Source organism: Mytilus galloprovincialis, chromosome 3 (genome assembly GCF_965363235.1).
Source record: "Mytilus galloprovincialis chromosome 3, xbMytGall1.hap1.1, whole genome shotgun sequence".
In the NCBI taxonomy this organism is placed as follows: Eukaryota; Metazoa; Mollusca; class Bivalvia; order Mytilida; family Mytilidae; genus Mytilus; species Mytilus galloprovincialis.
Genome location: NC_134840.1, coordinates 110,528,380 through 110,641,749, shown reverse-complemented (window position 1 = coordinate 110,641,749; position 113,370 = coordinate 110,528,380). Strand labels below are relative to the sequence as shown.

General features: G+C 32.6%; 2 protein-coding genes across 5 annotated transcripts; one reads left to right on the top strand and one right to left on the bottom strand.

Annotated features, from left to right (window-relative positions):
* Positions 1 to 7,864: 7,864 nt before the first annotated feature.
* Positions 7,865 to 76,325, bottom strand: LOC143069775 (uncharacterized). Of its 4 annotated transcripts, none has more exons than XM_076244550.1 (23): positions 76,088 to 76,325; positions 61,677 to 61,753; positions 60,838 to 60,948; positions 59,538 to 59,646; positions 40,622 to 40,740; positions 34,220 to 34,288; positions 33,647 to 33,797; positions 32,951 to 33,012; positions 32,537 to 32,659; positions 29,320 to 29,437; positions 27,144 to 27,263; positions 26,497 to 26,696; positions 26,009 to 26,045; positions 21,749 to 25,566; positions 20,925 to 20,996; positions 20,333 to 20,454; positions 19,618 to 19,781; positions 19,282 to 19,385; positions 13,245 to 13,344; positions 9,960 to 10,041; positions 9,225 to 9,339; positions 8,780 to 8,908; positions 7,865 to 8,382 (listed from the first exon to the last, which is right to left on the bottom strand). In XM_076244550.1, the coding sequence occupies exons 1-23, from the start codon at positions 76,179 to 76,181 to the stop codon at positions 8,077 to 8,079; spliced, it is 6,402 nt and encodes a 2,133-aa protein (XP_076100665.1). In that variant the 5' UTR covers positions 76,182 to 76,325; the 3' UTR covers positions 7,865 to 8,076. The 4 variants fall into 4 exon arrangements, with proteins under 4 accessions (XP_076100665.1, XP_076100666.1, XP_076100667.1 ...); XM_076244551.1 differs by having other exon boundaries at positions 27,144 to 27,260; XM_076244552.1 differs by lacking the exon at positions 76,088 to 76,325 and adding an exon at positions 61,986 to 62,111.
* On the top strand, positions 13,673 to 18,436 carry LOC143069776 (uncharacterized). Its single transcript, XM_076244554.1, has 2 exons — positions 13,673 to 15,492; positions 17,861 to 18,436. Exon 1 carries the CDS (start codon positions 13,818 to 13,820, stop codon positions 15,477 to 15,479), a length of 1,662 nt encoding a protein of 553 aa, XP_076100669.1. The 5' UTR covers positions 13,673 to 13,817; the 3' UTR covers positions 15,480 to 15,492; positions 17,861 to 18,436.
* Positions 76,326 to 113,370: the final 37,045 nt, after the last annotated feature.

The window sequence follows — 113,370 nt, the reverse complement described above, 5'->3', positions numbered from 1 at the left end:
TTCACTTTACTTCTGGCGATTCTTTTGAGGTCAAATTACAATGATACAATAAAATTGAGAATGTGCCAAAGAGACAACAGCCTGACCATAGAGCAGACAACAGCAGAAGGTCACCAACAGGTCTTCATTGCAATGAGAAATTCTCGCACCTGAAGGCGTCCTTCAGCTGGCCCCTTAAAAAATATATAAGTTGGCATTGGATACAATTTGAGAGTTAGACTGAAAAGTAAAGCTTATTAGTTTAGTTTATTACAATCAATTCAACAACCATGAAACGATAACAAGTGCAAAAAAATTATGCATAAAAGTGTACAGAATTTTGTTAAAAAGGTTATATTTTAAAGGTTATATGTAAATATTAAACTCATCAATGCTATTTCATTTTATTTATTAGCTTGCAATCAGACATTCTACTAAATAATAAAAACCCTAAGGTGTTAATAGCCTTTTAGTGTGTCCTTTTGCTCTATAAACTGTCAAAATTACCTGATTTTTATACCGTTTAACCCTTTTCCAAATCAATTATGTGGTTTATTGTATAAGGTATTTTGTCCTAATTATGCATGAAATATTTTCCCACTGGAAATAAAAATTAATCATCTATCAATAAAAAATTGAAATGTTTGACATAAATTTGACCTCATAACAAATTACTGCAAGGCTTAAAATCAGAAGCCATATTCTTTTTCTTAACATGGAGTGAGTTCAAGGTCTATTGGTTAAGACCGATGGCTACAGTGCGGAAGGTCCTGAGTTCAATTCTCACTCGGGGTGCTAAAAATATCAGTACATCAGAAGGGTAATTTTCACCCTCTCACACACATCTCTGGTACCCAGACTGGAGTTAAACTAGAATTGGTTCTTTGGGGGCCTCGGTTGGTCAAAGTTGCCCCCTACTTTGACCTGGAGATCAATCTTCTGATATCTCTCTGGTTTATCTGTTTCCATCGAGTGCCCCGATGGTTCTGTCTGAGTACTTCGGCTTCCTCCACAATAATAACAGACTTCCAGGTGTCCTAGCACTCCGATTGTTTTGGGTGGGGATTGATTGTCCTTGTAAAAATAACTGTCATATAAATATACGTTAGTGACACATCTCTATTAATCCCGATAGGGAGCGTACATAGATGCCACTGTACCCTCGCATCTTTCGAGGGGTTCTTCGGATATTTGAGGCATTTTTCAGTACCTACATACATGGTTTTGATAGGGCTGAGTTTCAAGTAATATGCATAGATCATGTAGATATTGGTTATATATGCCCAATTGATCCTCTGGTAGCTGTAATAACATTGATTAACTTAGTTATTGTCATTAATCTATGATAGATACTTGACAACGTTTCAAAATCTTCAAGGGGAATTTTAAGTGCAAGAAGACCTACTGCTCATCAAATATTGTAAGAAGAGTGTTTAATATACAACTACATCCTTTGTATGAGAATGTACGTGAATGCCCGAAGAGTGTTTAATCTACAACTACATCCTTTGTATGAGAATGTACGTGAATGCCCAAAGAGTGTTTAATATACAACTACATCCTTTGTATGAGAATGTACGTGAATGCCCAAAGAGTGTTTAATATACAACTACATCCTTTGTATGAGAATGTACGTGAATGCCCGAAGAGTGTTTAATATACAACTACATCCTTTGTATGAGAATGTACGTGAATGCCCAAAGAGTGTTTAATATACAACTACATCCTTTGTATGAGAATGTACGTGAATGCCCGAAGAGTGTTTAATATACAACTACATCCTTTGTATGAGAATGTACGTGTATGCACGAAGAGTGTTTAATATACAACTACATCCTTTGTATGAGAATGTACGTGAATGCCCGAAGAGTGTTTAATATACAACTACATCCTTTGTATGAGAATGTACGTGAATGCCCGAAGAGAGTTTAATATACAACTACATCCTTTGTATGAGAATGTACGTGAATGCCCGAAGAGTGTTTAATATACAACTACATCCTTTGTATGAGAATGTACGTGAATGCCCTTTTAACATCATTTGAATGCCTGTTTTGAGCTGTTCAGTTTATATAATAAAGAATTTTGAAAATTCAGGTCAACACCTCTTATAGGGGATAACCTCCATAAATCAGGATAGTCTGCAGGCCTGTGACTATATATAGGTGTAATACCACCATTGATTTCCCCTATTAGTCTTTGTTAAATTTGCACTTTTAAAAAAATGTGAAGAATTTATCTTTGTTTCAAATAAAGAAGTACTTTGCGTGTGTAAAGTTTTATCCTGTCCAGTACTATAGAAAAAAATGCACATAACATTTCATTGCATATAAGAAAATAACCATCATTGGAAGTTAACCAATCAAATTTCTTCCCTTGTTTTATCTATGTTAACAAGGTTCAGTCACCATGTAACCTCAAGATTACAAAATATTCTATAGAAATCCCAAATAAAAGAATAATGGTGTTTTGAAATACCCAAGACATATGTTTATGACACAGAAATGTTTTACTGTAATAAAAAGTAGGACTAATTACTTAAAACTGTCAAATTCAAGGGAATATTTTTTTTGGATTTATTTTTACAACCAGATGTGACATTCCATGATTTGGTGGTATTACCCCTAAAAAGATTTGAAGATAGTAGGATACAGTAGCAATAGATATATAATTATATTTTTATATGTTGTACACAATATGATCTGCATTTAGAAATACTGTTCTGTCACCATATATGTATTTTGGGAAAATAAACGTTTGGATGATTAGGGGCTTTATATAAATTTGTTACTTATGAAAAGTAATGAAAGATATAATTTTATGTTTTTAAATGCCTTTATGTGAAAATATTGTTCATAATTTTTATCTTGAGAACAAAACTTCCTATAATGTTTCTTCTTTGTTAATAATAGATTGTATGTAAATTATTATGTTTGGAAAATATATATGTTGTCTTCCTGTTCACGATAAGATTGTGTCACTCGAAGATAATATTATTGTGTCAAGGGACCATAATAATGATAGAAATGTGCCAAGTGAAGATAATCATGTCTAAGTTTTTCTTTAAAATGATCACAACCATATATATAACAATTAAAAATAGACTCTGCGTGCATGCATTTAAACCTTTGAAATTATGTTGTTAAAAACACCACTTTAGTTTCATCGCATATAAAAAAGAAATATACTTACACAGAACTAGATTGAAAAGTTTCTATTTTAATTTTAATCAATAACTCTTTTTAAGTGTCATATTTTTTTCTAAACAAAGAATTAAAAATAAATACCTTTCTACATTTGAAATGTCACTCTCTTAGATAAAACAAAATGTTTTTAAAATGTAATAGTAGGTTTATTGTATACTAATCTTTTACGTTCTCTCATCAAGCTAACAATAACATTGATGTTTTTGTTGTATTACCCCCTCAGCGATAGTTAAACCTGCTCATTAGAATTGACACAAGGGTGAGCCAATTCTCTCATGTAGAATAGATATAAGGGGAGACAATCCTCTCATGTAGAATTGAAATAAGGGGAGACAATTCATTTTTGTAGACTTGATTAAAGGGGATGTAATCCTCCTTGTTATGAAACCATTATCAACTGTGATATGTAATTAAACTAGAGTTTTGTTTATTTTATGGAGATAAAAGCCTCATTTTTTATGTGGAGAAAACTGAGATGCCTTGCTTAAACCAAATATGTTTTTCCCAAGTCAATAAACCAAGGCCCCGTGTTGAAGGCCGTACCTTGACCTATAATGGTTTACTTTTATAAATTGTTACTTGGATGGAGAGTTGTCTCATTGGCACTCTTACCACATCTTCCTATATCTACTTAGCACAGGGAATAAATGCAGTTAGACATTTGACCACTGGATAACTTTTATTGTTTTTTTTTTGTGTTGCCTGGAACGAAAGTCTCAGACATAGGTATTACAATGTGATGGATACTGCATAAACCTTTTGTATAAATCTTTATATATCAAAGAGTAGAAAACCTGGGGGCGTCATACCTTGTATGCAAATGCAGTTTGTTATGAAGTTTCCCTCTTAGTATTATATGTCAGGTTTTTTTTTGTCATCTGAATTTTTCACTTTTTATGAGTAATAGGATAACTATATTTGTTATATCATACAGTTTCCTTGCAACTTGTCAGCCAGACAGGGTTCATCTGACCTCAACCTTTTTTCATAGATCAGTGTTGAAAGTTTTTAAAAGTTATCTGATCAGACCTGTTTCTCTGATACTATATATATGGTGTATGGAATGATTGTAAAGTGTCTAGTGTGCCTTGCTGGTTCATGTTTCATTGGTTATTGTTGAGCTTCAGTTGTTGGGTTCTCTTTTAAGATACTATAAGCAATAGGTCAGCTTCATTTGGTGTATGGAATGATTGTTAAATGTATGTGTCTGGATGGCAGTGTTTATCTGAACTCTGCTTCATTTTCAGGGTTCATTGGTCAATGTTAAATATTCAGTCTCATAATGGTTGAATGTGTGTCATAAACATGTTAGATACTACAAGCAAAAAGGTTAACTATATTTGCTGCATGGAATGATTGTAAGGTGTGCATGTGTCTGTTAGGCCTCTGACCATGACTTTATTTACATAGTTCATAGGTCAATATTAAGCTTTGATGGTTAGTTCTATTTGTTGTATACTACATATACTTTAAGTTATAGGTCAACTATATTTGGTGTATGGAATGATTGTTAGGTGTACATGACCGTCTATCTGACTTGGTTTATTTGACCTTGACCTCATTGTCATGGATATAATGTTAAAGTTTATGAGATTATCTTTAAGACTATCAACATAAAACCAATTATGGTTAGTAAAGTAGGCCAAACATTTCAGTGGGTGCAGATATATTGTACATGTTGCTGAAATGATTAAAACTTTGTTCTTGTAAACATTATAATCGAATAACCTGGCTACTCTTGAGTACTCACATACAGTATGCAGGTCATCATTTATCATTAAAGGTCTCATTTGAGCTTGTCATTCAGTAATTGATATTGGTAGGTGTCTGTTATTTTTGTTTTATTAATAAATTGTTTAAGAATAACTTGTTGCTTGTTCTAAAAAGTTAAATAAAAAAAAATACTGAGCTCAGAGGAAAATCAATTCGGAAAGTCCATAATCACATTGCAAAATCAAATAACAAAACACATCAAAAACGAATGGACAAGAACTGTCATATTCCTGGCTTGGTACATACTTTGAAATACCAGTGGGAGTATGAAGAGTACAACAATGCATGCATTCTTGTTTGTAATTTTGTAGAACTCCATTTCATAACATTTTGTGTGATATGTTCATTCCAGAAACTAGTTAAAGATGTATATTTGGAAATGCTAAACCCCGGTGTATTTAATTCTTGTTTGCTTCACATGACAGAAGCACTCTTCTGTTGTTTAGGGTAAACTAATAGCCCAGAAATAAAGGCTTGTAACAGCTGATAATTCAGTCACAGTCAGTCACATTGGTATACTCAATTCTCTCATTAGAAGATAAAAAGACAATAATATAACCAAGCAGAGAACTGGGTCTTTTCCTTATCAAAAATATTAAGTCTTGGGTTACACTTTTTCTGCATTGTATACTCTGGGCCATATTCTGAATAAAAACTTACTTTAACAACTCAGCATTTAGAGGACATCAGTATGGACCCTTGCCCAAAGGTATTGAGTCTTTCTTCTAGATTATTATCTCATAAACATTTTAAACCCCGCCACATTTTTGCGCCTGTCCAAAGTCCAGAGCCTCTGGCCTTTGATAGTCTTGTATTATTTTTAATTTTAGTTTCTTGTGTACAATTTGGAGTTTAGTATGGCGTTCATTATCACTAAACTAGCATACATATTTGTTTTGGGGCCAGCTGAAGGACGCCTCCGGGTGCGAGAATTTCTCGCTGCATTGAAGACCTGTTGGTGACCTTCTGCTGTTGTCTGTTCTATGGTCAGGTGGTTGTCTCTTTGACACATTCCCCATTTCCATTCTCAATTTTAATTATGTGCTGTAAGTTCAACCAGACATCTCAATGGAGTTTATAACACAACTTCAATGCAATAATCTCTGAAGTCTTATCAAAATATAACTTTACCAACATTAACAAATTTACTAGAGACATGCAGACTATAATAATATAAAGTTATTGGTGGAATTCAAATTTTCCAACACAAATTTGTGAATGTATATGAATATGAAGTTTTTCAGAAAATCTGTTGTTGTGTTCAAACCCTTGCCAGTTAAAACCAAAGACATTCAAATAGATGTATTTACACTTGTATGCAAATTTGTCTGCCATTACATAACATCACACAGGTTCCCGTAAACTTTGACTACATAATTCAAAATATTTGACGTCACAACTAAAAAGTGATTGTTGCTTGACGTCAAAAGGTTATTAGAAGGTGATATAAGGTCATTCAGAGGTGATATAAGGTAATTCGGAGGCAAATACAGCTAAATACCAAAAGAGTTAATACGTTTATTGGTATTTGCTGTTTGTCCTTGATAAAGGAGTAAGAGCAATGACTGGTCAGCAGGAGTCATATAATGTGTCTGGTTAGGATAACATGTCGTCCTGCAGCCTGTTACAGTGTGGATTAGCAAATTTAAAATCTTGTTCAGTTTGACAGATTTATACAAACCAGGGTTAATGCTAGTATGACATTAACATGTTCTTGTCCTGAAGATGCATTAAGTTCATCACTTTACGTTAAACCTCTATCTATTGTCATTATTATCATCACAAAATCCAGTGGAAATGTCAATACCCCTAGCCTCTAGTTTATACATTAGAAAATAAAACAATCAGTATATGAAAATATTTTATTAATTTATGGTGATAATGTACAGTTACTCATATACATATATATTAACAACTTTATGAACAATTTGTGTCTCTAATATAGTCTAATATCAGTCAAAGACCAAAACCTTTCTACTTTTTAATATGACTGAAATGCAAGAGATTTCTTTCACAGAATTTAATAAAAGTAACATACAAGCTACCACATAGAAATATTTCTTTTATAACTTTCAACATATTGATTTTAAGATTGAAAAAAATATACAAGACATTTGTTTTAACAAAATAAATACAGACACAAAATAAATACCTGTGCACTCAAATGAAATTTGAAAATTCCATACAGCAAATTAAATACTTATAATTCACATTTAACAACCTTCTTATATTTTTAGATCCATGTTCTTACATTTTTTCACACCCCTAAAGAACAATACTATCACAGACTTTGGTACTACTTTCAATCTAAACAATTGTATGCCACATTATATCTAGGTAATAAAATACAGCACATTATGGATTAAACAAAATTTAATAAGGCAAATTGTAAAATATTTTTAAAATTTTCAATTATAAGAACCCTCCAATCATATACCAATTTCCCAGTAAAACAGAAGGTTATCAAACAAATGGATAGCAGCCATCACTGTACAGTTTTTCTGTAATGCCTTTATTTCATTAATGGTCTAGTGATATTGAAATTGTGGGGTTCATTTTTCAGTTAAATATAGAATCTATTTAATAAAAGACTCATTTTAAATTTCTATCTTGGAAAATATTCATACCCTTGCAAATATTGTGATTAACAAAATCAATGACAAATAATTTAAATTATGCATTTACTCAACCCCACGTCTATGATACACCATGATTAAAGGCAAAATTATGGCATGATGACATGACAAGATATGTGTTCACATGATAACATGGCATGACAAGATCACAAGATCACCTGATAACATGGCATGATCACTTGACAAGATCACAAGATCACCTGATAACATGGCATAATCACATGACAATAATATGACATGGTCACCTGATAACATGGCATGACCACATGACATTAATATGACATGGTCACCTGATAACATGGCATGATCACATGACAAGATGACATCCTCACCTGGCATGATCACATGGCAAAAAGCATTATTTTCTGATCAAGATGAAATACCGGTAGTAAATAATTATACTGAGTCATGCAGCCCACCAACTATTTTAAAACATGTGTTTCATAATAAATTAAAAATTGCAAATAAAATATAAACTACTATCAGCTTGATTTTAACACATCATTCAAATAAGCACTAGAAGTTTTTGGTTGTGTTGGACGTGACGTGTCCATAGCAGGAGAGAACACAGGTAATGTTGATGATAACGGAGATGACGGCATTAGTAAATGTCGTTCATCATGAGGTTGTCTCCCTTCATTGTTCACATGTCTTGGTGCTGTGAATGGATTAAACACAGGTTTGTGATGTCGCTGTACGTCTGCCGCCATCTCCTCGGCAGGAAGTCTCATTGTTTGTTTGGGTGACGATTCTGTCTCCAAGAATTTCACAAATAATTCAGAAAAGGACTGCAATAAAGAAATAAAATATATTAATATCTTCATCATTGAATCTGTCTTGTGCAGAAAATATTCCCAATCCAGTTTTCTTAGCTTTCAATTCTCTGGCAATTTCGGTGTCACAAATTATATTTTTCTTTCATCCCTTAACAGAAGTTTAAACACAAGATTTGTGTATAAGAAATTAGCTGTTATTTCATCAACTTTTAATATTGAACTTGCATTTCATTGAGAAAATTTCATTAAAATCAATTCACTTGAGCAAAGTTTTCTCTGTCTTTTCAGTGTGAGGTGTATCTTTCTTTTTTTCAGTGTGAAGTGTAACTTTCTGGATTTTTTAAGGATGAAGTGTTTATCAAAATATCTACATTTAATTTATAATTCACAAAACTAAAGAAATATTTACCCTATCTGGTGTATCTGCTGCTGTGACTGTATGCCGTCTTGTGGGTGTGGTTGGGGGTGTAGCTACTGGTGTCCCTCCAAATCTAAGGAGCCCAGACATCCATCCTCCTTTAGCTGTGTCGCCAGTTATCTAAAAACAGCAGAATAAAACATTTCATTTCAATATTTTCTTTAAAAACATGATTCAAATAATTCTTTTTTTTAAATTTCAAAAGGTTAATCAAATACATTCAGAGATCAGCTGCATACAAAATTGAAGCAACAGGTTCAGTAAATACGTTTTCAATGCAAACAATTTATTTTTATCAATGATGTCATACATAGTTTCTAACCATGCACTTGAATTTCATCTACCAGTATTTCATTAATAAATTATCTTGAATTTTCCCATCAAATATGAACCCTTTTGCAACTAAATTCATTATGTACAGCATAAATAATTTTACCTTTTCAAATTCCTGTGGTGTAAAATTGAGTACACTGCCAATAGTATGAAGGACATCATCCCGTTTATTTTTAGGTGCAGTAAAATATCCAAGGAACATGCTTTTAATTACCAACCTGAAATCATAAAACATCATTCAATAATTCATTAGCAAAGTTACATACCTCAATGTCAATTCATTTTTTTCTTACATTACAATCTGAAGGGCTAAAGTTCATCTAAAGGTCAATATGTGTAATAATTTGTCGAAGTTATGATTCAATATGATTTATATATAATTTCCTTGTTCAATTCTTTTTTCAAGTTGCTGTAAGAAAACACTGTTAAGCAGATAAAATAAAATATGAGTCAACCTTATACCAGGCAACTTGTTTTGTTTTTGTACTTGATATATAACTTTACAATCAGTACTGTTTTTCACAGTCAAGTTATTTTTCACTCACAATTTTTAAGTTTTTAACTACCTCTTTTATTAGTAATTTAAGATTTGTTTTTTTTGCGCTTTTTTTTTTATATAGAAAATTGACATCTTCAAAAGTGACAATTTTGCTGTTCAATAGTTTTGTTGGTATTTGTTTTCAATGATATTTTTGCATAGTTTAAAGTCACTGTCCAGACAAAAAATTTAACAAATGTTACCCAAAAGTAACCCTTTACCACCCACTGTTACCTAAAAGTAACCCTTTACCACCCACTGTTACCCAAAAGTAACCCTTTACCACCCACTGTTACTTACTTGTCGACCTTGGAATCTTTACTGTTCCTCAAATCACTTATTTCAACCTCTGCATTCTTTAAAGTAGCTTCACGGATTTGTACTGTATGTCAAAAACAGAAATAAACATGGCAATCAACTAATACATTAAGATAAATCATATTATTTCATATAATACACATAACTTTCAAAAGAAATTTGTTTTGAATAACCCCCTAAAAAACTGTATATATCTTAAAAATTAACAAATATTGAATTTATAACAAGACAATGAACTTAAGGAGTGTTAGTAATAAAGCATATATCAAACAAAGCCACACACAGCGAGCAAAAACATTCTGTTGATCAAAGTCTTCTCAGTGTTTTAGTGTACATCTTCTGAGTGTTTTAGTGTACATCCTCTGAGTGTTTTAGTGTACATCCTCAAGTGTTTTAGTGTACATCCTCAAGTGTTTTAGTGTACATCCTCCGAGTGTTTTAGTGTACATCCTCAAGTGTTTTAGTGTACATCCTCTGAGTGTTTTAGTGTACATCCTCTGAGTGTTTTATTGTACAAACTAAGAGAATTACAAAAGGTACTGAAAACAGTATACACTCAGTACCTGATGTAATACTCATGGGTTATACAGCACCATGCTCCATGCTCATACGGTTACTCATGCTGATCAAGATACTCATGGGTTATACAGCACCATGCTCCATGCTCATACGGTTACTCATGCTGATCAAGATACTCATGGGTTATACAGCACCATGCTCCATGCTCAAATGGTTACTCATGCTGATCAAGATACTCATGGGATATACAGCACCATGCTCCATGCTCATACAGTTACTCATGCTGATCAAGATACTCATGGGTTATACAGCACCATGCTCCATGCTCATACGGTTACTCATGCTGATCAAGATACTCATGGGATATACAGCACCATGCTTCATGCTCATACGGTTACTCATGGATACTCATGGGATATACAGCACCATGCTCCATGCTCAAATGGTTACTCATGCTGATCAAGATACTCATAAGATATACAGCACCATGCTCCATGCTCAAATGGTTACTCATGCTGATCAACCATGCTCAAATGGTTACTCATGCTGATCAAAATTCTCATGGGATATACAGCACCATGCTCCATGCTCATATGGTTACTCATGCTGATCAAAATACTCATGGGATATACAGCACCATGCTCCATGCTCATATGGTTACTCATGCTGATCAAGATACTCATGGGATATACAGCACCATGCTTCATGCCCATATGGTAACTCATGGATTATACAGCAACATGCTTCATCCTCATACAGTTACTCATGTCTACTCATAGATTATACAGCACCATGCTTCATGCTCATATGGTTACTCACAGTTACTCATGGATTATATAGCACCATGCTTCATGGTCATATATCACTCATGCTCAAATAGTTACACATACTGATATGCTTTCTCATGCTTATATGGTTACTCATGCTGATTTGGTTACTCATGCTCATATGTTTAATTATGGTTACTTTTTGTTACTCATGCTTATAAGTTTTCTGATGTCTTCTCATGCTGATATGATTACTCATGATGCTCAACTTCTCATGTATTTATCTATACAGTGCAATTTACAGACATTCATAAAACATACAGAACTCATGTTGAACTTTGTGTTATATAATTCTTATGCTTGTGTTTTAACTTCAGATAAAAATGTTTGCATGCTGATCATCTTATCCTGGCATTCTCAAGTCTCCTTGTTGCATTTTTAAAAAAGAAGTCTTTAATAAGAAGGCTTAAAATTCTACAGCTGAATCCAACTGGTTACCAATGCTTAATTTCCCAAAGCAGCTCAACTATTCTGAATTTCTTTAACTGGTTTCAAATACTGGATTTCTCAAGCTGGTTACCTGCACTGCATTTCTCAAACTGGTTTCCCATGCTGAATTCAACAAGATTCATTCTACTCAAAGCCCAATTCATGCATAAGCGAGTTTCTACTTTTTGACAAACCATTTTTTTTTAAATCCACCATATTGTCATTATGGCTACTGCTAAAAATGTTGTCAGCAAATAAAATCAAACGAACAGAGTTTCATGCTACCATGCTTTGAAGATATTAGTTTTAAAATATACATATTAATTTTTCATGCCGTTATGCCAAAAAATATATCCCAAGATCTAACATGCATTTCTTAGGAACAGAAATTTTGAATAGGTTCATTTCCAAAAATCTTTACCAATATAATACTCAATAAATGGGGCAAATTTTTCACTATTTTTTTTTTGACAAATTTAAAAGTACAAATCAATAATTTGTAAACAAAATATGTAGAGAAACAGCATGGCAAAAATCGTCAATAAACAACAATCAAATACAGGTGTGACTACAGGTGAACCAGGTGTGTTTTGCACAGGTAAATCTTGGTAAAGGTGAAAGGGTGTGAAGTTAACATAATCTCGGCTAGTAACTTGAGATCAAAGGTCAACTCAGATTTACCAGCTGAGATTATGCTACCAACAATCAATTAATAAAACTAAACTAGAAAAATAATTAAAAATTAAATAATCTGAAATTAAAATATAAAATATAAGGTGTTGAATATATGGGGATTGAAATGTTCTATGTCTTGTTATAAATTCTTTTGAAGCTTTTGGTTTTAAGCATCTATTAATCTAAGCACTGAAACTAGTGATCTAATTATAAGCTCTTGTGTTCTATAATTCTATGAATATATGTAAGTACTATATCAGCTTTTTTATATATCTGTATGTATGTATACAGCATCTACTGCATATGTCAATACTATATAAGCTTTTGTATATATCTGTATGTATGTATACAGCATCTACTGCCTGCACGAACTGCCCCAATTCTGATTAAACAGCTGTTTGGTAAACACCAGCGAGTATCCTGAGATCTACGAGTCCTCAGGATTACCAGCTGATATTAAACAACCAGTTGACTCATGACCACCGAAGCAAGAAAATTTCAAGCAAAAAATTCAAATTTTTTAAATAAGCAAAGTAGGCAAGTAGCAAAAACTCCAGAACCAAATTAAGCTTTTTAAAGGTCAAAAAGGTCAAAGCGAACTGTTGCACAGATCCTGGGCAGTTTGCAGGTAGAGAGAGCTAAAAGCCAAACTACTGTTAAAAATACTTACAGTTAAACATGTTAAACGATTAGCAAATAAGGCAAGAAGCTGAAAAGGTATGTGTTACTAGGCAACTGAAAATGCTCCTTTATATATATCAATAAAAAATGTCACTTGTATCCTTTAAAAAAAATTAAAGTGTAACAGTCGACTGACCTTCTTCTTTAAGTGCTGCTATAATCTGATCACATTTATCTAACTGTTGATGAAGTCTGGCAGCTGCTTCTAAGCCATCTTCTGCATCTGATAACTTTTCCTGTAAAACACAAAATATACAAGTTGTTAAAGAGTTAGATCAAAGACTATTTTTTTTAATTCACACATTTATTACATAAATTTGGATATTGCTAAGTTTTCATAAGAATTTTCTCTCTAGTACATATCTCAATTTTTATTTTCCTATTTATTTCTTATAAGATGATAATGGTAGCAAAAATTGACAGAAAAACAAACTACAACACAGATTGGAATTTTATATCATATATATTTTTACTTACCAGTCAAGGAATATACATAAGGATTATCTCCCTTACAACGTTCTCATAACTCGCAACACCTGGATGATTTCAAACATCTATCTAACATTGATCATCCGGGTGAATGCCTCCTCAGTTTATCTTTCGGCGGCAACAAAATAAGACGTTCTCACTTTGAGACTTTCTATTATAGTCTCGTCGTTGCAATTTTTATTTATGTACGTTTAATATTATCGTCCGCTCATATTGGACGATGGCTGAAGAATATAGACACTCACTGACTGACGCAAATGCTGATTCAGATAGTGCAGGTGAAACGCCAACGGGTGATTTTCTCGTGAAAAAGATGGCGAGGACAACAAAAGACGCTTCTTCAAAGAAAAAGAAACGTGTGTCAAAGACGGCTGAACTTGAGAATAAGTTAAACAGTATGGAAGACAGGTTTGATAAGAAAATGGATATGTTATTTGCTGTTATGAACAAGTCATGTGCTACTATAGGTAGTTCGACTGTTGCACAGGTTTCTCAATCTGGTGGTTTAGCCACGCAGAGAGAACAAAGTTCGGATAACGTCCCAAGTACAGGGGAGCGTAGACCGGTAATTTCTTTGAATGCAAATCTTGATGAGGACTTGGGAAGTCCTAGAATCATCAGAAATATTGATTTTGACAATAGGTCAGAAATTTCTCTTCATATAGACAGTCGTGAAAAGGCTGATTTACTTGGTTTATGTTCATCAGAGGATGAATATTCTCGTGGCCTCAGTAGTCCTGTTTATTCTCAGGCTGGCAATAAATCTAGAAATGTTGAAAGATTTAGTCAATATCTACAAACTCAACCTACTATTAGTAACAATGTTGAAAGTCAGTCAAATCAGAGACTAACAAGTAACATTGATAATAATAACAATAAAACTGTAGACAAGCAGTCAGATAATTTAAATTTATTGTCTAAACTTTTCAAGGAAGATATTCCTTCAGAATCTTCTGATAATTCTGGTGGCTTGATCATTGATGAGGCACAGGTTAGAATTCTAGAACGTTCCTGGAGAACTAAAAATCCAGAGAAACTTACAGCTTATAAAGATGAATACCGTAGTTGTTTTCCGGTTAATGATAAATCTAAAAGCTTTTTGCAAGTACCCAGTTTGGATGATTTATTAGAACCAATGATAAGAACTGTTCATGGTACAAATAGTGTTAAGTCATGGGACAAACATAAGCAGTTGGTTACTCAACCTTTAAAACAGATAGAGAATCTAGCCTATCAAGGGCAGGTGGCTTCACGTATGGGTATTATATCAGTGTTGTATATGCAACAAACATTAGGAACCTTATTAGAGAGGGTTGAAAATGAAAATGTTAGTGATGAAACTTGTCAAATGGTGAAGGACTTGTTTGCAATTTCGACAAAGTCTCTTGATCAGGTAGGACGCACAGGTGCGTTTAACCATATGATACGCAGGAAGGCTGCAGCTACTGAGTCTGGTTTAAATAACTTGAAAGATATACAGGCTAAAGTTTTGTATTTACCTCTTTCGAATGAAGGTGTATTTGGTAAAGGTTTGGAAGACAAACTTGAGAAACGTAAAGAACAACGTGAGCAACTAGACGATCTGTTACCAGAGTATAAAAACAATAATAAGAGAAAGTTTGAATCTACTCAGGTGCGTCAAGATTGGCAAAATAAAGCTCCTAGATATAGTTCTAACAATAGTTCTACTCATGTTAATTATAACAATGCTAATTCAGCTGATAAACGTTCAGGTTTTAGTTATAATAAATCTTCTGTGAGATCTGCTCCTAGGAAGTTCCAGAAAGACAATAAAGCTGATGACTTTGGGAAAAAAGATAAAGAAAAGAAAGCAGGTGGCAACTGGAATTCTTTTCGGATCCCAAAGAAAAACAGTAGCTGACTCAGAGTTAAAGGTAATAATTTATCAGAATCAGGCCGAGATACCAGTTGGGGGTCGTCTAAGATTTTTTCGAGACAATTGGGAAAAAATAACAGACGATCAATGGGTCTTGTCAGTAATAGCAGAGGGTTACAAACTAGAGTTTCTAGAAATGCCATTTGGGACAGGCATACGGAAAACCTCTGTGTCTTTAAAAGACTCGGATATTTTAATCCAAGAAATAAATACTCTTATAGAAAAAGATGCTATAGAACCTGTTCGCCAGCAAGATGCAGCAACAGGTTTCTACAGTACGTTTTTTCTAGTCCCCAAAAAGAACGGGACAATGAGACCAGTAATAAATCTCAGACCCCTCAACAGGTATCTCAAGAAAATACATTTCAAAATGGACACTCTCACAAAAGTATTAAACTTAGTAAAAATAGGAGACTGGGCCATTTCTCTGGATCTAAGCGATGCTTATTTACACATCCCAATTTTTCAGAAGCATCGCAAGTTTCTCAGATTTTCGGTTCAGAACCGGTGTTATCAGTGGAAAGTTCTTTGTTTCGGACCAACTTCGGCTCCGAGAGTCTTTACAAAAATGGTTTCCGTAGTAGCGGCTTTTTTGAGAACTCAAAATGTAAGACTAGTAGTATATCTAGACGATTGGCTAGTAGTCAATCAAAGCAAGAATCAATTATATCAAGATCGAAAGAAATGTCTCGATCTCCTAAATTCACTAGGTTTTCTCATCAACAGAGAAAAATCAAGTCTAGTGCCAACTCAAAACTTGATATACTTAGGGGGGCAGTTTCATTTGGACAAGGGACTTGTTTGCCCAACTCAGGAAAGAATAGACAAACTGAATATGGCAATACTAATTCTTTCATCAGGGAATGCAGTGTCAGCATTTCACTTCCTACAATTACTAGGCATAATGGCATCTTGCATAGAGTTAATTCCGAATGCACGCTTGTTCATGAGACCGGTTCAACTACATCTCCTCTCATTTTGGAGACCAAGTTGTCAGGATCTTTCCATAAAGATCCCAGTTACACCACATCTGAAATCACATCTCAGTTGGTGGAAAGATTCAGCAAACACGCTGAGAGGCCAATATTTTCAACTGGCTCAAACCTCTGTAACCATAACGACAGATGCTTCGAAAACCGGGTATGGGGGTTTTATGAACAATCAAATTTTTCAAGGGGAATGGTCAGAAATGCAGAGCAAGAAACATATAAATTCCCTAGAATTGGAAGCAGTGTTTTTAACGCTGAAACACTTCCTAAATCAGTTGAAAGGTCAATATGTTCTGATAAGATCGGACAATACCACAGTGGTCCAATATATAAACAAACAAGGGGGGACGAAATCGCCCACTCTTTGCTACCAAACATGGGATTTATGGAATCTTGCAATTCAAAACAATATTCGAATGAAGGCTGCTCATATAACAGGAAAATTGAACATTTTAGCAGACCAACTCAGTCGAACCAAAATTCAACATACAGAATGGTCTCTGAACAAACTTGTGGTTCAGAATCTATTTCAAATTTGGGGAACTCCTCTCATAGATTTATTTGCCTCAATAGACAATCGTCAGACAGAAATTTTTTGTTCATGGATCCCACATCAGAAAGCCTTAGCTCTGGATGCTTTGACAATTTCATGGGAGAGAATGTACGCCTATGCTTATCCCCCAATTTGTCTGATCCCAAAAGTCTTGCAATATATGAGGCAGTACCAGTGTCAGATTTTGTTGATAGCTCCCCAATGGCCACGGAGACATTGGTACCCAGAGCTGCTACAATTATTGATAGCAGTCCCCATCAGGATACCAGTAATTCCGGAATTGTTATGTCAACCGAAAACTCGGATTTATCATCCCAATCCACAAGTTTTCAAGCTGACTGCATGGCTTCTATCAACGAACGGTTTACAACAGAAGGCTTTTCTAAAGGGGTTAGAGAGTTACTCTCCGCCTCATGGCGAAAAGGTACTCAAAAAGATTACTGCTCAAAATTCAGAAGGTTCAATAGCTGGTGTAGTACAAGGAAAATTGATCCCTATAAAATATCTTTAAGTCAGATAGCTGATTTTTTATCATTTTTATTTGATAGTGGTTTGCAATACAGAACAATTGCAGGGTATCGCTCAATGTTGTCCACGGTATTACCTCCAATAGATAATTTCCAAATTGGACAACATCCTAAAATAATTCGATTGATTAAAGGTGTTTTCAATACAAGACCTCCAGTTGCAAAACTATTACCTGAATGGGATTTGCACATAGTATTAAGAATGTTAGAAAATAGTCCTTTTGACAATGTTGAACAAATGACTTTAAAAGATTTGACTTTAAAAACTGTATTCTTAACTGCCATTACTACTTTCAGGAGATGTAGCGATCTGCAGGCACTAAGAACGGATGAAGGCTCCATGAGAATACAGACTAAAGGAATTACGTTTATAAGACATGGCCTAGCCAAACAGGATAGGGAGAAACATTTTGGAGCAAAAATTTTCGTACCTACATACACTGAGAATACCTCTTTAGATCCACGGAAAAGTCTGTTACAATATTTAGATAAAACAAAACCGTTGCGTAAAAAATTACAACAGGACCAAAGAGGAAAATTATTTTTAGCTTTATGTGAACCTCACAAACCAGTTACCTCTCAGACAATTTCACATTGGATTGTTCAAATTATTAAACAGGCTTATTCTGATTTTGAATATCCAGGGAAAGGGAAAATACATGCGCATTCTACAAGAGCTATTGGCCCAACTTGGGCATTCTTTAAAGGAGCATCTATCAATTCGATCTTAGAATCTGCAGATTGGAGTTCAGAATCTACCTTTAGTAGATTTTATTTGCGTGAATTAGATGTAAATGTGTTACAGAAAATAGACTAAGTTGATATTTTCGGCGAGTTGCACAGTATGTTTTTGTTATTCATTAAAATGTTAGTGGTGGAAGCATTTTAAATGGTGGAAGTATTTTATATGTTTTTAAATATGAACATGAACTACATTTCAACTTATGATGAAGTTTGAAATGACAAAGAATCACAGAGAAGTTTTGCTGTTATTAGATGTGTACATGTGTTGTAGAAAGTCTCTTCAGGTGAGATAATTTATTTATAACACTCCTCCTAAGGTTCAGACTGCTTTGAAATCAGTAGTAATCCTTATGTATATTCCTTGACTGGTAAGTAAAAATATATATGATATAAAATTGAGAATTTGTTATCAAGTTCTAATTTTATGAATTATTTTTACTTACCAGTCAAGGCTCCCACCACCTCCCCAGTTATAAATAATTTTCGGTAAAAGGGAATATTTTGTTCCCGCCGATAAACTGAGGAGGCATTCACCCGGATGATCAATGTTAGATAGATGTTTGAAATCATCCAGGTGTTGCGAGTTATGAGAACGTTGTAAGGGAGATAATCCTTATGTATATTCCTTGACTGGTAAGTAAAAATAATTCATAAAATTAGAACTTGATAACAAATTCTCAATTTTTAGAGTAGTTGTTGTTGGGTTGTCATCTGAATGACCTTTACTTCATTTCTCCTTTAAGTCATATTCAAATCAAAGACCTGGCCTTGAAGGCATAAAACTTTGCTCAGTGCTCGGAGCACAAAAATCATGCTCGAAACATGAAATCCAGCAATTTGATTGATTGATTTTCGAGTCTTGAGTACAAAAATTATGCTCGAAAGTTTTATAACCGTGAGGCCAGAACTAAATAAATTAAAATTTGTTTTATTAGTAAATTCAAAATATTCCAAGAAGACAATGATATACTAACCTTGACTAGTTTTAACTCTGCACTAAGTTCTGTGACTGTCTTTTTCAGGTTTTCATTCTCTCTTTGGAATTTTTCAACTTCACCAGAAACCTGTGTATCTTTTTCTATTGAAAAAAGAAACATCTAAGAAAATATGCATCTCTGCTACAGTGATTATAACAAAAGTTGCAATAATTTGACAATATGTTCATAAAACTAAAATTTATTTTGCTAGACTTGTTTTTATTTTTGTGTTTTGTTTAAAAAAGTTCCCCAAAATTCCACTAATATATAAAATGAAAATTATTTCTCAAACAGACTATATATTTCAACCAGTAAACTTTCCCATAAACTTACCTCTTTGAAACTGTTCCAGGACCAGTTGTAAGTTAGACAGGGATACAGCATACTGTTGACACTGGTCCTGTAGAGAAGACAGTTGTAAATAGGCCTGATCACGCTGAGATGCTACTGTATGTAGTTGTTGTTGTAAACTCTCTACTTGATGGACAGCTTGCTGACTATAATGATAAAAATAAACAGGTAAATTTAATTCTTAAAGACTGTTATCCCCTTCAAAAAATATATAGACAAGACAAGTGTCTTAATTTTTATTATTTGCTGATGTTAAAACACAAATTCTATTCATCTATATGCCTATTAGATTTCTCATTGGCATTTTATTCCCTTGTCATTTTATTCATAGTGGTACAATACTTTCATTTAAAAAACAAATTCAGACATTTTACCTATACCCTACAATGTTTAAATGTTTATTCCATACTTTTAATGCATTGTTTATTTCCTCAACAATTTTATAAATTATTGAATAATGTCTATGTTTTTCTGTGTACCTTTGTATCTACAGTTGTTTATCCAAATTAAGTAAATATAATGACAAACTACATTTTGATTATTTGCATCCTTGGGTTAACGTCTCATTGACCTATACCCCATATCTCATTTTCTTAATTATTTTGTTCCCACAATATCGAGTAGCATTTTTAAATCCTGTTATATTTTTTTGGGGCTTTTGCATTTATGATATGCAATAATTGATGGTTCATCTTACCTGGCTGACTGCACAGCTGATGAAGAGGATAAAACTTTCTCTTCGGCTGAAGCCAGACGATTACGTAAATCTTTCTCTCTCTCCTCAGACTCTAAGGCATCTTTGGTGTAAGCTTCTTCCATCTAGAAAACAAGAAAAAAACACATTTATTACTATAATTGTAATGGTGATTAAAGTATTCTTTACAATGAGAAATAAAATGACAGATGACTCACAAGTCTAGAATATAACAATATATGTTTTGCTCATAACTGTCCTCTTTCCATCTCTAAAATTAATACAAAACTTATGATGCCTGAGGGTTTGGATGGGGTTAAATGATTAAAGAATAATGCCCTTAAAAAATTAAGATTAGAGAATAACGGGCAAAAAAAAATGAAGATTAGAGAAAAAAGGGGTTAATTTTTTAATGATTAGAGAAAAAAGGGGTGAAAATTAAATGTTTACAGAATAACAGACCCCCCCCCCCCCCCCCCATCCAGCCCCTCATGCATAATTTAGATATAAAACCATTGCATTTAATTGTTTTTCTTCACAATGACACAATGACCCATCTCCTTTCTAAAACATGTAAAGATATATCACTTCATACCTGAAGAAGATGTCCTCTAAGTCTCTCCAACTCTTTTGCATATTTTATTTCCTTTTCTTTCAACTTCTGACACTGAAATATTTTATGGATATAAATTAAAATACATTTTTAAGAAATGTAATGAAGTCAAGTTTCATTTATCAATTCGTTATTTTGTATGTCATAAACTGTGCCTTTTGTTTCTATAATGTAATTTGAATCTATCCATATCCTAGTGACCCTTCAGTATGGCGAATGATGAAAATATCTCATCACGAGTTATAAGCTTCACCAGGGTCATCACAAAGGTCATTCATGGTTTTATGTTCAAATGAGATTAGTCTTTCCATGCACCAACTTATTTAACTATCTTTACATGTAATAAAATCATGCTACTTTTATTGGAACAAAATACAATATTGACTTTTTGATATTGCATCTTAAAGTTTTTTGCTATTTTGAGAATTGGGCATAAGGCAGATCTCCAATTGTATTCATAAGTTTTATAGATTCGGTAATATTTAGACAATTGACATATTGTAAAGTCTTCTGTCTATTGTTGCTCTCTATATATCTTTGGCTACTGATTTTTATCTTTTGATTGATGTCTCATAGACCTATTAGTAATTACCCATATCTCCTTTACTCATTTCACCTGTTTTTTTCCAATCCTAATTCCACTTAATGTCAATTTATTTTGTCCTTATTCCACTTAATTTCAATTTATTTTGTCTTTATTCCACTAAATTTCAATTTATTTTGTCTTTTATTCCACTTAATTTCAATTTATTTTGTCTTTTATTCCACTTAATTTCAATTTATTTTGTCCTTAATCAAAACCTTACCTCTCTCTGTAGTTCCTGTGTCTCAATCTGCCTTTGTTTCAGTGCCATGATGGTCTGATGTCTTTCATGTTGTAGTTCTTTTACTTGTGCCATCACAGATTCATTTTCCTCTAACAACTTATTGAGTTGTCCCTCCTCATCTTTCTGCCCATGGACAACAGAGGTCAGTGTCTGCATTTTCTCCTGTAAACTTTTGATCTCAAACTCCCTGTCTTGAACCTCTAAAGTCAGTCTGTTGTTCGATTCCTTCAACATTTGCATGTGTGATATATTATCTGATGTTTCCTTCTCTGACTTGCTGTGTTCCTGTTTCAAATCTGACAGCTCTCCCTCAGCTCCTTGTAATTGGAATGTAAGAGTATCGACCTGTTTCCTCATGCTATGAAGTTCTGCGTCCCGTTTAACTATCACCTCCTCATATTCTACATTCTGTTGATGAAGTGCTGTTACTTTCTGTTCAGTTTCACGTAAACTTTCATTTAATTCTTTTAATTTTTCCTGAGTACGTTTGAGTTCGTCTGTCTGTGTGTTATAAGATGAAACATCAACGGTGCCAGAAGTATTGACTTTTTGTACCATTTCTCCATATTTGACTTCTAATTCGGTATACTTTTGCCTATAATTTATTAGTTCATTCTGAGCCTTCAACAATGCTTGCTGCTTATCCTCAAATTGTGGAGCCAAGTTAGCATACTCTTGTTGTATCTTATTATGTTTTTCCATTTCAGTGTTTATGTATTGGGTCAACCTTTGAACTTCTTGGTGATATTTTAAACTTTCTTCGTGTTTTTGATTGACGAACAGAACCATCTGATCTCGCTCATCTTGTAAAACTTTAAGCTGCTTAGCTAAGTTATCTTTATCTTGCATTAATGTACTGAGTTCTGACCCACTGGATGATGATTCCTGTAAGACAGTTAACAATGTTTCATTTTTCTGTTTCAAAGATTCGACTTCTAGATCCTTATCTCGTATCAAGCGTGACAGATTCTGAAGAGCTTGCTTATGCATGTCGTCTTTATCCCCATTCACATCTGGACCCTGTATCATGTCTTTCTGAAGCTTGTCTATTGCACTTTTTGAAGCTGCCACAACATTCATTAACCTATGAACCTCAGATTTTAATGAGCTTGCTTCTCTAGATTTCTCATTCATCACTGCCATTATTTGTTCCCTTTCCAACTTTAAACTCCTAACTTCATTTTCCAACCTATGAATATCCACTACAGTCTTATCGTTTGAAGAGACAGATTTAGATTCTAACATCTTTAGTAAAGAAGCATTGTTACTCTGCAGATTGTTAATAACATCATCTTTTTGTTTTATCAAACTTTGCAACTTTTCCATTTCTTCGATAACATTTCGTGATTCAGTTTCTTCAAAATCTCTTCCATTTTCTTCAATACTTCTTCCAGTTTCTTCTTGAGAAGCAGATTTCCTCACCATCTCCTCACACACTTCTTCTTTTTCTCTCTGTTCTAAAGTCCCTTTCTCCACATCTTCTATTGCTTTTTTTTCTGGATATTCCAGCGCCAGAAGAGAAAAATCACGAACATCATCTTCCTCTAGTAGTCTTCGTCTTTCCTCAGGGATCAATAACGTGGCCTTTTTCATTTGTTTATCAAGGAGTTCAATCTGCTGGTCTTTCTCTATTAATGACTGACGTAGGAGGACCAAGATACCTTCTTCTTTATTCAGCTGACTTTCTCTTTCCTTCAATAAATGTAACTGATCTTGACATTTGTCATTCAACTCCGTTATACCTGCCTTTTGGTCCTGAACAGTACCTCGTAGTAATTCAATCTCCTTTTGTAACCGAGAAATTGTTTCTGTTGCTGAGTTATGTTCTGATGATAAATTTCGGCTATCTAATTTTGACTTTTCTTCATTTTGTTTAAGTTCTTCAATTTGAACCATCTGTTCTTGTATTTTTGACTGACAGAGTTCATTTTCAGCTGATAAAGATAAAATATCTTGTCGTAAATCAGAGATTGTTTGTTCCTTAGCAACAAAATCAAATGAATCACATGTTGTCAAAGTATCAGATTCACTTAATACTGACGCTTTTAACCGGTCAATTTCATCAGTCAAATTTTGTATCACAGTATCTTTTTCCTTATTTAGTTTTGTCAGAGTTTTGATTTCCTCCGTTATCGGTACACTAACTTCGCCACCACTCTTTAAATCTTTTATCAAAGTTTCATAATACTGAACTTTTCCATCGATTGCTTCGTTTAAATGTTTCACCTTATTTTCCAAAGATAGATTTTCCGTCATTAGAAACTCAACTTTATCTTCTAGTTCTACTTTAAGTATGGCGATATCTTCTCTAAAGTTAATAATCTCTTTGTCCTTTCCAGATACACTTTCAGTTAGTTCTGATATCTGTTTTTCTGCCTCTTCTTTAAATTCTAAAAATTCAGTCTCAATTTTTTCTAGTTTATTATTTTTTTCTATTAAAGCTAGCAATTCCTTAGTTTTTTCCTCTAGATCAGATTTCAGTTTAACAACATCTTCAGATAATTTTAATTTTTCTTGATCATCCTTACTTGTTTCTAAAGTTTGTTTTAGCAAATTATTTTCATTTCTTAAATCTGACAATATTTGTGTACAAGATTCATATTCTTCCCTTAATTGTTTAATTTTCTGACTTTTGTCATTTAAATCACTATCAGCCTGAGAAAGCCTCTCTTTCATGTCCTTGACATCCATATGTAAATTATTAATAGTCATAGCACCATTATTAAATTTTTCTTTCATTTCTGTAAATTTTTTATCAGTTGCCTCCCTTTCCTCTTGCAATTTATTAACCATTTTTTCAAGTTTATCTTTTTCGGCAGTAAAATTATGACTTTTGGAGTTTAAATTGTTTATCAATTCTTCTTTTTGTGTCAAAGTGTCTTGTAAGTCACTAATTCTTTGTAAGAAATCACTTGTTTCAGCTTCCGAACCCTGCTGTAGTTTTTCGTTAACAAAATTATATTTTTCTTCCATACTACTTATATTTTCATCTTTTTCCTCTATCTTTCTCTCCAAAGATAAAACTAATTTCTCCTTGTCTTCTAAACTTTTAGTGAGTTCATCTCTTTCTCTCGTTAACCCTTCAACAGAAGACATCACCACTTGTAATTCATTAGTTTTATCTTCTAAAGATTTTATAAGCTCAGTATTTTCTTTCTGCAATGTATTTAAACTGGAACTTAAATCTTTAATTTTTTGGTCTTTCTCCTCTATAGATATTTTGAGTTTATTGACAACTTCCTCTTCATTAGTCTGTCTATCATTCTTTTCTTTTTCCTTATCATCTATTTGTACCTTCAACTTTTCCATTGTTTCCTTCAGTTCTGTCATTTGAGCTTGCTGACTGAGAATTTGTGCCTCGAGTTGCCCTTTGATACTTTTCAAATCTTCTAATTCTGCAGTCTGACCTTGAACTTGTCCAGACAGCTGATCTTTAACCCCTGTAAGGTCTTGTAATTCTTTTTCTTGACATTTCTTCTCTTCAATCAGTTGATCCCTGAGATCCGACAGTTCCTTTACCTTTGCCTGCAAATTTTCAACTTTTCCAGACAAGTCATTTCGTAGACTGATAACTTGATTCATGGCTTCCTCATGCTGGGCATCTAGTTCCTCCAAACTGGTTTCCAGATCAGTTTTTTCTGAAGCTAGTTCCTCTATTAGCTGAGATTTGTTTAACAGTTCATCCTTCAGTTTTTGGGAATCCTCACCCCCTTCAAGGTTAGATTCATTTAGTGTTTTCTCTAGACTTTCTTTCTCCATTTCCAGTGAAGATATGATAAACTCTGTATTTGATAATTCTATAAATAGATAATTTTATAAATAAATAAAGTTCAAACTACTATATATTCATCCATTTTGGAAAGTAAATTTTGATCGAAACTTTTGCTTTTATTTTCTCCTTCAATATATTAAGAGGTATATTTACTATTTCCAAATGATCATGCCATTTAAATTTTAACACAACAATTGCATTTGAGAAAAGCTGTCATATGCTCAGACACAACTGGGAACAGTTTATATTATAAATGTTTCTGGACACAAACAGTAATGAATTTAAAATCCTATTCTGATAGTCAAATTTGCATTTTCACCCATAATATCAGTATGATTTTTTTTAAGGGTAAATCTATTAATATTCAAAGGTCAATTATTCCTCATTTCACAATTGCAATCATAATACTTTTAACCTTCATTACAATATCTTAAAGGATATACTATGGTTATTTAAAAATCTCTTACCCATCTTTGTCTCATTAAATGATTCTTCCATCTTATCCTGCAACAACAAAAACAAAATATGAAAGATAAAGGACAAGATACAACCAAGATCTTTTCACTTTCTTTTTAATATTGTTTTCCTCCTATACTTTACAGACAAAAAAATCATAGAAAAGGTCTCTAAACTATTGATCACAATAAATAAATTATATAATTGGTAAAAATTACTTTATCTGAGTTGTCTCCCCTAATATGACAAAGATGATTATTCTGGGTTATTTTGTTGTAAAAATACAGCTTTAAATATGATAAAACACATAATTTTCTATACTAACATGAAAAGTCATACACAAGAATTACACACTAATGTCAAAATTTGCAAATTTCATTAAAAATTTCGACAGATCGTTATCTGCTATTTCAAAACCCAAGATGGAGGAAGACACCCATGCTACCTTAAGCAGAGTTTGATAAATGGGATACATAGTGCAAAACAGCTCAATACACACCTTCTGTTGTTTTAGAAACTGATAATCAGATTCCTGCTTCATTAATTTAGCTTTTACTTCTTCCAAATCTTCTTCTTTCTCTTTTAATTGGCTCCTCAAGTCCATCAATACCATTTCCAGGGCCTCTTTCTCTGACTCTAGGTCAGATTTGATAGCCTCAAACTGTTGAATTTGTTCCAGATCACTTCCATTACTGCTGTCTATAAACGATTTAAATATTTGGTTAACATATTTTTAAATAATGAGATGGGAAATGTCTAAAGTACTTATCTTTTCCCAAAAAGTTTTAAATTGTTCAGTCACAATTAACCAAAAATTAAAGCACTTAACATCTAATCAAATTTAAGATTAAATTTTCAACCATATCTTCAGTAATTTTTTCCCCCTGGAATTATTATACTTGTTTAATCCAATGAGGCTCCTAAAAATGTACCAAAAAATAATACCCATTACACAAGGCATAACTTTTTTGAATTTTGCTTTCAGGTTAAACCAAATGTAAAATCAACCTGTATTAAGCAAAGAATTTTACAACACAATCTGACAATGTTTGATCACATGTCCAAGATTAACCTGATCTCATTTGTGTTTAATATAAAATTATGACGTTAACTACAACAGCGGGACAGCAGTAGAAAAAAACTTACATATATTCTTCTCCTCAGTCAATGTATTAACTGACTTTTCTAATATAATGAGCTGTTCTTGGAGTTCCAAGTTCTTCTTCTTTAATAACAGATTTTCCTTCTCAATACTTTCCAAAACTGCTGAAAAAATTAAAATCTGTTAAACCACTGCAACTATACAGAAACTTCATATTCAAAGTTTAACATTTAAATGTTTACAATGTAATCTTTTATTTGAAACTTATATATAAAATATACTAGAACATACCCGTGATATTGCGGGTCCGTGACTGAATTAAATTATATAAATATGCGCAAGCCTTATTTTAGTATTAGTATTGTCATCTGATAAAGTCATGCCGATTATAAGATATACAGTTTTCTCTGCTTTCAAATCTTTCTGTTTGAACCCGTCGAACTGGAACTTATCAATTATTGGTAATATTAATTATTTGGAAAACAAAAGGTCCTGGAATGGAGTATTTTTTAATCAACAGCATTGTCCTATATTAGTTATAAATAAAGTTGCTGTTTTACGTCATGCCCGCTAACAAATTGAAAACTGTCCCTATACGCCTTATTTTTAGTCCAGATTCAGTTTAGTATTCGTATTGTTATCTTAGAAAGTCTTACTGATTAAAATACTACAATAGGTAACAATTTGACAATTAAGTAGTGTCAAACCTGTGATTGTGACCCGTGTATATAGCATATTAATCCTGAATACACCGTTTGTTGTTGCGCCTGTCAGATGCGGAACATACAGATAAGGTAATAGGTAACAGGTGAATATACTATTAGTATCGGTATCGGACTCGACCCGGACCTGGAGTGGTGTAATTTTTAATCTACACCTTTGTACTATATTAGTTATATATAAAGTTGAATTCTTTGATTCGTCGTTTTTACGTGATGACGGCTGACAAATTGGACCTCGTAATTTTAGTATTATAAAAAGTATATATATACATCAGTGAACGCCATGAATAATGGTAAAGAGCCCCCCCCCCCCCCCCAAGATAACCATTGGAATTTATTAGTAAATTATAACAAATACAGTTATTCATAGGAAATGTATGTATACAGAAATATATCCGCAGTGACCGCCGTTGATAGTAAACCATACATAGGCGGATCCCAAAGGGGGGGGGGGGGCATTGAAAAAATTTTGTTGATTATATGGGGAATCACAAAGCATGAGAGGAACGTCCACCCCCCTTTTAGGTCAGTCAGTGCCCCCCTCCCTTATGAAAAGTTCTGAATCGGCCACTGTAAACTAATTGATAGTAAATAGCAAATATTATTCATTTTCGTTTTCCTCCCAAAATAACCCAAACTGAAACACGTTAAGCAAGTATGATAAATGCTAGAACTCAAAATGATAGCAGAAAGCAAATTTATATACTTTATTCATAGTCTTTGTATGTTCAAGGCACAGAAAAGGAATTTATAGTAAATTATAACAAATACAGTTATTCATAGTAAATGTATGTAAGTATGTACAGAAATATATCCGCAGTGACCGCCGTTGATTATAAACCATAGGCGGATCCCATTGGGGGCCTGGAGGTCCTGCCCCCGTTTTCGTTGAAAAAAAATGTTGATTATATTTGGAATCACTGAAGCATGAGAGGACCCCCCCCCCCTTTTAGGTCAGTCAGTGCCCCCCTTCCTTATGAAAAGTTCTGGATCCGCCACTGTAAACTAATTGATAGTAAATAGCAAATATTATTCATTTTCGTTTTCCTCCCACAATAACCCAAACTGAAACACGTTAAGCAAGGATGATACATGCTAGAACTCAAAATGACAGCAGAAAGCAAATTTATATACTTTATTCATAGTCTTTGTATGTTCAAAGTACAGAAAAATACAAACCGGAAGTCTAATCTGACTTAAAGTTTTGTCCAATGACGGGAAAATATCCGGACGCATTCTTTTTCGTTTTTATCCCAAAATAACCCCAACTGAATGATCATAAGAATGGATGACAAATGCGACTATACATGTTACCTATAGGACACAGAGGCATGATGATTAATTTATTGTGGAAGGAGGAGAAGCGACACCCAAAATGAGGTCTTCTCGTTTAATAGTATAGATAACTAATTTCAATTGACAAAGTTAAATGTCTGATTCTAAACTTAAGATAATTTTAGGGGCCTACTAAACTAAACCTATGTCTTTTTCTAATTACCTGATGTAGAGTTCTGTTGCTGGGTTTTCCCCAAATCTGTAACCATGGAGTCAGCTTCAGAAATCACACGGTCTTGTTCACCCTCCAGGTCATTTATCTCAGATTTTATTTCCTGCTGCTGTTAAAGGAAAAAAATATTTATAAGATTATTTGACAATAATTTCACTTCTGATCCTTGATTATTTTTTGCTGTTTATGATGAAGAATATGTATATATAAACACAACATTTAATTCAAACAATTACTTTCCCTTAAAGCCTTTTGAATAGTTTTACATGAGTTATCTCCCTTTGAAAGGGTTACTGTCTAAGCAGTCTCTTGAGGGGAAAATTGTGTACCTTTTATTTCATAAAACAATATGTTTCTAAAACATACTGCTATGTTTACAAACACCTATGAGGACTGAAGATTTGTATTATTATAAGTATAATTGCCATGCTAATACAAGAGTTCAGAGAAGGATTCATAAATTATATTTTTATATAAAAAAAGTCTGTGTAAGATAGGATTTCAACTTTAAACTCATTTTTAAAGATGTTAAGCATTGTGAACATTTGTAATACAATGTATTTATAATAGTATCTATGAATATAGGAATTTTTTTTAAACTCTGAAGAAATCAGTCTATATGGGAGACAACTCTTGGAAATCAGTCTATAAGGGACATAATTGTTTTTTTTTTAATTAAAAAGAACCTACATAAAATGTCTAACCTGTTGAACAGAGTCAATGATTTGCTGAACAAAGTACTGTTTTTCCTCCAGCAGTTTTTGTCTACGATTTATCATCTCACATCCCATGTTTCTACGAAATGTTCGTAGATCACCGAGTATCTCCAAAGATTGGGCCTGAAATTTGGTCTAAGTTACTCAATTCTAAGGTTTCAGTTCATTAAATTTTCAAAATAATTATGCTTGTTTCATTACTTAAAGTCATCTTACATTTTTTGTGTGCTTAACTAATTACTGGCCCCTGACCCTCTAAATATGTTAGTACATTAGACCTATGTTTTAAAATGATCACTGTTCAATTAGCCTTTACGACTATAGATAAAAATATTAAAATTCAGTAAGAAGGATGGGTGTTAATTTTATATTATGACCTTAACCTATGGCTTCTGTTTTTGAGTCATTTACGATTAAAGTCATCTGCCATGGCAAAGTGTTAGGCAATTCTTAAGGAGGATTTGCATTATTTGGTGCTTACAAGTCTTATTATCAACTGTGACCATTGGGTCTATGACCTCAGACATTGAATCAAAGAGGATTTACTGTGGATTCATTTATTTTCGTGGGTACCAATTTTCGTGGATTGCGAAAAACTCACATATTCGAGGATATTTAAATTCGTTGTTTTGGAAAAGTTTGCATGCATTCCTTAGGAAAATTTGTATTTCGTTGAACATTTAAATTCGTGGTTCCCCTGTTCCCACGAAATCCACGAAAATTGGTATCCAACAAATATTAATGAATCCACAGTAAGCTATCCATGCATTGGGCAATATTTGAAGAATGTTAAATGCAAAAATTGCAGCTAAGCAAGGCTTACTGAATTTATCAATCTCAAAAGCCTGTGATCTACAGCAGCCATATAAATCAATAGGGATTCAACATCCCTCATATTCAAGCAATTTGCAAGAAACTAATTATGAGGTGCCTTAAAACGTTCATCTCTTAAGCTTTGGGGTGTGACTTAAACTTTGATCATGAAATTAATTGATTCTTCCACGCCCTACAACTTAATGCAAGAGGGAATGTGCACAACAGTTTAACAAACAGACAAATACAGACTGTTGAATGCACATAGCCTAAATTTCTACTCTTTTATTCTTTTATTTTCTTTATTGGGAGATTAACCAATATGGTTATGTCTAGAGGTTCCTCTTCAGACGTAAACATTTCATAACAATAGCGCTTGGGAAAATGTATTTTTCTTAATATTATATTGTAATTGAAATAATAAAATCTTCATTGTTTAAAACTGAACCTTGGATATTGAGTAACATGTTTATTTTTTTTACACCAAAATAAATAAAATCATTCTTTGAAGGTCATGCTTTTAGTTGGAGTTTGGAACACATTTGTTAATTGCTGTGAGGAAAACAATACTTCTATTCATTCTCTGAAATAAACACATTGAAGAAAACCATGCTTGTCGTAAAAATTCATCTCTTTAATTAAACATAATGAAGAAATCATGCATGTCTTAAGAAACCACAAATTATGATTTACATGCAGACAGCTACAGTGAAACAAGAATGTACATAATTATGCAGAGAAAACTAAAGAATGGGAAATAAACAGTAGGCCATTCAAATGTTCGTCAATTATTTTACAAGTGTTAAATTCTTAGTACTAAGATTGTCAATTTTACAGAAGTTGTTTAAAAATAACTTTGCATTAATTAAATATGAGTTCCATTTGAGTGATTTTTACTGCAACAGTTATTTAATTTTAAACATCTATTGTCACAATTTTAAAAGAATTAACCATTTTCAAAATCACGAAAAGATAGTTCTAGAAAAAAAATCAAAATAATTATGCTGACAGAAATAAACTCCTAAACTTTGAATGGAAAATGTGTTTGATAAAATAGCTGCAACACGATGACATGTGATAAAATCAATGAGTTACCACTCTTGATCAAGTTACTGTAAGGAACAATTCAAATTATCTCCCCTTAGTTCAGGCTAATATTCGTTCTTTTTGAAAGGAGGGTAGATAACTGATAGATCCTTAATAACAACATGCTTTTTTTCAAACAACAATTAACACTTGTAAAATGACAACGGAACTGGTCTCCATCACCACCAAAATTTTGTAGTTGGATGTTTGATAACAGTTATTCCCCTTTTTCCTTGGTTTTCTTTAAAAGATTCTTTTTTTTTTTCAATTTCTTTCAAGTATTTTTCAAACTGCAATTTTGTTGACACTTGGAATCTTCAGTTATATCTGAATTTTTCTCAATCATACTTCTGAACTTTTTCAAATTTTTCTTATAGCACATTTTTTACTAGCAATTTGCATTATTCAACCTCCAAAAAGAAAGACAACTCTAACAACTGTTAAGATACAGGTCAGCAATAAAAAAAAAAAAAAAAACTATATTTCTTTAATACATGGTCATGTCAATTCTCTTAATATAAACTCATGTTTCTTAACCTTTCAAATTTCCACCCCACCTCCCTACTAATGTAAAAAAATAAAACAATATGTACATGGTTGGAGTCTAGCTGATCCAAGAGTTGGTTTTTAGCATGTTTTAACTCCTGACACACAATGTCATGATCTCTCTTCAGTTTGTTGTGGTCAAGCTCCAATGATTTCAGCTTTTCTTCTAACTATAAGAAAATAAATTAAAACCATTTTATTAAAGAATTTTTGAGATAAGTGATTTATTTTTGTTTCAAGTTCTTTTTCACATGAAAAGTCAATATTATGTTGTTTTTATATAACATACTTGTTAAAATGAACTTTTTATCAACCATAAAGGAAAGTGAATATATATAAAACGTTTTTCTGTTGTGAAAGTTATTGAAAAATTCTTGCACAATATTGACCTCCTACCCACACAATTTTTGAATGCGCAAAATAAAAGTATTTTGATGAAACTCAATAGAAATAATTTTTACCTGTTTCCATTCTGTTGACTCTTTAACAACCACATGTTGTTGGTCCCCATTTCCAGAACCATCTAAAAAGAAATATTATATCTTAGTAATGTTTCAAAGACATTTACCCTAATCAGTTATTCCAAAATAAAACTGTAGTTTTAATGAGAATAATGACTCTAAAACTTAAAAAGTTATAGTGCGAAAACCAAATGTCTTCGGACGACGATGACGCAGACGACGACACCAACGTGATACCAATATACAACGAACAAATTTTCAATTTTTGCAGTCGTATACAAATACAATAAGTACACATTATATTTCCATTCTTAAACTTTTCCCTTTTTAAGTAAAAAGTGAATGTTTGTTGGGATAAACTTAAATTCCCTATTTTGGCACATTACCATTACATGATAAATTTTCTTCAACAAACTTTGATGTATTACTAAACAAATGCTTTCTAATATTTTATTGTTGTCAGTTTTTTCTCTTTAAAATCACCTTTGATATTTGGGAGATGTTACATGTATGATATAGATAAAAAGAATACACAGGTAAAAATGGCGCAATTTGATTACATTTATTGTTGCAATTAATACCATCAGAAAGATAGATAGTGGTGCAATTGATACCTTTTCAAAACTGTAATTGGTGCAAATTGATTCTGCCCTGAAATTTTCGTTTTAAAGCAATGCATTATGGGAAAGGACTTACCTTCCAATTCATTGATTTTCTGTTGATACTGTGTAATTTCATCTTTGAATTTTTTCCTAAGAATGGAAGCTTTTTGACGGTGGACATCTTGTAATGAGGCCACTTCATGCTGATGGTTCTCATTTTCTGTTTCCAACTGTTGAGTAACTTCCTACAAAGAAAAAATGAATTTTTAAATGGAACCCCTGTGTTAAAATGTGTTGTCTATCCCATATAATTTTTTCAGTGAAGTAATATGACCTCTAGATTTTTGACATTCTGATTTTTGTCCTGCAACTTTAGCCCTTCAGCACTCCTCTTGTGTTTATGTGTAATGATATGTATAAGACATCCCAATTTTTAAACCCAATTCAGATGTGGAAAAATTTTGACACTTCTTATTATTTTTAAAGTGTGAAATGATATTTCATTTTCAATAAAATCAGCTTTAATTGAGATAAAGCAAGTCAAATTCAGCATTTTCGTTTTTTAAATTTATCTTGTAAGAAATTATTTTCTGAAATTGTATTGTACTCATCTTAGCGACAAACTTTAGTATAATATAAATCATCATTATAAATCATTAAAAGTTACCTTTAATTTCTTTTGTAAATCTTCTATTTCCTTTTGATGTTTATTGTCTGTTGAAACATTACTACTTGACTGAAAGCAAAAACATGCACAAGATAAATATCAGAACAAGCCAGGTTTTACAACTCAAATATCACTAAACACTTAAAGTACAAATGTGGTCGACAAAAATCAGAACAAAGTATCTTCTACCACAAAAAAATCATTAGCACTTAAAACTTAGAACATGTGGTCGGGTCAAAATATAGAACATTCATCTGTAAGAAGTATTGATTTCCATGATAAGGTTAAATTTCAAGGCATTGATTTTTTGTCAATGTTTTATAGAATAGTCTGTTTACCATCCAACTTTTTCTAACCCATGACAGATCATTTACATAGATGAGAAAATCAGCATATAACATGTATAAATTTGCAGAGTTTATCAAACCAAATATTTGTTTTGTGATGGGTCCCGTTCTTAATGAGTCAATTTTAAGCCCTTTAAAAGTTATATTTAAATTTTGTTCTCATATGTTGTAACACAACTGTCCCAGGTTTAGGGGGGAGGGGGAGGGAAGGAATATGTTTCACTCTGCCAGATTCAGAAAATACCCTAATCTCTGTATGATACTAATTTTCCTGTCCACTGTAAACTAATATGTATATTCTTGTCAGAGCAATTTATGAAAAAGTAAAAATTATTTTATTTTAATATGAATACAGGAACAAAGTAAAAAATATTTTTTAAAACACCAACAAAGTATTAAACAATATAAATGGCATTGAGGCAAAAAGGCTAAAATGAAAACAGTTTCTGTGAAAATAAGTTACAGTGTAGAGTATAAATACTAATTTTCTGATTTCCAATTTTTTATTTCCACAAAATAATTCTTCACAGTAGATAAGAATGACATGAAAAAGAAAAGATAAATTTTAAACCTTAACATGAATTCTTTACACTTAAACCAAAAGTTGGAATTACAAATTATACATGTATGTAATTTTACCACTATTTCAAATTTGACATAAAACCTTATTTGCAATGTCTGAATAAATAACATACTGTGACATAACTGCACTAAAGAAAAGGAAAGATAAAATTAAGATAACGGTATTTCTAATTTGATCTGGTATATAAGATGATTAAAATTTTGATGTTTTTATCTTGATCAGAGAGTAAATTATCTGATATAGAAAAGTAGATATGAAAGTTTTTGTCTTGATCATAAAATCATCTAGGCATAAATAAATTTTCTGTACAAATAAAAGGAGATATGGGGTATACATCAATGAAAGGGCAGACCAATGAAAAAGAAGACATACAGAGGTTGTATAATTGCCATTTGTCAATGAGACAACTCTCCACCAGGGACAAAATGAGGTACATGTAGATGTTATAAACAATTATATGTCACTGTGTGGCCTTCCACAATGAACAAAACCCATCCTGCATATGTAGTAAACTTAAAAAGCCCTGAATGACAAATGTAATACATGTTTCCAATTATAAAATCTCCAAGATAGACCTGTCAACTTTCTCTGGTTATTAGGGATTTTCACCATGAGGGTTTGGCATGACTCAAGAAATACCCATATTATAAACTGAATACCCCAAAAAATATTTTGAAGAATTAAAATGGCGTTTTAGAAATTCTTATAAAAAAAACCAGAATATATTTGATTAAAACACCTGTGACATGAATAAATTATGCATTTGGGGACTCTTGTCCTTAAAATCCCTCGTGGAGATATTGAGTAGTTGGCAGGTATGGAAACAAAATCTTCAATATTGTTCAAAGAAAGAATATATGATTTCTTTGCATTCAGGCGACTAGAGAAGGTAAAGTGGCAAAGAATGAGAACCATGAAATTACGGAGATTTGGCCTCGGGGAAAATAAATGTCTTCTACTCTGCTGTTTGATGACTTAAATGACAACTATTAATAGACAAGAAACAAGTTATAAATGTATGATCCAGTCTGAACTAAATTTAAGATACCACTTATTGACATGCGTCATATCAATTTACATGTAGACATGCATTTTTATGACATATCTTACATGATAAAAGGTCTACTTTCATTTTAACAAGCAATGTCATTCAGTCCAGGAAACTTTTAAACTCAAATTCAAATTCAATTTCAAATTCAAATTCAAATTTAAATTTACCTGTAGTACTGATAAGCCTCAATGTCCACACCTACCTTTACCGATAGGTAAAAAAAAGGGGGGTTGTTTTGGTAGACAGTTTTACCTGAGACAGGGTGCAGTACTTCCTTCATTACGAAGCCTTTTATTGTGCATTGAAGCACGTCTTGTCGTAATTCACTCTGTATATTGACACAGTACATAGGGTTGTTAGGGACATTTCTACATGTTACATATTCATAGAACCTGCCTTTTCATTACCAATTCAATAAAATAAAATCAGACATAAAGAGAATTACATCAATACCTGCTAGCTTTTGTTACTGAAATTTATAACGGCATTTACCTTAAATCTTCAGTCCTTTATCAACTCATAGAAGTCTTCTTTTAGTCTTAACTTTAGTAATTTAAATGAGAACCTATTTTTTTCAGGAAGAGAACCTTTCAATTTAAATTTTGCTGACTAATGGATTATTTTGCATAGAGTCACTTAATACTTAAGCTCTTATCTGAAAACAAATACCTATATCTCTACCACAAAAGGTGAAAGAAATTTATAATCAGTTTGGGACTTGACATAAGAAATGACTAATTTTCATGAGCGGATTAAAAGGGGGAGAGTGGAACAAGTACCCTTCTTCAAATTGACCAATTATAATAATAAAATTAAAATAATTTTTTTTAAATAAAAAAAAAGCAGCTATTCTCAGGTATCCGAATCAAGTTCCTGAAATCATGTGACTTATGGTAACTCTATATTTAACAATTGTAACAAAATAGCCTAAAACTGTTAAAAAATCGGAGCTTTAAACTCATATAATTTTTACCCTATTTCTGAAGACAAACTTTAAGGTATCAAGTTTTCGGGAATGTGGATCTCAGTTCTTCCTCATTTATATAAAGCTTCCTCATCAATTGTTCAAACTATAAGGTTGAGATCTTTAAAGGTCAAAATATTACAAGATTATTTTTTTTTTCTAAAGATCATCTTGGCCTATGTATTCAACATCGTTTTCAGAAAGCTGATAATATTGCGTCCAAATGAACTTAATTTCTAATTTTTTTTTACTTAATAAAGGATAGTAAATTCAAAGATTAAAGATAACATTTTTTTGCTTTTTTTAAACCCATCTTTTTCTTTCTAATTCAAAACTACAGAAAAGATATCCAGGCAATTAAACAAAAATAATTTATGACAAAAAACTTCTCTGATATCACAAAGTACATGTAATCTGATACAAGTTTAAAATCCAACTTTTTAGTACTATTTCACGCATAAATTATTCAAATTAACTTTAAACGCGTTTCCTGTACTGTTATATTTTAAATGATAAAATTGACAAGACCATTGTAATTCATTCAAATTTGAGCTAAGTTTGCGATTTTCTTTACATAACTTACAATAAACATGACACGCCATGCACATTGCAAAAACCTTGGATGAAGCCATTTATCATTTATTTTACACTATTTAAACTTAAAAGTTAACAGTAAAATATGGCTAGTTCTCAATATGACATTTTATAATGCATGTTAAGAAATGGAAAATTTTGAAACATTTTTTTTTTTCAGACTTGGAAAATTTTGATTACAAAACTCGAGTTTTTCAAAAACCATTTCAAACTTTGTTAACTAAAAAAGACAGAAATAAGAAACTTCTGCAAGAAAACATTTGAACTTCAAAAACCTCATGCATTACAAGAACTATAAAGTAACACCTGATTTATTTGGCATGGATATTATGTAAATGTTAAAATATACCATATGCAGACACTTCCCTTCAAATCTGACAAGAAAATGAATCGACAAGACATATCATTTTAAAAAGCAAACTGTACGTACCTAGTACTGAATCCAATTTATGGCGTATAAAAATTACAGAGAGAGAAATAGATCCTGTGAGTCAGCAACTAACATCCTGGGAAAGCTGGCCTCTACTGACCTAGCTTATCTCGTACCAGCTAGAGCAATGGTACCGTCTTACCACCGAGCAGATTAAAGCCGAGCTGATAACATGCACAGTAGAATTCCTCCCGTCCTAAGTAACGCTAATGATAAACAACTGACAACAGTTACTTTAGCTGGTCTTATCAGCGATGGCCTTCTTAGAAACCAACCTATCTAACCACAGATAAGGGCCCAACTGTCATGACAATTTTAAATGTAGGGATTACAAATATCATCTAAACTTACTTAATTAACAGGTGAAATATAAAGGTAGATAATAGCAGGTGTTTACAGGTACATATTCACAAAATATTTTTCAGCCAGTTTTGCGAAAACTGAATAAAATTTTTGTGATGTAATATAGGAATCAATAACAAAATGACATTTTAATTGGATTATCATTTGGGTGGGGCTTTAAATTATATTCAAATGTTTCTAACATATTGCGCTTTCAACCTGATGGAAAAAGTAGGACTTCAGGGCCATGAGATAAAAATATACACATACATGTACGCAATACCTTTTATATTTTTTTATCACTGAAAAGACTTAAAACTCAAAAAAGTCTAGCTATATTTTTTTAAATTTTAATATGTGCTTGAAATTATTTTTTTAAGATAAAAGTATTAGAGTACTAAGGTACTTACACGTCTATTTCTATAAAACCTGAATAGTATTTCACAGTTACGACATCCTATCCGACGCTGACATACTGAACATAAAACAATTAAATAAACAAAAAACCCACTTGAAATGATGTGATCGGTTAAAAAGATTGAGTAATAAAAGTTTGAATAGATTTGTCCTTACACAGGTAAAATACAGGTAGCTCTATATTAATATCACACAAGTTTTTGGTCAAATTCAACAAAGAATAAAACGACAACCAATTTCCTGTCTTGTGTCAATATTACAACGCTTGTAAATGTTAAAATACAATATCTAAACATTTCTAATACCCTTTCAATGCTACAATATTTCACAACTTTTTAATAAGGACATTCTATTTTCAATTCTATGGGATTTCAAACAACTTTAATACAGTTAACAATGCAATGTAATTTTACTTCAAGCATGCTAAATTAAACTATATGTAAAAATCTCAGATTTTATTTTTAAAATTAAAGTTTTTTCCTTGTTAAATCATGGTAGGGTTCATTTGGGGAATTTATTACATGATATATTGGAATGTAAAATTTCTCAACTATTTTACTTTTTAAATAAATTAACTTTTATTTCTAAAAAGATATAATGGCCAGGTAGGATGAAAATGTTTTACATTTTATACATCCAATGATTGTCTGTTTTCTGTCATTTCAAAATCTTGCCAGATCTAAACAGTGGCATTTCTCAATCTTGCAAAGAATTGCCAGTAATACTACTCATTCTTAGAAGATTAAATGTGGCACCCCATGTGGCATATTTTCTTGTAATGGGTCCCATGTGGCATTTCAACTTCTTGTATGGGATCTCATTTGGCCTTTCTACATCTAGTCATGGATTCAATGTGGCATTTCTACATCTTGTGAGGAATCCTATGTGACAATTCTACATCTTTACAAGAATCTCATGTGACCTTTCTACATCTTTTAAGGGATGTGGTATTTCTACATCTTGTTAATTAGCTAGAATTGATGAAACTGACTCTTTATCTGTCTATATAAAACCATGCAATCTTTTAGTTGATATCAAAATAAGAAGATATGGTATGATTGCCAATGAGAAAACTGTCCGCCAGAAACAACATGATGAAGACGTCAACTATTATAGGTACAGTCAACAATGAGCAAAGACATTATTGCATAGTACATGTAGTAAGATATAAAAGGCCACGAAATGACACATAAAACAATTGGAATGGATAAACCAACAGCCTGATATATGTTCGAAACAACAAAGGTAAAACAAATATAATATACAACAACATTGACTCTGAACTCACTTTTGACAAAGCCTTGAAATAACCACATTACAACAATAACCAACGTCTCACCTTTTTAAGTTTTTTTATTTCAAGCTGTACGTTTATTCTGACATTCAACTCACCTTTGACCAAGCCTTTAGTAACCTAAGCTACACCTACCTTAAAGCAGCTGAATTCAGACTGTATATATCATGTATATCTACAGCCACTCAACTAACCTATAATATGACAAAGCAATCAGTTGATTGCAAAGAGCCTGTCACCTACGATTCTCCGTCCTAAGACACTTAATTTTATGCTGCCCCTTTATACTGTCACTAAACTCACCGTTGCCAAAGTCTACACTGTGAACTATGCTATACCTATTCCTAAAAGCAGTTGATTTTATGCTATAAATAACTCACATTTGACAAAGCCTTCAGTTGATTGCACTGTGTCTGTAACTGTCGATTTTCCTTCCGAAGGTTGTTAATTTCATGTTGCATATTAATGCTATCACTGAAGTCCAATTCATCCTGTGCTCCTGGAATTAGAAATATATCTGTTTGAAAAAACTCTCCCTTTCAGCAAATTCTCCACAATTAAAATAATTCAAAAAGTATTTTTTTCAAACTTGAGACTATTACTTATTTTGACAAAGAAGTAGGCTAATACTGAAGTGATAGTACGTCGCACAAGTACTCTTGACAGTTGCTTCCCTTTGGTTCTGAGAGACAAGACATGGGATGCAAATAATATGCAATGCCTGTTTGTGGTTAAATAGTTATCAAAGGTACCAGTATTATAATTTAGTACTCCAGACATGCGTTTCGTCTGCATAAGACTCATCAGTGACGCTCATGTCAAAATATTTATAAAGCCAAACAAGTACAAAGTTGAAGAGCATTGAGGATGCAAAATTCCAAAAGTTGTGCCAAATACGGCTGGGTAATCTATTCCTGAGATAAGAAAATCCTTAGTTTTTCGAAAAATTCAAACTTTTGTAAATAGGAAATTTATAAAAATGACCACATAATTGATATTCATGTCAACACCGAAGTGCTGACTTCTTGGCTGGTAATACCCTCGGGGTCGAAACGTCCACCGATTTGCAGTGGCTAACAATAACTACCGATAATTCAAAGACAACTTTAATTTTCTAAATAACCCAAAATAATTTTATCAATTGATTATGTTTTACTATCTTAACTTCTTCAACTTGCTTTGTAAAGATGTATTGAGCCATTTTGGTTTGGTATTGCCACTGGTATGTCTAGTAATGTTATAGGGAAAAAGATACAACTTTTACTATGTCTTAACCACAAACAGTATGACCACACGATAATCAACAGACACATATAGACCAAACAACAATAACAACATAAAGACATGGACATTGGTCTAACCACAATCAGTGTGACCACACGATAATCAACAGACACATATAGACCAAACAAAAAGAACAACATAAAGACATGGACATTGGTCTAACCACAATCAGTGTGACCACACAATACTAGACGGACATTTATAGACCAAACTACAATAACAACATAAAGACATGGACATTGGTCTAACCACAATCATTGTGCCCACACAATATTAAACAGACAGGTATAGACCAAACAAAAATAACAACATAAAGACATGGACATTGGTCTAACCACAATCATTGTGCCCACACAATATTAAACAGACAGGTATAGACCAAACAAAAATAACAACATAAAGACATGGACATTGGTCTAACCACAATCATTGTGCCCACACAATATTAAACAGACAGGTATAGACCAAACAAAAATAACAACATAAAGACATGGACATTGGTCTAACCACAATCATTGTGCCCACACAATATTAAACAGACAGGTATAGACCAAACAAAAATAACAACATAAAGACATGGACATTGGTCTAACCACAATCATTGTGCCCACACAATATTAAACAGACAGGTATAGACCAAACAAAAATAACAACATAAAGACATGGACATTGGTCTAACCACAATCATTGTGCCCACACAATATTAAACAGACAGGTATAGACCAAACAAAAATAACAACATAAAGACATGAACATTGGTCTAATCACAATCATTGTGCCCACACAATATTAAACAGACAGGTATAGACCAAACAAAAATAACAACATAAAGACATGGACATTGGTCTAACCACAATCATTGTGCCCACACAATATTAAACAGACAGGTATAGACCAAACAAAAATAACAACATAAAGACATGGACATTGGTCTAACCACAATCAGTGTGACCACACAATACTAGACGGACACTTATAGACCAAACTACAATAACAACATAAAGACATGGACATTGGTCTAACCACAATCAGTGTGACCACACAATACTAAACAGACAGGTATAGACCAAACAAAAAAAACAACATAAAGACATGGACATTGGTCTAACCACAATCATTGTGACTACACAATATTAAACAGACAGGTATAGACCAAACAAAAAAAACAACATAAAGACATGGACATTGGTCTAACCACAATCATTGTGACTACACAATATTAAACAGACAGGTATAGACCAAACAAAAAAAACAACATAAAGACATGGACATTGGTCTAACCACAATCATTGTGACTACACAATACTAAACAGACAGGTATAGACCAAACAAAAAAAACAACATAAAGACATGGACATTGGTCTAACCACAATCATTGTGCCCACACAATACTAAACAGACAGGTATACCCCAAACAAAAATAACAACATAAAGACATGGACATTGGTCTAACCACAATCAGTGTGACCACACAATACTAGACAGACACTTATAGACCAAACAACAATAACGACATAAAGACATGGACATTGGTCTAACCACAAGCATTGTGACTACACAATACTAGACAGACACTTATAGACCAAACTACAATAACAACATAAAGACATGGACATTGGTCTAACCACAATCAGTGTGACTACACAATACTAAACGGACACTTATAGACCAAACTACAATTCCACCATAAAGACTTTGATCTCCAAGTTAGCCAGAAGAAGTAGAAGATGAAGAACCTCAGGCATTAAATGGGATACATACAGAGATGGTCTAACCACAATCAAAATCATTGTGACCACACCATACTAAACAGACATCCATAGAGCAAACAACAATATTATAATATAAATTAAGGCTTTGACCTACAAGTTAGCCATTGGCTGGATATATTAAGACATGGTCTAACCACAAACAGTGTGACCACACAATACTAAACAGACACTTATAGACCAAACTACAATAACATTGTACAGGCTTTGATCTACAAGTTAGTCGGAGATTGGCTGCATTCATGCTGGCATGGTCTAACCACAACTAATAAACAGCATGATCAAATGATATCAGATAAATAGGTCAGACCATGATAACATTATCGCTTTAACACCAAATATAATTGGTTAATTTAAAGGTAACATTGTTTGTCTACCTGTGATTTGACGGAATCGGTGGTATGAAAATTGCTGACTTTTAATATTTCTTTACCTTTACAAAATTCCCACTGTGACCATTGATACTTTTTGGAAATCATGATTTGAATAAAATGTGTGGGGTATATTTTTAAACAAGTATTATTTTTTAGAAAATGAAAAAAAAGGTGAATATTGGTCTCATTTGAAATTTTCTGATTTACAAATATTTCTAACTTTTAAAGCTAAAGTTCCTTGAGGAAATTTTGTTTGCCCGGAAATCAATGAAATAGAAATAAGGTATGCATAGGTTCACTTTCAGATGAAAATGTGAGTATGTCTGTTATATAGTTTAATCGAAATCAACAAAGATTTGTTTAAACGAGTTAGTCATCTCCATACATTAATTAAAATAATTTTATGAGGTCAGGGGCGGATGCAGGATTTTAGATTAGGGAGGGCGCAAAGTTTTATATTTTGAGGTAACATTATTGAAATATTCTTCTAAAGGGGTGGAATATAGGTATTTTGGACTATTGTGAGATAAAATAAGCGAGAAATTAAAGTTTCAAGAAGAAACCACCTTAATCCACTCTGACAACAATCTACAATCACTAGTGACTGACTGACAGATTGACGGAGAGAGGTGAAACAATATGTTTCTGTTCCGCGAAGAACCTTCGAGTTATGACAAGGTCTCCTACAAATTAAAAAAATCTACAACAATCTCCTAACACCCCTAACTTATGCACTAAGAGATTCATATTGCATATATATTTGTTTATAAAGCTGCAGCCCAAAAAATAGAAGCTGAAGATCATTTTATTTTGATTCTTTGTTCCTATGCAAACCAATCTACAATCAAGACATGCACCAGCACTTGTTGTAAAATGATCTATAGAGCAATATCAGGTAATACATATCTCAACCAATCCTTGAAAGACATGGTGCTGGTAGTTGTGACAAAAAGAAATACAGAAACATAACAAAAATAAATAACCCTTGTTTGCAGATCGTCAATGTGTCTATTAAAGCCAATTAAATTATTTTACATGTTTTCAATAATGTGAAATGAAACCGGTTCACTTAAGAATGACTTTAACACTCCATAACACCAGCCCCAGCAAACTTGGTTAAGAGGATGTATGTGGAGAGTTGACAGATAGACGGGCGGACCAACGGAAGCATAGTGAGACGAGACAGATCAAAACAGCTCACCTGACCAATAGTAGTAGTAGATTTTGCAAACTAAATTTTCTACTTTCCCCCGTGATTTTTAATTGTCCTTTCCATAATATTTGTTTTTACTTGTTTTGATTTTCGGTGGTCGTGCCAGAATTTATATACATGTGTTCGCCACAAACCACTAAATAAAGGCAACAGTAGTATACCGCTGTTCAAACTCATAAATCCATGGACAAAAAAACAAAATCGGGGTAACAAACTAAAACTGAAGGAAACGCATTAAATATAAGAGGAGAACAACGAAACAACACTACAATGTAACACACACAGAAACGGACCAAGCAACAGACAAAATCCCACGAGAATAACAAATATAACATCAAAACTAAATACATGAATCTGGGATAGACAAGTACCGTGACACTAAAATCAGAATGAGATGCATTTGCGAAGTTGTGTTTATTTTCTGGGGTTCCCATGGATGCAATACGGTACATACTTCGGTAAAATTTTCAGGTTGCAAGTAAGAAATATATACATGTAAAGACACAGAGATTCAAATTATAAACTAACCTTTCACTTGAAACAGTATTTCTATCTTTCATTAAGGACATTAAGAAAGCATCTCGTCTAGACTGTTTTCTTGACCGTGCCATAATGGAATTGTGAAAGGGAGTAAGGGCTAGGGATGTTTCAGAACTTCGATTATCAAAGAAATTGATTACAAAAACCGCAAATACAATGTCACAATTGTTTGTACTTAAACTGCTAAATACCTATTTATTTTTTCATCAAACACAGCTCCGCGTTCGACACCTTCCTTTGGAAGTATATAATATTTATAGAACTTAAATAAATCGTAGGTCAGTTGATTAGTATAATTACGTTGATTCTTTTAAACTGACTGTTTTATATACTTTGAATGTTAATAAAGATTGAATGGTCTCTTCTGATACTCAAATAAGTTGAAGACAACCCATGCTTTGCAAATTTTAGGGGGGCGCACGCCCGCCACGCCCCCGCCTAAATCCACCCCTGGAGGTATACCCAAAAATATAATTTTAGAAATGCCAAAAACGTTTAATTCTAAGAGCATGTTAAATAACTGAACCTCCAAGAAGTGGTGAAGTGTACCAACTTTCTTGTCAGAACAATTGTCTAAAGCACTCTTATCCTTCACCTAAAATGAACTATACAAAGTCCTATGTGTAACAATTCAAAGCTGATAATGTCTAATATATTTTTATCTTGTTTAAAAAAGGCAGGTAATTTTTGTGTAAAACGCACGGAGATTTAAAAAACTTAAACAAATATTGAAAGGAGCTTACACTTGTCACTACAAACTTGATAAATTTGTCCTTCAATTGAGATTTTTATTTACTCTTGTCTGGGTATAGCTTCATGTTCTGAAGTGAAATTTACCCTCCATGATGACTAACTTCAGTGAGGGTCTAATCTAGTACCCTCCATGATGACTAACTTCAGCGAGGGTCTAATCCAGTACCCTACATTAGGTTCTGAAGTGAAATTTACCCTCCATGATGACTAACTTCAGTGAGGGTCTAATCTGGTACCCTCCATGATGACTAACTTCAGTGAGGGTCTAATCTGGTACCCTCCATGATGACTAACTTTGGGGAGGGTATAATCCAGTACCCTAGATTATGTTCTGAAGTGAAATTTACCCTCCATGATGACTAACTTCAGCAAGGGTCTAATCTGGTAACTTGAGATGTGTTTGTAGTAAGTTAAGTGAGGGTCTAGTCTGGTCTAATGGATTGTTTGCTTTATTACTAATGAGGCTCTTATCTGGTGTCAGAAAAGGTATACAATTTTTCTTAATATAATATTACATGTAGAAAGGGTCTAAGAGATATCATTTGAACATTTTTATCTGAGAGGGTCTGGATTTTTCCCATAGGTCGCTTTTATATAATACTCTTACTAATTTAAAAAACTTTAAAACAAATTAATGTTTAACTCTGTTTGTTTGTCAATTGCTATGTCTGTTCACAACATGCATCTGACATTTTAATTCTATTTTTTTTTTAATTAAAGATTTTTAGGAATTACCTAAAACACATGGACTTTGCAATATCTATACAATTTCATGGGGAATTGGAGGTATTCATTATTAGTGACCTTAGTACAGCTTTCTAAGTGTCAGATGGTCAATGCAATCCTTTGGATTTTAGTTTCTCAAATATAAGAAGCTAGGGTCTAGAATTTGTTCCTGTATGTTAATATTACTTAAGGAGTTTTGGTATTGTCTTTTTGGAATTAAATATATTATCAGGGCAGCAGTCCTTTTGCGCCCAGTACTGTTTTTCAGGGGTATCATTTGCGCCAAATTTTGTTTTTCAAATGTACCAATTGCGCCAATATTCGGAACTCATTTGTGCCAATATTCAGAACTCATTTGCGCCAATTTACCTGTTCACATATCTATCAAAAATATTAATAATAAACATGTGATAAATATCTATTCTTATTTTTGGCTTTAAAAGTATCATATGATCGGAGATATTTCACCATGAAGATCTGGAGAGAAATGCATTAGATAGTCCATGTACAGAGAGAGAAGAAAACATATTGCTTTGCTGAATATTTATTACAAGATATATGCCAAAAGAGAAGAAAATGTAAGCTTTTGATGATTATGTTATAGCCACATATGTTGATGACACGGTGCTTTGTTCCCACCATTCATACGGGCTAAAACTCTATCTAATACAGGAAGTACATGTACCAGTAATAGAGCAGAAGCATTCCACAGGAATTACAATGATCTGTTTTATGCATTTCATCCTTTTTTTGTTGTCTTTTTTGGCAATAAAGTGAAGTTAAAAGCTACTTCATACATTAAATCGGGAAATACCCATGCAACAGCAGCAAGAAGAAAATATGTTTTAGAAAAGGAAACATTTGCTGTTTCAAAACTGTCAGTTACAAGTCCGAATAAAGAAGGACGGAAGTAATTTTTCTTCTAATTCATTCATATGTTTTATTTTTGGCGCAAATGATACCATGTGATTCTAAAACAGGTGGCGCAAACGTAGGATTGTAGAAAAAATGTTGTGGCGCAAAAGGACGCATTTTTGGCACAAACAGACCTCTCCCATTATCAGTGAGAGTTTTAGTTGATTATGATTACATACAAGTAATATTTCAGTTTTCCTGGAATTCAAATTAGAATATTTTGTTTGTTAGGCCAAAAATAAAATTTTGATTGCTATTCCTTAAAAACCTAATCATAAAACATGATAACTAGAGGCTCTAAAGAGCCTGTGTCCCTCACCTTGGTCTATGTGCATATTAAACAAAGGACACAAATGGATTCATGACAAAATTGTATTTTGGTGATGGTGATGTGTTTGAAGTTCTTACTTTACTGAACGATTTTGCTTCTTACAATTATATCTATAATGAACTTTGCCCATTAGTAACAGAGAACTATATTTGGTAAAACTTTACATAAATTTACCAAATTAATGAAAATTGTTAAAAATTGACTATAAAGGGCAATAACTCCTTAAGGGGTCAATTGACCATTTAGGTCATTTGACTTATTTGTAGATCTTACTTTGCTGAACATTATTGCTGTTTACAGTTTATCGCTATCTATAATAGTATTCAAGATAACCAAAAACGGCAAAATTTCTTTAAAAATTACCAATTGGAGGGCAGCAACCCAACAACCAGTTGTCCAATTCATCTGAAAAATTCAGGGCAGATAGATATTGACTTGATTAACAATTTAACTTCTTGTCAGATTTGCTCTAGATGCTTTGGTTTCATAGTTATAAGCCAAAAACTGCATTTTACCCCTATGTTCTATTTTTAGCCGTGGCGGCCATCTTGGTTGAATGGCCAGGTCATCGGACACATTTTTCAAACTAGATACCCCAAAGATGATTGTGGCCTAGTAGTTTCAGTGGAGATTTTGTAAAAGATTACTTAGATTTATGAAAAATGGTTAAAGATTGACTATAAAGGGCAATAACTCCTAAAGGGGTCAACTGACCATTTTGGTCATGGGTGACTTATTTGTAGATCTTACTTTGCTGAACATTATTGCTGTTTACAGTTTATCTCTATCTATAATAATATTCAAGATAATAACCAAAAACAGCAAAATTTCCTCAAAATTACCAATTCAGGGGCAGCAACCCAACAACCGATTGACCGATTCATCTGAAAATTTCAGGGCAGATAGATCTTGACCTGATAAACATTTTTATCCCATGTCAGATTTCCTCAAAATGCTTTGGTTTTTGAGTTATAAGCCAAAAACTGCATTTTACCCCTATGTTCTATTTTTAGCGGTGGCGACCATCTTGGTTGGTTGACCAGGTCACGCCACACATTTTTTAAACTAGATACCCCAAAGATGATTGTGGCCAAGTTTGGATTAATTTGGCCCAGTAGTTTCAGAGGAGAAGATTTTTGTAAAAGATAACTTTAATTTACGAAAAATGGTTAAAAATTGACTATAAAGGGCAATAACTCCTAAACGGGTCAACTGACCATTTTGGTCATGTTGACTTATTTGTAGATCTTACTTTGTTGAACATTATTGCTGTTTACAGTTTATCTCTATCTATAATAATATTCAAGATAATAACCAAAAACAGCAAAATTTCCTCAAAATTACCAATTCAGGGGCAGCAACCCAACAACCGATTGACCGATTCATCTGAAAATTTCAGGGCAGATAGATCTTGACCTGATAAACATTTTTATCCCATGTCAGATTTCCTCAAAATGCTTTGGTTTTTGAGTTATAAGCCAAAAACTGCATTTTACCCCTTTGTTCTATTTTTAGCCGTGGCAGCCATCTTGGTTGGTTGACCAGGTCACGCCACACATTTTTTAAACTAGATACCCCAAAGATGATTGTGGCCAAGTTTGGATTAATTTGGCACAGTAGTTTCAGAGGAGAAGATTTTTGTAAAAGATTACTTTAATTAACGAAAAATGGTTAAAAATTGACTATAAAGGGCAATAACTCCTAAACGGGTCAACTGACCATTTTGGTCATGTTGACTTATTTGTAGATCTTACTTTGCTGAACATTATTGCTGTTTACAATTTATCTCTATCTACAATAATATTCAAGATAATAACCAAAAACAGCAAAATTTCCTCAAAATTACCAATTCAGGGGCAGCAACCCAACAACTGATTGACCGATTCATCTGAAAATTTCAGGGCAGATAGATCTTGACCTGATAAACATTTTTACCCCATGTCAGATTTGCTCTAAATGCTTTGGTTTTTGAGTTATAAGCCAAAAACTGCATTTTACCCCTATGTTCTATTTTTAGCCGTGGCGGCCATCTTGGTTGGTTGACCGGGTCACGCCACACATTTTTTAAACTAGATACCCTAATGATGATTGTGGCCAAGTTTGGTTTGATTTGGCCCAGTAGTTTCAGAGGAGAAGATTTTTGTAAAAGTTAACGACGACGGACGACGACGGACGACGACGACGGACGCCGGACGCCAAGTGATGAGAAAAGCTCACTTGGCCCTTCGGGCCAGGTGAGCTAAAAAGGAGCCTAAAAAAGTCCTAGTTTAACTTTAATGATTACATAAATGAACAAAAATATTTAAAACTAATAGAAATGATTGCAAAAAAGCACATCATTTCAAATTTTAATCACCATGCCAAAAAAACATAGCAGGGTACCATCCTCCAAGGCATAAAACAAGTTTTTCATAATATTCTGATATATCTAACAAACTTATTGATAAAATAAGATATCAGTGACAAATTAGGACAAACTTCCATTTATAGAAAATACAAAAATGTTCTATTTTTCTCAAGATAAAAGCACAACTTGACTCGATAACAGAACAGATTAAACGTTGTGTAGTAACGTTATCAGAAATCAGCTCTCCTACGAAGATTTCATTAAAATGTAACATGAAATATTATTGGACAATTTTTTCTGAGAGAAAATGTGGGAAAAAAAATGATTGAAACAAATAACTTGCTGTGACTTATCAATGCGAAATTATGTTTGACTTCTATAAGCTCTATAGCTTATCGGTAATCAAATATCTTAAAAGCATTATAGCTTGTGAGTTACAAGTAAGGCATCTTTTCAGAAAATTTTAAAATATTGAAACTCTGCAGCTAAAGTTGCAACTGTATTAGAAAGTTTCTCATTTTTAAAGGAATTGGTGTTAATGGCCAATAATTCATAGCATTTTTAACTTATTTCCAACATTTCTAGACCTAGGACAATTTAGACTTATCAAAGTATATAGATATATATATGAACTTGTAAATTTGTTAAATTCAAAATGATATTATGCTCATAATATTTGTCTTTTGGGTTAAAACAATACATAAATAAAATATTTTCTATGAACCAGTTATACAGTACTTGCAACCTTAGGCGTTACTGTTTCAGCGATCAATCAGCGGTCATCGATCAGTCACCGATCAGTCAAGTTCGCGTCAAACTCACGTCAGCAATCCGTCAGACTTATAGTAAAAGTAATTGACTGATCGGACTGATCGGACGGATAGTACCGATCGACCTTGATGACGGATTGAACTTTAATACGTCACATGATGAACTAATACAAATTACGGAATCTTAGTTTCGTTTAATTTTTATTAAAATGGCGACTCCTGAAAATCGAACGTTCAATGATACATTTTGTTTATTAATTATTTAGCAAAGTTTTATGAATTGAAATGAAAAGAAATGTACAGATAAAATCTAAATTAAAATATCATCATTAAATAATGGTCTTTTTCGATTTATTTAGGTTATATATTTTCAAACCCGGCGAGTGTCTACATCGCGAAATTGATTTTATTATTTTCCAAACATACTCGGAGAAAAACAAAATGAAAGGATCAGTTATTGACAAATGTAGTCTATTTTTTCAATATTTTAAATTTTTGTATCCTTATCATCATAAAATTCTTTAAAACAAAAATCATAATCATGGACTTTCTATATTCTCGTCATAATCGAAGCCTTTAAAATAACAAATTACAAAAATAACTACTCTTAAACAATAAAAAGTACAAAAATACATATTTTATGAAGAACAGCCAATTTTGATGTACAAAAAGTACTCAAATCATATGAGGGTTAATAATATGTATCAAAATAAATCAATAACTGCATTCTTATTCCACAAAAATAAAAGTTTAAGTATTTTAATTCTCATTATATTTCAATTCTGATTAGAAGACTTGTCTCAAGATGGTAAAAATAACTGACTTTAAATAAAATAGTATCATTTTTGATAAAAGGAATAATAATTTTGGTTATTTTAAACAATGCAAAGAAAATTATAGTATGATTTTTCTGATATTCTTTGAATTTTATGAAAAAAAAACTATTCTAAACTATAAAAAGTACAAAAATTTAATGACGGTCAATAATTTTCAGTTAAATGAAGAAATATTTGCATTTTAGGCAACGCGTACAAACATTTAGTATCTTTTTCCTTAAAGTAAGCATATTTTATAAAGAACAGCCAATCTTGATGTACAAAAAGTACTCAAATCATATGAGGGTTAATAATTTGTATCAAAATAAATCAATAACTGCATTCTTATTCCACAAAAATAAAAGTTTAAGTATTTTTATTCTCATTATATCTCAATTCTGATTAGCAGACTTGTCTCAAGATGGTAAAAATAACTGAGTTCAAATAAAATAGTATCATTTTTGATAAAAGGAATAATAATTTTGGTTATTTTAAACAATGCGAAGAAAATTATAGTATGATTATTCTGATATTCTTTGAATTTTATGAAAAAAAAACTATTCTAAGCTATAAAAAGTACAAAATTTAATGGCGGTCAATAATTTTCAGTTAAATGAAGAAATATTTGCATTTTAGGCAACGCGTACAAAAATTTAGTATCTTTTTCCTTAAAGTAAGCATATTTTATGAAGAACTGCCAATCTTGATGTACAAAAAGTACTGAAATCAAATGACGGTTAATAATTTGTATCAAAATAAATCAATAACTGCATTCTTATTCCACAAAAATAAAAGTTTAAGTATTTTAATTCTCATTATATCTCACTTTTGATTAGAAGACTTGTCTCAAGATGGTAAAAATAACTAAGTTCAAATAAAATAGTATCATTTTTGATAAAAAGAATAATAATTTTGGTTATTTTAAACAATGCGAACAAAATTATAGTATGATTTTCTGATATTCTTTGAATTTTATAAATAAAAAAACTATTCTAAACTATAAAAAGTACAAAAATTTAATGGCGGTCAATAATTTTCAGTTAAATGAAGAAATATTTGCATTTTAGGCAACACGTACAAAAATTTGGTATCTTTTTCCTTAAAGTAAGCATATTTTATGAAGAACTGCCAATCTTGATGTACAAAAAGTACTGAAATCAAATGATGGTTAATAATTTATATCAAAATAAATCAATAACTGCATTCTTATTCCACAAAAATAAAAGTTTAAGTATTTTAATTCTCATTATATCTCAATTCTGATTAGAAGACTTGTCTCAAGATGGTAAAAATAACTGATTTCAAATAAAATAGTATCATTTTTGATAAAAAGAGGAATAGTTTTGGTTATTTTAAACGATGCGAATAAAATTCTAGTATGATTTTTCTGATATTCTTTGAATTTAAGAAAAAAAACTATTCTAAACTATAAAAAGTACAAAAATTTAATGGCAGTCAATAATTTTCAGTAAAATGAAGAAATATTTGCATTTTAGGCAACGCTTACAAAAATTTAGTATCTTTTTCCTTAAAGTAGATATATTTTATGAAGAACAGCCAATCTTGATGTACAAAAAGTACTCAAATCATATGACGGTTAATAATTTGTATCAAAATAAATCAATAACTGCATTCTTATTCCACAAAAATAAAAGTTTAAGTATTTTAATTCTCATTATATCTCAATTCTGATTAGAAGACTTGTCTCAAGATGGTAAAAATAACTGACTTCAAATAAAATAGTATCATTTTTGATAAAAAGAAGAATAGTTTTGGTTATTTTAAACAATGCGAACAAAATTTTAGTATGATTTTTCTGATATTCTTTCAATTTTATGAAAAAAAACTATTCTAAACTATAAAAAGTACAAAAATTTAATGGCGGTCAATAATTTTCAGTAAAATGAAGAAATATTTGCATTTTAGGCAACGCGTACAAAAATTTAGTATCTTTTTCCTTAAAGTAAGCATATTTTATAAAGAACATCCAATTTTGATGTACAAAAAGTACTCAAATCATATGACGATTAATATTTTGTATCAAAACAAATCAATAACTGCATTCTTATTCCACAAAAATAAAAGTTTAAGTATTTTAATTCTCATTATATTTCAATTCTGATTAGAAGACTTGTCTCAAGATGGTAAAAAAAACTGATTTCAAATAAAATAGTATCATTTTTGATAAAAAGAAGAATAGTTTTGGTTATTTTAAACAATGCGAACAAAATTTTAGTATGATTTTTCTGATATTCTTTCAATTTTATGAAAAAAAACTATTCTAAACTATAAAAAGTACAAAAATTTAATGGCAGTCAATAATTTTCAGTAAAATGAAGAAATATTTGCATTTTAGGCAACGCGTACAAAAATTTAGTATCTTTTTCTTAAAGTAAGCATATTTTATGAAGAACAGCCAATCTTGATGTACAAAAAGTACTGAAATCATATGACGGTTAATAATTTGTATCAAAATAAATCAATAACTGCATTCTTATTCCACAAAAATAAAAGTTTAAGTATTTTAATTCTCATTATATCTCAATTCTGATTAGAAGACTTGTCTCAAGATGGTAAAAACAACTGATTTCAAATAAAATAGTATCATTTTTGATAAAAAGAAGAATAGTTTTGGTTATTTTAAACAATGCGAACAAAATTTTAGTATGATTTTTCTGATATTCTTTCAATTTTATGAAAAAAAACTATTCTAAACTATAAAAAGTACAAAAATTTAATGGCGGTCAATAATTTTCAGTAAAATGAAGAAATATTTGCATTTTAGGCAACGCGTACAAAAATTTAGTATCTTTTACCTTAAAGTAAACATATTTTATGAAGAACAGCCAATTTTGATGTACAAAAAGTACTCAAATCATATGACGGTTAATATTTTGTATCAAAACAAATCAATAACTGCATTCTTATTCCACAAAAATAAAAGTTTAAGTATTTTAATTCTCATTATATCTCAATTCTGATTAGAAGACTTGTCTCAAGATGGTAAAAATAACTGATTTCAAATAAAATAGTATCATTTTTGATAAAAAGAAGAATAGTTTTGGTTATTTTAAACAATGCGAACAAAATTTTAGTATGATTTTTCTGAGATTCTTTGAATTTTATGAAAAAAAAACTATTCTAAACTATAAAAAGTACAAAAATTTAATGGCGGTCAATAATTTTCAGTAAAATGAAGAAATATTTGCATTTTAGGCAACGCGTACAAAAATTTAGTATCTTTTACCTTAAAGTAAGCATATTTTATGAAGAACAGCCAATTTTGATGTACAAAAAGTACTCAAATTATATGACGGTTAATATTTTGTATCAAAACAAATCAATAACTGCATTCTTATTCCACAAAAATAAAAGTTTAAGTATTTTAATTCTCATTATATCTCAATTCTGATTAGAAGACTTGTCTTAAGATGGTAAAAATAACTGATTTCAAATAAAATAGTATCATTTTTGATAAAAAGAATAATAATTTTGGTTATTTTATACAATGCGAACAAAATTTTAGTATGATTTTTCTGATATTCTTTTAATTTTATTAAAAAAAAAACTATTCTTAACTATAAAAAGTACAAAAATTTAATGGCAGTCAATAATTTTCAGTAAAATGAAGAAATATTTGCATTTTAAGCAACGTGTACAAAAATTTAGTATCTTTTTCCTTTAAGTAAGCATATTTTATGAAGAACAGCCAATCTTGATGTACAAAAAGTACTCAAATCATATGACGGTTAATAATTTGTATCAAAATAAATCAATAACTGCATTCTTATTCCACAAAAATAAAAGTTTAAGTATTTTAATTCTCATTATATCTCAATTCTGATTAGAAGACTTGTCTCAAGATGGTAAAAATAACTGATTTCAAATAAAATAGTATCATTTTTGATAAAAAGAAGAACAATTTTGGTAATTCTAAACAATGCGAAAAAAAATTTAATATTATTTCTTTGACATTCTTTTAATTTCACGAAAAAAAACAACCTATTCAAAACTATAAAAAGTACAAAAATCCAATGGCGGTCAATAATAACCATTTTCGTAGGAATAAGCTGATGTTAACAGAGTCATATAATACAATTATGTTTTATATGTCTCTGATGTTAACAATATTTAATACAAAACTATTAATCAACACAAACAATTTGACGCTCTAAGCATATTATCTGTTATACTATTTTCACTTTTTTTATTGCAACCAATTTTATTACAAATTAACGTGTAAATTAAGGTGTCTTCGTAGAGGTCCGCGTTCATCGTTTATAAACACTGTCGAGTTCGGTTTACATAAGAATTTTAAATATATACGTATCCGTCCGATCCGTGCATAAATTTAATTTACTGATCGATCGGTGACAGTTGTCAGGGTAACTCTAACATAGGTTATTTGACTTATCTGACGGATCCTATGGGTCACCGATCACCGATCACTCATCGATCAGTCAAACATCCGTCACCGATCATTCACCGATCAGTCAAGTTCACGTCAAACAGTAACGCCTAAGGTTGCAAGTACTGTACTGCCCTAATTACAAAACCGTGAGAGCAATGCCCCCAAAAAAATCCCAAACATCTTTTAGTGGTATGGGTGTGCAAAAAATTCATAAGCGATCCTTACACTTTTACTAAAGTTATTGTCTGTGAAACTAGAATGTCTTCAAATTAAGAGACACAGAAGCAGGCATCCCATAACATTATATAGATGCAAAATATTTTGTGGCCGTATGAAAAGGCAGTGGTAGATAAAGGGGGGACATTTATCCTGGATTAGGAATCCCCCCTTTTATAAATGGCTAGGTAAGAATACTAGAAAATAAAACAGTGATGTTCAAGATTTAAGGTATATGGAGCTTATTATGCTGAATGTGTCATATTATTATTGTCTGTATTTAAGGTGGTACCCAACACTTTGACTAAAATTAATTTGGCTCGTTTAATTTTCTTAAAATTTTAAAAAAGTATTTACTTTGACCCTTTGACAAAAATATAAAAATTTCAAAAAATTTGAACCAACCGTTTTATCAGCAAAATTACACTGGTTATATAGCAGTTTGATGAACACTTATTTTGATCATTGAGAAGCTTTATACTCCCTTAACAACACAACGTAATCAAAACGTTTAGCTGATTTTACAGAGTTATCTCCCTGTAGTGTTAGGTACCACCTTAAGTTTTTCTCTACATGTTTTTATTCATCAGATCCTCAAACTTGTCAGGTTTTGGATATATCAAGTATTTCAACCTTAAGCATCACTATAATAAGAGACTAATTGTTGAAATTTAGTGCAGTGAAATTGATACTAATTTAATATTATTACATAGAAAAAAACAACGTTTCACTTATCTTTCATAATCACGACCTTTCTTGAAAATATAACAGACATAGCAATATCAGATGCACTGATTAAATAAAAGGAGAGGAAAATGAAATTAACAGGAATGCAAATTTTGTAACAATATAATTTTAGGAAGATTGATGTTTAATGCCACTTTAAACACCATTGTACTTTTTCCTGGCAGTTACTTTGTACGGTCGGGTGGAGGAAGCGCAAGCGCAAGGGAAACTAACAATCCTAGTCAATAAAGATCTGAGTCGAGTGCAACTGTCATGTGCAGGATTTAAACTCACAAGCTTAGTGTTGAAAGGCTCATATTACAGTAGTTTTAAATTTTACTTTGACCACCAAATAGTTTGACCTCATAATTTCAGGAAAAAAGAACACACTAAAACATGACCTTAATGAGAATTTTTTTTTTTTTATGCATATCTTATTTAATCTCTCAAACTGTTAATTTTGTTTTATTCACAAATGTTTAAAAAAAAAAAAAAAAAAAAGTAACAATAATAACTTTCTGCAGACTATATTATAACTATAAATGTCATATGTACCATAATAGGATTTTTTTGAAATCTTTTGTAAACAACAGAAAAAAAGATGTTTTTATTACACCAAAAGGTCAAATCTTTCAACACTTTACTGTATCCAAATATTCTATCAATTAGAATGACAACCTTAAAACATTCGCAGAATTTTCATTTTCTCTTTATTCCTACTTGATTCCCTATTTCCATCCACTTGTATTTTTACAAGTTTTATTATTTTTTATATTCCATTGAAAAATCAACCATAGAAATATTGTTAATTGACCTTGGAAATGGTTATATTATGTATAAATAGTTTCCCACTCTCGTGTGACCTTCAGATGACAATATATATAGCCTCCAAGGCCAACAGAAGAATGTTTGTCGGTGAATTTTGAATGACCTTAATATCACAGGAGCACAATCTCACTGATAAACATTAAGCGTCCCCTGTGTCATAAGCAGGTACAATACAGTATTCACAACCAAAACAACTATTTTTAGCACTACAAATGATTATCTGAAGGGGAATATGGAAGTACGCTGAACTTTGCATGGATTTTGCAGTTTACACATGTCTATTCATTTTGGGGTCCTATATAGTATGCTGTTCCGTGTAAGCCAAAGCTCTGTGTTAAAGACCTTACTTTGACCTATAATGGTTTTTCTTTTACAAATTGTGACTTCAATTGAGGGTTGTATCATTTGCACTCATACCACATCTTCTTACATATAGAGACAAGGGCATATCCAGCCAATTTTTAAAGACGTATTCCCAACACAGGATAAAAGGGGTGGTTTGGGGTGGGGTGGTTCCAACTATATATCCTCATTCAAATTCATTGATTGTCAAACAAAGGGGAGGGGTTCCAACACTCGGAACCCACTGGATCTGCCACTGCATGACTATGAGTTGAGGAGATTTGAATAAAAAGATTTATCAGTTTAAAAAAAGACAGCCAAACCTTTTCTCTATGATTCCTATTATATGAATACAGAACTTTAATATAAATGATCTATATAGAAAAAGTGGTTTCAGAAGTAACTTTTACTGCAAATTTCCATTAGTTTGTATATAAACAGTTTGTTATGAAAGCTGTCTATGCCAAAAAATTGGTTCGTTCTATTATCTACAGGGCAGTCCGTGACTTCATAGAGATCCGTCTCGTTTACAGCCTTTTCATGTTATAAACTATGAAATATACAGACATTTTCTTTCTGTATATTCCATTACCATTCAGAGTTAAACACCCCAACAATCACCAACATTTCAACCTGAATCACCTGCTTAAATTAGGACAGAATTTTTCAGGAGACTGTTCTTCACCCCCCCCCCCCCCCCCCCCCCCCCCCCCCCCCCCCCTCTCTCCAAATAAGACCCTTTATTATGTTAATGACGCCAAATGAGGCAAATAAGATAAGATAACAATAATTTAAAATTGGTTTTGAACAAAAAAACACAAGCTCTCAATAGTTTTTAGCCAATTTATAAAATATTATTATTAATGCTGCCATTCTGAAAACAGTTAATTTTGTGTGAATTTGCTTACATTTATAAGATGAGAAAAGAGTACTAACCATCTGACATGTTATATTCTCCATACTCTGTTTTCTGTTGACCGTAGTCTGTGGTACTCTGGTGTAACAGTAACTCATGATGATCATCCTTCAACTTCTTTATCTCTGCCTGAAAGTGTTCAAAAATAATTTGATTCTGTTACTTTTTATATTGTCTATACTCAAAGCTTTGAGAATTCTGTATTTTGTTGATACTGTAACTGAACAAACCTTGAAAATTTTGTGTTTTATATTGCTGATACTGACAAAAGCTAGGAAAATTAAGTCCTGCATATTTTCTATACTCAGGAGCTTTGAAAATTTGGTATGTTATATTGCTAATAAGTAAAATCTTTAATAATTTGGTATTTATATTGCTGATACTTAAAAGCTTGAAAAATTTGAATTTTATATTGTCAATGATTAAAAAAATTGGTAACTCCCTTTCACCTCCAATATAAAATGAGACTTGAGAACTATACACAAAAGATCAAAGGTCAATTGTGTGGTTATTACTTTTGCCTTCTTTTTTGTTATATCAGAATTATTAACTTGCTTATTAAAACTATGTGACCATATAAACAACAAGGAGATGAAGCATGATTGCCAATGAGACAACTCTCCACTATAGTTTAACAAAAGTAGATGTTAGCATTATAGGCAACTGTACAGCCTTCAACAATGAGAAAAAGCCAAAATATATGGTTGGCTATAATTTAAGGCCTTGTAAAATTGCTGTTACTTGAATTTTCAGTTAAGCCTAGCAAAAATAGTTCCAAGTAGATCCATGTATGTCAACAGATTGATAAAGAGAAGAAATCAGGTGGTTTTTTTTCAATAAGAAGCAAGGTAGAAAATTGATGCTTGAAAGATAAGGAATCCAATGTGAAAATCAGAAGCCCAACATTAATAAGTTTAAGTACAGATATGACTTAAAACAGTCATGATTTAAAATATTCTTTATTACGATAGAAGAAGCATGTTTTTTCAAGAACACTACAAGAAATAATCCCCAAATGCATCTTTGATACTCAAGGTTCTTAGGTTTGAGTTTTACTGAAAAAAGTGTTTGTGAATAAATAAAAACAGAGAAAACATGCTTAAATTTATGAGTGGTAACAGAGCTAAGCTTAAGTTATAATTGGATCATTCAATAGCTAGGCCTTCAATCTTATTGATAAAAATAAGACTTAATTTCTATAAGCTCTGCCAATTTTAAAACTCTATAAGATGAAATAATATTTCATTTAAAAAATGTTCAAGGTTATACTGTTATGTAATTAAAATAAAGTGTTGATTTACTGATCAGTACACAACATACCTGCCTTTCTTCCAGAAGTTGTCTATATTGTTGAGATATAGTGTTGATTTGCAGTTCAGAGGATTCAGCTTTCTCTTCCAAATCATGGTTGAGTTGTTTCAGTCGTTCGTTCTGAAATTAGTTTGTCATACTGTGTAAATATTAACAAATGTAAACACTAATGGACAAAGAGCTCAGCAAACAATTGTGAAAGGTTTAACAGATAATTATAATACTAAATACAAACTATCCTTTATTTAACTTTCTATTTAATGGTGAAAGATGTTCCATGTGCATGGGATTAAATTAACCTACAGGTAAAATTCGTATGGAGCACACAAAATATAGAACCATATAATTTTTTTTTACAAGTATCTTTTAAAGGTCATGCAACCATTTTTATAGGACTTCCACGCCAATAATAAAACAATTTGAATGGAAATAGATAAAGAATGTATGAAGTTATACATACAGTCTGACATAATATAAGGACTTATTTCAATTTTTATTTAGGTAATTTTTTGTGATATTGAGAAAAATTCTATTTTTTAAATTCATATGAAAAATTTCAAAATGCAAATTAAAATCATGTGATTATAGCTCTGTCTCAATAACATCACAATAATTTCTGAATTTACATGTACAGTATCCTAAAATAAGCTAAACTTATTTAAAACTCCATCATGTCCATGTGACCCAATTGAAAATGTACATCATGCGATCAGGCAAAAATTTCTATAGCAAGACCAAATCAATGCATTGTTTTTTCTTTCTTTTCAATCTCATAATTGCATGTTTTGAAAGTGATTTTTGCTAAAAACACTTGTAACAACCCGTAATTCTAACAATTCAATAATTACCTCAGAATTTAAAGTTGTTATAATATTTTGGCAATCTTGTATTTTTTCTTTAGCGATGATTAGTTCTGTTCCTTGATCTATAAAACAAAATGTCCATATAAGGTATGTCTGATAACAATTATGACTAACTTCAGATAAAAAAAAAAAAATGACAACCTATGTATTGATTAAACTATGCTTACTACCCTTTTTTTTTAAAAATTCCATACAAATGAAAATAGACAATATTATGTGTAAAACATACACTTCCTCAAAAGCAGCAAGAAAGGCGCAGAAAAATAAGTTTCTGAATAAAAAAAAAAACTCTACCTGAAACGTTCTACAGAAGAGCAAGGGACGCCATTATATCCTGCATAGCTCGCCACGTCTACCTCAAAAGCAAACAAAAAGCCCCGGCTTACTGTTGTAAATTAACCTAAGTGACACATACTTCAGTTTCTAACGATCGTCCAACCATCTGCAAGTTGGCCGGGGAAAACGAGATAAGCGCTTCCAATCTGTATGTTTTAGATATAGGTGTGCCTTCAAACTTTACTGATAAAACTTTAAATTAAAACTGTTCCATAAATCAATAGAAACTCTACTTCAAGTTTATACATTTAAGGAAGATCTAAATTTATTATAATGTTGACTTTGAATAAAAATACAAATACTTCAACCACAAAATATCTCCATGCTTAGCAGTAAATGCTATAGATAACTTATTGTATGAAATCTACTAAACATGTGAGAATAATCGTTAAAATAGTGTAAATGATTAAACATTATGATATAAAATTCCTCAATGAATGTCCTTCCATATTTCTTGGTTCAGGTGCTTCTACAAACAGTGGTTAATTAAAGAATTTAAATAAATTGACATTCAGATTTGAATCCAACTTTGATGTCCTTTGTACACACAATTAAATTCACAAAATTAAGTGTGCAAACATGAAGTCCACACAGTTTAAAAAGAAATGGACAATTCTGACAAAACTGCTTGGCAGTGATCTATAAGCATGATAAAGTCAACAAGGAGCTTTCTGTTTAAATGAATTATTTAACTGACAGTATTTTTTAACATTTGAATTTTTCAGTAGGTTATTTTGAATCAAGCTAACACAAATTTCTAGAAGGATATTTATAATTGACCTTCCTCATACCACATCTGAGTTCTCCTCCCATGTGTCTTGTACATGTATTTACAGTCTCTAATCTAATGTAAGTAGTATGGGCTTTGCTCATTGTCGAAGGCTGTACCGTGACCTATAGTTGTTAATTTTGTGTCATTCTGGTCTCTTGTGGAGAGTTGTCTCATTGGCAATCATACAAACATCTTCTTTTATATATATACTAAATGTATACAATGTATCTGATGAGGATACTGGACCCCAAAACTAGACAACAATGTATCTGAGGAGGATACTGGACCCCAAAACTAGACAAAATTTGGGGTGAGATGTAACTGTACAGGTAAAAAAAACCTGGATTAACTGTAAATGTACAACCAGATGCTCCGCAGGGCGCAGCTTTATACGACCGCAAAGGTTGAACCCTGAACGGTTGGGGCAAGTATGGACACAACATTTAAGCTGGATTCAGCTCTAAATTTGGATTGTGATTAAATAGTTGACACAGCATAGGATTCTTTTATTTATGAAATCTGAAATGAGAAAAATTTAACCACCCCCCCCCCCCCCCTTTTTTTTCACATCCCCCTTTCCCTATTTCCAAAACTGATCTCAATTCAAATTTCTAATGGAGTTTGCAACAATAACTACTCATTTAAATACATCATAAAATATTAAAATGTAACAAAAGGTGCTTGATATCACTGAATGGTAAAGATTGTTTTAATTTATCAGTTGGTAGTAATATACATTGTATATTGTATAAAACAATGATTTAAGTTGATTCAACTACTATTCTGGACAAAGAAAGATAACTCCAATCAATTGAAAATTTCTTGCTATTGCACAATATTGTGCAATTAGATATTTCTTGCTATTGCGCAATACTGTGCAATTTAAAATATTTGCTATTGCACAATACTGTGCAATTGAAGATTTCTTGCTATTGCACAATACTGTGCAATTGAAGATTTCTTGCTATTGCTGAATACTGTGCAGTTGAAAATTTTTTGCTATTGCACAATACTTAATATAATAATTTTGGATCCTGATTTGAACCAACTTGAAAACTGGGCCCATAATCAAAAATCTAAGTACATGTTTAGATTCAGCATATCAAAAAAGCTCAAGAATTCAATTTTTGTCAAAATCAAACTAAGTTTAATTTTGGACCCTTTGGAACTTAATGTAGACCAATTTGAAAACGGGACCAAAAATTAAGAATCTACATACACAGTGAGATTCTGCATATCAAAGAACCCCAATTCAATTTTTGATGAAATCAAACCAAGTTCAATTTTGGACCCTTTGGGCCCCTGTTTCCTAAACTGTTGGGACCAAAACTCCCAAAATCAAACCCAACCTTCCTTTAGTGGTCATAAACCTTGTGTTTAAATTTCATAGATTTCTATTTACTTAAACTAAAGTTATGGTGCGAAAACCAAGAATAATGCTTACTTGGGCCCCTTTTTGGCCCCTAATATCTAAACTGTTCAGACCTCAACTCCCAAAATCAATACCAACCTTCCTTTTGTGGTCATAAACCTTGTGTTTAAATTTCATTGATTTCTATTTACTTATACTAAAGTTATTGTGCGAAAACCAAGAATAATGCTTATTTGGGCCCTTTTTTGGCCCTTAATTCCTAAACTGTTTGAACCAAAACTCCCAAAATCAATCCCAACTGTCCTTTTGTGGTCATAAACCTTGTGTCAAAATTTCATAGATTTCTATTCACTTAAACTAAAGTTATAGTGCGAAAACCAAGAAAATGCTTATTTGGGCCCTTTTTGGCCCCCAATTTCTCAAATGTTGGGACCAAAACTCCCAAAATCACTCCCAACCTTCCTTTTGTGGTCATAAACCTTGTGTTAAAATTTCATTGATTTCTATTTACTTTTACTAAAGTTAGAGTGCGAAAACTAAAAGTATTCGGACGACGACGACGACGCAAGACGACGACGATGCCAACGTGATAGCAATATACGACCAAAAAATTAAAATTTTCGCGGTCGTATAAAAATGTATCTCCACAAGGAAGCCAGGGCACCCCCCTCTCATTTCCATCTCTGTATGTGATGCAAAAAGAAAGCATGACCTTATTCTGAATTATCTCATACACTAGTGCTGTAAAATCTTGGTTTTGGTACAAGTCTATTGTCAAGTACAAACAAATGTTACTTTTAAGATATTATCAATTTTGAAGTCCTTTCAGTTATAAAACTTTACCTGCTAATCAGAAAAAAAGAAGTTGTCCTCAAAATATCGAAACCTAGCATTTTCAACAGATGATTTCTGAGCAGGAGTGCAATAATTGTGAGCACTCAAAGTGTTAATCTGAGATGAATTAAATCAAAAGAATTGTAAGGTAAATCACAAGTAAACCAAAAATATAAAATAAGGTTTCAATTACCAACCTTATACTGGTTTTAAATTATGTTTTGTACTTAAGTAATTGTCCATTAACCTGGAAACCCTTTTCCCCTCTTTTTTTGCACCTTATTCCTTCACGGTTTGAGCCATAACTCCCAAAGACAATTCTTACCATCCCTTTGTGGTATTCCAATATCCAAAATCTAAATACATGGTTAGATTCATCAAATCAAAGAACCCAAGAATTAAGTTTTTGATGAAATCAAAAAAAGTTCAATTTGGACCCTTTAGACCTCAATGTGGACCAATTTGATAACCAGTCCTAAATATTAAAAATCTAAATACATGGTTAGAATCAGCATATTAAAGAACCCCATATACATGATATATTGAATTTTTGTTGAAATCAAACAAAGTTTAATTTTTGACCCCGATTTGAACCAATTTGAAAACTGGGCCCATAATAAAAAAAAGCTAAGTACATGTTTAGATTCAGCATATCAAAGAACCCCAAGAATTCAATTCTTGTTAAAATCAAACTACATGAACTAAGTTTAATTTTGGACCCTTTGGACCTTAATGTAGACCAATTTGAAAACGGGACCAAAAATTAAGAATCTAAATACACGGTTAGATTCGGTATATCAAAGAACCCCAATAGTTCAATTTTTGAAATCAAACAAAGTTTAATTTTGGACCCTTTTGGCCCCTAATTCATTGGGACCAAAACTCCCAAAATCAATCCAAACCTTCCTTTTGTGGTCATAAACCTTGTGTTAAAATTTCATAGATTTTTATTAACTCATACTAAAGTTATTGTGCAATGTTGTGCAAAAACCAAGAAAAATGCATATTTTGGACCTGTTTTTGTCCCTTATTCCTAAACTGTTGGGACTTAAACTCCCAAAATCAATCCCAACCTTCCTTTTGTGGTCATAGACCTTATATTAAAATTTCATAGATTTCTGTTTACTTATTCTAAAGTTATTGCGCTAAAACCAAGAAAAATGCTTATTTGGGCCCTTTTTGGCCCCTAATTCCTAAACTGTTAGGACCAAAACGACCAAAATCAATCCCAACCTTTCTTTTATGGTCATAAACCTTGTGTTTAAATTTCATAGATTTCTATTTACTTTTACTTAAGTTAGAGTGCGAAAACCAAATGTCTTAAGGACTACGGACGACTACGAATACGGACAACACCGACGCCAACGTGATACTAATATACGACCAAAAAATTTTCAATTTTTGCGGTCATATAAAAAGGCAAAGCTCTAGACCAGTAAATGTGACGCCACCAAATTCAAACTTGATCTGTGATTTGTAGTAATAAGCATTGTACATATAAGTTTAATGACATTTGTTTGAAGAAAGCTCAAGTTAGAGCAAGGAAACAAACTTTTGGACGTACATGTATGGATGTCTGAAAGTATAGATTGACAAGGGTCAAATGTAATCATGGTAATGACCCTTCCCTTTGAAGGGGGCATAAAATATCTAAATTGGAATGGAGTTTCTTAAATCAATCACTACAACAGTGACACTGTAGAGTTTAAGGGAGCTACCATTTGACTTTTATGGGGGGGGGCTAGGATGAAATTTGAAAAAAATAGGCAGGACAGGAGTTTTGAGTTAAAAAAAAAAGGCAGGATGAGACACTTGCAAAAAAAAAAAGTCAGGACGACAATTTAGGTAAAAAAAAGTCAGGATAAACTAAAAAAAAAAAGCAGGACCGAAAAGAGTGAAAAATAAAAAGGCAGGACAGAGATTACAGCTAAAAAAAAATGCAGGACAAAATTTTTCATCCTAGCCCCCCCCATAAAAAATCAAATGGTAGCTCCCTAAGGTAAACTGATCTGGGCTAACTCTGAAGTTAATGTGTTATATGTAACAAATTACCTTTATCAGATACATTCAAAATTTGTGTAAGTAAAGTCCTATAACTCTAGAACAACAACTATAACAAATTACTTATTGCGATTTAACTACCAGGACATAATTTAAAGTTTCCATATAAAAAGAAGGGGATGTGGTAAGACTGTCAATGATACAATTACAATTACATAATGTATTGACCAAAGTTCAAATAAAGTGGATGTAAACTATTATACAATGTAGGCAACCATCACACTGCCTCCAACAAAGAGAAATATTTAATCAAACAATGGGGATATAAACACCTAGAGCAATGACAAATATAGTCAAATGCGTTTTGTTAAAATATACTTTTTTGCTTTTATGGTCTTTTGGAAAATGTTGTTTGTGCTGTATTTAGAACCTTCTACAAACAAATTTGTTTACATGCACATATATGAAATTGCTGTATATATATAGCAAACAAAATGTTTTCTTAAGAAACTCACTTGATCAAAATTTACTCAGAATTTCTTATCTGATAGAGATAGGAATAATAGACCGACTCGGTATATTCTCGTTTTAAAGATAATACAAATTATAATAATCTTATCTTAATAATTCTTTGATTTGAAAAAAAAATTGCCAGATAGTAGTGTTTCTTAGTTAACATTGAAAATTATTTCACAACAACAATCCCTAACAACATGAACAACATTCGACAGATTTGGTATTTCATTCTGGAACTGTAGTCTAAGTAATTATGATGTCTTGAAAGGCTAGTACTACTTTTTTGCATTGACAGATACAGCGACACTGTAGGTGTCAGTTGTTGTAATGCGTAATAGCAAAAATGAATAAGCAACTTTATAAGGCATCAAAGCAAAAAAGTATAAAAGCCTTTCAAGACGTCATGACATAATCATTTGGACTAGGAGAACAGATAAATGCAGATATCTGTAGTCTGTTCATTGGGGATTGCTCTGCACTAAAAAAGGGTTGTTTCCACGAATGGCAACAGGTGTGCCATTCGTGGAAACAACCCTTTTTTAGTGCAGAGCAATCCCCAACAAAAAAACATCAACATTGCCTCATACAATTGTAAAAATTTCAAAACATCAGTGAAATTCTACAGGAAAATGACATCATCTAAATTCAGGAACATTGGCTTTTTCATTCACAAACACATATGATCTCGGACATCAACTCTAACATAAACTTTGCAGCCAAGGGGGTGGATATGAATGAACCAATTCTTCCAGTATTGCCATTGAGACTGGATACAACAAAACGTGCAGACGGTGCAAAGCCCAACTCAAAGAGGCTTCACCAAAGGATCCTCTCTGATGAATGCAGCCCTACCTGTGGAGGAAATGTACCAAATTCTCACCAACAATAAGCAAAACAGTTATTTTTTTGTCTTCCTGGATGCAAAAGCTGCCTTTGACACTGTGGTGCACTCACATCTTCTCCACAGGATGTATCATGCTGGGATTCAAGACAGGACATGGACAAACATTAAGTGTCTTCATCATGTTCATCAAAACGCAGAAAGTAGCATAAAATGGTTCGGAAAAACATCAGAGCGTTTCACAGTAAACATAGGTGTCAGACAAGAAGGCATACTGAATACAGACCTGTACAAGTTATACATCAACCCTCTGTTAGACCACTTCCAAAATACAACCTACGGCATGACTATAGGGAATGTCAACACAAACAACACTGATGATGTCGCAATACTGAGTTCGCAATCAACTGATGCTCAAATTATTGTCAACATGGCCAGCCCCTTGAAGTTGACTTTGCCAACTCAGAAGGATACCAGCTGCAGCCAAAGAAAAGTGTAGAAATTAAAATAAGGGGTAACAGCAATAACAACAAACTGTAAGAAGACAACCTGATGATGGGACACACCTATGTCTAATATTGAGCAGTCTACACACCTTGGGATCATCAGAACTACAACTTGGAAGAACAATATTCAAAGTTACACCAACGAAAATATAACAAAGGCAAGAAGGAGTGGATACAGTCTACTTGGATCTGGTTTTCATGGACATAATGGCTTGGACCCCCAGGCACTACTGCACTTACAAGACGTATATACTTCCTGTGCTACTTTACGGAATGGAACTACTAACCCCATCTGGTAAGCCACTTGAACAACTTGAGATCTTCCAAAAAAGAATACTTTAACAGATATTATCGCTGCCAACAAGATGCCCTGATCCAGAAGTCTACATACTCACAGGAATTCTCCCGATTGAAGCCCAAACTCACATCAAGACTCTAACTTTCTTCAACAATGTCTACCACCAATCAGATGAGAGTACCAGGAAAAAGCTTGCCAGGAGACAAATGACAGTCTGCAGTGAGGCTAGTAATAGCTGGTTCATAAACATCAACAAGTTGTTACGTCATTACAATCTCAACGAAGAGAATACCTACTTGGTCAATCCAATAAAGAAAACTTAGTTGATCACATTGCTAAAGAGTGCTGTGATGAAATACAGCTGGAGCACCAAAATTGTACAAATGTCCAAACTATACTTAGGGCTCAAGTACCTGAGCAATCAAAACCTTATCAAGGGAAAACTTCACAAAATCCTCAAACACAAAAGTCACTCTGTGCTAGACAACAGCAGAATCCCTATCAGATTAAGCCTTATTACTGGAACTAACAAACAAACAAAACGGATTCAATTCTACAGATAAGAAACGAACCGGACCTGCCTGATTTATGGATTGCAAAAGGAAACACTAGAACATTTTGTAATGCAATGTGAGAAGTTGCAATCCGTTAGAACAGTGATACTTAAAGAGGTAAATGACATATATGGCAAAATGAAATGAATAACACACAAGATTCCATAACTTGAACATTGCAACACAAATGCAAATGCTCCTTGACAGTGCAAAACTCATCAATCTTAATAAATATAACTCAGCCAGCGCAGCCTGTTTGGAAAACCATTCCAGAAACCTTTTCTTCAAGCTGAGGACATAAACTGCTTAGAACAAGTGCAAAGGAGGGCCACCAGGTTTGTAACAAACAATTATTAATTAACTACACTGTTATTGGACTTATTACATGTATGATGAAAACTGTCTATGCAATATAAGGTGTCAACTTGGCCAATACAGAATAACTCGGCCAATAAAGATTTTTTCCTGCATTGGCCAAGTTCTGATCCGGCCAATACAGGATTTTGGAACGTCTCTTGATTTTAGATCGAAAATCACGATAAACACAAACTAAAAGTAAACAGATTATCACAAAGTTTTCATTTCTTGACGACCTCATGTCATGATGGTACAAATCAATTTACTGTTTACTTTCGCTTCTAATCATTAATGTTTTGTAAAACCCGAACCAGGCATATATATATGCATTCTGTAATTGTCCAAATATTCGTTCTTTGGTCATTTGGATTATGGATAGTTGTATCATTCTCATCTCCTACATTATTTTATTTTTTTTAAATATGATATTCAATTTGTTTCTGCACAACACATGCAATGGCAGTACCTTTCCAATTACTATTTATGTATTGTGTCTAAATTTAAGTTGTAACACTTTCATGACTTTATAGTGACTGGAATGGGTAGAAAAATTCATCAGATGAGCAAACGCTGAAGACACCTGGAAACAACACCAGATCATGATTTGATATTGCATCTTATAAAAAGAAACTGAGATTTGGATGGTTCCACTTTAAGGTAAAAATGTTTATCTCTTGTGAAATAAAATTAAAAAAAAAAAAATATCTGACCGGACTGGATCGCATGTCAATAAGTGGGGGAACTAGCTGACATTCTGCGACCCAGTTCTGATCATATTAATTTGTAGGGGAACTAACTCTGAATAGTGATGGTAGAGCATAGGTATTGCATTGTCTGGTTTTCTTTAGTATTCCAAACAAGAAGTCAATAAAACACTAAGTTCGATGATTATATATTAATTATTCTCAAATAGATAAGCATTCATATTTACAACACAAGTCATACATGTATATGAATATGTGACTAAGTCACCATGATGTGACAAAGTCTGAAATTATCCAATCCTTTAAATCACATAAAGTCAATATATCCAAGTCCCTTTCTAAACTCATTCTTCTTGAATATCAATAATCATTTAATTAATGTATATCATAGTTAATTGACAAATCAAAATACATAACTCCCAAAAAGGGGAGGGTAATTATTTTAAACCTTACTATTAAACATATGGTCCCTTAGATACCTTTTTTCAATTACAATGTATAGTTAAAGTATAAATTATGTAACTAAAAATATAACACTTCTATTAAATCTTATCTTAAAAAGGAAATAGCTAATTACAGTCTTATTGCAATATTTTGAAGGTGATAATAGCTTTATCTCAAGTTTGCCTTAATCTGTAATCCAGAATTAAGAAACTATTCAAAAATATTGCCAAGGAAAAATACCTCATTTTTCCTTGGTGATAGTAACACTGTAGTTAATTGATAAAGATATTATTACGTGTATTCTGTACTTAATAATATCATATTACACTGATAAAACACTTGGATGTGTGACAACTATGGTCAAGACACTAGGATGGGAACCACTAGCTAACAAACTAAGTAACCATCGACTCTTCATGCTTTACAAGATCCAGCATGAGCTAGTGGACATTGATGCCAGTTCCATCTTACGTCCAAACAATTGGCGTACTAGAGACAAACAACACCTATGTCAACCACCAGCAATTTGTCCAGAGAGTATATAAGTACTCATACTTTCCACTTACTATACAAGAGTGGAACCACCTTCCAACAGCTACAACTGAAGCTCTGACAATAGGGCCACTTTTTTTTTATTAGTTGGTTTACGGGACTCTTCTTAAAAAAGGAAGGGTAGGAGGTCGAAAAAAAAAAAAATAAATTACCGACCGACCCTTTAAATTCGTTCCGCCTGAAAATCTTTTATTTGTATTTATCAGCAAGATTTTATTTTATTTTATTTTTTCGTTCCTACCAAAAATCTTTTATTTGTATTTCCCGCTCAAAACTTTTTTACCGGAATCCTCGGGTTTTATCTTTATCGTGAAAGGTCTAGTCCGTTTGGTATCACCTGAGCGTTTGACATGAACACTTGCATTTAGAGTTTCAAAGCATTTGTTTGAAATCGATGTTGAACGCTTTGAAATCATGATATGACGTACGTTAACTCTGTATTTTTATACTTGAAGAGCAGGGTTCATTTACAAAAAAGTTCATTTAATACAAAACAGTTCGTTTAATACAAAATTATCAACGTGTGTACAAACCGTAGTATTTTGTGTAAACGGACGTTGTATTCTATGTAGGGATGGCCTTTTGTGATCCGTAGATCAGGAAGATTATGTTAACGATGCCTTGGACCAGCATTGCTATATTATTTATATCTGACATGAACCAAAGGTGACAAAAGCCTGTGAAGTGGAGAATATTTGGCAGTAAAATCGCCTAAGTTTTCCATACAGATCCAGAGTTCGCGAAATCTTATTTTCCCTGGTGGTCCTTGAAGAAAATCTACTGGTCCTCACTATTAATTCTATTGAAAAATACTAAAATTGTGTCAGTCCTATGCAAAAATTTGGTGATAAAATCCTGAGGACTGACACTTTTCGCGAACTCTGCAGATCATTTATAAATGCGATGTAAAATATGTGACAATTGAGTTCAAGTCTTGTAGCATTTTTATTAGAAACATAGGCACACACGGAAATTTAAACACTCTAGGGACTTTTTCTACTAGTAATGTATGTCTGCCCGGACATATTTTACCAGGACAAAGTAATCTCTTACAGAAGACCTTTAGGTAGAGGTAAGCGTACAAGGTATGTAGTACAGAATATTAGTGCAAGCTAAAACTCTTCAAAGTTCCAGGCATATTTAAACGTTGAAAATATGCGGCACAGCTCTATATTTTGATATTTGAAAACAAAATAGTAGTGCATATGAATTAACTTCACATTCTACATGATACTTTTTTTCGAAGCGTAGTCCCAGAAACTTAGAATGAAATTCAAAACAGTGTGGCTGTGGCCATTGATTGACACATTAAATTCATCCATTAACTGGGACAATTTAGGTGAACGTGTGTCTGTAACGACCACTGTTCACGACGTACCTATAGACATTTAAACTGTGGGGTCACCAAAGGTTTCTTAACGCCTTTAATTATAAAATAGTTCGAAAAATTAATCAGGAATAACCTTTATGCTTAGATTTATACAATTGATATAAATCAAAACATAGTGTTATTCCTGATTAATTTTTCGAAATACTTTATTAAGGTGTTGAGGACCTTTGGTGACCCCATAGTTTAAGTGTCTTTAAAAAGTACACAGTGAGCAATGGTCGTTACATACAAACGTTCGCGTAAATTGTCCCAGTCAATGGATGAATTTAATGTGTCAATCAATGGCCACAGCCACACTGTTTTGAATTTCATTCTATTCATGCTATTAGCAAAAGCTACCCTGTTTCAAAACATAGGGTCGGAAAAGGGCAAACAAACAATATTTTAATTTAGGCCTAATAAAAAAAATATAGGGTAGGAGGTTGAAAAAAAATTAAAAATAAAAATTGGAATTAATACTGTTTTTTTTTTACCAAAAATGGAGAGAAACAAACAATGACATTACTCTATATAATAGTATTATACTAACCATGTATGCAGATCGTTTCATAATTTGGTATTTATTCTTGCTGTTTTAATTTAAATTAAATGTGTTACAAGGAGTCCAATGTCAATGTAGATTGATGAAAGCAGATATATTATATATATATGTCCCTGATGAAAGGGAAGTGTCTTTTCCAATTGCATTTCTCTTTGTTCTGTGTATTTATTTATCAAATTTAGACCAGGGAGTGACAAAATTCCTCATAACACAATACAATCTTATTGAGGAAATACATGTACCATATGCGCTCTGCATGTCATATATGCCTTCATATGTGGTAGGTACATGAAAACATGTCCTTTTTAGGCTTTTTATGCTATTTTACACTGCTAAGTATTAGCTTATATCTCGAAGTGTCCTGTGATTGTCCCTTTTTATAAATGTCGAAGTGATTTAATAGTCAGGCACTCTATGACAGTAATACATGTTCTGATTTTGTGTTTGGATCTTGTTCACCATATCCCATCTCTGTTCCATTAAATCTTAATGGGTACCGTGGGATGGTATTTAGGTATTTATATAATAAGGCCAATTTATCAGACACCCATCCCTGACAGCAAGTTAAAAGATCCTTCCCTTTAGTGACGTCTGGCAAGGCTATTTAAAAACAAATCTGGGATGCCAGGAAGCCTTGCCAGACGTCATAATTATTGGAACTAGTACCTTATATGTGTAATGGAACTAAAACAGCCCCTTTCGACGGGTTTCAGAATTTCTGATCAACACTTGAACAATAGTTGACCCGCCGTCAACCTCACTGACTGTCTGAAACAGGGGTTCAAATTAGCGGTGGTCCGATCTTTTAAACCAAAATTCCCAAACGATCTCAAAAATAATTTTCATTTTTATTATTCATGACTGTGATGTTCATTTTGTTCAACCGCTAGATTTACACCGAAAATCTCCAACAATTAATGGGTAAATCTAAGTAAGTATTGTAAAATCGTATCTGGTCCTCCATTTTCAACTGGTTCCTTTTCACCGCATTAGATCATGATGAAACAACGTTGACTGAACAGGGAACCGCCTTTCAACTGGTTCCTTTTCACCACATTAGATCATGAAGAAATGTTGACTGAACAGGGAACCGCACAGGATTTTTGAATCCACTCCGAGGGTATTCCAACTGGAAGAAGAAAGACCGATCTTTTTATCATTTTTTTATTTTTATTTGTACTTCTTCAAACAGAATAGGGTCAGCGGAATTAAAAAAAATCTTCAAAATCGTTTTTATTTTTATTTTAAAATTGTGAAAAACAGGGTCGGCGGATCCGTAAACCAACAAATAAAAAAAAAGTGGCCTAGAGGGGTTCCAGAGTACACTAGCCAACAATAGTGCACCCAAGAAACCAACACCATAGACAGCAGCCAAGTGTACATTGTTTTAAATTGTATATATTCGGCACGTTTTATTTGTAAATAGTTACAGGAGAATTGCTGTCTCATTCTCTGTCTAGTGGACTTATAACATTCTTTTAAAGAATCCAATCCTTAGCAAGGAAGAAGAAGAAGAAGCTGCACATAAAGCATTTTTGTAAAGAGAAATGTACAGTTGGACAAAAAGGCACAGCGCAGAAGATAAACTAGCATGGAGAGGGGGAAGGGTAGGGAGACCATTGATTCTGGGTCTTAAAGCACCGGCTTGCCTACAGATTCCTAGTCAACAAACCTTTAGATTTTACCGTACATATACTTTTATCAGGATATAGTACAAATCCTATGTGAACACTGAACTTTTAGATTTTAAAGAGCAAATATTTTTAGAACATTGAACTTTAAATACGTTTTAACCAGGCAAAGCCACTGTATATATATTTCGTATGTCATAGTGAGGGAATTTAAGATTAAAACGATTAATAAGGCAACACTTTTATATATTAACGCAAAATCCTGTATGGAAAGACTTGTTTTAACTTTGATAAAAATCGCAATGAACTTTTAATTATAACATATATAACTTTTAAAATGTAGGAAGGTGTTGTTGCGGATTGCTAATACAACATGTACTATCTTAAACGATATTCATATATGTAAATAATGGGTTAAATGAATGGTGGAAGGATGATCCAAAATTCATGGATAAATTGTGGCGATGGGATCCAGTCACAGCACCATTGTAAATAATGAGCAACTCCACCCAAAACACCTGTTCAACACACAGAACTTGTGAGGTTCTCCTTTGAAGGTGGTAAAGATATAGAGGTTATAAGGTAAGGTACATTAGAAAGTTTTGGTTGTCATTCATGATTGGACGACACACTATTCTGTTACACTCAAAATAAACAGTACTGTGTATAACCGTATATCATTGGGAAAATACGAAACTTTGGTGTGGTCTGAATTTAACCTGTACAGTACCAATGTAAAACGTTTACCACTTGTTTCCTCTGTTCCTTCTGTTAAAATGTCTTTGGTCAAGTTGCTTAGCTGACCAGTTATTGACGAAAGACTGCCCCCAATCCATGACATCTTAATATTCTGTTAGGACATTATCAAAGGTATAAATAATCAAAGGTGAACATGAGTAATGATAGTCTAAAATTGACAAAATCTTATAAAATAATGGTGTTTATGGATTTGCCAACACGGCGGTAGCCATATTTGTCCGGTAGTACAACAGGGATTTGTGGGTAAACATATTTCGTCCGGTCTCGCTAATTAGCGACAAGAAGCGTCAAGAAGCGACAAGAAGAATAATTTTAGCGACAAGAAAACATTTTTTTATTTTATTAAAGTTACTTATTCCAAATAAATATTAAAAGAATATGCAAAAGAAAACAATTTTAGCGACAAGAAAGTTAATTTTTGATAGAAAAAAAAATATTGTGTGTATTGCCTGATTTAACGATATTTATCATGTTTATGCATATTGATTAAAAGGAAATCCATTACAATCTTAGTTTTCAACAGGTGTTCACTTTTTACAATGATTGTATATTCTGGCGCGTGTAATTGTATAGTCGGACACGTGTACAAGTCAGTAAAGGTGTTAATTGGATGTTATTGTAGCAATAAAACAAGGGACAAAAAGCGCCTCGTTAATCTCATTGATATTCCACATTGTGTGTACTGTTATTACCTTAGGATGAAGCCACATCGAATGTTGTTCCTATCAAGAACAATGATAATAAAGATGGATAAGCGTGGCTGAAGGTTCTACAAATAAATTGACATAACAAGAGTACAGTTAGAGCATAGGATTAAGCAAATGAATCAAGAGATTATATATTCTATTCGTTTATTCATACTCTTACTTTTCTGAAAACAGATACACATATTATCTTCAACATATTCTTTATATTTAGTAAGAACTGCACAATCCTTTTCTTCCTCACAAATGATTAATTTCATCGCTTTTTGTCACTTCTTGACACTTCTTGTCGCTTCTTGACACTTCTTGTCGCTTCTTGACGCTTCTTGTCGCTTCTTGTCGCTAATTAGTGAGACCCTATTTCGTCTGCTTCAGGTGTCTTCAAGGAAGTCCGCGTTTGATATAGCCGTCGGTGGCCGGAATCAAATCATATCAAATCAAAAGCTTTATTTAAGGTAGCACAATACAAAGATTTTTTTACTTCCAATCACTAACCTTTAAAATGGTGTAACTTTCTAATGAATGCATACAAAATAATAAAAGTGGTATATATATAGATAGATAAAAGATAAATCTTTTGAATGGATGCAATATTTTTATTATGCAATTATTATGTAATTAGTGGCAAAATCTCGGTAAGTTCACTTGATTGAATTTAGCTCTATCATCTCTTTAACTTTACAGAAATTTTAACGAAATCTTAATCAACACATCATGGGCTTCAAAAGAGTGTCTCAGATTGTCCCTATGATATTCCATTCTCTCATAAATTTATGTCGTAATTGGTGTAACATCCTAACCACATAAAAGAAGATAATGTTCAATTAGGTGTAAAATTTGTTCTATACATTCTATCTGAAATCTGAGACACTCTTTTGTAGATAATGGCCATAGGAACAACATATAATAAAATCAACCCTCTAGGGATACCTATGCAGAAGCTAATTTCAATTGAAAGTGGAAATTTGGTGAAACTTTTGAATATTTAAGACACAGTTAACATTATAATTGGTTACATAATTGTTGCATAATACTATCATTGCATTAATTTGAAAGAGTAATCTGTTAGCTATCCATAACTACTGCTTTTATAAATGTTCAAGCATTATTAAGAAAGTTACAGCATTTTAAAACTTGGAAGTTGGAGTTATAAAATCTTTGTATTGTGCTACCTTAAGTCAGCATCTATACTATTAAACGAGAAGACCTCATTTTGGGTGTCGCTTCTCTTCCTTCCACAATAAATCAATCATCATGCCTCTGTGTCCTATAGGTAACATGCATAGTCCCATTTGTCATCCATTCTTATGATTATTGAGATTGAGTTATTTTGGGAGAAAAACGACAAAAAAGGAGTCCGGAAATGATTCCGTCATCAGACTGACTTTTAGTCATAGATAAGACTTCCGGTCAGAATCTTAGGCCACAGACCACAATTAATTCCTCTATCAGTTCTTTATAACCTTTTGCATCATTAAAAAAATTGCACCATGCACTTTTGTCCAATTTTTTGTGTGTGTAATGTATTGTCCTAGTCCAAATATATATCCAAAATTCAGAAAGATTGAAGCAATCACTTTTACAAATTTAGCCAATACACATCCATACCCCTATTGACAAGTCAAGAGATGTTCCGAAAACTGTAAATATCACCTTTTTGCACTTGACCTAATCACTCATTCCATATCAAAATCAGTTAAAATACAACCTCCAAAAATTTATTTGACCTCTCTTCTTTCATTTCCACCCAAAAAGATTTAAGGAATGAGTGAGGAAAGGAAAGAAAAAAAATTAAGGAAAAATACACTCTAATTAAAAGGAACTATATTCGTGGACAACGAAAAGCGGGGTCATTAATTGTGGTCTTGGGCCTATTAGGGGCCTAAAACTTGACCAATTCTAATAAAACTTGGCATGATTCAAGCTTAGTATATTATAAAACAGGTTACAAAGTTTCAAAGCCATATGATACCAAATAAAAAAAATGTGGCATTTTTTATATCTGAATTTTGGGTGCTGAATTGTGGCGTTGAATTAGAACAATTAAAACTATCAAATTTGAGCTTCTAAAAACCAAAAGATACCAAAACTAACACTTTTTAATGTCTCTATGTATAAGTTAACATCTATTTAAAGCAACAGAAAGCATATTTCATGTATCAGACTTATGCAAAATGGCCAGAAGTTAATTTTATATGAGCCTGTGCCAAAAAATAGAGGTTTTCAATTAGGGCGAGGCCTTATATCAAATGTAATATTTTTCACTTACCACAATTTTCTGAAGTTGTTAAGTTATCAAACAAACTTTAACAGGTTATAAATGTACTTTTGATGGAAATATAAGTTTCAAATAGCATAACGCATGTGGATAAAATGGTCTTTAGCAATGTTATGCTTAAAAAAACAGATTGCCAGTTTAGGCCGTTCCCCACATTTGCATATTTAAAAGCATATAAATGATATGGGAGATGGAGATATACTTCTTTTTGCTAAAATCTGTGCTCAGATATGATAAAACATGGAGCCTGGATGTAACAAGACTGTCACTTTCAACTATATATGCAGACAGTATGGTCTGATGCAAAGTTTATTAACTTTACTGTTTAAAAACTGAATGAAATGTCAGCCTCAAAAGGCCAATATTTAAACCACTAGCTATCCAACAGAAGAAAGTAAAGGTAGTCTGTGAAACAGAAATGGTTAAGCAACCAGTAATAAGTGTTTTTGATGTAGGTTCAGTGCAATCTGTTTTGGAATACAACTTTTAAGTGCATAGAACTTCACATTTCACCTGCTGCGTATACTGACCGTTAGACTTAGACTATTAAAACAGCACATTTTGAACTCTTTTTATGTTTTTATCTACTGTTTTTTGTGTTCAGAGTTCACAAATAAGTTAAACAACTGAAATAAATACCACAAACACAAATAGATATCAGAAAAAAACTGTCAGAGAGAAATTAAGCATGCTGTTTTTGAAAAAATAGTGAAAAAAGTGAAAAAGCTACATTTTAGGCATTTAACCTGAAAAGTGACTTTTTCACAAAATTTCTATCAAATGAAAGTGAAAATCATTTCTTCTCATATAGTTTGACAAATCAATACCAATAGATCATTCAGAAAAGATGCCAAAGTAAAAATTCTAAATTTGCTGAAATGCACCTCTTAGGCCACAGACCACAATTAATTCCTCTATCAGTTCTTTATAACCTTTTGCATCATTAAAAAAATTGCACCATGCACTTTTGTCCAATTTTTTGTGTGTGTAATGTATTGTCCTAGTCCAAATATATATCCAAAATTCAGAAAGATTGAAGCAATCACTTTTACAAATTTAGCCAATACACATCCATACCCCTATTGACAAGTCAAGAGATGTTCCGAAAACTGTAAATATCACCTTTTTGCACTTGAACTAATCACTCATTCCATATCAAAATCAGTTAAAATACAACCTCCAAAAATTTATTTGACCTCTCTTCTTTCATTTCCACCCAAAAAGATTTAAGGAATGAGTGAGGAAAGGAAAGAAAAAAAATTAAGGAAAAATACACTCTAATTAAAAGGAACTATATTCGTGGACAACGAAAAGCGGGGTCATTAATTGTGGTCTTGGGCCTATCATGCTGTTCTGTTCTGTTCTGTTCAGGTAGATTCCTCCGTTATATATCGGAGCACTCCCACTTGGGGATATATGGTTTTAAAATATTTACAGATATTTACAGTGAGGTGTGGTGCTTAAGTTTTAAAAAACCTTATATACAGGTAAAACTGAATTTTAAGAACAATAGTTTAAAATTATGTACTATTTACATCATTTATGATTCTACCTAGGTTAGAGTTTATGATTTTTAAAAACAGTTTTGATCCCTTTTTATGAGACGTTACTATCATATGTTTAAGGAATTAAAAGATTTAAATGTGACAGAAAAATGATAAAATCAAAGGGTAAAAGGTAAAAATAAGTAGTTCAAACAAAAAAGAATATAAATGGGATTAAAAATATGGCAGTATGGTAATTGCTTTTAATAGATAAGGTAACCAATTAAAAAATAAAAAATTATCTTTAGCTAGTAAAAGAACAAAAAACTGGAAACTTTCGTATATATCGTAAAATTTACAAATCGTAATATATCGTAAAGTTGCACAAATACAACCAATCGTATGATAGATAACAAAAAAGAAAAATAGATAAGCCAATCAGAGCGTTTTCCATATCATGGTGTTTAGATCGCAAGAACCACAACTATTATACCTCCTTAGAACAATTATTTTTCGTGTTTATCTACATGTAAACTACGATTATACTTCTTTAATATATAGAGAATCTCTGTATTCTGTCTTCTATTTTTTTTTAAATGTTTACTATTCAAGGGGTCATACCAGTTGCATTTATATTAAAATAAGTAAAACATGTGACACAAGTACAACCAATCATAGAACGTTCTCCATATCATGGTGTTTAGATAGCAAAAATCACAATTATTATATCCCTTAGAGAGGACAAATATTTTTCGCGTTTATCTACATGTAATCTACGATTATACTACTTTAGTATATAGAGACTCTCTGTATTCTATCAGGGAATTTCTATATATAATTTATTGTTAAAAGGGAAAATAATGATTTGGCAAAAATGAAAGTAAGGTAGAGATTAGAGGGAGATAGGACCTTTTTCGGGGCGTCGGGATCGGGTGTTTTTAAGCTCGGGATTTTGGGATTGATCCTTACGGGATCCGGGAATATATTTTTTGATTTCGGGATATGGCGTTTATCTACATGTAATCTACGATTATACTACTTTAGTATATAGAGACTCTCTGTATTCTATCAGGGAATTTCTATATATAATTTATTCGGTTAAAAGGGAAAATAATGATTTGGCAAAAATGAAAGTAAGGTAGAGATTAGAGGGAGGTAGGACCTTTTTCGGGGCGTCGGGATCGGGTGTTTTTCAATCTCCCATACAGACAGAGTTATATATTTTTTGATTACGGGATATGAATTTCTTTAAATTCTGCATCTCGGGATTTCATGGTTTTAAGCCCGGGATTTCGGGATCAGGACCCCACCGATCGACAACCCTTAAAATTAGCCTTAGTCGGTATTAGTCATTTATACATGATTCAAATCCTACCATTGGCATATTAATAAGGCTCTCAAAAAAAGCACTGATGGATTGTCATAGAAGCATATTTTTTAGACTGATAATGGTCTATATATTAGTGTGCAAATTTTTTTTTATTTTATTTGACTTTTACCAAAAGAAGCATTGTAGCAAAGGAGAAGAATAATTGTGGTCGTAGGCCAGAAACACGAATATAATTGAATTTAACAGAATGGAAACAAATATCGGACTTTGGAAAAAGGGAGATACCTTTTATGTAAATCGACAACCCATCAAATTAGCCTTAGTCGGTATTAGTTATTTATACATGATTCAAATCCTTCCATTGGCATATTAATAAGGCTCTCAAAAAAAAGCGCTGATGGATTGTCATAGAAGCATATGTTTTAGACTAATAATGGTCTTTATATAAGCAGTTACATTTATTTCATGTTTGAAACGGTGCAAATTTTTAATTTGATTTGACTTTTCCCAAAAGAAGCATTGTAGCAAAGGAGAAGAATAATTGTGGTCGTAGGCCAGAAACACGAATATAATTGAATTTAACAGAAAGGAAACAAATATCGGACTTTGGAAAAAGGGAGATACCATTTTATGAAATTCTCAATACATAATATCTTTTACAAAAAATCATCCTACAGCAGTTCGAATTCACAAGCTGTATATGCCCGCGATTTCGCGGGTGTGTTCTAGTGTTACATAAAAAGAACATAAGCTCTATGTTGTTTTCTTATATGTCTCTAATTTATGTCTAATCTTACGTACTTGTATGTAATGTCATGAAAGCTCTTTATAGGGCCCTTTAATTGGAAATAAAATATTCTTATTCTTATTCTTCTTTCTTATTCATACACAATACTAATATTAAAACATAATAGACATAGAACATATATGATCATATATTCCATGCATACCTTTATACCTTTATATATATACCTTTATCTTCGGGTCGTTACATAAGCCAAAGGTTTCTACTGACCCCTCATCTTGGATTGTCGTATATGATTTCTCATCTCATAATGATATATTTATATATAATATATTAAACTTATAAAAAAACACTTATTTAGTTTCTGTTAGGTAAGGCTGAACTAATAAATACTACATATTTAAATACATACACGAGCACTAAGCTTAAAGCAACATAAAACAATAAAGCTCAGCAATCATTCACACATGCAAACAAAACACAAGAAGAGTGGAAACATATAATAAGCAGCATTACTATGCCGTTTCAAGTGAGTGTTTCAAGTTGTAACTGTTAAAAAAATACATGCATAATTACAATACCATGAGTTCCCTTTCCAAGATGTTGAGTAGACTCTTGAATTGGGTAAAAGATGTTTCAGTTCTAAAGTGGTTAGACAACTCATTCCATGGCTGCAGAACTATTCAAGGCATATACCTTCCGGCGTTTAAGAAGATTATTGCAGGCATTTCAGCTATACGTTTAGATATCTGAAAGAATATTTTGTTTCTTTTAAAAATGTTTGTGAGATCATGAATGTACAAAATGTATATTGAATTTTTTTAATTAACTGTTCTAAATAGCCCAATTGCCATAGTTTTTAGACGTCTTACTTTAAGTTATGGCATTTGTTATTTTAAAAGTAATTCATTATATATGCTATTGTAATTCTGGTAAATGAAGCGGAGGGCTCTTTCTTGTACCTTTTCAATTTGAGAAGTGTTTGCCTCGCTCAAGTATTTCCCAGGTAATTTTAAAACATAAAGTTGTCTGGATGCTTTTTTTCAGATGTTCGATATAAGTGTGTTGAAGTTTACAGTTCAAAGTCAATGGTGATGCTTAATAGTTTGACCTCTTTTTCACTTTTCATTTCAATTTGTTACCTGCCAGATCAAATGTCTTGTTTTGTCCATTGATTTTTGCCAATTGCCAAAGCTTGAAATTTTTCAGAGTTTGTCAGTCTTCATTTAATTGTAAGAGAACCAGAATCGTAGAATGAACTGGGTGTTGTGGATTGAAAGATACTATTTAGGATTTTTTTTAAAGTATAGAACAAAGAATAGAACCTTGTACCCCGAATGACCTCTCCTGAATAAACGTTTATCAAATTGTTTTAATTGTATGGAAATATATTGAAGTTACTGACAAACAGCTTTTGAGAATGAATGTGCTGCAAATCCTATCCACAAATATCAGTCAACCGGCAAAAATCTCACCGAATGGTCAACAGTCGAAAAATCTCAAATGCTGTTTGGTCAGTAATTTCGACATAGCCGTTAGAAAATATTCAAATTAAACTGAAATAAACTACTGATTACAAAAGAAAACTGAAAAAAAAGGAATTAAAATTTGGGGAGCAAAAAAAACCCGAGAAATATTAGTTCCGGTTCATATGTAATCATATGCAATCATATTTTGTGACCAATAATATTATTTGACTGATTAAAGTAAAAAACGGACAAATTGATATTATTTGAACACCTATAAAATTATGTTAAAGGGTAATTTGTGGTCGTAAACAAATGTTGAAACTGAAAATAACTAAGTTTATTATAGATATTAAGATCAAATCTATTTTTTGGGGGACGAGAAATGTTAGTTGCTGTTCATATGTTATCAAATATGCCACCAAATTCTTAGTGAATATTATCCGATAAATGACGTATGTGTTTTTTTTTTAACTTGACCATGGACAAACAAATGTTTAAAAATGTGAATATAAATTGTTACCCTCCCGTTTTAAAATTTGCGAACAGTGTAGCCGTCTGAAATTTGACCGACATAATTATAGAGCTTTTGAATACACATATGTTTGGGAAGAAAACGCCCAAAAACATCAACTTTAAAGGTAAAATGAGATATTGTGTTTACTTTATTCCAGTCAAAGTTGTGTTGCTTAACCTTATTTTAGTTGTATAGAAGCTCCTGTTCCTATCAAATCTTTTCGGGAATATATATATTTACAGATAACCAACTTAAAAGAGAGTCTATAGTTAAAGATACAACAGTGATATTCAAGCTCCTAAATAAGTGAGTCGAAGATAAACTGACAAAGCCATGAAAATAACCCGAGAAGGCCAAAAGCCAAACAACAGTCTGAAAAACACACACACAAAAAGACTGATCATCATAAAAATGGGAGTGATAAAGGAGGTTAAAAGTCATTATTTGTACCCTGAAATTGCACAGATGGACAGGCTGTTTTGTTTTAAAAATATTGTAAGGGTTCCGCGGAACCTTTTGTCTCGCCTGCTTTATGAAGCTAATAAAATTGAGAATGGAAATGGGGAATGTGCCAAAGAGACAACAACCCGACCATAGAGCAGACAACAGCAGGAGTTCACCTTCTGAATGCAACGAGAAATTCCCGCACCCGGAGAATAAGAAATATTTTAGGAATTTTAAATGCAGATTGTATGTTATGTCAACTGGATGAAAACTACGTACATACAGGGAAAAAATCCTTCTTAATACTAGCGTTTGGTCATAAACAAGCTTCTGTCCAAGTTTGGTAGAAATCTATGATAGTTTAAGAAAGTTATTAAAATTTTTAAAACTTTAACCACAGAGTGAATGTTATGTTAACTGGCAGATAAAAATAACTCCATTTATAAGTAAAATATACGGATAAACTGGATTTTTTTTTTTATTTATTACTGGATACTATTTTATGATCATAAACAAGCTTCTGTCCAAATCTTGTAGAAATCCAGGATAGTTTAAGAAATCCAGATACACAGGATTTTGTTTTATAAAATTTATTTCTACATTTTATCTTTTGGTCATAAACAATTAAGCTTCTGTCTAAGTTTAGTAGAAATCAAGGATAGTTTAACAAAGTTATTAAAATTTCAAAAACTTTAACCACAGAGTGAATATTTGTAGACGCCGCCGCCGCCGACGACGACGACGCCGACGACGGAATTTAGGATCGCTATGTCTCGCTTTTTCGACAAAAGTCGAAGGCTCGACAAAAAGAAAAGAAAAGCAAAACGTGAACCCAATACCGCTGACTGGTCACAAAAAATGGATCTGAATTTTTGTTTGCTTTTGAATTGAAAAAAAATTGTGTATGTAGATTCTTGTACAAATCAATTGAAAGCAATAATAGTTGAGAATTAATAGACAAGTGCATAAAATTGAGAAAGGAAATGGGGAATCTGTCAAAGCGACAACAACCCGACCATAGAGCAGACAACAGCCGAAGGCCACCAATGGGTCTTCCATGTAGTGAGAAACTCCCGCACCCGTAGGCGTCCTTCAGCTGGGCCCTTAAAAAATATGTATACTAGTACAGTGATAATGGACGTCATACAAAACTCCGAATTATACACAAGAAACTAAAATAAAAAATCATACAAGACTAACAAAGGCCAGAGGCTCCTGACTTGGGACAGGCGCAAAATTGCGGCGGGGTTAAACATGTTTATGAAATCTCAACCTTCCCCCTATACCTCTAGCCAATGTAGAAAAGTAAAGTATATGTATATATATGTATTACCTCCTATAGATTTATAGGGATATGATTGGTTAACGGACTACAAGTGGTGATTGTATATATTTGATAAAGGGTGTCCTAAAAATGCATGGTTAGTTACCATATGTGTTTAGTAAGGAGTTACTTCCATTTCAAAACAAAAAAAAAACCTGGCACGACCCTTTATAAAAACTACACGGTGTAGAGGAAAATGTTAAGGGTTTCAACAGACGAAAAAATTGATGATGAAAGAATAAAATTAATTCATAAAATACATTTTAAGATAACAAGTTGTTATTGTTGGCATTAAGGAACTACTTCCCTTTTAAAACAAAAAAGAAATGTGAAAGGTTTCAACAGACGAAGAAATTGATGCATGTGATGAACGATTGAAATAAATTCATAAAACATATTTTAAGCTAACAAGTTTTTTTTGTTGATTTTGTTTTTTGTATAGACAAATGGAAGAATGGAGTATTGAAGACTTAATCACTATGATAGGCCGCTAGTCTAAATACCACATGTGACGACAGTCGGCAAGATAACTTCGTTACAAAGTGTGGTAGTAACCTAATACAATATATATGGGGGAAAGTAAATTCAATATGGGGATTCGAGCTTCGCTCTCACTCCATATGGTATTTACTGATTCTATATATATCGTATAAGGTCCCTTACACCATATAACTAATCATTATAAATCCTGATATATGGTGTATCAACGTTTTTGCAATAACCATTTTGTTACATCTTGTGATCCGTTTATTTGGCACTCGTCAATGGCAGTCAGCAGGGTTTTACGAACATCCGTTGTTCGAACTGTTAGTCATATGCACTTTGTTTAAATATACTTTTTCACTTTTTTTGGTCTATTGGAAAATGTAGTTTGTGCTATATTTAGACCCCTCTAAAAAAATTGTTTTGCATGGAAACGTATAATAATTGCGGGTTTTATCCAACGCAATCATAGGTTTGAATAGTTTTCAAAGGTACCAGTCTTTGGACGTTTTGTTTTTTTTAAATTTAGGCTTATTTATACTTTTCGATAACGCTTGTTTTATATTTGCCGAGTTTAAATGATCCGTTCATTCTATTTCGATACTTCAAAATTCAAGAGTCTATTCTAAATTGAGGTAAATTATAATATATGGCCTATCAAATACCGTTTCGATACCTAACATCCCCGAAGAGACATTAATTGTCGAAATCCAGATGTGGTGTACAATCTTTTTTGCACCCCATGTTTGTGGTATACCACCTTTCCCGCAAGTTTATTGTTTTCTGTTTGCTGAAAAATTGAGGTTTTTATCCAACGCAATCATTGGTTTTGAACGTTGTTAAATTATGAAATAAGATGTCCCAATTAAGACTTGTACATTTAACGCGTCGGGCACAGTGCAATGCGATTTGGTGCCAAGATATCTCAGTAGCGTCAGTTCAAATCCCGGCCAGTGAAGAACAAAAATGTCAGTGAATCTGGAGTCAAAACACTTGAGGTAGGTAGTTTGACAGCCGATTTCAACTGACTACTAGTATTAGATACTTATATACATAACACTAAAAGGAAATAACATAGATGAAGTTGAAAATTTTATCTATCTTGGCACCAATATCAGCCAGGACAACGGAATCATAGAAATGATATGGGAAGAAGCAGAAAGAAAGGCACAAGACAGGCAACAGTGGAGGGCTTTGGTGGTGACCTCATGTGCAAGTGTGCACGAAGATGAGTAAGTTAGTAAGTAATATACGATGACGCAAAATGCATATTCTGATCTGGAGTATCAGTGCGTAAGCTTTCTACTCACAATTTCTTGCGCAAAAATATGACGTGGATGCATAACAATTAATTTCACTCGTGAATGCAAACTTTCGCCTTTCTTATCTAAATTCATGACACGACAGTAAGAGCTAGGCATGTGACTTTTAAGCACTTTCATCATAACTTACAGTTTTCTGACCTCTAGCTTTTTCTCATTTTGGAGTCTCTGTCCAATTATAAACTTAGACATTTCCTAAATGCTAAGGATCTTCTACCCAAGGAATAGATTACTTAACTTCATACTTTATTTGGACTTTTTGCCTTTTTTTATTCGAACGTCATTGATGATTCTTTATCAACTTTTAACTCGCGTCTGGCGTACACCTTTCAATCCTTGTATCTTATTATATATACACATCTTTTTATATAATTGGTTCTTTTGAGAGTATGTTCAGGGATTCATAAAACTTTTGAAGATAAAATATTCTTCAAAACCAAGTTTGTCTGCAGAATATTTGGATTCATTAATAATTAATTCAGGAAATCCTTAAAATTTGAGATGTTTTATGAGATCAAAATAAGTCTCTATATAAGATGTCCCAATGAAGAAAAATATATACGAAACTTTTTAAAAGTTGCATGCAACAGAGTTTCACTTCACATGGAAATATCTTTACAATATCTACCATGAGCACAGCCAGCTTCAATAACGAGATAGGAATAATTGAAGGCATTCAGGAAACAAAATATGAAGATATGGTAGATGAAATAATAGATCCGTATTAAAAAGCAAATCGAGTGCATGATTTGCGATTGCGATTATTGCAATTAGATTGTGCAATTTTCAGGCATTCGACGCCAGGTTTGTAGAAACTAGGATTTTCAAAAAGGTTATGAAAAATAATGTACACTCCTAAAAAGATAATAAATAATGCAGCGTTAAAATGTATGTTCAAGTAGTAGTTTAATATATATATATATATCTTCCGCAAATTTACAGATCTAACATTGTTGGGCTGTTATTTAGACGAATTATATATACATAATGTGCTTTCAGCCTTGTATCACCATCACTGGTGATGCGATGGATAAAATGGAATTTAATGCGACTGTCATTAAAGTGAGAGGTTTAGCTAGCTTTAAACTCTAGTTTTATCCACCATTTTCTACATAAATGCCTGTACCAAGTCATGAATATGACAGTTGTTATCAATTCGTTTGATGTGTTTGAGCTTTTGATTTTGCCATTTGATTAAAAGGACTTTCCTTTTTGAATTGTCCTCAGAGTTCAGTATTTTTGTGAATTTACTTTTTTGTAGAGTTGTCACTGGATCAGACGTACTTATGATATAATTATTTCTGTTACTGAACCCTATACATCAATTTGTAAGATCCTTTACATTAGATAATTCAGCTGATCTGTAAACATTCCATCTTCATGCCTTATATATCATGTACTATGTTACGGCGCTAGATTAAAACTGACGAGGAAAAGTAAAACCCAGCCATCGAAAGCTTTATTTTTGTAGAGTCTTTGTTGTCGAGCGCGTCAGCCAAAGTGCAAGGCGATTTGCTGCCACGATATCTCAGTAGCATGAGTTCGAATCCCGACCAGGGAAGAAAGAAAAATTTGCCTCCGCAAATTTACAGATTTAATATTGTTGGGCTGTTGTTTAGAAGAACCATCAAAGGGTTCACACAAAAATTATTCAAGCTATTCAAAATGATATTGATTACAGTGATATCGTATGAACTCTTTACTTGTGTAAAAAGGTAATTTGTGATGTTTATAAAATGACTTAATCTGACACTTTTAAGTTTATTCTAGACATTACAGTAAGCGGTAACATAAAATGAATGACTCAGAAATTGTCACATGTGGCAAAAGGTGCTGCTGGAATGTTGCTACTTAGAAATGGAAAGTTCACAATTGGAAAGCTGAAATCATCTCTTTTGTCGTAAAGTTTTGTTTTCAACCGACCCTCATTGTCAATTTTTAGATGCAAGTCAAGATATGAGGCCGACTTAACTGTATTTGTTGTATCCTTTGTCTCTAGTTCGATGGGATAGATGCGTTCCACATAGTCACCAAATTTTGAATTATTTAGTGAAAGAACATCATCTATATAGCGGAAAGTAGAGTTAAAGGATATTGCTAACTTCTTATCTTTCTTCCTAAGAAGTTCCTGCATGAAGTCAGTCTCTTAAAAATAAAGAAACAAGTCGGCAAGTAGAGGGGCACAGTTTGTTCCCATTGGAATGCCGACAGTCTGTTGAAAAACACGTCCTCCGAACTTAACAAATATGTTGTCAATCAAGAAATCAAGCATCTTGATAATTTCAGTTTCAGAGAATTAATAACCGTTTCACAAATGATATCGGATATGTTCCTTACGTCGTAACTACAATCCCCTTCCATTTCATGAATGTGACCTACCGAATTAGAATATTCACCGGATTTGTTATAACATAAGCAACACGACGGGTGCCACATGTGGAGCAGGATCTGCTTACCCTTCCGGAGCACCTGAGATCACCCCTAGTTTTTGGTGGGGTTCGTGTTGCTTATTCTTTAGTTTTCTATGTTGTGTCATGTGTTCTATTGTTTGTCTGTTTGTCTTCTTTCATTTTTAGCCAGGCGTTGTCAGTTTATTTTCGATTTATGAGTTTGACTGTCCCTCTGGTATCTTTCGTCCCTCTTTTATATGATATAATGTAGGGCAATAAAAATAACATTTTATAAATGCTTATATATAAGGCACTTGCCATTCATGTTATGTGGAGGGGCAGGTTTTTATTATTATAAATTGTTGGTTTCCATTTAAAATAAGGGGAAGAGAAAGACGAAATTCAGTTTGAAAAAATAAATTAGTTTCTGTATGTTAATGAAAAATGATGTTTGTTGTTCAACAAAGTCAGAAAAAGACTGATCCGAGAAAGATATATTCCCCATAACCGTATACAATGTAAGTATTTTGCAATACACACATATCCCATATCGATACCAACATTCTTGACACTAACATATGTTTGATCTTATTCTTTAAAGATCGATTTTGTTTGTCATTTCTTTCCTGATTAGAAGATTTTATGTGTTAATCAATCTTAATCCTGTACTATTGTATTATAAACCAATGGAAATATTCGTATTCCAATCAGCATGTCCATGTATTTTTTATGCATGCTTTGGGATGTAGACATTACACGTAGGCACACTTATCGATAAGATATCATACATCACGAATATTGAAGCTGAGGCTTATTATTATTATATATAAAGTCAAACCAAGCTGTGACTTAATTTCCGATCTAGATTAGAAGATTCAGTAGCAATTAAATTATGGTTTGCAAATGCTTTTTTGTGACAACAACCTGGGGAAAAGGTGGGTAATGCCCCCTATGACCCCCGGTAAAAGCCACCCACTGGTAGAGGTAAACAATTATAAATATATTTGCATCATTCAAATTTTTTTCTATTTATAACGGTTTATAACCCGGATTTGTTTTCTTTCAATCGATTTATGACTTTTGAACAACGGTATAATACTGTTGCCTTTATTATCAAAATAATAGACAAAATATTTTATTCCTATGTTCTATTTTTAGCCATTTCGGTCATCTTGGTTGCCAAGCCGGGTCATCAGACACATTTTATAAAGAAGATACCCAAATGAAGATTGTGACCAAGTTTTGGTTAAAGTTGGCACAGTTGTTTCAGAGAAGAATTTCGTAAAAGTTAACGAACGAAGCTGACGACGACGAATACCAAGTGATGGGAAAAGATCACTTGGCTTATTAAGCCAGGTGAGCTAAAACCGATTAGTGAAGACTTTCTTTGATTTACTTAAAGTCATATGAAACGAGTGGGTGGTGAAAAATAATGGTTATCCAATTCTTGAACCAATGCATGTATATATCATAATCTTAGTCCTCTGTGCACGATTTTATCATTTTTTACGCAAATGTATCGTAAAATCGTCATTTTTTTTCTCTCTCTGTTATGAGTTAACAAATATGGCTGCTCACTAAAAGCCGTGTTTTGAAGCCGAAGTTTACCGATTGTAACCTTATAGTAAACAAATAACAAAAAGCATGGGTATTGAGAACGTGTTTAACATGTATAATCAGATAACTGTTTATTTTAACGACAGATCCATGCGTTTTGCGATCACTGGATTTTTACGAGGAGGTTCACGCTCAGATCACTATATGCATACGGAAAATATGTTGGCGAATTGCTTTCTGGAAGCAAGCAATTAAAAATAAGTAAACTTCTTCTAAATGTGGACAAATTAAAGAATTTTCCTCAGAAAAAAGTATAATATGTACATAAGTTGTATAATGAAAACTATTCATTTAGTTATAAAAAAACATATGCATATTTTTTTTTAATTTGAGGTTTCTTATGACTTTAAACAAAGGACATATGTAAATTTTAAATCCTTGCCTAACCGTGGTATATGTTTTTTCCACAAGAAATTTCATCAAAAAAGTTTAAACAGAATTTAAACTCATTATCTGCGTCTATTTTGGAAATGTTATATTTTCAAACTAAACTCATTGCTCTTATAATTTCGCAACATATAATTATTTTTTTAGTTAAATGATTCACTTGTGGTCATTATTGCAAAGATGACCCCATAGATAATACTTAGCCTAAACGAAAAGTGTACAACCAAGATTCATTTATTGCTGTGTATTATTTGCCATGTGTTGTTTAACTGATGAGTCTTTTGTAGATGAAACGCGCATCTGGCGTATATACAAGATTTAGTCCTGGTATCTATGATGAGTTTATTTACTACCACTGGGTCGATGCCACTGTTGGTGGAGATTTATTTCCCCGAGGGTATCACCAGCCCAGTAGTCAGCACTTTTGTGCTGACATGAATTATCATTGAATATGGTTATATTTATAAATTACCTGTTCACAAAATTTTGAATTGTTGAAATACAAAGGCTTTTCTACCTCAGGCATAGATTACCTTAGCTGTATTTGGCAAAACTTTTAGGAATTTTGGTCCTCAATGCTCTTCAACTTCGTACTTTATTTGGTCTTTTTAACTATTTTGGATTCGAGCGTCACTGATGAGTCTTTTGTAGACGAAACGCGCGTCTGGCGCATATACAAAATTTAGTCCTGGTGTCCTGGATGAGTTTATTTAAATAATTTCATTTTCTGTCTCTGATTGTTTATAAGAAACTGGACGTTTCCGAATGTTTAATTTTATGGATGTATAAATTCACGTTTATTATCTATTTACAGATAATATCTGTATAAATCATCATACATATTAATTATAAGGTTAAATCCAAATTATCCTACAGATAATATCTGTTTAAAACATCATACATGTTAATCATAAGGTTAAATCCAAATTATCCTACTGCCTGTCTATATTTTTATTATTAGTGGAGTGACCAAGCCAACAATTTTTCAATTTTAATGGACCACCCTACCTACAGGCCAAATTATGACTTTTTGGAAAGAGAAATGTTTATTCTTTAATGTTTGCCTGGTCGTAATATTGAAATATGGTGCAATTTTTTTTTAAATAAGGTTAAAGGTTAGTGATTAAGTTTTTCAATATTGTCAATTTATTTCACAAGAAGTTATAAAAAGTCTCCAAATGATATCTGAATTGTTACTAAACAAGAAAGTTATAATGAAATAAACTGTGACACTCCATTTTCAACTTAATTTGAAAATGCACATTTAAAGGGAATTCAGACTAGCAACAATAAGAAAATAGAAGATGGAACAACCGATTCTCAATTTTTTTTTTACATCGCATGTATTTCTAAAGATATATTTCTGAATTTTACGACTTTTTAAAAAAAGAATCGAAGTCAATTTGGTTTTTGCTTTGATGTATATTTATTGCCAGTCACAAATATTTCACAAGGCAATTAAATCAAATGAGTTTAATGATGGACTTAAGTTTCAGCGTATATTCTAGCTCTATTAACTTTTTAGGTTTTATGTGACTTTGTCTTACAAAAGTACACATGGACTCCCAAGAAAGAGTGGTTGTATGGGGTATTTTAACCAAAAAAAAAAAAGACATGATAATTTTCGAAAACCTGACATCAGTCATCGTTTTCATCGTCGTCTTCTTCCAATATTGCTCAGTGAGTTGAATAATTTCTACAACCATCAGACCAGACCCTTCACGTGAACAAATATTAGTATACAAAGATTTCTGTTGGTTGCATACACAGGTGTTATTGCAAGCTATTTTTCCTTGCCCGTATACTTACAAACAAGGTCTTGAAGGAAATCTACTGACATAGGTCCCTCATAAAGAAAACCGAGAGCAAACCGTTTTTACCCTCTTGCCAACCAGTTTTTGGAAAGTATGATAGCAGTATGAGAGCATCCAAACTGGATTTTGAAGCATTCCACGTGGGATGTGCTGTAAAAACGTGTTTTCACATGGGGGTTTTCACGAGACTGGCATCCTTTGATGCAGCAAATTCCACCCTTAGCGTATTTAGATCATCGTGAACTTTCCCTTCGGATCATACAATGAGGCGATTTATGCACTTCCAATGTTAACGACGATTACTCATTTCCCGTTTGAAAACTTATCGGAGGAGGGTAAGATAAGATAATTTTATTTACCAATCATGGTGCCCAAAATTTGAGCTATACAATCAAATGAATTACAAAATAAAGCACAGAAAATGATTAGAATGATTAAAGTACATTTAAACAAAAAACAAAAACACATGAATACACATTTACACTAATTAACCTGATATAAACCAAGTAATTGACAACATAGTTGTTATGGGTGCCACTGTGACCTGGAGAAATTACATAAATGGGTATCACCAGCCTAGTATTCAACACTTCTGTGTTGAGATTAATATCAAGTATATGGTCATTTGTATAATTTACTGTTTGCTAAATTATTAATTATTCGAAACACTAAGGATGTTCTCATCCTAGACATAAATTACTTCAGCCGTATTTGGCGCAACTTTTTGTAATTTTGGTCATAAATGCTCTTCAACTTTATACTTGTTTGGCTTTCTGCCTTTTTTTATCTGAGCGTCACTGATGAGTCATGAACAGCTAGAGTTGATCAATAGAATATGCCAATATCCTGACTACAGTCAAATTCTCGCGAATATTAGCAAGAACTAAAGCACGACGAACTAATTTTACTGGGTTTATTTGTGCCTCAACAAATTCTACACATGATTTTTGAGGTCTTGGTTGTATCATCGAAAGTATTGAGAGGAGACCTCAATAGCCTTCCGCAAAAGATTTCACTATCTGGTTGCCACGTTCAAGAGATTTAAGAAGAGAATCCTAAACACTCATTGAGGCTTTTATTTCTGTAGAAATATTTATTAATGACTAAGGATAATCGGCAACGTTATGGATCGATCATATTTGAATGCATATACCCTATCAAATCAGAGAGATTCTTCTTGTCTTGTGTCATTTCCGTTGGCTTGTTTCCTTCGTGTTCAATTTCTGCATCTGTGGCTAATCCCGATCTCGATCTCATTTCATAACTAAAGTGCTGTGTTTTGTAAGCATCCTTCGAAGTAAAGCGGGTTTTTTCCTTGACAGTCCTATGATGGCTCTACAACCTTTGGAATCTTTAATAATAGTTTTCTCTGTGGCCATATCTCTCCATATACTATTCAAGACTTCATGCTTATGTCTACGTGAAAACTCACCTAACATAAAGACAGATTTAACTGTTTCAGACAGATTCAACATATCCAATATGTAGGCTGATGTCCACCTAGCATAGTTCGTCGGATTTGTAAAGAAAAAGCATCGCAATATTGCAGCTACCATTTTCAAATGTAAAAGCCACTACCCATTTCGTTCAGCCCTTATGTTCTGTAACAATATCTCAACTGCACGAAGAAAGATATCCCAAAATGCGAAGGACAGTAATAGTTTACAAGAGTGTATTCTGAATTCCTCAAACAATGGCAATATATGATCTTTTAAATAAAAAAAAATGTTCTATACCTTTTGGGTTTTTCAACAAATGATCTGTCACCGTCAAAGAACCTCTTCCATACATTTGGTTCAATATTCATTAAACGATTTTAGTCTTTACACCACTTGAAGAAGAAACAAAAGAGTCACGAGAGCCTTATATATACCAAAGTTAATCCATGAACACGTCTGGCATAGAACATTTTACATTGGGGCAATAGCATACAATAAATTGTCAAATGTTTGCACTGCATATTGTTCACCAGCACATTTTGACATTTAAACAGTGTTTCATAGTTGTAAATACTATTGACATGTCGCTAGGCGTGGCATCTATAAACGGAGCATAGGCTACAGACGAAATTTCAGATTGAGACTTTTGTAAGAACCGATCAAAACTGAAACAATGTGTCAGTGCTTTCTGCAGAAAATCGAATCGAATCTAAGTTTTTCCCGGAAGAAGTGGCAGAAATACCAAAGACAAGACATATATATATTTTAGTTTTCCATGAAACAAGACACAATCTTCCCATAAACATCAGAATAACGAGGAGGTCCGTTCTGTTGACTTGCCGAAAGGTAAAACTGCCATAACATTGTCAAGGTCAAAGATCATCAACGATCTTTCTAGTCCCCGTTCAACCTTTATCACGCCTGGTAAACCATCTAATCTCAACCAAAATGTTGAGACGGAAAAAAGTATTCTGGCACTTCCTGTTGAGTCTTTCTGGTTCAAAATATCCAAAATAAACACAGGGTAGGTCGACTTTTCGTCAATTTACTGAAAATCAATGACTTTTTTGTAAAATAAGAGAATGTCATGCCATAGATAAATGATAATTGTAGCTAATATGTCTCTGTTTGGTTCAAAATATCTGAAATTGAAGTCACAATTACTTTTTTCCTACGGATTATCATGTTTACTTTCTTTGAATCCGACAAAACTGCTATGATATTAATGACCTAGCAAGAAAATATGTCAATTATTTGGTTTTTTTTTATGCTTTACGATAACCACGTCTGTAAATTGCAAAAATATTTTTTGTCAAGCCTATTCTAAGCAGAAAAATGAAAAATTCTAAATGGTTGAGATATAAAGGTACTGGTTGAGTCTTTCTGTCACAATGTTGAGACTTTCTGGTAACTTTGTGTCATAAAGTATATTATTGTTAAAATATTGGCGCTGAGGTTTCAAAGTTCAAATTAACTACGACTAGCAATCCTAAACGCATGCAATATTACTATATAAAGACAAAAACTGCTAAAATAGCTATGCTAAAGTTTAATTTAAATAATTAAATGTAATTTCTGTTGTAAAAATAAAGTTATTTCCCAAAATGAACAACGAAACTTTATCAGTGAGCGGTACTCTTCGAGTTTACCTTTTTGCGGTTAACCTGATATATATGTTTTCTGTCTGTGGTAAGTTAAAATCTAAATACTGATACAATTTCAAGAATTGGCGATAGAAAAATGCATGCTTTACAAGTATAAATAAGATTATTTTACAATATTTCTTTATTATTATGTTTTAGATGATTTCGATTCCTAAAAGACTTTATTTAATGTCGAAAATGCTTACATTTATAAAGAAATAAAAAAGTTAAAAACTATTCAATCGAACAGACCCCCTTATCTAGGTTTAATTTTTCATACAGGATGACTTCTTAATGGTGGTGATAATCTATTTGTTAGTAAAATATGTCATTTTTTGTCATTAAAACATTATCGATTTTGAAACTGCTTTATGCAGTTCAACTTAGCGTAATATAACACGTGATCATAACTTAGATTGTTTGTTTACAACTGTATTCAGGGCACATCCTTAATATTTGGTAATATTCAGCAACATTTATAGTATACCCCAGGCCCCGTCACACTAGGCCATGATCGCACTACGATCTCTATAAAAAATAATGCTTTTGACGATTGTACTACGATAATTACGATTGGGTAGATCGCAGTGTTGTCGTGGTACGGTCTTGAGGTCTAGAAGATCGTTTTGAGAGTAGCCAACATGTTCAAAACAATCGTGATATGTCGTTGCGAAATCATGTCTAAGTAGGAGCGCGTAAAGGTCGTAGTCCACAAAGATCGCTGTGCCATCGTATCTTGAGCGCGATTCAAGTCGCAGATACATTTACTGCGCTATACGATCTAACGTCGATGTTACTGCTACCTTAATACAAGCACTAGACTATACCGTATTAATGCGACCCAACCACTACGACTATTCTACGGTTATGCTTAGCAGTTCAAGACCGTATCCTTTACAAAAGTCGATTCTAGTACGATCAAGCCCGGTGTCCTCATCACGCTATTCTTAAGACCTGTTTACGATCATATTACTACGACGATTTCCAGCTCTATACTTGTTCTCATTGTCATTTTCACATAAAGATATAAAAGCTCTCTAGGTTTTGTATGTATGTATTTTGGACCTCATGTCTCTTTTTTCCAACGGGCCCAACCATGAATGCCACATTTCATTGTGTCATTTCCACTATCTTTCATTAAAACATCGTTATTTGATCTACATTGACCAGCAATATGTTGTGATTCAGGTTGGATTGGTCGGTCCAACATTTTTACTGGATCAGGATAACGCCCGAGGACCTCTTTCTCTACCACTATATATATATATATTACTACTACTTCTACTAGTATGTTTTTGTTCAAATGAAACAGAAAAACGATAAAATTATTGAAATCAATACAAAACGAAAAAAATACCGGATTTTGGTTGAAAAAAGGGGGGCCTGTCCACAAGAACTTATGCGCAGAATAAAGGTGGTGAGAAGAGAACGTGGTATAATCGTAGCAGGATCGTTGTATAGAAGCGTAATGAGGACGTTGTAGCAGGAAAAAAAACATGAAAATAACGAATTTTCCGTGACATTTTATGCCACTTATACCACGACCTCAACACGATTTGAATTTATTTTAGATCGCCGTGAGCGTTGTGCGATCGTGGTCTAGTGTGCCGAGGGTATTCTCAATATCCGCCCGACATTTATTAAAAAAGGGAACTAACAGCTAGGAAATTTAAGAGTAACTCAAAACGATTTTAAGGTGGTATGGGTGTCTTCCTCCATCTTGGATCGTAAAAAACAGAGAACCAAATGTCCAGACTTTCTATCAAGTCAGCAAAATTTGATGCAGGAATGCAGATATTTAATGTGAAATTTCATTGTATGTCCGTTATGTAATGAACAAATAAAACGGACTTGTAGTATGCCGAGAAATGGTAGGGGTTGAAAAGAATAAGAAAACAAATATCAGAATAAAAAGCCAATAACTTTGCCTGATCATGATTTAGAAGATCATATAAAAAAGAAGATGTGGTATGATTGCTAATGAGATAACTCTCCACATGAGACCAACATGACACAGAAATTAACAACTATAGGTAACCATACGGCCTTCATTAATGATCAAAGCCCATACCGCATACATGTAGTCAGCTATAAAAAGCCGTAAATATGCATGATACTAAAGAAAACCAACATACCAATAATTGTTTTTTCCTGACGCGATTTTCAATTGGTGTGTATCCGTTTTATAATCAATTATCGTTCTGTTATCCTTCTCTTCATGTCCGTCTCACATCCGTTTTATCCTTTATATGTCCGGTAAAGATCGTTAGTGAACCTGTCTACCGGACCTCCAACGGATGTTTAACGGACGAGTAACAGATACAAAACGAACACAGAACGGATGAGTATTGTAAACAAAAAACAGACTCCTACTGGACACTTCATCCGTTGAACGTCCGTTCAAAGGTTTTTAACATGCTAAATTTTTTTCCACCGGACCAACCGGACGTCGACTGATAAAGTTGATACTGAACGGAATGAAACAGATATGTACGGACGTCTATAACGGATAACAACACACTCGTTTCACGGAACGAACGAATTGAAAAAAAGTTATCCGTGCGGCGTTCGTTCGCGCTATCTGAAAAGGTGTGACCGGAGATTTAAGCACATGTTACACCTATTTTTTTTTTTTTTTTTAACGATAACAAATATTTTATTGCATGTTACACCTTAACGGATAGCGCAAACGGATTACTTTTTACAATCCGTTCATGTCCGTAAGACGTCCGTTAATTTTTGTTTCATGTCCGTTCAACATCCGTGATATCCATCAATGTCCCTTCTGTCCGGTGGAGAATTTCGAGCATGTTCAATACTTTGAATTAACGGACATTCAACGGATGAAATGTCCGGTGTACATCCGGTAGTCGTCCATTTTTCTACGGATGTGCATGCGTTCTTAAAGAGTGACAAATCTTAGCTGCGGGATAATACCTTGTATACTATAAATATATATATATATATAAATAGAGTATGATTGCCAATGAGACAACTCTTCACAAGAGACCAAAATGACACAGAGATTAACAACTATAGGTCAACGTACGGCCTTCAACAATGAGCAAAGCCCATACTGCATAGTCAGCTATAAAAGGCCCCGAAATGACAATAGTAACGAGAAAACTAACGACCTTATTTATATAAAAAAAATGAACGAAAAACAAATATGTAACACATAAACAAACGACAACCACTGAATTACAGGCTCTTAACTTGGTACAGACACATACATACATAATATTGCGGGGTTAAACATTTTAGCGGGATTCCAACCCTCCCCTAACATTGGACAGTAGAATAACAGTACAACATAGGAACGAACTATAAAAATCAGTTGGAAAATGCTTAATTCATCAGATGGACAAAAATACAAGTGGACGTATATATCAATTTCATTTTCAAAAGCACACACGGCGTGTCAATCTAGTACAAAGGAGGGTTTATGTTCATATAACAGTCATGTTTACATTTCATGTACTCGTCCTGAATATGCATTTAGTTAGAAAATGAGTATTTTAATGACTCATTAAAACATCAATACTACAATCTGCGCAGTTTTACTCCTGTTCATGTTGATTATAAACATAGAAAAAAACGTAATAGAAAAATAACTGACCCACTGACATTTTACTTTGTGAAATTGCTAGAAACAGTACCTATGCAAAAGTAGCTGTGTATAGTTAAAGTTTAGTGCTGATGTTAACCCCCAGCACTGCAAATGTAAAGTATAGCGATGTAGATTTCGAAAAGCTAGCTATTGCGATGTCAAGTTAAGCGATGTAGGAATACATTTTAGCGCTGGAGATATGAATAACAACATTATTGACTTTATAGCTTCTGTGCAAAACTGCTTCTCAAACGCTAGACTATTAATCTCCAGCGCTAGACTATTAATCTTCAGCGCTAGACTATTAATCTCCAGCGCCAGAAAAAACACAGCTATTCACTATTAACTATTCACTTTAGTACAACCAAAGGTCTCTTTAGAAGCTGCCTGTCATAACTATACAGACACGAATAAAATGACAGTTGAAAAAGATAAGATTAAAATAACAGTTGAAATGTCAAACAAAATACGGCAAGTTTATGAATTTTGGCGGTTGTACATTTGTATGTATAATTGATACTAGGCTAGTTGAAAATTTCAATCACCAGAAGATCTCAACATTGTTCCAGAATATCTCAACCGATACCAGAAAATCTCAACATGATCTACTTCATAACATATTTAGCTTAATTAAAATATATATGTAAAGAAAAGGAGCAAACTGTAATTTTATGTTTATAAGGTTTTAGAAAAATACTAATTTACTGATATATACGTAGTTTATCAATGATTCCACTGTAATTTTGTCAATAGCCGACTGCACTGGCCACATTTACCTGCAGGAGAAAAGTCATTCAAATGTCATTTTAAATCATATTGGTCCGTGTTATACACGAAACAAATCCTAATTCAATTATCTATGGCATGACATTCTCCTATTTTACAAAAAAGTCATTGATTTTCAGTAAATTGACGAAAAGTCGACCTACCCTATGTTTATTTTGGATATTTTGAACCAGAAAGACTCAACAGGAAGTGCCAGAATACTTTTTTCCGTCTCAACATTTTGGTTGAGATTAGATGGTTTACCAGGCGTGTTTATGGAACTTATGTGGGCGTTTGATGATTCGTTTTGATACTGAAATACAACACTAGCCATGAAGTGAAATGTATTTTTACCATCGATTGTTTCAGCATTTGAGTCAATATTTTCTGCCCCCTCCTGTATAATACGACCACCTTTTCTAAACAGAGATATACAATAAGGTACATAGGACATGTTTTGGATTCTGTCTATTTCCAAATTTGCTTTACTAGTCCGATATCTACGTACTTCAAAATAGGATGCACGAAAACCATGAGAGTTTGAATTTTCAATAAAAATTTTTGAGCCAAACTCATGGTGTAATTGTAATACCAAAGCAAGATGAAATGGGCTTAACAGATGTATGTTTAAAGCCAGTATGTATTCTGTGAATTCTGTTATTTCCAGGACTTTTTGCATTTTGTCGACAAGAAGTTTAGAAACATTACTTCAATTTTTCAATGAATATCAAAATAACGAGGAGGTTCATATCATATTCATTGAACTATAATGCAAAGTTAGAAATCCTCATTAAAGTAAATTTATAAGAAATACTGACTTGGAATGGCTCCGAAACTTTACATTTGGAAGTTTAAAACATTTTAATTCGGAAAATCATGAAAATTTCAATGTAATCTAAATTTACAAATGTTGTGACCACTTCGTTAAATAATACACAGTGCTTTCGTTTAACTGAGTGAAAAAAGACAATATTAAAAAATTAAAGGAATTCTAGTTTTACATTTTTAATAAACAACGAATTTCTGTATTAAATTCAAAATCTTATGTCAAAAGACAAAAAATTAAGTAACAAAATTCTATTTTTCCCCATGTTATCATTTGAAAAAAAATTCCAAATGTCTTTTTTCTTTTCATTTTATAAAAAAAAAACTGCACCGCAGAAAATGTCTACGGCCGGGCAAAAAAGGTTAGCTTAAGTATTGGCTTTGCAAAAAATCGTTTCAAGCCTGCAGGTATGCCGGTCCATTAAAGTCGTAAATAAGCACCTTTTTCTTGATCTGTCACTCCACTATATGGAATTACACAATTTATGTCTTCTTTGACTGTGGGTTAAAACACTTAATTCCAGCTTGGTATGTGTTTTGATTGATTTTAGTCTCTGATGCACTATTTATTATTGTTAATTGTTTTTGTCTTCAAACTAGCTTTCAGTAACTGTGAGTACTCTCAAATTGTACTTTCGTATAAATTTTGACCTGTTGACACAATTTGTAATGCATTTCTGTTATTTAATTTGTACGTATAATGTGTCATAGATCATAGTTATCAAAAGTACCAGGATTATAATTATTATTTCAGTGTATATTTACTTGTTTTAATGCCTTTTTGATCAATTACGTCATTTCAATTGATATCTAATTGGTTCTATTTTTATGTTATACTGTTTCAGCTCAGGATGAACTGGATCCTTTTAAAAAGTTTAAACCCGCTTGGTTTATGTGCACCTGTCTCAAGTAAGAAGGCTATTGTTCAGTGGTTTTTGATTATTGGTGTAGTTCAGAAGTGTTTCTCGGTTTTCATTTAGATTATATAAGACCGTTGGATTTCCTGTTTGAGTTGTTATACACTAGTAAATTTGGGCTAATTTATAGCTTACTATTCAGTGTGCACCAAGGCTCCGTGTTGGACTATAACTATTAACTTTTTACATTTTGTGACTTGGATGGACTGATCTCTCATTGGAACTCGTACCATTTCGTCTTGTTTATCAACCTCTCCTGTGATTACATCTTGAAATGATTTTAAATAAATATCAAATGTCCCTTAATCAGCATACATTTGCAGATGTATAGCTCTACCATTTCATCATTGAGAGAAGATATAAAATTTTCACATTTAGAATAAATAAATATTATAAATTTGACCAAAGTGCTTGTGAGCACTGAAGGGTAAACATTGCTTTCACTTTGCAACTTTGTGATTATTTTTTTTAAATAAAAGATTAAATTGTATTTTACTACGCCAATTAAACAAATGAAAAAGATTAGGAGGGAACTATAAATTAACTGTTTACAAGACTTTGAATTTTTGAAATACTAAGGCGTTTCTACCTCATAAATAGATTAACTTAGCAGTATCAAGGCCGTAGCTAGGCATCTTATTTTAATGAGGCAAAATAATTGAGCCGAGCGATGCGAGGCGAAATTTTTTTTTGGAGGGTATGAAATGAATGGTGCAAAATCCTGCATTCTAGGCATTTTTAGAGCGTTTGATAATGTTTTGAATTTGGACACTTTTTATATAAATTTTTAATTTTTTAAGACTTTTACTTATACCAAATTTTTAACAACTTTATTTAAATTCATATGTAAGATAATCATCCAAATATCACTGATTTGAGTCTGCTGCCAGAACATAGAACAAACATCGATTCAGTAGAGTTTTCCAAATTTTTCTATGGCCGGTTCAGTCAAATCGTTTCAGAATCATAATTTGGTCTACTGATATCCTTATCGCGATGAACATGGACAGGGCCGTAACTTGGGTTCAAATTCAGGGGAGGCAGGGGTTTGGGGGCCACCGACTGAGGCCCCCTTAGAGAGGGGGTGCCGATTTTTTTCTCGCAATAAAATGGCTAAAAATGACCCGTTTTCCTTCGATTTACTTACTTTAAGAAACATTAGTATTGCTTGAACCTGGAGGTAAATTTTATGCAAAAACAAACTGAGATTGCTGTTCGGGGTGAGCCAAGGCTCCGTCTTGAAGGCCGTACTTTGACCTATAATTATCAACATTAAATATACATTGTGACGGCGGATTTTGTTCTCAATATGGCTAAAAATCACCCGTTTTCCTTCAATTTCCTTACTTTAAGAAACATCAGTATTGCTGGATCCTTGAAGCAATTTTTATACAAACAATTATTATCTGTATTTAAAGATGTTTTTGTTAAAAATCAACCTGGTAAGTTAAAAAAAACATATAAAGCAAGATATTTTTTTTGTCGAGGACCTTAAATTTCAATATTGTTGAAAGCTGACATGTATATAACTACAACCAGGGACTTTCTAAACTAGTATATACTTAGTTTAGAAAGTCTCTACTTCAAAGAATGGGAGTGTTTAACTACTAAGGCATTAACCATAATGTTCTCGTACGATCGGCCGGGAGACGTAAAACAATGACCCAACAGCTGATTCAGCCGGTAACGAATTTCCGATATCATAAAAGATTCACAATACAAAGGGAACTTCCTCTGCTTAATGGAGTTCCTAAATAAATGTGAATGGTTAAGTTGTATTCAAAATTGTCGAAAGCAAAGTTTCATATGTGTTCTCGTACGAATACTGAATAACAGAGCCACACGAAAAAAAAAAATATACTGAAACGGTTCACTTTCGGTAAAAAAATCCTGAAAATGACAGATATATCACGTATCATGATAACACTGTTAAAACTGTAAACTTGTGTTGTTTATAATATAAATTCAAGTTCTTCGTGTACATATTGTCAATATTTCATTTTATTACTTCAAAAAAAATAATTTTGGTGTAGAGCCTCCCCTGCCTCATAGGTAGTTACGGCCCTGTCTATGATGAGTTTATTTCCTTTGTTCATGATTGTTCATTTGATGTTGAACAGATTTATACACCATGCGTTACTTAATTCTGTTTTTTTAAAATCAAATAATGATTTCTTGACAACTACAGTAATTCAAATACACATCATATTGTAACTTAAAAAATATCAAAGTATAATATAACATCAAAAAATCATATGAATTTGACTTGATTGGATCTAAATAATGATCACATCACTGCACTTATTTGCATGATTGAACAATCAAAGGTAGTGATAAACCTTGATATCTATATATTGTTAGAACCATCGGATTTTGATTGCATAATGCCATTTCATGCAGCCTTTACTCAAAAACAAAACAAAAACTTTTTTGAAGCGCTTTCCAATCAAGTCTAAGAGTCCAAGAGTCCAGTCCAGTCTAATCGAAACATTACACTATGCCCGTTTTATGCATCGCAAGTGTTAACTTGAACAAGGATCTATGGAGGACAACAAAGTCAACTTTGTTCAAGTCAAGGATTCACGGTCATCCCAAGATGTCGGATGAAAAATTAGGTCAGTATTTTTATTGTCTGTTAAGGTGTTTCTACATCATTTTCTTTACAAAGCATACTTTGATACGATGTAAATATATAAAAGATTCACACGGAAGTCACAAATCTCTACCGAGGAACGTGTATAAAACGGGAATTTGGATTTGAAAAATTCGCGAGGATGACCGTAAATCGAAATCGAGATGACCGTAACAGGATTAGCGATTCATAACAAGGCTGACCGTAATTGGTTAAAAGATGACCGTAAATTATTAAGGATGACCGTAATTTATAAAGAATGACTAAATTTAAAAGGATGACCGTCAATTGAAAGAACTATCCATATTTGTATACATTGTTTTTTGTTGAGTTTGTCGCAATAGGGGCTCGGTTAGTTCTTTTTAACTATTTGGCTTGTAGTTGGATGCTACATATGACGAACCATGTATTTGAAGCACGTCTTATTTTTGTCTACCTTTAGGATAATGTTGTCTTAAAAAATTACACCTTTGTTAAGCCAATTTAGTCTTACTCAAATGATAGATGAACCTATTCATTTTACTGAATCGTCGTCATCATTGTTAGACCTTTTTATAACAAATGATGCTCACATAATAAATAACTGTGGAGTCGGGCCACCTTTATTAGACCAAATACGTTTTCACTGTCCTATAATCAGTCTTTTGAAGTTTCCAAAATGTCGTCAAAAAACTTTTAAGCGGAAAATTTGGCTATATGATCGAGGAGACTATGACAGATATCGTAACATTTTATCTGAAAAAAATTGGGATTCCGTAATTAACTTAAATAACGTTGAACAATTTACAACCGAAATAACAAAAACTATCATAGAAGCTGCTGAAAAATGTATTGCAAATAAAATAATAACTGTTCGCAAAAATGAACCTCCATGGCTAACAAATGATGTTAAAAAAAAAAATAAGGAAAAAAAAATAGAATCAACAGAAAGGCTAAAAAATATAATAACCCATCGGAGTGGTCAAAATTTAAGAAAATACGAAATGAAGTTACTAGTTTAATAAGAAAATCGAAGGATGATTATAACAACACTTTAATTAAAAAAATCATGAACAGTAACCCGTCCACTACTAACTGGTGGAAAACGGTTAAACAAATATCCGGATTAAAAAGAAACGACGCAAGTGTACCCCCCATTAATGGTTAATAACAACTTAATATTTGATGAAATCGAAAAGGCAAATAAATTTAATCGATTTTTTTCTTCCCAGTCAAATATTGATGATCCAAGTGCTGTGTTACCTAAAGAACTTCATAATATTAGTGATGACACTAGTTATATAGAACTTACTGTTACTGAAGTTGAAGATATATTGAAAATTGTTAATCCCACAAAAGCTTCTGGCCCAGACCTCATAAGTCCCAAATTGTTAAAAGATCTTAAAAGAAGCATCTTCTGTTTTAAAGTATCCACTATGTAAACTATTTAACTTATCGTTATCATGGTTAAGTACGTCTACTTTTCCAGATCAATGGAAAAGAGCAAATGTTACCCCAGTTTATAAAAATAGTAAACCGAATGACGTTAAAAACTATAGACCTATTTCCTTGTTGAGTGTAATATCAAATTGTATGGAACGATGTGTATATAAACATGTTTACAATCACTTTATGCGCAATAATATTTTAACGAAAAATCAGTCGGGCTTTACACGGGGGGATTCAGCAGTTAATCAATTAATTAACATTTCGAATGATTTTGGGAAGGCTTTAGATAGCGGTAAAGAAATAAGGGTAGTATTCTGTGATATAAGTAAAGCGTTTGATCGAGTCTGGCATAAGGGACTGCTATTTAAACTTCAACAAGCGGGCATACCGGGTTCTTTACTAAGGTGGTTTGAAAATTATCTTACAAATAGAGTCCAGCGGGTGGTTATTAACGGTTCAAGTTCCGAATGGTTACCTGTAAATGCAGGCGTCCCACAAGGGTCCATTCTAGGCCCTCTATTTTTTTTTATATTTATAAACGATATTGTAGAAGACATTCAAGCTCAAATTAAGCTATTCGCAGATGACACTTCATTATATATTATGGTTGACAATCCAACAGAAACAGCTAAAATTTTAATGACGATCTAGATAAGATTTGTCATAATATTGGTCAAAAAAATGGTTTGTTAATTTTAATGCCCAAAAAACTGAAAGTATGATAATTAAAAAAAAAAAAATAGACCCTTTCATCCTCCATTAAATATGAACACCCAAGAGCTACAAACAGTAAGTAAACACAAACATCTGGGTGTCTTTTTTTCTATATAACAACGGATCCTGGAACGACCATATTGAATATATAGTTTCTAAATCTTACAAAAGAATAAATATAATGAGAAAAATGAAAAATGTTCTTGATAGATTTTGACTTGAAAAAATTTACATATATATCATTTGTTCGCCCAATTCTTGAATATGCCGATGTCGTTTGGGACTCTCAAAATCAGAATTTGATTGCTAAACTTGAAAGTATTCAGCTTGACGCAGCGCGTATCGTCACGGGGGTACTAAACTTACCAGTATAAACAATTTATATGTTGAAACTCGATGGGAAAAATTATCTGAAAGACGACGCAATCACAGACTAACTCATTATCACAAAATTTTGAATAATAAAACTCCAAAGTATTTAAGAGACTTATTGCCTGATTCTGTAGGCAGTAGGCATGATCATAATACAAGACAGAGAAATAATATTTCACAAGTCAACACACGGACCCGTTTATATTATGAATATTTCATTCCTGCAACAACAAAACTATGGAACACTCTTAACTTAAACATAAGAAAATGTGAATCTTTATCATTATTCAAAAAACAAATTAGTACACAAAATAGCAAGATCCCAGCGTATTATTATATAGGACATCGTTTTGGTCAAATTCTTCATGCTCGCTTAAGAGTGGATTCAAGCTCATTGAATTCTCACCTTTTCCTTCGTAACTTAGTAGACTCTCCAAATTGTCGTTGTGGTGATGTAGAAACAAATTCTCACTTCCTGTTATCTTGTCCTATATATACTAATTTAAGACAAGAACTATTGGATTATGTTTCAGTTCTTCCTGTCCAAGTTAACACACAAACTTTGCTTTTTGGATCAACGAATATTATTTCCTTTGTATAATATCGTATCATGATGAATTATCTGAATAAATATTGTTTAAACTAATGTTGTCTTATAAATACGTCTTACACCAACACGATTAATTATTTGATACAAAAAAGGTAATACAAATACGGATATTTCTTAGAAATGACGGTTATACTATGAAAGGTACGGTCATCCTTTATAAATTACGGTCATCCTTTCGAAATTACGGTCATCATTTTACCAATCACGGTCATCCTTATTATATGTTACGGTCATCTTGAAAATATTTTAAAGATGATTTACGGTCATCTTAGCGAATTTTTCAAATCCAATTTCCCGTTCTATACACGTTCCTCGGTAGAGATTTGTGACTTCCGTGTGAATCTTTTATAAATTTACATCGTACCAATGTATGCTTTGTAAAGAAAATGATGTAGAAACAACTTAACAGACAATAAAAATACTGACCTAATTTTTCGTCCGACATCTTGGGATGACCGTGAATGCAGTTACGGTCATCAGCTTTACCCCAGTGGATAAATAAGTAAAAGTTTTTCATCTATGATATTGAACATCTGTGTACGGATATAAACAGATAGATATTAATGATGATGTGGTTTCAACTTAAAACGTATTTATGAGCTTTGTTTCTTTACAATTGTCATTGTAACAAATCCGATAAACACAATTCCGCTTCAAGAACTAATAATAAAAACTACAAGCTAATTCACTGAACAATAAGTTTCATGTCATGACCAGTAAAACTGATTGAAATATATGTTTATTTTTCATTATTTTTTCATGTTTGTTCCACTCTATGGATTTTGTACAAAATACTCAAATATCTGTTGTTTAATCACAGGGGCTTGTTTTGTGGGTCAGACGAGATTTTACTGTCAATGGCAATCGCTATACTATTTAATTGTTTTTTTTTTATATAGGATAGCGATCGCTATTGACAGTAAAACCTCTTCTGACCCACTAAACAAGCCCCTGTGGTTCAATAACCAATATCAAAAAGACAAATATAACAGAAACCAGATGCTCTGCAGGGTGCAGATTGATACGACCGCAAAGATCGAACCCTGAACAGTTGGGGCAAGTATGGACACATTTATTTGTGCCCCTTCTTGGCCCGTAATTCCTAAACTGTTGGGATCATCAATCCCAACCTTCCTTTAGTGGTTATAAACCTTGTGTTAAAATTTTATTGATTTCTATTTACTTATACTTAAGTTATTATCCGGAAATCATCTGTCTTCAGACCACGCTGACGACGATGCAGACGACGACGACGACGATTTGATACCAATATACGACCAAATTTATTTTGACCCCCCCCCCCCCAACTTTACGAATCCCCCTTGTAGCATTAACCATCCAACTCAATCCCAGTCTTTCTTTTGTAGTATGGAACCATTGTAAGGAAGGCGATTCTAGTACAAAAAAAACCAGATGCTCCGCAGGGCGCAGCTTTAAACAAACACAGAGGTCGAACCCTGAACAGTTGGGGCAAGTATGGACACAACATTCAAGCTTGATACAGCTCTCAATTTGGATTGTGATTAAATATTTGACACAACATAGTTTCTGACACAGAATGAATGTGGTCTAAGAACTTAAAACTTAAAAACCTAAAAATTTTAAATTGGACATTTACCTATTATGGTCCAATATCCTAAATCTATGGTTAATACATGGTTAGCTTCAGCATATCAAAGAACCCCAAGAATTAAATTTTTGATGAAATCAAATAAAGTTCAATTTTGGACCCTTTAAACCTCAATGTGGACCAATTTGATAACCAGGCCCAAATATCAAAATCTAAATACATGGTTAGATTCAGCATATATCAAAGAACCCCATATATTCAATTTTTGTTGAAATCAAACAAAGTTTAATTTTGGACTCCGATTGGACCAACTTGAAAACTGGGCCCATTATCAAAAATCTAAGTACATGTTTAGATTCAGCATATCAAAGAACCCCAAAAATTCAATTTTGTTGAAATCAAACAAAGTTTAATTTTGGACCCCGATTTTGACCAACTTGAAAACTGGGCCCATAATAAAAAATCTAAGTACATGTTTAGATTCAGCATATCAAAGAACCCCAAGAAATCAATTTTTGTTAAAGTCAAACTAAGTTTAATTTTGGACCCTTTGGACATTAATGTAGACCAATTTGAAAACGGGACCAAAATTTAAGAATCTACATACACGGTTAGATTTGGCATATCAAAACACCCAATTATTCAATTTTTGATCAAATCAAACAAAGTTTAATTTTGGACCCTTTGGGCCCTAACTCCTAAACTGTTGGGACCAAAACTCCCAAAATAAATCCCACCCTTCCTTTTATGGTCATAAACCTTGTGTTTAAATTTCATAGATTTCTATTTACTATATACTAAAGTTATTGTACGAAAACCAAGAAAAATGCTTATTTGGGCCCCTTTTTGGCCCCTAATTCCTAAACTGCTGGGACCAAAACTCCCAAAATCTATTCCAATCTTCCTATTATGGTCATAAACCTTGTGTTTAAATTTTCATAGATTTCTATTTACTATATACTAAAGTTATTGTTCAAAAACCAAGAAAAATGCTTATTTGGGATACTTTTTGGCCCCTTATTCCTAAACTGTTGGGACCAAAACTCCCAAAATCTATCCTAACCTTCCTTTTATGGTCATAAACCTTGTGTTTAAATTTCATAGATTTCTATTCACTTAATCTAAAGTTATAGTGCGAAAACCAATGTGTCTTCGGACGACGACGACGACGCCAACGCCAACGCCAACGTCATACCAATATACGACCGCAAATATTTTTGCAGTCGTATTAAAACAAACAAAGAATAATCAATTCTGAGTATAAAAACTTATTACAACTGAACCCTTTGATATAAACTATCATTATATTATATGCATTTAAATCACAGTATTTGATGTTTCTAGAAACAGCTAAAAATATTTCATACCAGAACTAGCAAACAAATAGCAAAGAGTACCAACATAAAGAAACAAAGCTAAAGTAATTGTCCATTAACCAGGAAACCCTTGTTTTCCCCCTTTTTTTGCCCTTAATTCCTAAACAGATTGAGTCATAACTCCCCAACTCCAATCCTAACCATTCTTTTGTGGTGTGGAAACTTGATATACAATTTCAGACAATTCTATACACTGTTCCACAAGTTATTGTCTGGACACTAGAAAAATGCTTATTTTGGCCCTTTTTGACCCCTTATTCCTAAACCATAGGGACCATAACCCCTAAAATCAATCCCAAAACTTCCTTTTGTGGTTTCAAACCTTGTGTTTAAATTTCATAGATTTATATTTACTAATACTTAAGTTATTGGCAAATTTCCAATTATGCTAAAGTTATTGGCAAATTTCCAATTATACTAAAGCTATTGGCAAATTTCCAATGGAGTTTATAATACTAAAGTTATTGGCAAATTTCCAATGGAGTTTATTAATACTGAAGTTATTGGGAAATTTCCAATACACATATTTAAAAGCAGTGTGAGGTAATTCAAACATTACTTTTGAATTACCTCCCTTACACTTCTTTCAAATTGTCTTAACTGTCCTTTAACCAGAAAAACCCTTGTTTTTCCCTTTCTTTTGCCCCTAATTCCTAAATGGTTTGAGCCATAACCCCCAAAGTCAATCCTAACCATCCCTTTGAAGTTTGGAAAATTGTGGTATAATTTCAGAGAGATTCATACACTTTAACACAAGTTACTGCCTTGACACTACAAAAATGCTTACTTGGGCCCCTGTTTTGGCCTCTAATTCCTAACCAATTGGGACCCTAAACCCAAAAATCAATCCCAACCTTCCTGTAATGGTAATAATCCCTGTGTTAAAACTTTATTGATTTCTATATACTTATTCTAAAGTTATTATCCGGAAACATCTGTCTTAGGGCGACGCTGACGACGACGGCAACATGATACCAATATACGACAAATTTTTTTTTAATTTTTGCGGTCGTATTAAAAGTAGTACACAGTATTTAGTGATATAATAAGTGCCTATAGGGAAAA

Coding starts and splice junctions, on each gene's coding strand:
- LOC143069776 (XM_076244554.1), top strand. CDS start 13,818: ATGGCTGAAGAATATAGACACTCACTGACTGACGCAAATGCTGATTCA.
- LOC143069775 (XM_076244550.1), bottom strand. CDS start 76,181: ATGTCATGGATTGGGGGCAGTCTTTCGTCAATAACTGGTCAGCTAAGC. Junction 26,046..26,496: donor AGTTTCTAAAACAACAGAAG/GTGTGTATTGAG, acceptor TTGTTGTTGCAG/GATAAGATGGAAGAATCATT. Junction 19,782..20,332: donor TCAGCTGTGCAGTCAGCCAG/GTAAGATGAACC, acceptor TTATCATTATAG/TCAGCAAGCTGTCCATCAAG.